Raw genomic sequence first — 129,536 nt, 5'->3', positions numbered from 1 at the left:
ACCACTGTAGTTTGTGTTAAGCATTTTTGTCTGCACTGTTCACATGTAAGGTGGGAGCTTTTTTCCTCAAAAGTGTTTGTGTAAGAAGTGAAATCGCCCTTTCTTCCCTCTTCCCCCATCCCATTTAATTACATTTGTATCCTGCCTCTCATCAAGGAACTCCCTGTCTCCCAGGCAGTCTCTCATCCAGGCCCTAACCAGACTCAGACCTGCTTAGCTTCTGCAATATAACTGTACCATGTGCCCTCAAACTAGACCTGTAAGGGCTTTGCTATTATCTCATTACCTAGCTCACCTTTGGTATTGGGACTGAGCTGCAGAAAAATGGCTTGAAAGCAGCAGAACACTGTAAGATAAGGGTAGATGTGTGGGGCAGCCATATATGTTCACAAATGGCAACACCCATCTAGTTTGATTTGTTATTACAGTATTAATAAATGAGAACCAATGCATTTCATAGCCTTCCTCCCAAAGAAGCCCAGGAGAAAGGAGGAATTAAGAAGATTTTCTGTCACCTCATCACATTGTAAGCCAAGCCAGTAATCCCCAAACATTGCAATAGATGTATGCTCCCAGGACGTTTCCGAGCACAATTCAAAGTGTTGGTGCTGACCTTTAAAGCCCTAAACGGCCTCGGTCCAGTATACCTGAAGGAGCGTCTCCACCCCCATCGTTCTGCCCGGACACTGAGGTCCAGCTCCGAGGGCCTTCTGGCGGTTCCCTCGCTGTGAGAAGCCAAGTTACAGGGAACCAGGCAGAGGGCCTTCTCGGTAGTGGCACCCGCCCTGTGGAACGCCCTCCCACCAGATGTCAAAGAGAAAAACAACTACCAGACTTTTAGAAGACATCTGAAGGTAGCCCTGTTTAGGGAAACTTTAAATGTTTAATAGATTATTGTGTATTAATATTCTGTTGGAAACCCAGCCAGATGGGTGGGGTATAAATAATAAATTATTATTATTTAGCAGGGAACTGTTAGATGAGAAAATGAGCTTGCTTCTAGGATTGGATTGTCCAACAACTGAGATTTGTTTCTTTAATGGGAGAGCAGCTGGATGAACTTGGAAGATTTGAATTTGGATGAATTTGGAAGAACTTGGACCTTTGAATCAAGCATTTTGTGGGGTCAGCTAAATTTGTTCATGCCCAAGTTTAACAGTTGCAACAGAATCCTATGCCTGTTTACTCAGAAAATCCCAGTGCTCAATAGGATGTGCTCCCTAGTATGTTTCTATTTCTCTCACCTGCTTTTGTATTTTTTTTTAAATAGGTTGTTCATTAAATCTGCCTGTGCTTTCTGTGAACCACTTTGAGCCCTTCTTTACAGGTGGGAAAGGCAAGGTATGTATGAATGAATGAGCAAATTATATGTGTAGGCTTGCAACCTTTGTCCTAAATATGGTACTAGGTTTGTGCAGGAATAGTTCTGAATGCATAAAATCCTATTTAAAGGGACTTGTTTTCTGATTCCTGTGACCTTTCTTCTTCTGCAAAACATCTTGGTGTTTTCATTGCCTGAGGATACCCAATGATGGATATCCGAAAACAACTATTGCTGCAGATCTTTTTTTTTATTTTTATGTGAAGCCCTTGGGGACTGTATAAACCTATCCCGTAGGAAGAAGTAGCATATTGCTACCACACTTGGAAGTGGCAGCTTCGAATTCCAAGTCAAATATTATTTTTTTCTTTCTCCTCCTCAGACTTGTGGAAAGCTCTTTGAGTGGAAAATAATAATAATAATAATAATTTATTTATACCCTGTTCATCTGGTTGGGTTTCCCCAGCCACCCTGGGCGGCTTCCAACAAAATATTAAAATACAATGGTCTGTTAAACATTAAAAGCTCCCCTAAACAGGGCTGCCTTCAGATGTCTTCTAAAAGTCTGGTAGTTGTTTTTCTCTTTGAAATCTGGTGGGAGGGCGTTCCACAGGGCGGGTGCCACTACCGAGAAGGCCCTCGGCCTGCAGCGAGGGAACTGCCAAAAGGCCCTCGGCACTGGACCTCAGTGTCCGGGCAGAACGATGGGGATGGAGACGCTCCTTCAGGTAGAAAAATGTACAAAGGGGGGTTAATCTGGGGAAGTCATGTGGGAAAACAGTTACTGAGATCTGTGGTAGGCATTGAGGTGACCTTTGAAGAGGAAGCTTGGGATTGAGGAGTGCAGAATAAGCTCAAAAATACAGATTGCAATGTGGGGTGCGCCATGCCTCTCCCAAATGGGGTGTCTTCCAATACGCAAGCATTACTAGGCCCTAGTCTTTATGCAAAGTATTCCTTACATGCCATTGCCACGGAAATCGCCAGCGGCTGGGCTTTGACAGTGGCAAGGCTAAAAGTTTTTTTAAAAAATAAAAAAATATTTATTACAAATGCACATTTACACAGCAACACAGATCATAAAACTTACACAACACAAAACAAAAAAAATTATAAGATAAACAAAACTTCCTAACAATACTGCATATTAACATACTTGCAAATTCAAAAAGGAAAATACATATAAAATTAAAAAAAGAAAAGAAAAATAACAATAAAAAAGAAAAATGCCCCCAAAAAAGAAACAGAAACAAACGACTTCCACCGACCGCACAACACTTCTTTAGTCTCTTATTTCTCCCTCCGAATCTTTGCCTGCTTCTAACTTCCTTGAATTTGTCTAAATTTATAAACACTTATCCTAACCTTCTAGGCCAGTGGTTCCCAACAGGTGGTCCGCGGACCCCCAGGCGTCCGCGAGCTATGTCAGAGGGGTCCGCAAGATGCTATTAGAATAAAAAATATATTAAATATATTTCGTATGATAACAGATTTTTTGTTTTGGCCGCTTCCTGCATGAGCAGAGTCTAGCGCAAAACTAGAATTAGATAGAGGCAGTAGTTCTGCTGTATGCCGTTAGGTGGCGCTTTACAAACACTACTGTTTTGCAAAGAGGCAGCGCACGCATTCTACTAACGCTCACCTCCCCAAGAGCATTGGCTTCATTTGTGCGCTACTGCGCAGGTACCCTGTCTTCTCCATTCCCCTCCCTCCTCCCTGGCGCGCGCTGCCTCTTTGCAAAACAGTAGTGTTTGTAAACAAAGCGTTGTTTTTCGCGGAAGCTACAGTTTGCATAGTTAAAAATGGACTGTTGGTTAAAAATATAAAATATAAAAAGACTCTTAATTTGGCTCTCACTTTTTAATTTTAGGATTAGGAATTAATGGGGGTCCTTGTCACAATAGCGGCTCGATGAGGGGTCCTCAAGAAAATTTTGTAGGGAACCCCTGTTCTAGGCTAATAGTGTAGTAGTTCATTCCCATCACACACACACACACCCTGACTATACATAAGGGTCTGGTGACTTCTGTTTCAGTGTATCTGAAGAAGTGTGCATGCACACAAAAGCTCATACCTACGACAAACTTGAGAAGAGAAGAATCCTTGGAAAAGACCCTGATGTTGGGAAAGATTGAGGGCACTAGGAGAAGGGGACGACAGAGGACGAGATGGTTGGACAGTGTTCTCGAAGCTACGAACATGAGTTTGACCAAACTGCGGGAGGCAGTGCAAGACAGGAGTGCCTGGCGTGCTATGGTCCATGGGGTCACGAAGAGTCGGACACGACTAAACGACTTAACAACAACACGACAAACTTAGTTGGTCTCTAAGGTGCTACTGGAAGGATTTTTTATTAGTAATATCAAAGTTAATGAAGCACAGAAGTATATTCCCCAAACCAATGGCTACTAGCCACGATGGCTGTGTTCTGCATTCACAGTTGGAGGCAGTAAGGCATGGCCCTTTAAAACTGGATTCTGTAGCTGCCTGTGATTCTGTTTTGCTGGAACCTTCCAGCATTAATCCTGCAGGGTGTTTCTGCCTTCCATCTTCTTGTTTCTGCATTCCCCGCTGATGGTTCTTTAATGTAGCAGCATATTGACTCTAGAACAGAGATCACTGCATCTCTGCCATTACAAGGGTCATTGGGAAAGAAATGCCTGACTTGCTAGTCTGCAAGGCAGCAGCCGAGTCTGCAACGTGTGACTATTTGAAGGACAAATCAGGTGTGTTGCTCTCCTCCCCTTTGGCCAAGAAGTGCTTTGGGGGAAGAGGAGCTTCAGCATTCCTGTGCTATCTGACCCTCTGCTCCAGCCATCAGCACACCCGATACAGCCACTTATCACTTGCTTCCTCTTCCTTTCACTTCCTTGGCAAAATGCTTTTGTTCCATTTTTTTTTTTGGTCCTTTTAGTACTGTTTGCCTCTCAACTATAGCAAAATGTCCTTTGCATATAATACAAAGATGTGATCAAAATTTTAAACCTGGTGTGAACCACCTTGGCTGTGTGCAGCTTGTGTGTGAGTGTGCCTAGGCCTGAGGCCTCCTAGATAAATCTAATACTTGGAGATCCTCTGATAAAAGGTACTATATATGCAAAGTACTTTATAAACATTCATTAGCTAATGCTGGAAACTTTGCCACCAGCAAAAATCTTTTCCTTTCTCCCTCAGGTCCCTAACGACACAAAGTTAATGATTCTTCTGTGGGAGCACATTTTAATTTGCACACTCTGGGTTGTGCGAGAGCACTGCTCTGCTAGAGCTTTGAGGGGCTGGGCCTCACCAAGCAAATTCAGATGTGAGAACACAGTGCAGCTGTTGTAGCTAATGTACACATGGCTCTGCCATGGTCTCCAGCAAATTGCGGCCCCACTCCCCCTTCCAGTCTGTAAAATGGGGCTAATCAAGGCCTCTTATGGCAAGGGGTGGGGAGCCAGTTATTCTTGACTACAGGTCCTATCATCCCTGGGCCATTGGGGATGATGGGAGCTGGAGTTCAGCAACCAAGATTTTCCATAGCTGTAATATAGTAAGGAATTTGTGAAACAAGGATACTACATGTATCGGGTGTTAGATGTAAGTTTTTCCCAGGTAGCTCTGTATATAGCCAGCTACCTAGATAAGCAATGAGAAAAAACTAGATCCCCCCGCCACCCCATCCTAGTGACATAGACATATTTCTGCAATCTTTATTGGACTCATATTTATAAGTGTCCTTGTATGGTAGAGGAATGTTAGTACACAATGTGAATGTTCGCTATCATGGATGTGATAGTGGCCAGCAAGGCATCTGTGGGCCATAAGCTCTTAAAAAGCAGCATAGAGGGATGTGGGGTGGCATCCTTCCTAGGTGTTAGCAACCTCAGTTGGAAGAGGATGGGGACCTTTTTCTCGCTTGTCTCCGTTTCACTCTGCCTCTTGCTGTGTTGAGGAAACCCTGTGGAACACACTCGGAATAGAAAGCATCCAGAAAAGTAGGGAACAGAGATGGAAGGATCTGTCCAATTTTGGTTCTCTCCATTTCTTATTTTTCCCATCTTAAACCCAGTTTTCCACATTCCTGCAGCAATTAGCAATTAATTGTTTATTTTTTCTTTATAGAAAAAAACTGATGGATTATAGTGCGATTTTCTCCTCAAATCTTTCCATGTAGTTTTGACGACACATTTTTGCAAGCCATTTCCTCCAATGTAATGCATATTAATATGTTTTTTTGTGTGCAAATAGTCATCTTTATGCACACTTCCCCCCTAATATGTGCACTTTTTAAAACATGATTCAGCTGGATAACTGAATTGCAAAATTCAGAGAAGCGTGCATTTCAGGGGATAGCTATGTTGCTGTCCACATATTGTTTTGGGAAGTGCAAATTGCACAAACTCATCTTCAAATGTGAACTGAATCTAATTTCTCCCATGTCCTTAGTTAGTGATACATATGGAAAGATGTACAGAAGCAGAAGTGGAGATGTACAGATGCAGCAGGATGTTTGCCAACATTCCCTTGTTAACAGTCTCCACCCAAATCATTTAGCATGTTCCTATGTCCTGCTGCATGTTTCCAGCTGATCACTTTACATAGATTTCGAAGGTGGTAGCATGCTTTGAGTCTCATGCAGTCTGGAAGTAGGTGCAAGGTTGCTTTTGCAAGAAGTGATAGGAGACTGATCTCCCTTTAGTTATGCTTAAGGGTTGTGAATAAAGCATATTTGTATGTAGGCCTTCCCTTGGCTTTGTGCCAGCAAGAGCTGTCACTTTCTGTGTGGAAATTGTTGCCAAGAGATTAATGGCTGCCCTTCGCTGCATATGCGCTCAGGTTGGGGAACGAGGTGTGAACTGTGGCTGTAGTTGAGCAACTGGGAATGGGAACTGATGGCTTTCCCAGCCGTTTTAATTGCAGAGATGTTGTCTTCCTGTATTTGTGTACTTCTGGCTGTTCTTGTTACGGTCCCCTCCATAAATGTGCAGTGTTCACGCTCGCTCTTACAGAAGTCAAGGGTAGAGTGGTACCCTGTTTCTCATATTTTAAGACATACCCATAAAATAAGCCATAGCAGGATTTTTAAGCATTCAAGGAATATAAGCCATACCCCGAAAATAAGACATAGTGATAGGCGCAGCAGCAATGCCGGCTGCGGCAGGAGGAGGAGGAAAAAAATAAGACATCCCTTGAAAATAAGCCAGTGGTTTTTTTTTTGAGGAAAAAATAAATATAAGACATGTCTTATAATATGAGAAACACGGTAGGAATGTTCCTGCTGCTTGGCTGATCAATGGAAGGATATTTTGTGGGCCAGAAGCAGTCTGAACAAGAAGGGGGGGCATGTTTCTTGGAGACTGCATACTGACTGGAGAATGTGCAGATTGCCTGGGGAATATACAAAATGCAGTCAATATATGCACATTCCCAACAACCTGTTAAGGATTATGTGCAATGACTAGCAAATTATATATTAATTAAATTCATATACTGCCCTTCTTCGGAAGATCTTAGGGAAGTTCACAAGATAAAAATTCAGAATATAAGCAGAGATAGAATAAAAATAGAACAATAATGCCCACTCCTCCAAACACATTTAAAAGGCTATAGAATATTAATCAGCCAAAGGCCTGGTTGAAGAGAAATGTTTTTGCCTGGTGCTTGGGATGAGCATTCCACAAATGGGGAGCCACTGCAGTAAAGGCCTGTACTTGCGTTGTCACACTCTGGAACTCTTGTGGAGGAGGCACACAAAGAAGGGCCTCAGATGATGATCGCAGATCACAAATGTGCATGTCCATGAAGTCTGGTGAATGTGCACAATGGCTGGTTGTTATGTACATTAACTGCTCAGCTTGCGTTCCCTTTAACATATACATTAACAATGTTATCACCCAGCATTCCAAACTGCATGTCAAATATTTTTGTATGGTTCAGTTCAAATCCGCCCCCCCCCAAGAAAATCAGCTGCCAACATTTTAGGGAAACTAATGCCACATTGAATGCTGTTTTAGGTTTACTTTTAATAAGTCGATTAGACATACTCTCCCTTGATTTTTGGCATGAGAAGTGCCACCATGAAAGGAAAGTGTGGAAAAATGAGAGACGGAGGAAAGAAAAGAGAGAAGCTGAGTGACACATCGTCAAGATGATGCCAAGTGCTCCAATAGATCTTCTTTCTTGGGGGCGCTTTTAGCTAGAGTCTGCGAAGGCTAGGGCTGAATCCAATCACCACCCGCACTTATGTATTACGAGAAGGGTGGGGAAGCTATGCCCTCCAGGTGTTGTTGAACTCCATATCCAACCAGAGGCAGCCAGCACAGCCAATGGCAGGTTTAATTCCATGTCCCTGTACTAATCCTGTCTTCGTGGACAGTGGCTAAAGGTCCCTCTTCATAGCAGATATAATACTTAATAGATGTTCAGAGGTGGGCACCAGTGCTAATGCCCACAAGCCCAACAGACCCATGGATTGTCTGCAAGGCCCTAAAATATTGAGTCGCTTCAGCTCTGCCTTCAGCTAATTTAAATGGCTGTGCATGATGTGCAACTTCAAAGCGGGGCGTGGGGTGGGAGAGAGAGAAGAGCTGTAAGGTAGAAAGCTATCATTAAAGTGGTAGGAGCTGTTTCCCCTAAGAAGGAAAGCTCGAGGCAAGCCCCTGGGCCCGCTGTCTTTGCAACCCATCAGACAGAAAAAGGACAGCAAGCAGGAACGCAGGGTAGCCCTAAGCCTTGCTGGGAACCGGTCGTGGGGAAGAGCCAGCACAATCCAGTTGGGGATGCAGGGTGTGAGAACTTGGAAGAGGAAAGTGTGATCCTGGCTCTGCTACCATAAAAAAAGGTAAGCAACCTGCAAACTCTTAACATGCCAGTTGCCCTCTTAAGCAAGCGGTAAGGTTCAATCCTTTCCCTCAGGAATGAGGAGCCTATAGTTCAACAGCTTGCTGGAGCACCCTGTGCTGCTTAGCCTTGCCACACATGAATAGCACACTTGCGTTGAGTGTGGACCATTCATGGAGCCAAAATGGCACCACCCATACAGAAGAGGGAGGTTTTTTTGGGGGGGGGGACTGAGGGTTTTGCAGAAACTGACTAAAGCACCACCTTTGGGAAGGGGATTAGAATTAAACAGGCCAATGAGTATGCAGAGCCGGCCAGAGAGGTGAAAACAAATAACAGGAATTGTAATGGAGTAGACTGGGAGTGAGCATGGCTGGCATGCATTCTAAAACAAGACAACTCCACAAAGCAATATTTTGTTGTAGGTAGGCCCCACTCCTTACAATAGAACCCTGAGGCTATTACCATTGTTAGGTCTTCTAAACCTTCCTCTTAAAAAGCTCCAAGCTCTTTTCCATCAAATCTATTTTCTTACCCACCTCCCTGAAAACCTTTGTGATAAGTGTTAATTTGTAGCCTGGAATGGGCAAATGTCCATTTTGCTTCCTCATTTTTCCAAATGTAATTTCAGGTCTTCATATTTTCATACCAGTTTAAAAAATTAAAAAAAAACCTGAGTCCTCATGAAAATTCACCAGAATTTTACTGCAAATTCCTCCTAATATACATACATTTGTATGCAATTTTTCCCAGTGCAATGCATTTTTATTTTATTTTCATGCATTTGGGGCTGGAGAATTGCATTTGAAGAAGTATGAATTTTGAAATATGGCTGTTACCGTTGTTGTTGGTTTTTTTACCAGAAAAATCAAATTAGGTATGTTCATGTCAGGATGGGTATCAGCCGGTCAGGAAGAACTCACAAGGTGTTTATTCAAAGAAACGAAACCACTCAGGCCTAGTGAGTACAGCAACTCTTCCCATCGGGCAGTTGCGAGGACTGAAAGTCCCTGCATTCCCACAGCTCTCTAAGGCTCCTCCTCCCTCAGATCCTTCCCAAGCAAGACGAAGTGCCTTCATCTTGTCACTCCAACTACTGGTAGCTTTGGGAAGGTGGCGTGAGACATGGATCAGTGGTACCAGACGGTATGGGAAACAGCCCTACTAGAAAAATTAACCAATAAGTTGAAATTGACACGGGGTCAAATAGAAGAAGACTGCTTCACCCCTTTATGTGGCTCCCCTTTATCACATACACAGCCCAACAAGACAACGACAGAAATCCACCAACAGCATACAAATCAATATGGCTAACCTGACCCAGAACACCCGCCCACCCTACTCACATAAAACAGACCACCACAGCCAATCACAAAAGAAAACTATATCCTAGGCCAACCCCAACAACTCTCACCATCAAAGGAAAACAAATGCACAAAAAGAACCTGCACAACCAATGCTGACAACCCCCCCACACACTTTAAGTAAACTAGAAACATTGTCACACCACCCCCACCCCCTCCCCTTATCTACCGCTCTCCCCCTTTTCCTCCCCAATGTCTCAACAATTGAAACTGATCTGTAAAAAAGCTATGAGAGACATTGCCCAAGTCTTTGTAAATTGAGAAAACCTTTAATAAAAATTTACAAAAAAAAAAAAAATGTTGCTGAGGGGTGCCCAAAAGACCTTGAAAGCTACATGCAGTCCTTCGGCTACATGTTGGCCTACCATGTTCTAGTGTAACCACTTAGTAACAAGAGCTGTGGTGAGCCTAGCAGTGGGAATAACTGACCTGTGCTTAGCAGGAGGAGAAACTTGAGGAATATACTTCATTGTTATTAGCAAACCATTTTCTCTTTCCTAAATAATACTAAAGTGAGGAAATTAATAGGCCTCCCTATGTCCCACCTCACGTTTTACACTGTGAATGCAGATGTCATGGGGTGAGGCAGAAAAGAGAGAAAATATATATAGACAACATGCATGTGTGTGTGTGTGTGTGTGTGTGTGTGTAAAAAACTCTTGAGGCCAGGCTTACAGAGCTGGGCATACCACAAACGTACAGTGGTACCTCGACATCCGAATGACTCGACTTCCGAAGTCAACAAACCTGGAAGTCTTTTTGCCGCATGCGTGTTATGCGTCTGTGCAGAAGCGGCGCGTGCGGTCGGCACATGCGCAGAAGTGCAAAATCGTGCTTCGCGCATGCGCAAAACGGGCACTTCGACAACCGAAGACTTCGACTTACTAAGAGTGCCACGGAATGGATCGCCTTTGTAAGTCAAGGTACCACTGAACAGAACCAAAATACTGAGAACCTGTGCTTTAAAAAAAAGCAACTTTTTTTCAAAGCATGATGTTCTTTTGCCTCCCTGTTTCCCCCCCCCTCCTTTAGCAAAATAGAGATGCACTAGAGATTATTTTTGCATTCCTCCTTCAAACAAAAGCAGGCATGTTGGCCTGACAGCTTTATGAAATAGCCTAAAAACTTTTCCCTCAGGCAGCTGTAGCCCAAAATATGTAAAATGACGGCAGTGTAGAGCTTCCTCTGTTAGGCACGGTTAATGAGATATGATTTTTGAGGGCAGGTTGGAAGAGGCCCCCACACCCCACACCTACACTTTAGTTCAGCTTCAGCATGATTCCCACAGACATGCCTCAGCTATTAGAGCAAACTCCTCGGGAAAGAGCTGGTGCTGTTGAGAAAAACACTGCAAATTAACCGCACTTCCCGCCCTTTGCAATGCCTCTCCGAGCCAACACATCAAATACCTTTACTTCTCTGTAAGGAGAAACGGGGGGGGGGGTTTAAATAGCCTGAAAGAACGAGGGAAAACAGGGTCGTTCCCCCCCTTTCTCTCCCTCTCTCTGCCATGCTGCAGGCAAATGCTAACTTTTGCTCTTGTAAAAAGCAATCTGAGGAGTTATGGAAAGAAAGCAAATTCCACCCTGTCCTCTGGCAGGCAAGCAGAACAAGACCGAGGCATTTTTAATTGATGCTTGGAGAACACAAGGATCTGAAGCTGGCATTAAAGAGCACAGCTCTATCTTCCCTTCATGCCAAACCCCCTTTTTTGTGTTTTTAAAAAAGTCTGGTTTACCCAGGCATACCACCAAAGGGCATCAGAGAGTCAGCAGCCCTGTGGCGTTTGTCCTTGGGCAACTGCCAGTGAAACCGGTTTCAGCTGGCAGATGCATGTGCAAGCTGCAGTAATTGGTGTGTGTCCTTTTCTGCCCCAGATTTCCTATCTCAGGCTGATACATTCTCCCGCTCCTCTCTCCAAACCTCCCCTTCTCCAGCCGTTTGTTTGTTTGTTTGTTTCTCTCCCCCCCCCCACTGTAAATGTTTTATTAGCAAGATGCAAATTCTCAGCTCTGCAGCAAATTGGTGTTCCTGGATTATTTCAGATGTACTGCTAGCTGTTTCAAAATGATCCGGGAACAGGAGCGCTGCTTTGTTTGTGCAGCAAGGGCCTTTTGAAGAGATGAAGCTTCATGAAACAAGCCTAGCCTAAAGGAGCTGCTACAATAATTGGCGTGGAGACCAAACCCCTGGCCAGGAAGCATGTCAGGCTGCAAGTTTTCCACACAGGGGTCAATTCAGTCTGCCTTGCTCTGTGGAAAGGCAGATGGAGGAAAAGCAGATGCTGCTACTGCTAACTCATTTAATATTACTTTTTTCAACACAACGGATAAAGTGCTCTGCAAGAACCATCAGCTGTGCTGCTTCCCAGTAGGCCTTGGTGCAAACTGATACCTGCAGAGCATGTAAAAGGGCCTTATTTGAATTTCTGCTGCTTCCACCCACATGCTATCTTAAGACTCTTACGAGACCCAGATTTGGACACCAGGTTTTCTGTCCCTGTTGCCCCACAAGCTAAACCCTCCTTTGTTTTTCATCTAGTTGAGGGAGAGTCCTGGAGAGTGCCAAAGTGGGCACACATTTGTGAATGCCCTGAACGAGGTATGGTGCCATTATAGCAACTTAGTGCTATAGGTTATCTCCCGCTTGGATTACTGCAATGCGCTCTACGTGGGGCTACCTTTGAAGGTGACCTGGAAACTGAAACTAATCCTTAATGTGGCAGCTAGAGTGGTGACTGGGAGCGGCCGCCGGGACCACATAACACCGGTGCTGAGAGATCTACACTGGCTCCCAGTACGTTTCCGAGCACAATTCAAAGTGGCGGTGCTGACCTTTAAAGCCCTAAACGGCCTCGGTCCTGTATACCTGAAGGAGAGTCTCCACCCTCACCGTTCAGCCCAGACACTGAGCTCCAGCACCGAGGGCCTTCTGGCGGTTCCCTCATTGCAAGAAGTGAGGTTACAGGGAACCAGACAGAGGGCCTTCTCGGTAGCGGCACCCGCCCTTCCATCAGATGTCAAGGAAATAAGCAGCTATCCTAATTTTAAAAGACATCTAAAGGCAGCCCTGTTTAGGGAAGCTTTTAATATTTAATGCTGTATTGTTTTTAATATTTGATTGGGAGCCGCCCTGAGTGGCTGGGGACACTCAGCGAGATGGGTGGGGTATAAATAATAATAATAATAATAATTATAGTGGATTGTTTTCTAAGAACCCAACACAGCTGCTTTTACTTATGAAAAGACACAGTATACCCACCCAGTGCTATTTCTCTAGAAAAAGAGGTGCCGGAACTCACCATGACCGCTTCCCTTGTTCTCTTATCATGGCAATGGCATGCACCTGAGAGGTGCCAGACTCGAGTTCCAGCAAATTGTGGCTTTAAGAAAAAAGCCCTGAGTATATTCAAATTTTCAGAAGACCATGAGCCACAGACAACAATCCGTATTTCTTACACGGAAAGAAAAAGCATCCGATTTATCTTGTATTATGTAGTATGTTAGACATGGAGCCAAAGTCCTCTTTGAGGTGGCAGGGTTGTAGCTCAGAAATAGAGAATCTCTTTTGCATGCTGAGTTCCCAAGATCAATCTCTGGTCGGGCTGAGGAAGGCTGGCTGCAACCCTAGAGAGCCATAACTACCCCACGAGGACAATGCTTTGATGCCAACACGTTATGATCTAATGAAATCTAGATCCTGACTTGTTTTTTCCTCTGCAAACCTTTGTTTGCCATTTGATTTTTTTATTTAATAAACTTTATATGCCGCTTAATTGTAGAGATCTTTGCTGTTTTCTTACATTTTTTATAAAAAAATTCCCCTTACACATGGAAAAAGTCTTGACCCTTAAGGAACTACAGCTCCCAGAATTCTCTAACAGTAAAAGTGGCATAAAAGTACTTTAAGTAGAAGCTGCAGGTGTGGCTCAAGTTGCCACTGATATCTAGAAGCCAAGACTACTCAGACCTGCATTATTTGATGGGAGAATTTGTACTCTTGCAGTGGCTTACAATATATTTCAAATACAACAACCCAGACCACGAAATCTGGGTTACATCTGCAATCTGCCAACAAAGAAATGTAAATGAAATCCATGTTAGATAATTCTGGGCCTTCATTTATCTAGCAAGCAAAACATGGTTCTCGTTAAAAGAAAATATTTGGGGTCTCCCCCCCCTTTCTTTTTTTAAGGAAGAGGTTGAGCAGCCATGATTATAGAGAAGCAGATGGGGGCAAAGGCGGCTGGGAGAGATGCCTTAGGAGTGATTGAGGAAGGGAAGCTTTGTGGAGCAAGATGGGCAAGTCATTCCAGGCAGAGGGAGTGGTGTGGAAAAGGAGCCCAAAGGCAAGAGTGGGAAGAGAGAGATGGAGTGATGCAGGAAAAAGGAGTGGAGGAGAGAACGAGCTGCATTCAGGGTGGAGATGAAGGTGAGAGCGGGTGTCATGTATGCTTTTTTTAAAAAAGAGTTTGGAGAGGAAGCTGATGCCACACCTCAAGGAGGCAGTGTTCATAAGCCTATCCCCCTGCATTGCTTCTTGCACTCAGCCCATACTTCAGCCTTCAAAGTTGTAAAGGGACCCCTGACCATTAGGTCCAGTTGTGACCCACTCTAGGGTTGCAGTGCTCATCTCGCATATTGGCTGAGGGAGCAGGCGTACAGCTTCCAGGTCATGTGGCCAGCATGACAAAGCCGCTTCTGGCAAACCAGAGCAGTGCACGGAAATGCTGTTTACCTTCCTGCTGTATTTATCTACTTGCACTTTGATGTGCTTTCGAACTGCTAGGTTGGCAGAAGCTGGGACCGAGCAACAGGAGCTCACCCCGCCATGGGGATTCGAACCACCGACCTTCTGATCGGCTAGCCCTAGGCTCTGTGGTTTAACCCACAGTGCCACCCATGTCCCAAGATGCTCTGGTAGATGGCATCAAAACAAATATCCTTTTTGCGACAAAACCAATGCACAATATTTTCTTTGGGAGAAAAGCATGGTATTTGTCATATAACAAATTAATTCCTCTCTCTGTGTGTGCTGTAATTAAAGGTAACTTATTTTTGGACCCGGCATGGTTTGGAGAGCATCAGTCCTGGTTTCGGGTCTCAGAATCTCCCCTGAAAAGGATCAGATGATATTGATACAATTTCCAGATTGCAGAGTAGAGTGAAGGAATACGTACAATTTATGTGTTGCCGTCATTTATTCCAAGATGGCATCTTTCACCTTTTGACATTTCCTACTGCCATTTTATTTTGATGCATTGTTGGTCCAAGTGGGATGGAAAAGTCCTTTTGAGGATCCACATACCAAATTACCATCGTTCCCCCATCCCAACCCCGGGACAGAGCTTAATTTGATTCAGAACTTGTTTGAACACCTGGGTGCACCTGAAAGCCATTTTATTTCTTAAACAGTAACAGAAAAAGTATTTCAAAGACTGGCTGAATTTCCATCAATAAATGAGAAATCACAGGCCCTCATGGATGGAGATCCCATTCTTCCTCCAAGAATCACAGGACATCTCTCTCCCCCTGCCTCCTTTGTCTTCACAATAGCATGGATACATAGTGGCTGGCCCAACATCACCCCAAATGTAGTAATTAGGGAAGACCTGTTACATCACGCTGGTCCTGGAATTAGAGGAGTCTCCATAGCAGAGCCTATGAGTTAGGTAGGCAGGTAGGAATGGAAGAAAAATTAGTTCAGTCTGCATTTTTAAGCAAATAAACTAATCCACACCTTTCAGACTATTGTTGCATCGAATAGAACACAGCTATCCTTCAGTTTCCAAATTTTCCAATACAGTGGTACCTTGGGTTGAGTTCTCAATCCGTTCTGGGGTGCCATTCACACCCCGAAAAGTACTCAACTTGAGCAGTGATAGCACGTCTGTGCGAAGTGCGCAGAATGCTTCTGTGCATGCGCGCGCGGCGGAACCTGGAAGTAAACACTTCCGGGTCCGCCGAGTACGCAACTTGAAAGTACGCAACCCACAGTGTACTTAACCTGAGGTATGACTGTACAGTACTAAACTAAGGCGGGTGGGAAGCATACATAAAAATGCATATTTTGAAATAAAATACATTTAGAAATAACATATGTTATCTAAATACTTTTAAAGAAATGGATCTGAAAACTAATGCAAAAACAGGACAGAAGAGACTCATAAAAGCACCCGAGAAAAATTGACACTGAGTAGGACTAAACCTATGGTGTCATCCATTTCAAGGTGCAGGCTGACACCCCTCACTTAGCAGAGAAGTTAGGGAGGGCTCTCGAGAACAGCTGGAGTAGCTTGCAGGAGTTTGAGGTACAGCTGCATCCAGGGTACGCTGGTGTTTCAGCAAAGCCCCCACCTACTGACTAGCCTTAAGCGTGGTGACATTTGGAAAAGCAAACAAACTTTTGACAAAGCAGCATGATTAGGGAAACAGCTCATCATTGAATTAAAGCAGAAGTGTAAATAAGGCCACAGGTTTAGACCATAGTTTTTAGAGACATGTCACATATACCTCCAGCTGTAGAGGCATCCGTCTTGTTCCTTCCTGGGCTTGCAAAGAATAAGCATATACTCAGGGTGAAAGCACTAATTGTCTTGTGTGATTAATGAATTAATTACTCACCGATTTAGTGTGCGTTTTAACCGGATTTCCATCAGGCCTCTCCCCAGGAAGGGATGTTCGGTGCTGGTAGCATTCTTGTAAAACAATTTGTGTCAAATTGCCAGATTGAGGCAATTCATTTTTAAGATTAAGAAACGGTTCTCCTTGCAAAGCTACAAGATACCCTTGCATAGACTGAGATAGTATTTAAAGCAAATATTAAAGTCTATCGAAAAGCACCCAGGGTGAAGCTAACTGGAATATTACAAATGGAAAAAGTTCTTTGCCCCCTTTTAAATCCATAGACCCGCATTCCCAGGGTATGTTTTAATATGTTGGAATGTAATGTTAGTCATTCAGTTATATGGCTTCGTGTGAGGCTAGCAAAGTTTTGCGCTCTACATTTAAGAAGAAGCAGTAAGAAAGTATGTGCTGGATAATCTCATTTTTCAACAGTAAACACAATTTGAGCCATGGTGTGCAATTCACCCCCACTCCCCAATGGCTGATGTTCATTAAGAGCCATGTCCATCTACTCTCAAAAGTGATCTTATAAATAAAGATGAAGCAATATATGGATTATAGCAGCATTCTATGTAATGTGGCAGTGCTGGATTTAGGACAGTGAAGGTGGTTTCCCCACATGACATGAGCTAAGGGGGCACACAATAATAAGTTTTTAAACCCTATTTACAGGTACCTACTCAGGTGGCGCTGTGGTCTAAACCACTGAGCCTTGGGCTTACTGATCAGAAGGTCGGCGGTTCGTATCCTTTTGATGGGGTGAGCTCCCATTGTTCAGTCCCAGCTCCTGGCAACCTAGCAGTTCGAAAGTACGTCAAAGTGCAAGTAAATAGGTACTGCTCCGGGGGGGAACGGTAAACGGTGTTTCCGTGCACTGCTCTGGTTTTGCCAGAAGCGGCTTAGTCATGCTGGCCACATGACCTGGAAAAACTGTCTGTGGACAAAGTCGGCTCCCTCGGCCAGTAAAGCGAGATGAGCACTGTAACCCCAGAGTCGTTTGCAACTGGACTTAACTGTCAGGGTCCTTTATCTTTTTACTCAAAGTTAAGCCCCGATCAGATGGCATAAAAATAAGAAATATTAGGGCGGAGTGTCAGACTAAAATACAGTTTCAGACTTCTGGTTTAGTTGGATCCTGAAACAGGTCGCACTTTTGAGCTCCTCGGAGACTGAAGCCTTCCTACTAGGCATAATGAATAATGAAATCCCAAAAAGATTAAGGAAAATATGTATGTGGTAGTAGCAGCTAGGATCGTTATTGCTAAAATATGGAAAGGGGACTCCACGCCCACAAAGCTGGGTTGGCAAAGTAAAATGTTAGAATGTGCTGAACTAGCAAGATTCCGAGACCATACAGATCAAATATTCAACAGAGAGTAGAATATTTATAGAGACTACTTAAATGAACATTGTAATATTACCAATTCATTGACAGGCTTGGATTTAGTTTCTGCTTGAAAACAAGAGATTGTTACAGAACAAAAATGATAATCCAGGAGAGATAAAATTAAGTGTGCAGTGAAAGGGAACTTAGGAACCACAGTGGGGGGGGGGGACCAGAAGTAACTTTTGTCTTTGCTCAGGATGCTATATTACCCAAGTCCACCCCTGAAAATTGACATGGCCAAGATTCTGCCCTCACCCTAGGACACTTCCTGTACTTCAGCAAAGGTGCTGAGCTACTGCAAGTCTTTTCTAGGTCCCCATGTCTTTCTGTTTATTGTACCTGTTTGTTGTACATTCATCCATCTTGTGCAACATTTTGAAATGTAAACATGACTTGAGGGAACATTTGCTGCATTATGAAGATCAATCGGAAACTAACCCCCCAATGCACAAGACATGTTGGACGCAGACACACAAACATTACATGGAATAGATTTCTGCTAAATATTTTTCTACATACTGGCAAAATGTTCAGAGTCCACTGATCAAGCAGTAAGTGGCTTCAGGCAAACACATGGCAGTTTGCCTGAACAGGGGAGGGTGGGGGAAAGGCGCTTGAAGACTCAAGTCACATGGGGCCTCAACATCCTAAGGAAAATGCTTTGTTTTTCCAGCTGAAAGTATGTCAGCAATGCATCCAGAATGATATGCTCACCTAACACCCCCACCCTAACCCCTTTCATATTTACCTTAGGACAAAATTATACACTTCCAATTACAGGGGCAGTTCAAATCGATACAAAGGTGGGAGAAAACAGATCATTTTTCTTATGGAACTAACTGTTTTCATTAATTTTTCATTAGTCCTGCTTCTGTTTCGCTATCCATCACTAGCGGAGCTGCTTTGCAGTAGATTACATTTCAGTTATCTTCCATGCTTCCAGGATTTAGTAGATATTGCTTGATAACGCTGCAAGCTTTGTGGCGTTAACTTTTAATGATCAATAATGCACCAGGAGACGGTATTTTTGTGTTTTTGTGTGTGGCAGTAGTCTTGTCTCTAAGACAAAAATGGTTTGCTTCTTGAATAGTCTTGTAAACTACATCTAGTATTTTTTTAAAAAAATACTACCGGTACTAAAGCAAAATGTTCACTGGTTGGCCTTGAAATGAGAATACTCCCAGCACAGGAGTAATAGATACCTTCTAAGAGTGCAACTTGAATACGGATTTGCAGAATCAAATGTCTAAACAACGAAACCTATTGCACATCCCCCACGCACCAAGATTAAACCACACACCCATGAAATGACATTACTTTTCTAAATTTCTGTTGTGCAAAAATGCACTTGCATTCATGATAATTATGAAGCAACTAACTTTGTGTTACCATTCCTTGATCTTTTGACTTTGATCTGCAAATGCCACCTGCTTTTAAATATAGCATGCTGAGATGGGAGTAAAACAGGAGCAAATGTGCTAACACATGCTTCGCAAAAGCAATCAAAGCAGCCAAGTAGCATGCCAGGCTCTAATCCAGACACTGCTATGACCATCTCGACAGCCTTAGGAGAGGCACTTGGATTTCAGTCTTTGGTTCATGTTCTATGTGGTATTGTTTACCTGCCTCTCTAGGGAGCTGCAATACTTCCGTTAAAGTCACTGTTTCCGCAGCCCTTTCATAATGCAAAGCAATGGTCTGTAGGCCAGTGTATTTATTAAGACATAATCGGGAAGCTGCCTAACACATCCAGTGATAACGTGGGCATGCATGCGTGGAGTCACTCCAGTTTGTTCTATTTTGCGCAATAAAGTCAAATGAATGATTATTAGGAAGGATTGTAGCAGATGCAGATCTTTGGGGAAAGAAGGAACTCCACCAGGTAGCTATTTGCATCACGTTCAATTCTGCTCTATCAACCACACTAAGGAAAACATATTGCTCAAATCAAACACAACCAAAAATGAGAGTGGATGCACAGAACTGATGTGCCCAGCTCGGCTTTAAATGAACCACTGGCCACATGCGGAATGTGCTAGGAAAGACAATTAACATGTTGTAAGCCTATAAATCACAGGCTGTTTTTTGCACCAGTGACTAGGCAAGACCAGGCATCCCAACAGTGCAGATTTTCCTCTGGAAAACTAATGCTGACAAACAACATAATAGAGTACCCTTTTTGTATTAGGGGGTAGCTCATTTGTCATCTTCCCCGGCTCAGACTACAGAGACCTTTTTTTTTTTTTTAAACATAGCTCTCTTGCTCCAGTCCACCATCTGCTCAGGATAGCAACTCTAATATAGTTGCCCACTGGCTTGGTGCTTGCAGACAAGAACTCACCCCTGTTATGATAAATCTTCAGGAAATTTTTTTCCATCCTAGCGCAAGCCCCCAAACAAGAGTGGTCTCAAGAATGCAATATTTATGATGCATAGAGACTAGACCCACTGAGGTTTCTTTCCAACCAAGTATACTGAGCATGTAGTCCATCTTTTAGGAGAGAAAATTTATAATACAGCACTAGTTTCTGAAATTTGGGGTGGTAAAAAACAACCCACATGCTACACACCACAAGTCATGACATTAAATCTTAGGGACACATGTGGCACAACTACACACTGCAAAGAGATGAGCTGGCATCCAGAACAGCAGCCTTACAGAGAATTTCCCTTCCTCCAGTCTAGTTCAGGACGTGTGTGGCGCTGTGGGTTAAACCACAGAGCCTAGGGCTTACTGATCAGAAGGTCGGTGGTTCGAATCCCCGCGACGGTCCATGCTCCTGCCAACCTAGCAGTTCGAAAGCACATCAAAGTGCAAGTAGATAAATAGGGACCGCTCCGGCGGGAAGGTAAACGGCATTTCCATGTGCTGCTCTGGTTCGCCAGAAGCGGCTTTGTCATGCTGGTCACATGACCTGGAAGCTGTACGCCGGCTCTCTCAGCCAATAAAGCGAGATGAGCACCGCAAGCCCAGAGTCGGTCACGACTGGACCTAATTGTCAGGGGTCCCTTTACCTTTACCTTTACCAGTCTAGTTCAACTTAACCTTGACACTATCATGGTACACATTTTCCTGTAGGCGGTAGGACAATGATAAGAAGCAGGGGCAGGGAAATAAAAACCTTTGTGAGGTCAAGGCACGACTAAGTTGAGCTAGATTTTGAGGAGGAAGAGGGTAAACTTTTCACACGAAAGAACCTAAGTTCAGTTCCTGCCATGGAGGACCACAGCCAGTCAGTGTAGACAGTACCAAACTAGATAAACCGCTTGTCAGAGTCTATAGTCAGCTTCCTTTGTTCTCATATAAAACATAGTTCTACCTTAAATACCAGAGAGTACTCAATCTGGCATTCAACATCACTTACTTTTTTATTCCTGATTGCAAGTCCAAGAGACTTACAGACTTACACACAACCATCCACTCTCCCTTTTGTTGAAGGGCACACATGGTCCCTGCAAGAGTCACACAATGCAATTATGCAACCTGATGTTAAATAATAGCTAGCATACAAATCAACAAAGGCTAGTTGTTAGTTTGTAGGAAAATGTAGATAGATGCTGTACCCTGGGATATGGATTCTCTTCCCTTACAAACAACAAACCAGCCAGCTTCCCCATCTCTTCCCATATCTTCCATTGCAAATGCAAGAATGAGGCTGTATTTAAAGCAGAAACAGTTTCAGCCTTAAATACAGAACATCTGATCCAACATGTCCAGGTTTGTGCTTGTTTTTTTTTTTTTGAGGCCTGGGTAACCAGATCAGTGAGGAAATAGCCAAAGATAACAGAAAACCTTAATGCAAAGTATTGATCTTGGTACTGGTGATCCCTCCAGTCCCTCAAGAAATAATAAACCACTCACATTGAAGTCTGAGAAAATCAACTGGCCTGAGGGCCTTGAAGGTTTCTTGGTTTCATTTCCACTGTAAATAAACCTCAGGCAGCAAGAATGTCTGCATTCAAATACCAGTTGTCCAATAGAAATAATTCATAATATAGAATTCTCCAGGACAGGAATGACAGAATGAAGTAATTGGTTTTAGTTTCTAAACAAAAAATATATATAATTTGAACAATTGTCAATATTATTGCAGAGTCGTGGGGGATCTCTTCCCCACATTTAATCCAATTCAAAGCACAAACTCTCTTTGGAAAACTGGTCATCATAAGACAAAAATATATTGAAATAAAACTACAAAGACAAGTTTTAAAAAGGTGTATTCAAAACTATTTAGCATCTGCTTGCAAATGCAAAACCAAACTTAGTATAACATTAAAAGGAGACCAGCAATAACTACATTTCCTTGAAGAATTAAGCTGTTCTTTGATACAACTTTAGCAGTGAATGCTGGTTCCATCTGTTGGTTTCATGTGCAGTTGGTGCTTCTTCCCAACTACTAGACCTGTCAGGTAACAACCCAGTGTGGACAAGTTTACTGCTTGCGTGTTAGTAAAACACGTTAAGGCTCCTCACTTCATCCTCCAAGCTTCAACTTATTATAATCTCCAGTTTCTGCATTGACACACTCACCCTTAACAGCACATCCAAGTGACTATTGCTGCTTGACCCACTGGCATCAGTAGCATCAAACAAGAACCTACCCGAAACCTACCCGGGCTGCTACTAGCATGAGAACATAGTGCAACCAAAGGCCTACTTAATCCAGCATACTTTTCTCGCAATGGCCAATCACAGATGCCTATTGGCAGCCCTCGAGCAGGACAGGAGCAGGACAGGAGCATGACAACACTCTACTCACTTGTGATTACCAGATGCTGGTATTTAAAGGTATATCTAAGATATTGGAAGGAGAATCTGACATACTGGAAGCAGGATGTAGTCATTGTGGCTAGTAGCCATTGATGTCACATCTGTAGGACCAAAGGTTCCTGACACCTGATGTAGCAGATGATAGGAAATGCCTCTGCCTGAGATCCTGGAGAGCCACTGGAAGTCAAAGCATGGGCAATACTAAGATGGATCAAATAGACAAAGAGTTCTTCAGCATCTGATACAGCTCTGCACCTTGCTTCCTTGTGTTTCCGCAGCATTTGTCATGTATTATAAAGTATTTACTTGATAAACAAATCTGGACAACATCATACAATTAAGTTCACTTTTTTTGAACTATGATCTCCCCCCGTTTCTATATTTGACATAGTGGTCTGATGATGCTTTTAGGAAAGAATCAGAACACACGATAAGGAACTAGAAAGAGGTATTTGTATTGGTAAAAATGCATTGATCATTGATATAAGCAACAGTGCCTTCAATTTGCCTTTCGAACCTAGTTTCATTTCCACCTCCAGCCACATTTTTACTCCGAGGAAGGTCACGTTGTGTGGCATTTCCAGTGTATGTTCCCAGCAGTCCCTCTGCTACCACTTAATCATGTTGACAGAACAAACAATGTTGGCAGCTGATGTTCCTTTCCCTTTTCCCATGCATTACAGCAAAAATACAGCACTTGCTGATGGCATCAAATGCAATTATTTTCATCATTATTATTAATTTTAAAAAGTAGCTAAATTACAACTACAGTGCATCACAATGTTATTAACCTGTAAAAAGAGAGCTGGTTGCCATCACTGATTTTTTTTCCTTATTCAGTATATTTATTGCTTGTATCTATTGATCTGATTTAATAAATGACATTTGACAGATTGTTAAAAGAGTCTGCTTTCTTTGTATAGGGCTAATCGGTGTCACCTACAAGTCTACATATTGTTTACCCTTGTTGCATTATTTTTATTCAGTTCATGACCTTGGAGCCCATGTCTGTGACCTAGAGTACAGTGCCATTAACATACCAGACCTCCACAATTTGTGATTCAGTTCAAAAAAATAACATTCAATGCAGTGTTTATGTGACTATTCAAAGATTTAGAAAGGAGAGAGATGTTAATGTTTGCTTCAGAAAACTGGACACGTATGATGAATGATAAGGGCCTCAGATGGTATCAAGTGCAGCCCAGAAACAGCAATATTAAGCTGCAGCATTTGTAAGGGGGAAGAGCAACTCCTGTGATAGTATTTCTTTCAAAATACCAAAACACAGAATCCAAAACCATGTATAGTCTGTTGGTGCCTGTCAATTATGCTACGTTTTGGGCAAGAGACAATTTTCACATAGTCCCACTCTAGAATCTCCGCAGTTTTCTTTCAAGGTTATGCGGAGTGAACATGCAAAATATTCCAAGTTAAGTACATATAGGGTACTTAAAAAGCACTTTCCCTACATGTTTACAGATTATTCTACTGGTTAAGAACAGTTTTTAAAATGTGGATGTACCAGAATTCATATTCCTTCCATTTCACCTCAGTGCAAAAAAAAAGTTAAATAAAAAATGCACATACATTTATTTCATTAAGACTAACTGCCATCATTAAAAAACCAAAACATTTAACAATGATCCAGAAACAGCAATACAATAGAACTGCTATTGTCCAAATTTACAAATCTGAATCCAGAAATTTACTCAATCTACCTTCTCAGTGCAACTCTATGTTAATATTTGCCATTTTATCCAGTATTTTTAAGCTTATCCGCTTTAGATATACACCACACTGGAAAAGCAAAGTTGTATTTTAGTTTACAAGCTTATACTTGTAGGGCAACTCTGAGTTTTGCCATCTATGTACTGAACATTTATGTGTGGGATTTATCCTCCCACTTATTTCCTGGCATGATCAATTTAAGTTCCGCTGCCATACCCTCTAGGAGATGCAAGACTACCTGCCCTTATTTTATAAAACCCAGAAGAATTCCTTTAGCTTTTGATGGTTTGAGATATACTAGGATAGACCCTTTTCGTTTGGTTGGGAAAAGCTTGAATTCAGAGCTTCAAGCCTCACAATAAAATAAAATAAAACGGAATGTTTGCACCATTGTTTTAGTTCACTGTTCCATAAGGAGGAGGAGAGTGTAGTCATAGCTTACTTAATATACAGTATTGCATATTAAAAGGTACTTTGGGTAAGGATAAATGTGGTGATTCGTGAGTCTTATGCAACAAAAGCATCACCTGTGAACAGTATGGGTTTTCTGTTGTATACCTTGTAATCTCTGTTGAGACAAGCCAAAACCAATTAAGCAATTAGAATAACTTAAGACAGTAAAATAAATGGAGGCAGCTATGTTGGTTCTAAAAAAAACCCCAAATAGCGACAGCACCAGACCTTTATAAAGACCAAATTAAAAACAACTTAAAAACAAACCCCAAAGCAGTGTGCTGGCTTTTGAGTTTTTAAGAATTACTACATATTTGTTTACAAACCCAGAAAACAGGGTTTGTACAAACAGTCAGAGGAAGAGTGCTGTTTGGGTTTTAAAAAAACAAAACACAAGAAGAGGGCAAGGGAGGAAAGAAAATTGTTTCAGTCGAGAAGCTAGGAGCAGCTCTGGCTGCAATACATTAGACTTAAATGGTGATTCAGTAAGCACTTTGCATAAAGGTAAAGGTAAAGGGACCCCTGACCATTAGGTCCAGTCGTGACCGACTCTGGGGTTGCGGCGCTCATATCGCTTTATTGACCGAGGGAGCCGGCGTACAGCTTCCAGGTCATGTGGCCAGCATGACTAAGCCACTTCTGGCGAACCAGAGCAGCACACAGAAACGCTGTTTACCTTCCCGCTTGGAGCGATACCTATTTATCTACTTGCACTTTGACGTGCTTTTGAACTTTGCATACTAAGTAGTTAAAATTTCGCCAAGTGTAAAAATTCAAAGGATGCTCCAAGTTAGACGGGGACCAAAAATATGTGTAAAAAATAAAACTCAATGCCCACTGTCCTTTCAAAAAATATATGCCAGCCATTATTCAAATTGTCCCTCCATTACAAGGAAGAGAGAAAACCTAAAGAAAAATGAGACAACCTTTATATGAGCAAATCTGGAGTGGAGGTGGGCAAAGCACTCTTATGTTGTTGCTGCTGCTGGTAGTTTCCATGGGAGAGCAACCAGAATAGTCAAAGTCCTGCTGGATCCCTGTGTGCAGGGTGAGAATTAGGAAGCAGATCCCTTCCCCTGTTACTGTTAAGAAAACAAAAAACATTTATATTTCCTTCCTATTGTGGTCAATGGCAGGGAATTAACTAGACTGGATCCACAGTTTAAGGCCCATTTTGGTGAGGTGTCAGGGGAACAAGGGGGTTTAGGACCCTGGAGAACCTAGAGACGCCCCCCCCCGTCCTGTCCTGGCCCCCATAACTTGTGAAACACCACCACTGGGATATCTATGTCACATACTAGGGGCTCTCAGGTGCCAGGAATGTGTTCCTAAAAAGAAAGAAAGAACATGGAAAGAAAAAAGTTATCACACTAACTACCAGATACATACTTGAATAATAAATCTGTAATAGGCCAAATCGTTTAGGATATTACAGCTTAAGCCAAACACATTTTGACAGAGGTGGTCTAAATAGAAGAAAGAAAGCAGAACAATTCAATTGGCTTTTTTAGTATATGAGACCTCAAAGGAGAGCAAGACCTTCAAAATGAGAAGCAAACCTCCTTGATTAACAACCAACCAAAGAGTATGCCAAAATAATGGTGTTAGTCTTTAAAGTGATGTTTATCTAAGCAAAAAATATACACCTTCACTTCACTCTTGGGGTCTGAAGTGGAGGTGACTGACCAGGAGCGAGACTTTGGGCTTGTAGCTCAAGGAAGATGTCAACCCGGTGAACAGCACCTGTGAAAATGGCAAATTCCATGCTAGGGATTATTAGGAAAGAAACTGAAAATAAAACTGCTGATATCAAAATGCTGTTATACAAATCGATAGTGCAACAGCATTTGGAATACCGTAGTCAGCTGTGAGTCAGATGTCAGCATAGGGTCAACAAGTGAACACTCACAGCTGACTACCGTGTACCGTTCTGGTCAGCCCACTTCAAAAAGGATATTGTGGAGCTCGAAAAGCTTCAGAAAGTGGCAACCAAAATGATCCAGGGTGGGGAGACCAACCCCTGCTATGTGGAAAGGTTGCAGAGTTTGGAACTTTAATTAGAGAAAAGGCTAGTAAGAAGTGACATGATAGAAGTTTATAAAATTATGTACAACATGGAGAAACTGGGTAGGTAAAAGTTTTTCTCTGTCTCTCATAACACTAAAACTCATGAACATGTATCTGAATTTTGGAAGGTTCAGAACAGATAAAAGAAAATGCTTCACTCAGCTCAAAGATAAAACATGGGAGGCAGTGATGGCCACCAGCTTGGCTGGCTTAAATGAGGCTTAGCCATTGTGGCTAGTGGCCATGAATTTGTCTATGTTCTACCTCCTCTGTCAAGAGGCAGTCTGCTTCTAAATACCAGTCGCTGGGAATCTCTGGTGGGCAGAGTGCTGTTGCTCATGTCCAGTTTGCAGGCTTCTCTATCTGGCTGGTGATTGTAAGAACAAGATGGTGGACTACACAGGTCATTGGTGTGGTTCAGCAGGCTCTCTCTATGTTCTTAAGGTGCCATGACACTTTTTGTTGTTTTCACTACTCCTCTGGAAATTATGAAAAATGCTTCCTAGAGGCTTAACTTGTTTAGCTCTAGGTGAGAATGAAATGCCCCTCACCCCCAACCTTTTAAAATGGCTCCCCCCAGAGCATTACGGAAAAATTTCAAAACATACAGTATGCAATAAAATAACCAATATATAGAAGCCAGCATGAGAACCAATTATAGTCTCTCTTTAACTTTCTTTTTAACTGTCACATCTTGTGACCTTGAAAAATACCACTTTGAATCTGTAGAAAGAAGGTAAATCTGTATGGTTGCATTCTGGGAAAGTATACATTGATGGAAACACAGATGAAAAATAATTTGGTTGGTTGTTAATAAGAGAGATTTGAAGCCAAAGTCAAGAGCTAAAGCCTACAGAATGGTTACACTATGTTTCTTTGTATATTAAGGCCACTGATTAAGACCTCTGTGTCAAAGTGTGTTTGGCTTATGATGGGATATTATGGACTTAATATTGTAGTTAGTTATCTGATAGTTATTTTTACTGTATTTTTTGTCCTTTTAAAAAATACAGGCTTCTCCTTATCTGATTTTGGTCACTAGGTTTTGTATTAAGGATCGTTTTGTCTGCAGTTCTCTGTATTTTATGAGTTTTGTCCTGCCAGTGGATCTTGTGCTCCACCAATGGAGCACCAATTTATACCTCCTCCCGTGGCCCCTCAACTGGCTTTGCAAATGCTCCTTTTGATCAGGGGTAGGCAGACTTCAGGATCTACCAGCCAGAGTCTGCTGCAAAATATATAAATTTAAGATGAACTAATTCTGATTCCAGGAGTGCCAGAACTGGATGTTGTGCACAGTCCTTCCATACAAAAAACACATTCTTGGTTAGCCCAAGTTTTCATCATTACAGTATAATATGGGGCAGAGATGGGTCACTTGTTTGTTGCTTTGGGGAGTCAGAAATCACAGCAAATCACACAGAGATCTGTTAGTAGATCCAGATCTACTTTCTGTCTACCCTTGACTTTCCAGGTCTCTCCCATCACTGTTTATTTCTTGGCGCCGCACGTATACACAGACACATGCAAGTCAAACAAACATATGTGGGGACTTGCCTGTATTGTTACTCAGTGGCTGGAGGGCCTGCCCTTCTCCTTAAAACAACATCTTCAGCAAAACTGTGCAGAATTATACTACTCAGAAGGGAAAACAAAATTTGTGACTTTATGGGCAGTGATGAAATTATACTACACAGGGATGTTAGCATTAGTAAAAGCAGTCGTACAGGCCTGCATTTAATGACTTTACAACATAATTGCCCAGGACTGAAAAGATCGTACTAACCAACATTCGGTCACTTGTCTCAATGATGGAGAGAAAGCAGCACCTTGAGGTGCATCAGAACCGTTTGCAACTATGAACTAAAGATAAAGCACATTGCCTTTCTTTAAGTAACGTGTTTGTGCCTTCATATTGTTGTTTGTGCACAGAATTCAGCACCACTTACTATCCAACGAATGTATCAGATGCATAATAGAGCAAGTTAAAAGCAAATGCTCATCTTGATTTTTAAACATTTTTCAATTTTTCTTTACTATTGTTGACTTAAATCAGGACAGTAACAGAACTTAGTGTACCGTTTGACTAAAAAAGTAATAAAAATGAACGCACTGGAGTCAAACCAGAGCAACTCTGCCATGTAGTAATAAATTCTGACTCCATCTGATAAAAACATAAGATGGTTCACATCTGTCAAGTGGACAGAAGCGTGTGACTTCCTGTTCATGACCTCTGTTGTGAAATGGATGGATGCTTTCTAGAGTTGTGCCCAGTCATCTCTAACACAAACACCTGCAAACTTGATTCAGGATGTACACGCTGAAAAACAGATCGCCATTTGGCAATGGAAAATGGAAGGGAGCTGTGAGCCTCCCCTTCTGGCAATGGCTTCTTTATTGTAAATCAGGCCTGGATATGGCCTAGGACACTTAAATGGCCCTCACAGCACCAAACTCACCTACTATTTTAAGGGGGTTTTCTTTCTTTTTGCATTTCTAACTTTTTACATATACATATTTTACACCTTGAGGTTATTATTACTAATCCAAATGCTCCTGTATCAATACAGGTATGGTCTCTATATTTGATATAAATGTGTCTTTATTCAATGTTTCATTCCAGAGCTCTTTTGGTGTTCCGACTGCGCATGGAAAAAGGTCCCCTTTTTTTTGTTGTCGCATAAGAAAAAAACTGTCCTTAGTCCAGAGGCTCTTGCTTTATTCGAATGACAGAGGATGAACGAGATGTCCTTCTGAGTTCTCGCCTAAGTACATATTCACTGAACTGGGAAGAGTCCACCCCTCCTCCACAGGAGCCAACAATTTCAAAGCCTCTTTGTTGCAACCTCTCAAGTACCTACAAAATAGGACAAGGAAAAGACTAGGTAAGAACAAAAGATTTTTTTTAAAAAAACACACACAACAGCAGTGTAATTGGGGGGATCTGTTTTCATGTACTTTATATTGTATGCTTAACTATTTTATATTTGTGCAACATAAACTCCCTCCTCAATGATAATTACTGGTAGATTTCAGGACATTGACAGCAGCTACTGTAGCTAAATGAATATTGAAATTGCAACCTCTTCATTCCATTCACCTTTGCATTATTTCTATATATAAAAAAGTAGGGCAACATCCAATGCCCTCATCCCATCAGTGCAGGAATGAGAAACTTCCAGCCCAATCTTGGCTCACCAGGGGGTTCAATTTGGCATCAGAACCATTTCTCCCAATCCATGGCCAACTGGTCACTAGTTGATGTCAGTGGTGATGACAATAACAAGTGAACTGATAGAGGTACAGTGTCTTACAAGCCTTCCATACTGGGCTTTATTTTGGGTACTCCAACAGGTCATTGATGCAATAATAGTGCATTAGTGGTGGATTTATACTGGACCACCCACACATCGTTCCACTTTTTCAGGCATTCTATGATGCTTCCCTAAAGATGCTATATTTTTGCCACCTGGAAAGACAGTTCTGCTATGGCACAACAAAAGCAGGACAACCCCCCTCCCCTTGCGAACTTTTATGGTATGGAAAGTTATAGGATTTCAGTAGCAAACTATGAGATATGCAACTGCTGGAAACTAAGTAGTATGTTTGCCCCAAAACCTTTCCAGGAGCAAATGGAATCGAAAGTGAAGCTGCCTATAATCACTACAATACTATTGTGAGAATAACTTTTCATGAATGCACAATATAAAGGATATCTGTAGGGCCCTATGCTAAGTCAATTAACATGTGTACAGAGAGATGAGACACACCTAACATCTGTATGGAAATATCTAAATTGGAAGGAAGTACATGAAAAGTCTGCTAATTTCAAGGTTGTTGCCTTTGATCTGACTTACTGCTCACCTGCTGAGTGCCTTTAACTCAATAGGGCTTACTCCTGAGTAGACATGCAGATGATTGTGGTGTAGGAGTACAACTCCATTAACACCTAGGCTCCCTTTCAAACTCTCACTGGAAAACTAAAAAAGAAAATCCCCTCACCTAATGTGATCACTAAGATTAATGTAAGCATCTCTTGATTATTCTAAATGCCTATGACACAGGCACACAAAGGTTTTCCTGATAAATGCTCCATGCTTTTGGAACTCCAGGAGCATGTTCTGAGGGCACATGATGGACCCATAGTGCTGAAGCTAAGGTGGTTTGAATCTGGATGGGAGACCATCTAGGAAGAGAGACCATTTAGGACCACTTCATGATGGAAGAAAGTTAGGATGTAAACGTGCTCATAATCTCCAATCCTCTAGTATTTCTGTGATCTCTGAACTTCGTTATTTGGCTCAGTGTTTAGAAGTCAAAGTTAAAATGATCTGGGGCAGGATGCAGCTGGTATCTTTAAACTGTAGCTGTAGGGATTTGTTTTAATCTTGAATGTTCAATGTAAATTAAAAGACATTGATTAAAACAGAACAAAACAAATGTTCAAGGCAAGGTCTTTTAAAGACTGCTTAGAATACAGGTGTTGAGCATTAATCAGATATGACCAGACCTTATTCTTCAGGAATTTTTCACTGCATTGTGTCTTCTCTCTCTCTCTCTCTCTCTCTCTCTCTCTCTCTCTCTCTCTCTCTCTCTCTCTCTCTCTCTCTCTCTGTATGTGTGTGTGTTTGTGTATAGACTGAGAAGGCATAATATTCAAACTTCAACTGTTTCCCCACAGTAGGAAAGTGTAGGGTAAAGCAGTGTAGGATAAAGGGGTAGAAGTACTAGTTGATTGATGTACTAAAGACAGGTCTTGTGTCAATCATGTAGAATATTAAGATGTTTTAAAATTCTGGCAGCTAAATAAAATGTTCCTGAACCCGCAACAATGGTTGAAAATAGCTCCTAAAACATGATACCATGGAGTGGAGAGAAATTCCATAAGCCACCACAGGTTGTTCCATAAATGGTTAGCCTCCTATGTATCTTCCCTGTAGAAATTCAACAATACCTTCCAAGATGAGTTCTGCAACATATTTTTTCACTAACCCAATTCATTTAAGTGACAGTATGTGGCTCTTCTCATCATGTCATATGCAGATGCTACTGAGAACATGGAAACCGCGTTGCTCTCAGAAGCATCTGCATGCTCTATTATCTACTGAATAGGTTCAGCACAAGCCATTAGACCCAGTGTATCAAATAAAATGTGTTGTGGGAGGGGGAATCATTGGGTTGGTTTTGTTCTTATTTTTTTACGTATTTTGTGTTTTTTATATTGTATTTTTATGTTGCGAACTGCCCTGAGATCTATGAATAAAGGATGGTATACAAATGTAATAAATAATAAGAATTTAATAAATAATAAGAAAAAGAATACAACTGATCCTCTAAGGAAGGGCTTGGATTGCTTAACTTTCAATGTTTTTGTTTTTTTTAAAAAATCTTACTCTAGTCCACATATTTACCAGCTTGCCCAAAAACTGATGTACTGGTGTCTACATACCTGAACTGAATTGAGATGACAATAGCCATTTAAAGGAAATCTGATGACATGTGTTGAGTCGTGATTCCAACCTGCATTGACTGAATTGCACATCACATCACCAATTTCTGGGAAAACCTCTTCTATCAAAGACTTGTCGCCGCTCAAGGTAATCCTCTCTCCAAGATCCGGAGCAACTCGCACAACCAAACACTCGCAGGATTTTGAAAACCGGCATGTCTCCCGATCTTGTTTCCACCTTTCCATCTCCCCTAGCATGGGCTGAAGCTGAAAATACTTTGCTTCTTCATATAACAAGCTGTAATCCTGTAAGACACATAATTTTCATTGCCAATGAGAAACATACATGCCGCTATAGGGTACGAATGACAATCCAACATTGTCAACTTGCTTGTGGAACAGACTTCCTCATCCTTTCCTTTCCACTGCAGCCTCTTTCTTGTTTGCCACCCAAAAACAGCTATGGGAAGGTTGGGGGACAGAGGGACTGCCTACCGATGCAACATTGGATCTCATCCTACATCTACAGTATATATATATATATATATATATATATATATATATATATATATATATATAAACTATATATATAAACTCAATATTGAATTCACTTCAGCACATGGATAGGAACTGCTCACCTTCTCCAACTAAGAAGGTCCTATGGAAGAAATACACACAACAATAAATAGGGGTGCTGCTGCCTTGCATTATATTTTTCTGTTCCCCTATGAGTAGTAAGCTTACCCATGTCCAGGCAGTTATTATACTGTTTGTTGGGGGGTGGGGCTGGTGGGTGGGAGGACTATGGCTCATTTGTAGCATACAAGGCTTACCTGCAGCAGATCCCAGGTTCAATTCCCTGCATCTCTAATTAAGGTAAAAGGTCAAGGTAAAGGACCCCTGGATGGTTAAGTCCAGTCAAAGGCGACTATGGGGTTGTGGTGCTCATCTCGCTTTCAGGCCGAGGGAGCCGGCATTAGTCCACAGACAGCCTTCCGGGTCATGTGGCCAGCACGACTAAATTGCTTCTGGCGCAACGGGACGCCGTGACGGAAACCAGAGCGCACGGAAACGCCATTTACCTTCCTGCCGCAGCAGTACCTATTTATCTACTTGCACTGGGATGCTTTTGAACTGCTAGGTTGGCAGGAGCTGGGACAGAGCAACAGGAGCTCACTTCGTCACGGGGATTCGAACCACCAACCTTCCAATCGGCAAGCCCAAGAGGCTCAGTGGTTTAGACCACAGCGCCACCCATGTCCCTCGCATCTCTAAGTAAGGCTGTACTGACAGTACTGAACTAGATAGACTAAGCCTGGCATGATTCAGAATAGAGCAGCCTCCTATGTTCTTAAGCATTTTGTTGCCCCTGCCAATGACAACTGATGCAGAGCAAGTTTGAGGAAAGCACATGTGACATCAGAATACAAGTAAGTCTGCGGATGGGGACTAGATGCAGGGCAATTGCCATGCTAGTTCCCAGTTTATCGTACAGTTGAGAATAAATGCAAACAAGAGAAAGCGAGTGCTGAATACAGACTGGCCTCTAGACCAGACCATCTAAGAAGGAAGAGATACGACATTTGTTACAGAAATATAGTTAATATAGTAGGGAAGGTTGTAAAGACTGGTGTTTGAAAGCATCGAAATGGAAATGCAGTAATTTAGGACACATGGGGGGGGGGAGATTACATTCCCTTTGATATGACAACTGATGGATAAAGGGAACATAATCTATTAGCTTCAGGTGAGGAGGAGAAGGGAGGTGGAGGAGGCTGTCGCCACTCGGGACAGTGGGAGGAGGCGGAGGAGGGGCCGGTGGGCCTCAGGCGCTCGACGGAGGCGACGCCTGCGCGGTCCCAGGGCTTCCCCTCTGTTCCCGCCCGGCTAGCGCCCGTTTACTGAACGGGCTGAAAGACACTAGTATTTGTATATAACGCTTAATACCAGAATTATTTTTAGGACTTATTAGTTACCTAAAAAGTATTCAAGAAACTTACATTTGAAAACATAAATACATGCAATAAAAAGCTATGCTGTTTACAAAGAAGATAACAAACAGAAAATGTGTGTTTGTGTGTGTTTATGCAAAACAATGAAGCTAAAACTCTACAATACCAGATGAAACAGTAACACCCCCCTGCCCCAACCAGAAAACAAACCAGCACATTTCTAAAACATCATAAGAGTCAGGGAAATGACTAGCTAGCCTGGCCACCAAGTAGATGGAGGATCAGAGAGGTATGGCCTGCAGCTGTCTGGACCCCACCTGAAAAGTATTTAAGATACACCCAAAGTTCTGAATTGGCCCATGACATATGAAGCCCACAAAATAGGCCTTACCAGGATCATAATGTCCAGTTTAAAAATTCCAGCAAAAGCTAGAGAGAAATCAAAATCAGCAAGGAAAAAACCAGGAATTGAACATTTGTATTACAATTGTGTAAGTTAAGCTGAGGAAGATCAAGGTCTGGGTGGAGTATAAGAATTTTTCAAATAATGGAGGAAGACTAGCTGGTAAGCAGCTGGTTCCAGCTGTAGCAAGAGCTGGTTCAAGCTTGGAGAGTAAGAAGTGCTTGTATGTGGAAAATGCTGCTCACAAAAAGTGATAAGATCTTGTTCTCTAGACTTCTTCCAAGAGGAAAAATTTGTCAGAGATACCTTCTGTCTAAAGAATCCTGCCCATGGCACAAGTTTGGACTAGGTGACCTTGAAAGTCTCTTCAAAACCGGACTCGGTTATTTTATGTATCAAAACAGAATGGACAGTGACATTGCCACAATTCAAAACGGCTAGGTTTTAATTCTGTTTTTACCTACACTGAAAACAAATATGAATAGTTAACAACAAGGGCAACCCCCCCCTTTAAATGACTGACCTACCTTCAGGAAAGAACCATTAGGGACAGTGTACAGGCAGATGCTGAGTCTCATGCGGACATATGCGCTTAAAGGCTATTTATAGACAGTGCCGTTTAAAGAGTGGTGTGCCCTAAGAATGCTTGCGAAGGGCAAGTTGGTACTTCGGGGTTTTGTAAAGACTGCAGTTTAGCTCTGTGGCTGGAGCTAGAACTCATTTCATCAGTCAAACACGTTTTGATTTTCCTACTGAGCAGATAAGTGGGGCCAGATGTTTCCAATAACCCGAGGCTGGGTTTTTAAGAGTGCTCACACAAAACCTTTGTGTGTGTGTGTGTGTGTGAAAATACAGCCCCTCAAGCAAGAGGGATAAAACAATTACACAGTATCTTGAAATTCTTCACCTCTTTTCACGGTTCCTCCCCCCAAAAATCTGAATAAGAGGGGGGGGGAACCCACCTGAATGCAAACAAATGCCATGTTAGGGCACATCGTACTAAGGTGCGGATTAAAAAAAGGAGGGCAAGAAAATTTTAATTATGATGGCACACAGAGGTGTATAGTTTTAAAAGCCTGCTGTTTAAAGTAAGAATAGGTTTTATGAATTAGACTAAAGCTGACCAAACTGTGGGAGGCAGTGGAAGACAGGAGTGCCTTTTTAAAAAGTTTTTCTGCACGCTTATGGAAGTGTATTATTTTTGCTGATAGGACCCACATTTTCACTATCATCCATCTATCTATCTATCTATCTATCTATCTATCTATCTATCTATCTATCTATCTATCTATCTATCATTTATCTTAGTTTAAATAGGCTGCATCCTTGTACTGGATAATTTCATTCTTCAGAATTGCGATCCTAAATACACTTAAGTAAGTCCCACAGAAAAGTAGTGGGACTGACTGGGGAAAGCCAGGTTCAAATCTCCACTTAGTCATGAAGCTCACTGGGTGACTTGGACCAGTTATTCTCCCTTAGTCAACACCACGGGATTATTTTGAGGATAAACAGGGAAGAGAAAGAAAGATGAGAACATGCATACCACCTTGATCTCCTGGAAGGAAACTTGAGTACAAATGCAGCAAAGAAAAATAAATAAAACATGAGCTCCTTGGTCACAGGTTACATTGCTCATTCAAGTAGATTAAGGTTACCAGATTTTTTTCAATGAATCCAGGGAAACTTTTCAACTTCAATGGATTCTGTATGGGGGCTGATTTGTAAATCCAGGGACTTACGTCTGGATAACCTTAAAGTAGATCATTTATATGAATAACCTACAATTATGTGGTTCAAATCAAGATTCTGCATGGGGGCTGCTCTGAGGCTCTGAGGCTGTTGCTGTATTCTGCGAGTAGGATTCAACCGTGTAGGTTGTGCAGTTAAAGTGGATCTGGTGCTCTTGCACAACCAGCCTGCTTCCAAAAAACAATCTGAACTTTTTACAAGTAAGAAAAGTGAGGGACAACAATTACTTAGCATGATACACAAGCTCTGAACAAATCAGAATGAATACTCAATCAACGGGGGCCATTCTCTAACCTCTTTGCAAACCTTCTGCAAATGAATAAAGATGAAAACACAATAAACAGGTTGAGTGACCAAGGTTTTGACAGCATTCCTAAGGCTGCTAAGAGTCCTGTTGGATTAGACAACAGTCCATCTTGTTCCCAACACCGGCCACCGGCTGCTGGGGAAATCAGGGGAAACGAGACTGCGGGTTGGGTGGGAATGTGCCCCACCCCTGGCATAATGGCAGTGGCCCTTCCCTACTGCTGTCCACGGGCAGCTGGTATTCAGGGGCACATTGTTCTCCATTTGGAGGTTCCATTTAACTATTAGACTGGTAGCTGTTTACAGACCTACCTTCCATGTGCCTCTCAGGGACTCAAAATGGAAAGATAGCAGTCTTCAATCAGAGTACAGCTGACAATCTTACCCTTATGGTGGCTTATGATCATAGGTTAAGCCTCTATGATACAAATGGCAACCAAACTGCATGGGACCCATTCAAAGGTATGGATGTCTACAGTTTAAGAGTGTCTGCTGGTTCAACTCACACTTTCCTGTATTCATTGGCACTGCCTTCCTGTTCATGTGTTCAGGAAATATCAGGTGAAAGCTTGCTTTACACACATAGACTCCTCCCATGATATGAAATATGTTTTATAATTCGCTTGTCAAACTGTAAGCTCAATATTTTCAAATATTCATTTAAGAGATCTATTATTTGCCAGCATCCATCAATGCAACCCACAAGCCTTGCTCCTGGCACATGGCAGTTCTGATTACTCAAGCTACCTCCTTTCTAAACATTTCAAATAGGATGATGACGATGCATAAAATTTCACCTTGAAATCATCTGGTATGAGGAGCTTTGATGTTCGTAGAAAATTCAGGATATATCTGAACATTTGGCCATCTCTGTCAATGAAGTAGTGCTGCTTCAGGCTGTCCAAAACAATTGGCTCTGTGCCATCAAAAAGCCTCCCAATTCTGAAAATGAGAGAAAAGTCAATTTGCAGTCAGCATCTTTAAGTCACTAGGAGTCACTGACCTTGGTCACTGGAATTTCTTGAATCCATGTTTTTGCATTAATCGAGCTCAGTGATAGTAACATTTCATGGTGAAAAGAATATTATGGCAATGGATATGACACAGTGATATGTTATCAATGTGAATTTTTGAATCAATTTTGAACTTAATATTAATGAGAGCACTTGTCTCAGATATTTACAATGAAAATAGGGCATTACGGAATGCATTTCCATTTCAATACTGTAGTTTCTTAAAACATCTTTGAAAGTGATGCTGGATGAAGAAGGCATGCCCATTAGAAGTACTTTTACCCATGCACATAATTTTCTTCTATTTAAAACTGATTGCAACATAAACCTTCAGGGCTGATATTTTTTGCGGTATTTGGCTCTAAACCAAAATAATCTAATCACGTGAAATCTGGTAATCACTCTCTTTTGATTCTAATATTCTGAATATTTCATGTTTTCATTCTTAGGGTTGTGTTCCTCCCCCACATGTGAAAGACATCAGGGTTGCAATTCTAAATCGGAAGAGAACCATTTCAGCATTTCATTTTTCTTATGATGCCATTAGCCTTTCATTTTTCATCCATCATTTCCACTTCCTGTCAAATAGGGGCAAAGGGGCTGGTTTTGAATCCAACATATCCTGGGATAGTTTAGCTCCTTTGTTGCTGGAATGCCTCATTTTGAGGTTTTCCACCAGCTGTTACCAACAGGGATTCTGCCACTAGCCCTTCTCTCCACCCACCCATTTTGCAGGTGGAACAGGGAGTTCCATGCTGATTTCCACCCATGGAGTGATGCAAGTATCACTCTGCCAGCACACTCTGCCATGCTGGCATTGTTCCATGGGTCAAAGTCAGCAAGGACTGGGTTTTGGATTGCAGATTCCCGGATGAGCAGCAATTTGATATTGGCTGTCCCCTCTAGTGTCCTATTTGATTTATTTTCAAAATAAAATATATAATGACCTTCTGTGAGTGAATGTCAATCAAGGTGGAGCCAGTGAGGTTGCTAACATTAGAGCAGGCATTAAAAGCTTTGGACAGAGGACCACTCTCAGTTCCACATACAAGATTTTCAGACTATTGGTATCAGAGAAACGCCATACATGCCTCCAATTTATATCACATTCTGTATTCTTTATGTTGCTGATCTACCCCAAACATTCATCAATTTATCTAATTTTATGTGAACAACAACATGACACAGAGAAATGCAACTCAGTTAGGGTCAGGTTCTATTAAATCTGCATACAATTTAGTAATTTGTATTTTTAAAGCGTATATTTTCACTTTGTGAAATCACTGATCTTCACTGACTTTCAGGAACAGCCCATTCAGATTACATATTAAAGTGCCCAAAGACCCTAATTTTAGGACTTTATTTCTTTTGCAATTTACAAAGTAAACTGACCACTTAGAACAAGACTTCTCTTGTCTCGAAGGCAGAAAACATTCAGCAGGATCACATGGGTCATGACTTTGCACAGCCCCCATTAGGCAACAGGTTTGTTGGTCTCATTATTATTAGTCATATATCAAAGCAAGCAGACACTAGTGGCCCAAGCTTTAAAGAATATCAATAAAATGGGATGTGGATGTCAAGACTATTCTTACCAATGTTTCCCATTGGAACAAATGCCTGTTACTTTTATGTCACCTTTAGAGACCTCACCATGTTTTCTTCTCCTTTCTAGGTCCACAATTTCCATTATAAAGCCACTTACAGGATAAGGTAGTTTAAAAGGCAAGTTGATGTTTCTTCCTGCCATTATCCCTACCACCCACCCACTGTGCTCGCCAATGTACCTCATCCTCCTATCCAGAAGGTCAGTCTCTCACACATGTCTGAATTGGTTTAATATTTGCTTCTGAACTTCCAAGTAGCAACCCGATGAAACTGATAATTTTTGTCAGACTCACTGTGGCCCAAGGCAGAAAGCAGCTGTACAAACTCAAAATGCAACCCGAGAGGCAAATGAACTGTTCACAGATTTAACAAGATCGAAGATTTATATTGGGAAACTTGTCTTTGAAGAAAGTAAATAAATAGAAAAATGAACGAATAAAGGGTCGAGAAATGTTTCAAAATGGAGTGGGTTCGACTGGTTCCCCAGACATTTGTCAACATTCATGTAGTTTTGCTTCTAAAAACAAACAAACCCTGACATCTTTTCTCCTGAGTGATATTCGTATTGTATTGAAAATGACTGACAATATGAACAATGTAAAAAGAGTAAAATCTGTGAGAGAAATTGAAGTTAAGAACATAAGAATATATGAAAAGCCCTGCCAGACCAGGCCAATGGCCAATCTCTTCCAGCATCCTTTTCTCACAGTGGCCAATCCTTTAGAAGTCTGAACGCAAGATTTGAGCAAAAAAGCACTGAACCCACTTGTGATACCCAGCAATTGGTATTCAGGGCCATACTGCCTCTGACAGTGGAGGTAGAACATAGGCTTCTAAACCATGAAGTTGTCTAATCCACTTTTAAAGCCATCCAATCTGTGGTTGCTGTTAAGCAATCACTTGCATAATTTGACCAGTTCCCTCTTTTTTCCTAAACAAGTTTGTGCTAGCCAACTCAGTAAGACAGAGTCAGCCCTTATTCAAGAGGAGAACAGATATGAAGTTGCTCAGCAGCTGGTGCCAGCCAATCTAGCTCCAAGGCAAGGATGTGTGAACCCTGGCTAGGTCTGATACTCAATGTATAAAAACTAAAGACTAAGTCTACTGGAATTGACTCAGATGGGAACAAAACCCCTTAATCATCGGTCCTGATGAGTTTGCCTTCATTCCCCGTTTTCTAGATTCCTAGAAATTTCCAGGCTTGATGCCACCCTATCCCTGGGTTCCTGTTCACTTCGACAACTAGTCATCTTCTCTGCATACTGTTTTCTATGAACTCTTGAGATTTCACATGAGTTGTGCTCTCAGTGAAGCCCTGTTATCTGTTAAATAACATCAGGAGGAGATGCGTTTGAAAAATTAATACTGTATAATTAAATGATTCATTTAACAATATTGTTACACGACTAAAAACCAGAAAGTGATGTATCACAATGTAACAATTAGAATAAAACTGGACCCTGCAATCATCTGGGGCCCTTCTTTATATGCCTTCTCTACAAGAGGTCTGGAGAGTCACAATACAATTTTTGGAGGGTGACTCCCCCCATTTAATGCTTTCCCCAGAGGCTCACCTAGTGCCTTTGTTACATATCTTTAGGTGCCAAACAAAAACATTCCTCTTCTTCTAGGCATTTGGCTAATTAAACAATCTATGGCCTTTTAAGCACTGTTCAGGGTTATTTGTTTGTTACTATGGTGTGCATTTTTTTGTTTTTATATTGTAAACTGCCTGTGATCCTCGGATGAAGGGCAGTAAAGAAATTTTAGTAGTAGTGCCGTAGTGCCGTAGTAGTAGTAATTCAACAACAACAATAGAAACCTAACACAGATTAAAGACTGGGAGGCTAGATAAAGAATAAATGAGTCAAAATCCCATCAATGTGAATACCTACCACAACTCAGATGGGACATGGTTCCCTAGAGGGGATGCCACAACTGAATAGCCTCCCTCGATATGGGGGCAGCATTCCCTACGACGATAGCCTGTTAAGAAGTTTGCAAGCCTTTTACAAATTGGTTTTCATTGAAAGGATTTGTTGCATGGTATAACCTATCATCTATCCCTTACGAGAAATGCTTTCAACATAAAACAGTTTGTTTCTTTCCATTTGAAATATGTTAAACATAACCGAGTTAACTTTCAAGAAGGGAAAGCAATTCCAACCTATACTGGTTTACTTCCATGATTGTGGCAGTCTGCCTATAAATACTGGGGGTGGGGAGTTTTCTGATTTTCACCTTGTTTCTTCTGCAATGTATCATCAAGATGATGATGTTTGTGATGAAGTGTCTCACACAGGGGCCTGGAGATAATGGATTCAATGGATATCCTTAAAGGATCATTTGTCAATTTTGTATTGACTATTTGTGTTGCTCCAAGACAGGAAGAGATTTCATTTTTTTAATATAGGCTCTGAAGCCCTGAAGCATCTTCTTAAACCGTTTAAAAAGAAATCAATTTTCAGATGGATAAAAGGGAAGCTAAGAAGGGTTTTAATGAACTTACTTGAGCAGCGTGTTCTGGACCTCATTCAGTTGAATCTTAAACAAGGCCAGGCAGGTTTAGAACCTACTATCAGCAGAGGAGCTGTGGCCTGGAAATGCTTGCTGCTACTGTTTAGAATTTGCGGTTCTGGCTCCTTGCGTAAAGCCATAAATTACTGCCTTAGTACCCGAGACATAATATGTAGTTGCACAAGAGTGTAAATTAATTGCTACCACTAATGAGGATAAAAGGGAAAGCAGTTACTACGCAAACTAGATCTCTATGTTTATGTATAAACCAGTACCTTGTGACCATGTTACATAATCTCCTCACAATTATATTCAGGTAACTACACACAACCCTAGTGAAAACTCACTGTACTGGGTAAAAACCCATTTCAATTAAATCTTACAGCCTCTGCTTTGAAATTAAAGCTGGATATGTGTTATGGGCATATGGAAGACACAAGTGAATCTATGCTCTCCTGACAGGATATTCTGTCCAAAATAAATTACTGCAGGGATATTTTAACAGAAGGAACACAGAAGAGCTCAAGTGCACTGACAACTCAAAAAATTTGTCAAATGAAGCAGAGAACATTTCACAGATTCGCAGGTCAGGGACAGGGATTGACTTATCCCAAGTGCAGCAAGGCAAGGACCCACCAACATCCACACTAGTAAGTACACTGGCCACAAACAGGTCTTGAAAAAACTCATGGGCACAGAAATCCAGAAATCTTGTACCTGCAGGGAGCATATGCAACTACTACAATGTGCACAATTTTTGCACACTGCTGTCTGCTCTGCCTTGTCCTTTACCTACCTGAGACAACTGAAGAACACAAGAACATTTCTATTCTCTCAATTTCTTTTTCTTTTTTAATCAGGTACTTGACTGCCAAGTTCAAAATATATACTTTGAATAAAAATTAAGTCGGTCAATCAGTTACTTTTACATGTCATATTATCTTAAAGCACAATCCTAACCATGTCTAATCAGAAGTAAGCCATACTGAATTCAAAGGGGCTTGCTCCCAGGTAAGTGGGATTAGGGTTGGAGCTTTGGAGCATTTTTTAACGGAGAAGTGGTTAATAAATTACATGAACAGCTAAAAGTCATCCTATCCCATTCACATGTGTGGGTTATGTATGCTTACTGGTAATGTCCACTGCAGCTTAATTGCAGCCACTGCAGCCTAAATAAAATAAAATATAATAATCCCACAATCTTTATTTATTTTAATTTATGTCTCACAAGGGATTAATTTCATTCCAATTTATTGTACAATTATAGATTTCTGGGGGTTGAAAACAGAGATTGAATTGGTGAAAATAAAATTTGATGCGGTCATTACAAGAGCAATAATGTGTTAACTACTTGGGATGAACATGACAGATGCAAATGCTATCATAAAATAAAAATATAGAATGAATCTCTTCACTCAGCTGAAAAAATACACATTATAAATTTATTCAGGTATTAATGCAGGCTTCATAACATTTATATCTTAATGTTTGAAAAACAAAACAAAACCATGCGTGTTAAGGAGACAGAGGCTGACAGTATTCAGCGCTGCATTGTTCTTGATTTGTCTGGGCGTAAACATAGGCTGCTTAAGGTCAATGCTGGGAATTGGTAGCAAAATGGTACACAGGCTCTCCTCTTCTTTGGTAGCACATAAAGAGGGAGAATGCACAGAGGAAGACTAGCTTGGCTCAGAGGTCACACAGCTACCAACATATCTGTACAGGAAAAGGAAACTTCAAAGAGAAAGCAGAACTCAAGGGTGGCTGGTACAATAACAAAAAAGGGGCCTGAAACCCAGAACTTACTTTACTTGATTACTGGGAGTGGAGCTAACTCCCTAGATTGTAGAATGGGGTTTACAGGATTACCACAATAGATATTTAGATGTGTTGTATAAGCATGCAAAGGGACGCGGATGGCGCTGTGGGTTAAACCACTGAGCCTAGGTCAGAAGGTCAGTGGTTCGAATTCCCGCGACAGGGTGAGCTCCTGTTGCTCAGTCCCAGCTCCTGCCAACCTAGCAGTTTGAAAGCAAGTAGATAAATAGGTACCGCTCCAAGCGGGAAGGTAAATGGTGTTTCCGTGTGCTGCTCTGGTTTGCCAGAAGCGGTTTTGTCATGCTGGCCACATGACCCGGAAGCTGTATGCCGGCTCCCTCGGCCAGTAAAGCGAGATGAGCGCTGCAACCCCAGAGTTTTCTGTGACTGGACCTAATGGTCAGGGGTCCCTTTACCATTATAAGCATGCAAACAAAGCCTGTTCTGAACTTTCTACTTCTGGAATAAGAACACACTCATTAAATGCCAGAGGATTTGGGGGCTGTGAGGGGCCTCTGAGCTAGGAGGAGGTATGAGGAAACTTTATAGTTTAAATGTCTTCTTTCTTTAATTCCCTCTTCACTGTGAAATGTTTCTATGGAAGGCTGAATGTTGGAACAAAAACTGGGGTGGTGGTAGGAAGATATAGAAGTCATCAGCAAAGAGGAAATGGCAGGAAAAAGTGCTGGAACAAGCTCTGATCAGAACTACATGATTGTCAATGAAATGAAAAGCTGTTACAGGTGTTCAGATAATATAATCATCAAATTTTAGAGTTGGAAAGGACCATGGGGACCATCTAGTCCAACTCCTTGCAATGCAGGAATCTTTTTGCCCAACCATGACATGTACCTTTGCCCAAATGGTTTGATTTCAAACTGCATGGGCAAAACCAGGTCACCTGACAAGAGTGTGATGTGGCCTGCAGGGTAGGGGAGATAATCACCCACCTTGCTGCTCAGATCCTGCTGCCCGTCCTTGGTCTACACCAAAATCACATGCTGGCTTGTTGAAAAAGGTAATATGGGAAGCCACAAAGCAAGACTGTAGCTGAACACATGCAGGGGCAGGAGCCACAAGCCTGGCTGTCTACCAAGGACAAACAAAGGTTTGCGCTTGTCACTGATCCTGAACATCCTCCAAGTTGAGCAGAGGTGAGACAAAGACATCATGCTGAACTCTGGAGGTAGGAAAAGTGCCAGTATCACTACTAGGATGAGCCTCACACATGCTCAGTTTATTCATTTTTGTAAACAGGGAAAGGATGCTTGCAATGGAAATGGTAGAAAGTAAATTTTGATGAGCCCTGTATATGGAGTAGAATTAAATTCAAAATAAGCAATGGGATTTAAGCATCCACCGCCTTATGCTCTTACAAAAGAACCAAGTCAAACAAAGCATTACAGTAAGTGCACAACAGGCAACTTTATCTTTGTTCCCCCCCCTTTACTTAATTACAGGTGTGGACTGGCAATGTTCCTGGGGACAACAGTGTATGGGGAAGAGGATTTAACTCTTTTCTCCCCAGCTGTGATTCCAACACACACACACACACGCACACACACACACACACACACACACACACACACACACAGCAGTTATGAGGCTTAGAAACAAGTTTTCAATGATGACAATGGAAGTGTTTTGTCCCTAAGTCTTCTACCTGCACAGGGACAGTTTTCATTTGGAACACAGCTAGAAGGGAAGAGTTAAACAACTCCTCTCTGCGCTTTGTGGTCCCAATGGAAAAATTGTCCCTATGACTGTAATTAAATAAAGAAAAAAAACACAGACAGCTAAGCAATTAAGCTAACTTCTGGTTTTGCCCTCAGCCAACAACAAATCAGAGCAGCAGACATGAGAATTTGAAAAGAGAGAGAAGAAAAATTCTGATTGCAAAAACATAGCTTGAGATGGTATGCTGAGTGTCGATAACAGGGGGAAGTAAAACTTTTGTGGCCCTCTCTCCCTTCTGTGATTTCATATAATGCATGCCGTAAGAATGCCGTAAGAACAGGTAAGATTTCGTCAGTTGGAAAATAATGCCATCAGATCCAAAGGCTCTTTCTCACTTCGTGGCTGTCTTTTAACAAAGCATTGGGAAACAAATCTCAAAAGGGGCAAAGCTTTCCAAATGCAAAGCCAGCAAAAAAGTGGAACAAAGCCAGCAAGAAACAGCAGAGTACTTGGCAGCTATATACTGAAGCTTCAAACATACCCTGTGGGTGGCCATGGGTGTTGGCTGTAAAGCTACAAGCAGACTCTGTTTAGTCCTGCAATTATACACAAGAAGTATATTAAACTGCTTTGAAACCATATAGCAATTTAAGAGAGACTAGCATAGCAGAAGCTGGGGCGCTAACATCATGAATTCTCAGAAAAGTAAGTTATATGAATTGTTACGTTTCTTCATGCTTGGACACAGAGCTTTTCTTAAATTTTGATCATGGATTTGTAAGGTGGTAGTGCTGCTGGCTGGGCCCACCACAGATTAGTGGGTCCCAACCCACCAGCTGAAGACCAGACTATTACTGCTCCTTTATGATGCCAGAGTTCTGGGTTTTTTTGGATTGCTTGTGAACAACTTACGATATTTTTGTTCCTCATTTATCACCACACTCTTCCTACAAATTTTATAATTTAGCAGTCTAAACTAAAACTGGTAAAAATAAATAAATACTGGCATGTTGCAACCCGTCATATTCTAGAAAGAGCCCAATCTCTCCTGACATCACGAATACTACAGGTCTGGCTTCCACAGATTTTTCTTAATTTCTACAAAAAAGAAAGCTGACACAAGGGAAGACACTGTTGCAGTTAGTTTGTTTACAATTAGTTATTCTGTACCAATAATGGACCAAGACACTATAGCATCACCTGTGAACTGGAAAACACTTGAGGGGGGTGGAATTCATTCCTTAATGAGAGCCGCTCATTTGACTATGTGAATTTTAATGACTTTGTGAGCAGGCACAGTAGATTTTTGTTGTGGTTCAAATAGAAGTGACACCACCACTACCAAGAGCTAATATACTAAATCTAGCAGGTAGTGTTGTATCAATCTCTCTAGATGGCTGCTCAATATCAGTAATGACATAATAACTATTTCCTGTTATAACTAAATGCAATTTCTCCTGACCCAGGAAACAGATTTATTTATTTAAGACATGTACATTCTTACCTTGGAATTTGAATGGCTTAGTTGCCAAACGTTTTGGCTCCTGAACGATCAAAAACTGGAAGAGATTGTTCCAGTTTTTGAACGTTCTTTCGGAAGCCGAAAGTCTGATGGGGCTTCCACACAGCTTCTGGTTGGCTGCAGGAGCTTCCTGCAGCCAATCGGAAGCCATGCCTTGGAAGTTGAATGTTTTGGAACAGATTCCATTTGACTTCCAAGGTACGTCTGTATATACCATTTAATCATCAGCATATCTTAGTGGAACATGTAAAAATAATGCACACAGAGAATAATACCTTTAGAAATAATTATGAAATCTAACTTCAACTCAAACGCTGCATTAAAATGCCTGCTAAAACAAGAAAGTCTTTGCTATGCACCCAAAATTTTGCAAGGTGGGTGCCTATTTAATCTCAGGTGGGCCTACTACACTGAATGCATGGTGTCTAACAAACAGTTGGACCTGATTAAGCAAGGAGGACCCAAAAGTAAAATGTGACTTCCACATGCAGACTCCCAGCTGAATCAGAAACTGAAATGCCAATTGATACTGCACACATAATTCTAGTCACCAATCACTACTTGCTTGAAGCACGTGGGAGGTCTGAAACCAGGCTTCACTCCCACAGACTAAATTACTAGTGCTGTCAAAGATGACAGTGATGATCATCTGATTAGCATACTCAAATCCCTTTTTGCGATTTCAGTCATTAAGTCTATATAAAAATAATTTGAAGGTTTAAAAAACCTATTACTCAAGCCCAACTCTAGACCAACAGTACTCACTAGAGTACTGTAAGTACATAAAATTTGCAGTTACCCAAGTAACTTGTTTCCTTTAAAAAGAAAGAATATTACATTAAAATTAGCAAAGATGCATCATTTGATCAGGTGCATGTCAGTAAATGCTTTTGTCCAGGACTATGTACATGTTTATTATGTAGCAAATATTTGTCTAAAAATGTAATTATTTTATGTTTTAATTGTTCAGATACACCCTCTATCCCAGATTCTGATGACAGAAAATTCCTCCCTCTTCCAGGTCCAAAAGAAAGCCAACCCTCTTCTTCTAAAGCAGATAATTCAAATGCTAAGTTGGAACCCATCATTCCGAGGTGATATTGAGTGGAAGGACTGACAAAATGCCAACAGAAAGTGTCAAAGAAAAACACCAAAAGAATCTGCTTTATGAGTGATGTGGGTCAGTTACTGGTGGGTTCTGGGTAGAGAAACAAAATCCACTGGTGTGTTTCATTTAGCAAAATGCTTTCTAACTACGACTTTACGTGTATGGATTCCCTTTCAAGTGAAGTGGTTTTGCACCAAGTAAAAAGGTTACAGAGGTCAGAGGATAGAAGTGAGTAAATTAACAAGACTGCCAGAGACATGCAACATAGTCCTTAGAATTACCTTGATTCAGGATATTTTGTAAGGGTGGCCAAGCTGCTGGTATACATGTGCCCACCCACATCAATATGTACCGGTGCATTGGATTTTGTGAGCTGGGCTGGCGTGGGGATGCCTTGATTGTTCAAAGGAGATGCAGGGGACCTAGTGATCAGAGGTCTTGACATATTGGGCCGACTGTCCTGTGAAAAGACACAAACACCATTAGGAATTTGAGTTTCTATTTTAGAAAAGCCAACAACACAGCTAAGTTCATGTTTAAGACTGAATACAACATCACCAGCACCAAACCTCAGTCTCCATCTTTAAATATGGCTCTCTCTCTTTTTTTTATTAAAAAAGAAGTCAGTTAAACTTGAAATCTAGTTACATTGCAATCTTCTGTTTGAAAATGTAAACTAGCTCAGTGCTCACTTCAGAGCTAGATTAAGTCACTAATAATGACAAAATGATCAAAAAATACAAAGGGAGAGGAGAGAAGCAGGATTTTGCTATGTCCCAAACCCACCTATGCACTATGCAGTTAAAATAGGTAAATACAAACCCTCAGCTCTTCCATTCTGCCAACTCTTCTCTTGAATTTCCAATTCACATATCACGCAAACAGAAGAGGAAACACCTGGACTAGCCAACTGTTCATGTACTGTAAAACACGGGGCACCGAGAGCCTTTGAGAAAGACATTTTCCATGTAAATACTGTATTATACAAGTTATGACAGATGCCCCTCTGCACCCAAAGAGGCTGCTATCCCCAGAGCAGCTTCCCGAAGAAATCTCCAAAAGGGAGCACCACAAGCAGATGCAGATGAAACAAACGCCTCAGTCAAACTGGAAATGCAATGTCAGTAAACTGCAAGCACTAGCGCTGTGCAAGGAGTCAGGGTGGGGCAGAGCGAAGCAAAGCATTTTGCTGAAGCCAGCAAGGCAGACCAGTTTCAAAATTCTGGAATGTAAACAAAACAAAACCTGGGCACATTTCTAAGGCAACGGCACTTCCTCCTAACATATTCACTTAAGGATGTAGCTGGGATATACCGACTGAGGATACAGAATTGTTTAGGGTTGATACGCATCTTATCAGCAATAACCTGTGAGGACTCAACTAATCAGATAGGCATAGGGTTGCACTGTTAATTCCAATTATCCATCATAAAATGAGAACAACCCCACAGAGTTATTAGGATTATTGGGCCATTGGGATAAGCATTGTAAATCATTTTGCATATAAAGCGGCTGAGAGGTTGATAAAATTATAATAAGCTTCACCAGAGTATTTATAGTTCTGCACAGCGAAGAACAAACATAAAATTTATTAACACATTTCCATTTGTAGCAGGCCCAAACATTGTACTACCACATCATTTTAAAAGATGAATCTGTATCTGACCATTTAAAATATTATTTCACTAAAACGGTTGGACACTTTTCAATATTTGTGATGTCTGCCTAAGGCTGCCTGAACCATTTGGATCATTCACAGCGAAAAGAGGCAGCTGCATATACTGGACAATGTAACTGAGCCTGCACAAGATAACACTTTAAGGGGGGGGGCTTAAATCTACTACTTTCCTTCAAAACAATAGCTCAAACTTAAAAAGAACAACATGAGAGATTTTATAATTGAAACTAGGTTTAAGGGTCACAGTTGCAGAATGCATTCAAGCTTCTTGGATATTTGGCCAGACAATTAGGTCCAAAGGACAGCAAACAAAGCAATAATGTAAGCAAAGAGAAGGAGTTAAGATGTGACTTCTATCATTGCTATTTGAAGAATGCTATGTTCTTAGGATTTGGAAAGGCTGGAAGCAGCGGCGGAGCTTCATGCTCTGCCACCGGGGGCGGAGAGCAGGCATGCTGCCGCTAGGGACGTGGCGCGCGTTCTGGGGGCGCGTTGTGCGCAGGGGCGGGGGGCGCGTTTGGGGGTGGGATGCGCCACGCACAGAGGTGGGGTGCACGTTTTGGGGTGGGGCATGCGTTTTGAGGCATGGCGGGCAGCCGAGATGGCGCCCCTGGGATCATGCCGCTCAGGGTGCCCTACTTGGAGAACAACAAAAACAGGTCTACACATCCCACAACCACCTTGAGTGGGAAGACTGTACATTCCTTTAGCATAATGCTAGGAAACAGAGAAGAAAAATAAATTGTTTAGGAGATGGCTATAGATAAAATGAAGAGTTTGGGAATACAACAAATAATAGCTTTGTGGTCTATATATGAAACATACTATGGATTGTATCCAATGCTAGTCTTACTCAGAGTAGACCCATTGAAACTAATAGGCACAACTAATCGGTTCCATTAATTTTAATGGGTTTACTCTGAGTTGGATACAGCTCTGTATGATTTTCTTTATGATTCCCCCCCATATCTATTATAATTTATAATACAATAGTGTCAAAAGGACTTGGAAGAAAATATTTTCATAAAGGAAATCTGGCATGTTCTAATATATCATCTTTCTCGGGTTCCTTACTAGAACTTGAACAGCAGGTGATAGTTCTGAAAAATGACTCTTTAAATACTGAAGGTCAGACACAAGTGGGAAAGTACAGTATATCCTATATAATAAAATCTAACCCAAGATTGCTCACCATAGGACATGAAAGTGGATTCTCTACCTTTAATAAACAACACAACTTTAAAACATAGCTCACAATATTTACGTTTACTATAAATCCTTACTAGAAAACAGTCCTTTCCCTGACAAATATGTCGGGCTGATATTTGTTGGGCTTATTTCACAGCAGGGGTGGGGAACCTGTGGCTCTTCAGATGTTGTTGAACTAAAACTTCTGCCATCACTGACCGTGCTGATTGGGGAAGATGGGAGTTACAGCATAACAATATCCAGAGCCACAGGTTCCCTGTCTCTGGCTTATAGCAAAGGAACAGGTGAGAGGTCCCAATAATATGAGCCACCTTTCTACGCAGAACACTAAACCCTTCAAATGGGGGGAGGGGCGAGAGAGAGAGAGAGCCAAAGCAACACTCTTCTGAGATGTACCAACAAATCTTCCATTTAAGATATCTGCCTCTCCTGATCTCATACAACTTCAGGAGTTCCAAGAGAAGGGGAGAGCCATGTGCCCAACAGAATGACAGTCTCATCAATGATTCTGCCATTACTGGTAAGCAATGTTTTGTATGAAGACTGATCTAGAAAGGTTTTTCCATTAAAGTAGTACATGCAAATGCCCTTATCATGCTAGTGCAATATGCAAGACACATATCATTTTGCAAAAGCAGAGACTTTTGTTCTCTATGAAGGATGAGAACGGAATGAAATATGAAATAATGCATCTGACATTTTATACATGGTGTCAGTTAATAGGAAAATGCATACTTTAGGAATGGCACTACTACAGAAATTCACAAACAGCACGTCACTTTGATTATCATTCCCAAAATTCTGAACGCTTTAAAATTCTGCAATGCTTTCATTGAAGCTCACTGTGCACATGCATCCTGGGAGTTCTGGTGTGTATTGTTTTTTAATGTGGGTGCAACATTCATTCTGCACAGGGCCGGCCCTATGGCCAGGGCCCGCCGGCCGGCCGCTGTTCCATGCAGCAGCGCCTTCGGCAGCAGCGCTGCACGCTGAGCCCGCCCGCCCGTCGCGCAGCAGCCCGTCGCCAGAGGTGCTTAAGACGGCCCTGATTCTGCACTTTTGTGACACTTTAAAATACTGTCCTAGCTGAACATATTTCTCTTTCTTGCAATGATTCTAAAGTATGTGTGCACGTAAGTATGTACTACAATTATTTGTCCAGCTTAAGAACACTACAAGTGATGCAGTCTTGATCTTGATCAAATACACACACACAAATATGTATACATGTGTTTTCACAACTTAAAAGACCATGCTGCACTGACCCTCAGGTAAATATGCAAATATACCTGACCAGATCTAATGCTCATATGCAGGTATTATGTAATGCATGCAGTTTCTGATGAATTTCATAATTTCCCTGAATTTTCTAAGAGAAATCAATTCTATACTCAGTAATTTTAGCAGAAAGGTTTTGAGCCACTATTTTTCAGTACCAACAGAGCCAAATATCTACCAACCAAAAAGTCTTTTTTCATACAAATGTGTATTTGTGACCTCAAAATTGCCTTTTCTACTGATGCTGGTTTCTTAAAATCCTTAATGCTCAAATGTTACCAACACTCATATACTATTTTGCCTTGTGTTTTGCTTTCCATTTAAGTTTCAAATTAATTCTTACAACTTTCCTGTGATACATCAATATTATTATCCCCATATTACAGGTTTATGTGAGAGACAGAGAGAGAAAACATTTGAGGAGGAACCTGATAGTCAAGGACCATCATCATTTATATTTTGGAAGCTAGAAACAAGATTCTTATGAATGCTACAGAATAAAAATGAATTAAAACTTAATGGAAAGCTAATCCTTCACTTTCCGTAGGTTCGCATGATGCTAGAATCTGAGTCAATTGCTGTAACCATTTCTTCAATTGTTTCCTGTGTACATGTATGAAATAGTTCTCTCCACTGCTACTACACACACAAACTTTTCAGGAATGAAGAACTCTGAATCACTGCAAATATGATGTCAAAATATGAACTGAATACATCTGTAGGAATGCAGAGAAACATTGCAATGGTCCTACATCCCCTAGACCAGGCATCCCCAAACTTCGGCCCTTCAGATGTTTTGGACTACAATTCCCATCTTCCCCAACCACTGGTCCTGTTAGCTAGGGATCATGGGAGTTATAGGCCAAAACATCTGGAGGGCCACAGTTTGGGGATGCCTGCCCTAGACAAATTCTCTCCCTATCCCTGTGTATGAGAAACTATTTTTTAAAAAAAAAAAAACAACAGAAGCAATCAGAATCAATACCAAAACCATGTGATCGGCTTCAAATCAACTTGGTTTATACATTTGTACTAACACTTATTTATTCAAATTAACATCATGACTGTTCCTAACCAAACTGCACCACAGCTGTTCCTATTAGAACAAAATATACATGAAAAAGCTCTTCTTAAAAATCACTAAACAATACTGTCAATTATGTATGCAGATTGAAACCTAAATATCCTGCAACAGGATATTGTATATTATATGCCATCCCTATAACTTAGAGGGGGGGGAATTATCTATACATATAATTAAATAAATATATCTTCAACATGCTCCCTGAGATGTCAACAAAATATTTAAGAACTGGCTATATTTGATACTTCTCCCAGTCCTGCCCACAATCATTATGGAGTCTCTGGCACAATACTGCTGCAACCTGAGACACCTACAGCATTTTTAACATTCATATCCTGCTTGCAAAATATTTAAGAACTGGCTTGCAGGATATGATTCCCATTAGCATCTGGCTAACCCCTGTGAGAACAGGATGCTAGGCTACATGGGCCTTGGGCCTCTGATTCAGCAGGGCTCTTGTAATGCTTTTGTACATTTACTTACTCACACTTTTAAAGGGATAATATACAAAGTGGCACACCTCTGTACACAAACTAATGCAATATTAGGATAACAGCCATAACTTACTACATGCAGTATGACAACACACCACAGCTGGCACTCTTAACTGCTGTGTTCTCTAATGTGGATAAGAGGACCATCCACTGATGTTTTTTATTTTGTAAATCTGTAATAAAATAACATCGATCAATGCCAACATCCTTTGGCAAAGTTACTTTGGGAAACAATAGAACTGTGCCAAATTTTCAACCTCATAAATTTGGCAATGCCACATATGGGTAAATGCCGGGTGCACCCGCAGCCCAGCAACCCCGGCCAGTATGGCCAATGATCAGAGATGTTGGGAATTGTAGTCCAACAACCTCTCGAGGGCCACAGGTTACCCATCCCTGTGCTATATAGGAATTGTCAGGGAGTGCAAAGTCATACCATCCTCATTCTGAATCCCAGGCCCACTCTAGCCATGCCAGATTCCAGAGATATGGAATGAAACATCTTAAGCATGCATTCCATCAACAACAGTGAGATGTACGCTCCTACAGTCTATGTGCATTCAAATGCTCATTCCAATATGCATTCCAATATTCAACAAGCCTGACTGACGCTTCTCATTTTCATGCGCTGAGTGCAGCAAAAGAGGGACTTTCAGCCTTGTTGCAACAGGGTCAAATGTCCTTCTTCCACAAATACTTTCATGTCTTCCAAATATCCCCCACACCCAATTCCCCAATGAAAGGGTGGTTTTGTAGGACATAAAATTGTATGCAGGATATTTAATCCCCAAGTTTTGACACAGCTCCAGGAAACAATATGTCTTCCTTTGCGGGGGTGGGGTCAGAGAGCGAATACCTGATTGTTCTTGACTTATGCCAAGGTAGTTCACTCTTCCAGGTTTTGACAAAAGTGATTGTTTTCTTTTGCCTGCACTTACGAAGCACAGAAGTACTCAATTATTTCTTTTGGAACTTCAGTGGCACATTCCCTTGGGATTGTTCCAGATCAGCTACCTAATAGCAAGGAGAAGCTAACACCCATCGTAAAACTTTCGGAAGGTGCATTAGATGTTTATTCTCCCCTTTGCAATTTCACCCTCAGAAGTGGAAAAAAACACTGCCAATTGCCATCTTGGCTGAGAAAGCAGAGAGATAATTTCAGGTTTGGACACTCTGGGGTGACAAGAGACATCACCTTTACAATCCAGTGGCTCTTTTGAATCAGAGGTTGGCCAGTGATATAAAAGCAACCCCTCCCCTTGAATCTGCCAGCCTCTTCTTTTATCAACTTTAAAAAATATACGTATTCAGCACTATCATCTTGACATAATGCACATATACTACAGAGACATGCATGTATATTACAGAGAAATAGTGTATTAACTAGTGAATAAAGCTTGTGTTCTACAAGAATAGGAATCTTCCTGACTAACATTGCAAATGCTTCCGGGTTAAACCACAGAGTCTAGGGCTTGCCGATCAGAAGGCCGGCAGCTCAAATCCCCGCAATGGGGTGAGCTCCCGTTGCTTGGTCCCTAATCCTGCCAACCTAGCAGTTCTAAAGCACCTCAAAGTGCAAGTGGATAAATAGGTACCACTCCGGCGGGAAGGTAAAGGGCGTTTCCATGCGCTGCTCTGGTTCGCCAGAAGCAGCTTAGTCATGCTGGCCACATGACCTGGAAGCTGTACAGTGGCTTCCTCGGCCAATAAAGCAAGATGAGCACCGCAACCCCAGAGTTGGTCATGACTGGACCTAATGGTCAGGGGTCCCTTTGCCTTTATACGTATAGTTGGACCACAAAGAAGGCTGATTGCCAAAGAATTGATGCTTTTGAATTATGGTGCTGGAGGAGACTCTTGAGAGTCCCATGGACTGCAAGAAGATCAAACCTATCCATTCTGAAGGAAATCAGCCCTGAGTGCTCACTGGAAGGACAGATCCTGAAGCTGAGGCTCCAATACTTTGGCCACCTCATGAGAAGAGAAAACTCCCTGGAAAAGACCCTGATGTTGGGAAAGATGGAGGGCACAAGGAGAAGGGGACGACAGAGGATGCGAGGGTTGAATAGTGTTCTTGAAGACCCACATGAGTCTGACCAAACTGCGGGAGGCAGTGGAAGACAGGAGTGCCTGGCGTGCTCTGGTCCATTGGGTCATGAAGAGTCAGGCACAACTAAACGACTAAACAACAACATACGTATGGTGGTGCAGGATCATGTGTGCCACACATTTATTAATAGTATTTTAAACCTGCTCTTCAGCTCAAAAAGTACAGGAAACCCCTGTTTTGCACGCATTCAAAGAACATGCACCCTTGCACATGTGGGTCATTTTTGGAACTGGAAAAGGGCGCAATGGAGGCTGGATGTAACAGGCAGGCATATGCGTGCTCTGCAGGAGCGCACAGTGACTTGAAACTCAACCCCCACGCAAATCAGGTCTTGCCTGTACCTCAGACCAGCTCACAATGATCAGTAATAAGACTCTCCCTACGCTCAAGCTCACAATCTAAAAACAAAACAAAACACCACACCACAACACAAAAGGTTAAGGGTTTGGGAGGAAGGCTGGAAAAGGCACACAGACTAAGTACTGGTGCATTTCGCTCCATAATGGAAAGAAACACCAGGAATACCAACAGGATTTTGTGGGCTGGTGAACTGTAGGTGAATTGTGGCCTCATATCCACCCCCACTCCACAATCTATTAGCAAGAATTGCAACTTATCCACATATATTAACTTAGCCTAGCCTACCCCACAAGGCTGCTATTCCTAATATTTTTTTGATTTCTTAGCTGCCCATCACTGTATGGTTTAAAAATAAATTACAGTTACATGAAGAGGGTGGCTCCTACTGCTGAGATAAGGGGGGGGGAGGTAGGTAATGTACACAACTGAGAGTTCCTGAATGAAAAGCAAGTTACAAATATGTCATTCACAATAGCCCCCTTGCTTTAATTGCAACATTTCAAAGTCCTCCTATTCACAGCAAAATACCCAAACAAACAAACTGTTTGCCAACCCTGATAAATAAAAACAAGCAAAAATGTACTCCCAAGTATGTGCAGTTTCACAAATTTAGCATTTGAACTACCAACTCTCAGCCTAGCCTACCTCCCAGGGCCGTGATTAAGATAAAAAAAGGGGGGTAGGGAGAAGGGGAAACAAGGTAAACAACCTTGAGCTCCCAGGAGAAAAATCAAGATACAAATATACAACAAGCGGCAACAAATATGTGCAGTTTCACAGCTCTCAGCAAAACTCATGCACAAAACATTTTGCCAACTCTGATAAACAAACAGAACTACTACTGTGTTATGCTACAGTCCCTAGATGAACCTTGCTGCAGCTGCAAAGTGTTTGCAGCTTCATTTCACATTTTTGTTTATGGTGATTGTATATTAATAAATAACAGCCCAGTGATGACAAGCAGAGTAGTGACTGGGTGGAAAACATAAAAAAGCAGGGTGGGAAGCTTACAACAGCACCCTTTTTTCTAGTAGGAAGGAAGCCTCATTTATTTCAAGGAAATTGCTTTTGAATCAAACCTACCAAAATCAGCAAATTATGTTTTATTCTGTAAAGGAAGCCCATTGGGGGGGGGGTTGAAGAAAGTATTGGGGACATGGAGTAAAGCACTTAAACATACCGGTACATACCTTAGTATCTTCCTCCATCCTGCATATCACAGGAACTAGTCTCTCCTATTCTATTATACTGCTCTGGGAGAACTTCCTCCCAAGTACCAGGTGCAGGTGGTCCACATACCTTTCTTTAATTGCTCAGCAATGGTGATTAAGCATCCTTAGCAATGGTGCTTACTGCTAATTGCTGCACCCTTAAAACTGCCTCTGCTTTCTGACTTCCTTCAGGAATATTTGATTGACTTTTTTTTGTAAAATAAAAAATAAAACCAAGAGGCAGGAGCCCCTGCTGGCTCATAGCCTGGTACATGTGTATCCCCTGTAACCCCCTCCCCCTGTCAGCAGCCCTGGAGGAAAACAGCAGTTATGATGAGTTAAACTTCCATAAGGAAATGCAAACTTGCATAAAGAAAAAAGCAGCCTACTAGGATTAGAATTTTGCACATAATGCGAAGAGAAATCATGTCCTTTTGATGTTCATACATGCCATTTAAAATAAAGGTTAGTTTCAATATAATGAAATCACGACACATCACACAGAGACACGGAGGTATGTAGAGTTGTTTCCATATGGATTCAGGAAAGCAGACTGAAGAGGTTGTAAAAGACCTGTCTTCACCCTTTGTGGAAGAACTGCTCCTCAAATCCTAAAAGCCACAGAAGCATGGAAATGGTGCATGAGGAAGATGGCATGCAGGCAGTAGGTGTAAAGCTGAGAGGAGAGCAAGCACAAGGCCATGCAGGTCACTATGCATTTCATGGGATAAGAAGGCATGCAGTTGTGTTTCACTCAATGTAGCAGTGCTGCAAAGCTCAGAGAGAGCTGGCTTCTGGGTGAACTGTCAACCAAGCTTCAGGTCTGACCAAGCAACAGAAAGCTTGATTTGTGGAGTGGGGGCGGTGTTGTCATGCTCCTTTTCTCCTCTGAAGCCAGCACACTACGTGGACTAAGGAAAAGGCAAAGAGCTGAATTCTCTCATGCAGTTCCAATAATACTTTATCCTACTGTATGCTTTGGAGGGTGTCCCAGAGAAGCACAGTGGGAGAGCACTTTAAACCAACAGGAGGCAACACAGCAGGCCTCCCACCAATCCTATCACTCTAGCCCAGGCATCCCCAAACTTCGGCCTTCCAGATGTTTTGGACTAAAATTCCCATCTTCCCCAACCACTGGTCCTGTTAGCTAGGGATCATGGGAGTTGTAGGCCAAAACATCTGGAGGGCTGCAGTTTGGGGATGCCTGCTCTAGCCCACCATTCCCTGGTAAGGGAGTTGCAGAGGTGGAGGGGGTTGTCCCAAGTAGGTATGCGTGCTGTTTATTCCTGCAAAAGCATTCTGGAAGTTCTCCTGCACAAGCCTCAATGAGATCAGCACAAGAAAACCTCTAGGTAGATTGTGCCTCACACAATCTATCATGCATTATCTATTTGTTTAAGCTACCATTTAACATGATCCATAATGTGTGCATAGACTAATCAATCATGTATTATAGTCACTTGAATCTATTTATCTGAAACTGGGAGTTGCCTTAATAAGGTTTTGGTTTTTTTAAAATCAACTCCCCCCCCCTCCAAATGATACTGTTTTGTTTGGAAGACTTTGTTAATTAGCATCTTTTTCTTCTTCTTATTTCTACATTAAATAGGAGCCAAGTCATGCCGGAGTAGTAATAACGAATGGGGTTAGTTTGCCATTGATTTGTGTGAAGGGGCCACAGCTGGGATGGCCAGGAGCAAAATGTGGTCACTGAACTCTGCAGTACCAAACGGTGACCTGCAGCTGAATTCTTTACAACAGGAGTATATTTGCTACTGCAAACAAAAGAACATTTCAGAAGCACATTAGTCTGAGAAAGTGGTTTTTGAGAAGATGAAAGAAAAAAAAAGAAAACCTTGCCACTTGAAAACTGCATCACATTGCATACCACGGCACAGTTATGGTGGCAACCCCAGAACATTTCTTTCCACTGCAATTACTAAACAAGAGAAATGCTACTTTATCTTCAGGGCCTAATTAGATATTACACAAGACACATAACTGCCACTGCTCTGCATTGTGTTCCCTGGTAAAATCCTTTATGAATATTTGTTCTGCAAGTTGTGAATAATCATCCAAGTATATACTAAGGACATTAACAGTATTTTTCTTTTTGCGTATTCTGTTATATAATATTTCAAGAAAGAAAGAAAGATTATGATACCCAGTATTTCCCCTGCCCCTCGCCTTCCTACCTGCCAATATTCCAAAGCTCAGAAATAGAGCAATATGGTGCCTCTGCTCATTTTTGTCATTTACCTTCACCCATCCCCATACACATGCATACATATAAGCACACACCTTAACACATTTATTCGTAAAGGGCATAAAAAGTAAGCAATAGATCATTTGAATACAAAGGAATCCTAAGAAGTATTATCACTGTATGACCAAAGGGAAAATGAGCATCCCTTCCAGTAAAAACAACTTGCTTGTCAAAATAGAACTTCCATGTGCAGCAATTGTCTATCTGAGGTCAGGTTTTGAATTCGATTTATTTGGTCACAGGATCATTAAAAGACTGCATTTCCATAAGATCAGCCGAGACCCTCTGCTTTCCTTTTAAAATATCCTCCCCCTCCCTTTGTGGCTTTTTGCCACCCACCCCTCTCCTTGGTTCTGTGCAAACTCTTTTCAAGGAGTTTTGACGTGTAAATTTCCTCCCGAATAAGCTTCAACAAGATTCCTTTCAATTTTATTTTTATTTGATTACTCATTTTAGGAAATGATAATTTTGTAGTCATTTAAGGTTCCATGTAAGGTGAAGAAATGCTTTTTGCAAGTCTAAAGTAGAAAGTGCCCTTCCATTACAATCCTAATGTAGAGCAGAGCTCGCCAGGAAACTGCCTCTGGCAGGAAAAATGCTCACACACCCCTTACTTTCCTGTGTGTAGATCATGTATAGTCTGTAAAATGACTTGAATTTAGCTATTTAAACACATTCAAAGTTCTGAAGGGATCATAGAATTGTAGAGTTGGAAGGGACCCGAAGGACCATAGTCCAACTGATTCTCTACCTCAGCTTCCCGCCCCTCTTTCCGTCCCTCCAGAAATTCGTTCTCACACAGTAGCAAACCCACAGGGGATCCTATCTTCTGATTCACTGGAGCAGGCATCCCCAAACTCTACCCTCCAGCTGTTTTGGGACTACAACTCCCATCATTCCTAGCTAACAGGACCAGTGGTCAGGGACGATGGGAATTGTAGTTCCAAAACAGCTGGAGGGCCGAGTTTGGGGATGCCTGCGTGACTGGAGAGAGCCACGCAGCCTCTCCAGATTTTCCAACTCTCCCTCTCCCTGTATTGTGTTGTAAAATGAGCCTTCTTCAGCTTCATGGGGAAAGAGGAAGGATGGAACTCCTGCTGCCATTCACTTTTTCATCTTTCTCTCTGGCTGAAGCCCAGACATGTTGAGAGGCTGGCAGCCTCAATGGCGCCCCTCTGGAGGTTTCACCCAGGGCAGAAACCCTGGCTTAGACCCCCTCCCCCTAGCTATGGCTCTGGATCAGCAATCATAGCAGCCATAAGTTGGGAGGGGGGCAGAATTTCACCATTGGAGCCCAAAATCACAGAAACGTAGAATCATAGAATTGTAGAGCTGGAAAATGGCATACCATCATGTTTCACTAGGCTTCAAGTGCAATTATTTGCAGATTTCACAGAACAGGAAGAAGCCAAAAAGCTCCTCCAGCTCTAACACAGGACCCTTCAACTATAGAGTCCAGGCCCACAATAGTGTACTATATTACCAGCAAAAGAAAAGACAGCACACTCTGGGAAAGCAAAGGGCACAACAATGGCAGGCTACACAATATGGGAAGTCCCAAAGGTGCTTGTAAACAGTCAGTACCACTCATGGCAAAGAGAAAGGAAGCCAGCTCTCCTTGTAGCCTTTTTAGAATTACCTGAGGAAGAGCTTGTGGATGCTTGAAATGTACTGGACATTTAAAGAGGAATTGCATTTCAGATATTTATAACCACCTTTGGGGGGCTTTTCCTTTCATTTCTTTGTGTACATCAAATGGCTCCAGATGACTAAAGCAAGTGAGCCAAGACACGTCTCAGGGGATTATTTTATGTTCCTTGAGATAGTTTCTCAAGTCAGGCAATAGGGATTTATATCAAGCTGGTGCAACTTGCAACCCACCAAGATGAAACTGCCCACCAGCCATATATTGTGGCTTGCCAGGTGCTTGACAACTTCCTTATTTTTGCAGACCCAGGCAAGCAGCAAAACCAGAAGATTTACAGAGCATATTGCATAGCTTGTAAGCTGTGTTTGGATTGGCGGGCCATAGCTTGTGCTGACCTGATTTATAGCATTCACTGAAACACACACCAATATTCGGATTTTTAGTATTTGATTTAAGATGCTTTTTTAATATGAAATATCTATCAGATCTGAAACAGTGCACAGATGCTCCCAAGGACCTTCGTGGGTTTCTCTTGCTTCAGTGAACTGTAAATGTGGTTTATCTGTAATAATGCAAGAGTATCTCAAAAGCAACTATTTTTGTCTAAGCAACTGAACCAGCTTAATTCATCCTGCCAGACCACTGCAATGCTATAAATAAACTACAGTGACTACAGGTGAAAGCAGGTGAAGCTTCTCTGAAGGCAAGGAATATATGGAGTTATATTTTGCTCACCCCAGAAAATGAATAGGCAGTTTTGACACAGTGTACTGCAGCCATACAGCAAATCCCTGAACAGAATTAAGGCAAGAATTGGAAAGGGTGGGGCAGGCATCATTTAAGAAGCAAAACAAAGGGCAGAATTTGAAATCAATCAAGGCATCCCAGAGATTTTACAGAAGTAAAAAGAGAGTACTAATCTGCTGTATCAGCCCCTGATGATCATAAATAAGTTATACTATATACCTGGGGAGGAGAGAGCAGTAAATTGGTACAAGAACCATATTCAGGGTTGACCAACCCTTCAAAAACTGCATGCCAAAGTCATCTCCAGACGTGTACCAAACATACAAACTACAACCATAGCTAGGTCTCTCTCTCTCTCTCTCTCTCTCTCTCTCTCTCTCTCTCTCTCTCTCTCACACACACACACACACACACACACACACACACACACGGACACACACACACGGACACACCCCTTGCTTGATCAGGTCAATGTCCCTTGTAGTCCAGTATCCTCACAGTAGCCAGTCAGATGCCTGTGGGAAGCCTGAAGCAGGATGCAGGCCCAACAGCATTCTACCCACTTGTGACTCCCAGCAACTGGTATTCAGTCATGTTGCCTCTGATCATGGAGGATGAACACACAGAGGCACACAAAGCTTAAGCCTCTCCAAACAGTACAGCTGAGATAAGGTGATTTCTCCCATGGCTGGTGGACCACTTCAAACACAACCTTGCCGCTCCCTACTATACACACACACACAGGATGGTCCCCTGCTTTAAAAAAGAAAAGAAAAAAGACTGGGATGCAGGACATGCTGCATGCCAATGCTTCAAAGTGTCAATGCTAATTTTCCTGTGATTGTTGTGGCATTCATTCAATGGGCTCAATTTATCAGTAAGGTTGTGTTCCTCCTCTGACTTCAGAGAAAAATAGCTTAATGCAGTGGTTCCCAACAGGTGGTCCGGGGACCCCCAGGGGTCCGCGAGCTATGCCAGAGGGGTCCTCAAGATGCTATTAGATGCCAAGCCTCTGGCCCGCCGGAACTGCCGCCGCCGGTGCACGGGCGCCAAGCGAGCCCGGTGGATCAACCGGGGAGCCGCTGAAGGCCCCCCGGTGACCCCACCGGACCAAGGCTGAGTGCGCCCGGCCGGAGACTCGGCGGAACCCCTGGGCCTAGAGGCCCGAAACCGCCTTCCAGGCCGCGGACCCCACGGCGACCGCGTGGGCGTCGGAAACCGGCGGAGCAAGCGAGGAGCCGCTGAGGCCCCCCGCAGGCCCGCCGGGCCGAAGCCGAGGGCGCCCGGCCGACGGCCGAGCGGAGCTCTGTGGCCCGAGACCTCCCACCACGCAACGATCCTGGGGGGCCTGCCTCGCGACTGCAGTCGCCATCACCCCTAGCTGCCCAAGAGGGGGAAGGAGCCCCCTCCCAAGCGAAGGCCCCCGATCCCGCAGCTCCTGCGTGCCACACGGGGAGCCTCGTGGGGACCCGAAGAACAAAGGCCGCACCGAACCTGCTGGCGCTGGCGCTGCTACCGCCGCAAATACAGCCACCCCCAGAGGAGGAGAAAAGAAGAGGGGACGACAGGGAAGAGAGGGCCCCACCACCACCCTCAACCCAGGTGAAAGGGTTGAAACCTCCCCCCCTCCAGAGGGAAACCCCCCGACCCCCAGACAGCCATCACACCGCCACAGCCACCACCACACCAACGCCCCCCCAGAAGGATAAAGAAAAGGGGAAAACAACTGAAAAATAAATAAAACCACTTTTTAATTTTAGGATTAGGAATTAATGGGGGTCCTTGTCACAATAGCGGCTCGATGAGGGGTCCTCGAGAAAATTTTGTTGGGAACCCCTGGCTTAATGAAACTAATGCCCAAATCATTGAAACGGTGCCCAGTCACAGAGACCACATCATCTACAAATCAGTTATGGATGTGCTGGACCAGTGTCTTGCCTCGGGAATGGACTGGGTGAGAGCCAACAAACTGAAGCTCAATCCAGATAAGACTGAGGCACTGTTAGTGGATGGTTCCCTAGACCGGATGGGTGGGAGATCGCTTGCTCTTGATGGGGTTACAATTCCTCTGTAGGAGCAGGTTGATAGCTTGGGACTGCTCCTGGATCCTTTCCTGTGGCTCGAGGCTCAGGTGGCCTCAGTGGCATGGCGTGCCTTCCATAAGCTTTGGCTGATGGCCCAGCTACACCCCTATCTAGACAGGGATAGCCAAACGTCTGTTGTCTGTGCTCCAGTAACCTCTAGGTTAGGTTACTGCAACATGCTGTACATAGGGCTGCCTCTAAAGATGGTTCAGAAACTGCAGCTGGTGCAGAATTTAGTGGTCAGGTTGTTCGCTGGGACACGATGGTTTGAGCATACTACACCGATCCTGGTCCAGCTGCACTGGCTGCCAATTAATTTCCAGGCCCAATCCAAAGCTCTGGCTTTGACCCATAAAGCCTTAAATGGCTCAGGACCACAATAACTCAAGGAAAGCCTCTTCCCAGATGAACTGAGGCGGACCATGTGATCATCATCTGAGTCTGAAAGATGTCAGCATCTTTGTGTCTGGGTGACTTGCCTAAGCTAAAACATTTTAAGTGGTGTCACTAGCAGGGTGGATAAAAATCAATGGTTTTAAAAATTAATTAAAAATCAGATTTTTAAAATTTGAATTTGAATTTTTAATTTAAATTGGATTTTTTTAAAAAATAAAATGCTTTTGGAGGAAAAATCTTCCTAAAGATAGTTTTCTATTTAAGTTACATAATAGTCCAAAGGCTATTCATCAGGAAATAAGGATTTGTTTTTCATGTGTGCTAAAACTCAGTCTGTTTTGTTTTTTGTTTTTTAAACTGTTTAACATCAGTTAACAAACATGAATACATATGCTATGATGTTAAATAAATTGTTCAAATTGTTTTTAAGGAAATGATTATTTTTCTCCTTCCAATAAAGTACAGCAGAAAAGTTGTACAAATATAAACAGTTAAATTATTAAATCTCACAATAATTTCATAATTATCTGTCTATGTATTTCTAATAGTACAGTATAACCAAATCAGTAATTTTTGATATAACTGTAAAAACTACTCTGAAAAATTAAAAATGATTTAAATCAAGTCTTCCTGACTAGTGATTTAAATCGTGATTTAAATTGATTTGATTTAAATCAAATCCACCCTGGTCACTAGGCAGGGAGTTCTGAAGTGTAGGTGGCATAACACTAAAAGTTTGGTTTCTTACAACTGCGGAATGTGTATCTTGTGGTACCTTTAACAGTACCAGTTCCGCAAACCAAAGGGTGTGTGTGTGTGTGTGTGTGTGTGTGTGGATGTAGCAGTTAGCTGCTTTCATAGCTTTAGGTGTTCCAGATTGGAGAAAGGCTCAAATATAAAAACACAAATTGAGTGATTGATCGAATGAATGAATGAATGAATGAATGAATAAATAAATAAATAAATAAATAAAGTGATCCAGTGTTTCTGTACTATCATGTTTGGAATTCACGAATTTGCCTATGCAAACAGTGCCTCAGCTGCAAACAGAGGGCAAGTTGGATCTTTTACCATTGACATTCTAATTTCTCTCCAGAACATAGTGGTGCTGTTCTTATGCTATCATAGGCATCATTCACACTTAGCTCCCAGCTAATACATGTTGTGTGATTTACTGCAAACAATAAATAAAAACATGTCTCAGTTACTCTTGCATAATGAAACACAAAATGATATAATGAATCTTCATAATATTTATCTGCTTGCTATATGAGGCTTAATATTAGCTGGTGCGATTTAATGGAGTTTTTAATCGATTAAAGGCTAGAAGCCAGAGGCTTCTCAGAAGAGACAGATGCAAAGAGGTTGAGAGAGAAGTAAAAATGGCTCAACAATTAATTACCAATTATTGCAAAAAGGTTTAATCATATGTATATACCAGCATAGTGCCTTATATTTGCTGACCCCTGTCACTGAACCAGCGCTGGTTATGGTAGTTCAGCATCAAGTCAAATATTAGGTCTCAATCAGAGGTTTAATCATGATCACATCAGTTTTGCAACCAGATGGTAAATACAATCATTTGTCTAGTGCATGGGAGGCCACCATGGTGCCCTCCAGATATTGAACTACAACTCCCAACAGGTCCAGCCAGCATGGACAATGGTCAGGGGTGATAGGAGTTGTAGTCTAACCTCTGGAGGGCACTATGTTCACAACCCCTGGTCTAGTGATAGTACGCCATTTCTTTTAGTCCTTTAAAATTGCAAACCACCTTGGGCAGGAAGGTGGCACATAAGTGCAATGGATGAATAAGATATGGAGTATTTTAGCACAGCATGGCAAAATTCTCCTCATCACCTTGCTGTACCTCATGTTGCCCCTTCCCAGCCTTCCCTGGAGGGTTGTGGATCTTTCTGGGCAGCATGGGCACTGCAATGACAGAGGAAAATGCTGAGAAAATGGCCTTCCTGCCTTCTGCCAGTGGGATGTTCCATTGGGCTCTGTACTGAAGTTGCACAGAAGCAATATTTCATACAATTATGACCCTGGAGTCTCAGCAAAGATCACCAGTGTTGAAGCAATGATTCTTCAACATCAACTTTGTTGGACTGGTCATGTTGTGAGGATGCCTGATGATCATCTTCCAAAGCAACTACTCTATTCCGAACTTAAAAATGGAAAGCGTAATGCTGGTGGTCAACAAAAGAGGTTTAAAGACTGTCTCAAGGCAAATCTTTAAAAATGTAGTATAAACACTGACAACTGGGAAACACTGGCCTGCGAGCGCTCTAGTTGGAGAACAGCCTTTACCAAAGGTGTCATGGGCTTTGAAGAAACTCGCTCTCAGGATGCAAGGGAGAATCGTGCTAAGAGGAAGACATGCTTGGCAAATCCACACCGTGATCAACTCCCACCTGGAAACCAATGTCCCCACTGTGGAAGGACGTGTGGATCCAGAATTGGCCTCCACAGTCACTTACGGACCCATTGTTAAAATTGTGTTTATGGAAGACAATCTTACTCGGCTACGAGTGATCGCCAAAGAAGAAGATACTTTTTCCTTTAGACATGAATTTTTTAAACCATAATGAAGAAGTTGGGATGGATGATACCTAGTTTTTTCAAAAGTTTAAATCTTTCTTTTTTAAAACAAAAAACAAAACCCCAATGTATCAAACCATTTTTAAAAGCCTTTTAAAAAAGTGAAGCTGGACTACGCAAGTATTAGATACAGCAACCCATTTTCCTTTAGAAAACGAGTGCCCAAAAGTCGGGGCTTATAACAGGCTGCCCTTAGGCATGTACTTTACAAGTTTCTACAAATGACACTGAATCCAAATTGTACTGAAATCACTTCCCAAGAATTCACAACATATGGCCCATTAAGCAGTAACTGGCACACTGATATTTCAGTGCCACCTTCAATGCTTTCTTCGTTTGAAGAGGGCGGGCGGGTGGGGGGATGCACATGCTTCTGACACACCAAAAAAGAAAAGGGGGAAGAGAGAAGACAGGTCTTCCAAAGTGGCTGAAAAATCTACAACATAACTAATTAGGTTCCAACTTCTAACACAATAGTTGGTGTACTAGGGTCTATTATCAAGTTTATAGCTAAAGGCAGCAGACAATACAACCCTACATTCAATTTAATTACAGCCCATGGCTTTTGCAGCAGTGGCGCATTTCAAAGGGTTTAACCACTCATTTATTTCTAGCCCATACATAAAATAAGTCAGCTCACACTGTCATACAGATTCACCAATTAAAAATGAGCATTTTCTGATCTCTGGGTCTCTGCAAGGAGAACAGTGAGCAAGAAAGGAGCCCTTTTCAACAGCAAAAGCACAGAAGCTTCATTTAATAGGGAAAATGCTTTCAGGCACCTGCAATTCTAGTTTGTGCATTAGGACTTTGATGTTCATATACTGAGGGTAGTGAATTATTTAACTATCTGAGGAGAGGGGTTTTTTTGTGAGGTGCTACTTCAGCTCTCCAGTCATAATTTTCTTGCCTCTCCTGATGGCACCCATGCAGACTGATCAAGTCTGGCCAAGACACAAAATATTAAACATTCTCTGGCTCGGTTTTTAATGACTGTTGCATGCAGACCACTCAGCTTGAAAACGTAGATGTTTTATTCAAGTATTGTGCAAAGAAATGGACTTAACGGAGGTTAACGAGGTAGGATATTACACAGGCACTTGTTACCCCCAAAATATGGGAACTTCTTCTTGCCTTCCCAACTAACATAAAATTCTGTATTAAAGTCAGTGGGCGGCATTCAAGTCTAGCCCTACTCAGAGTAGACCCATTGAAATTAGTGGCCACGATTAATGTAGGGTGATTAATTTCAGTGGGTCTACTTTGAGTAGGACTTAGTTGACTACATCCTGGTGTGGTGTAGTGATTTAAGAACATTGGACTAGAACCTGTGAGACCAGGGTTCAAATCCTAAGTGAAAAAACGGGTTGCAGGGCCAGAAAAGCTGGCATGAAAACTCATATAAATGCATGTGTCGTGAGTTCATCTTACCCATGCTTCAGTTCCCTCCAGACTGAATTACTGTAATGCTCTCTACATGGGGTTGCATTTGAAACCCAGGAAGATGCAATTGGTCCAAAATCTGGGAGCTGGACTTTTGTCTGGCACTCTAAAGAACTTTGATATTCTGTTAGTTCTGGCTTCCTATTTGCTTCTGAGCTTCACTCAAAATGACAGTATAGCCTCCAAAGCGCCAAACAAACATTTTCAAACTAGGTTAACTGGTCTGATACCGGTTAGAACAAAAGTTCAGATTATTGTCAGAAGCTTGCACTTGGTGCAATCCTGGGAGAGTTGATGAAAGACCACAAGAAACAGGATATTTTATGTGGTGACAACATGATTTTGGACTGCTCTCCCAACTGAAGTTCAACAGGTTCCCTCTTTGTGCATCTTTCACCAGAAATAGAAGGTGCTTCTTATTTCACTGGTTTTCAATATGCAACACATACGTTTTATTGCTCCCACATTTAATGTATAACAACTTTAATCCTTGCTACATATTAATAGGCTCTTGCTTTGTTTCTAAGTGTTGGTTTTGTATTGCTTTTAGACATTGTTTGTGAATTGTGCTTATTATATAATATTATAATCATGTTGTTTGCCTCTCTTGGTAGAAAACTAGAAGATAAATATTAACAACTTAGGCTCAGGTGTCACAGCCATCTCAGCATTTGGCAGCCACAGAAAAATAGCAACTTTGTGTGGACTTTCAGCTACATCAGCCAGCAACAAAGCAGGCATCAGAATCTACTGTCAGGTGTGGGGTTCAGCCGATTTGACTTTTGATATGCCACTGACTAAAGCTGAATCCTGTCTATACCAGTGGATTTCCACAGTTGCTTCACCCCTGGTTTAATGTCAGCATGGGGTGGCTGTCTCCCAGAGGCTACCATGGGCAGATGTGACTGTGATATGCTTATTTGCATTCAAATCATCTGACTATAAGAATGAATAATAGCATGTTTAAGAACAGGACATAAAACCCTTAGCTAGACAGTGCAAGGTGCTACTGTATGTCATTTTTAATAATTACTGTAATCATTTGTCTTTCTTTATCTATGATGAATTCCTTTGATGTAGTAGTCTTGTCTTGAGCAACCTCCAGGTCCACAATGATAAACAAATGAAGTTTAATAATTAACCCAAATATATTCATGACCTCAGTCATGCGTACTCTCCTTCCTTATATACACAACACAGCATGGTTAAGCCCTGGTCTCACTCTCTGGTGACCCAGTCTTATGCTCTCTCTAACTGCAAGAGGACCGGCAGCTATGAATGAATAGCAACCCAATACCCTTTGTATCCAATTACATCTAAGCTACAACAGAAATATGTGCCTCATGTTCCCCTTACAGCCCTGACTAATGTCAATCTAGTCTCTTAGGATAATTTCTAAACTTTATTAAGTAAACTCAAAAAGGACTGATTAGATACCTCTTAATAGCTGTTGTACTGCACTATTAGAGATCTTGATCATTTATGAAAAATGAATACACAAGTATGCAATAGACAATTTTAAAACCTAATTCATCAGTCCCAACTATGTTATCGCATCACTGTTGCGCTTCAGAAGCAAAAAGACTGAAGTCAAGGTCATGGAGGCTGAGCCACATATGATTAAAATACTATAATGCCTCCTGTGTCTGCTACCCAAAGCGATAGTTGGATCAAAGGAACATTTAGCATGCCCTCTCCTCATTTCACGGCTGCATCCTACAATGCCCCTGTATCTTGTACACTAAAAGATATTTCCCTAGAACAAGAAAAGGTATCTTAGTATGAAAGAGAAAGGTGGATGTAGTAACAGTTATCAAAATCTTGAACTGGCATTCCTGAAATACCAGTACATTTACATCTGGTAGCTACTGGCACATTAAGTTATCTGAATATGTTATGGAAGTATGTCAGTATTTTATGCAACAAACGTAACTGAAATGTTTCCTGTGTCTAACTGTGAACAAAAAGTCACCCACATTTTACATGTTTGCTCTGGATATCTCCAGGATTATACTGGTATACACAGAATAAGTGTGGATACACCCTTAATTACACATATGATCCAAGAAGTCAAATGCACACAAATGAATGCACGTAAAACACAAACATGCTTTCCTGTTCTCAAAAAATGGTACCTCTAGTTACGGACTCGATCCATTCTGGGGGTGCCGTTCATACCCCCAAAAGTCCGTAACTAGAACGGTGCTTTTACGCATGCACGAAAGCACGTTAGAGTGCTTCTGTGCATGAGCAAAGCGTGCAGAATGCTTCTGTGCATGCGTGAAACATGGAGAACGCTTCTGCACATGCGCATGCGACGAAACCCGGAAGTAAACACTTCCGGGGGTGCCGTGTTCTTATCTTGAAAAGACGCAACCCACAGCAGACACAACATGAGGTATGACTGTAGTTTCATCACAAAAGCCAAAGGTTTTAGGCCTGACTCCAGATGAGAAGCCATCTGGAGACCCAAGTATATCACTTTGAGCTCCATGGAGGATGTTATGGAAATCACGGGGGGGTTCCGTAACAGAGGAAGAGTAGGATAGAAGCATAACCAGCAGATATTCTATTGAATGAGCAAAGGAATGTACAACCTGAGCAATCCTTGCACAGTGTGTTTTCATTCGCAAAAGAGAATAGGAAGCCTTCATATGCAAATGTGGGGGTCATGCCCACTGTAGTATCATAGTGGCTGGTCACTGGATTCAAAGGAATATATATATTTCATTTCATACATCAGAGCCTAGGCACACTTAGTGTCAGGATGCCGATATTACAAATTATATCAGCACCAAATATGTTCATCAAGTAACTCTAGGTGAAGCCTTAACTTTCTTGATTTCAGGAAGATCAATACTTTACCTCTAGTCTTCACCTAAAACTAGAGTGCACCATTTATTTTTAGACTCGTATTACTGGCAGTGTGTACATCTTTATAATACTGAGAGTCAATAAAACTATCAGTCTATGACCTTCAAGACCTTGAAGCTATCATGAAAGCAGCAATATTTGTCAGCCATGGAATTCAGTGGCATACCACTTGATGAAGTCAACTCAGTAATGACCTGGAAAGTCTATGTTTATAATTAAGCAATAACTATTGTGGGTCAAGTCATTTCCTCTAGATTAATGGCCAGCTACAACATTTGATGGCTCAAGGTAGTGCTTCAGGCTTATTCACCCAGCCATCCATTTCTTCAAACAACTCTATGACTTTATCATTATGGCTATTCTCATTTTAAGAGACAGCAGTGAAAGACTCTTAGAGCGCAACCCTATCCATGTATGTTCAGAAGAAACCCCCACTGAATTCAGGTTTACACAGAAGTAAGTCCTACTGCTTACTCCCAGGTACATGGGGTTAGGATTGCACACTAAATTTATTTCCCCATATTTCAAATGCTTTGCTTAAACTTTCAGGGCCAGCATTGAAAAAGGGGGTTGGGAATTCTGCAATTGTTTGGAAAATAATAACTGCAGATCATAGAATCATAGAGTTGGAAGAGACCACATGGGCCATCCAGTCCAACCCCCTGCCAAGCAGGAAACACCATCAAAGCATTTTTGACATGGCTGTCAAGCCTCTGCTTGACTGAATGGTTAAAAGACAGAGCCTATTGAAATTGTTTCTTTTGCTTAAAAAAGTCACACTCTTCATGCACAAAGCAAATGAAAATATTTATCCCCACCGCAGTCCTGTGTAGAAATGAGTGGACAGTCAATTACCCTACCTAATCCTAATCTAGAACACCCCCAAACACGCATCAAATAGGGGATTAATATTAAGGTACCTTTTAACATCTTCCAATCTCACTGAATGCTCATTTCTTGGGGGGGGGGGAATATAAACACAGAAACAACAGATGTCTTTATTCTATCTACTGCATATACAATTTCATCAGCAGTCTGGCTTTTCCTCTTATCTGAAATGTCTGATTTAGCAGTCAGCAACATTTAAAACAACTGCAAAAACTAAGTTCACCTTAGGTAAGCTTCTTACTTACGCAGTTCGGGGAACACAATTATAAATTATTGGTTAAAGGGGCTTTATAAATTATGTGGTAAAAGTGATTCGCAGCTTAACGAGCAGTTCCTCTTACTAACTGCAGGAACATACGGTGGTGAACTACTGCACTTGCATACAAATATACTTCTTTTAAGATGGATTGTCTTTGTTTATTTCTTGCTCACAGACATGCAACATAAGAACAGAACTCTGAAAGACGTTTTCAGCCATCCATCCCAACTTTTAGTAATCTCATGCCGACTATATATAAGATATGGTTTCTTTCATCAACAAGCTGGAATAAAAACATTATCTACACATCAGCAGATCTCTAGTCATTCACAGCCATAAGATACACACAGCAGGAGACCAAAGTACAATACTCTACTCAAGTGGCCCCAAACTCCAAACAGTAAAGAGAGGTCACATGTATTTTACAGAAGACAGATGCTGATGCAGCCATTCACAAAAAGGCCCATTCTTCAATTAGCCTTCAGGCTGGCTGATTAGCTGGCAAACTCCTCTGAAAGGGTCAGTTTGTACAAAACTGGTATTTCCACTTTGGAAATTGCTCAGGCATGTCATATACCTGTACCCACAGAATAGAGCTCTTTCAAAGCTTAGACTGAAATCATTGTTAATGCTGGAGACCAGACCATCAGGAGGTTTAAGAGTCAATTGCAGCAGCTTGTAATAACACTGTTGCCTCAAATGTATTTTATAGGATGCTTTTGTTTTTTTACAGCGAGGATCCCTATATAGTGACAATATGGGAAGTGATATAATATGTGATTAAGATGCAATTACTCATAAAAGTACGTATGCACGAATTTAACAAGGCAAAAGGAGTGGACATGTGAAATCAATTTTACGGAGGGGGGAGGGACTTCTGAAATCTGAAGCCCTCCAGGTCCCATTGCTGATGAGGACTTAAGCTACTTAGATTGTCAAGGATACAGTACAAACATTTAAACAAGGTCTCAGAACCTTTTAAAATTACTTTTTACTCACTTTCCGAAAGTCTGACCCCACTTAGGTTCTCCAGCAGCTAAATTCTGTCCTTTGGTATATAGTGGATCGGGGCTGAATGTGATTTTTTAAAAAATGCTTCTCCTCCAGATTTCCCAGAGTCCAAAACTAAAACTCTGTGTGGGACAGGACCCTGAAGATCATGAGTGGGAAGGGACCCTGAGGATCATCTAGTCCAACCCCCTGCACTGCAGGAATATGAAGCTGTCCAAACACGCAACCTTGGTGTTTTCAGCACCATGCTCTAACCAACTGAGCTATCCAAGTCAGGACAGTTATTGACCCAAGCAGAGGTGGGGGAAACCAGAAAAGTTTTCCCCAAATCACCTCTCCTCCAGATTTCCCAGGGGCCAAAGCTAAAAGTCAGGACAGATATTGTCTCATGTTTCCAAGCTTGCCCTAAGATAGTTTCCTCTGAGCTGCTAATACAGATCTAAACTCTGGAGGAGGCTGCCTGAAGTGGGCTGCAACATGCACCAGCCTTTTGGCCTGAAATTCCCTGAAGCTGACAGGAGCAGTTGGGAAAAGGAAAGGTGTGTATTGGGGGGGGGTAAAGTTTTTTTCTTTTCTTTTCTATTTTTGTTACCTGTGTGGGGGAAACCATAGCAGGTGACATGACAGTGGGAGAGTTGGTGCTTCTGTGCCCATTGGCCTCGGGGATGAGGAGTGGCAAGGGGTCGTGTTTCACTGAGACCACCACCACAGACGCCGCCGCCGCGTCCAGGGGCTCGGCCGGCCTCAGGCAGAGTCTTTTGGGGGACGAGGAGGGGCCGCAGGCGTCTCCCCCCGCCGCGGCCCCGCCCCCCGCCGCGTACATCGCCTCATAGAGGGAGCGCTTGGCGGGAACGACGACGGTCGCTGCTTCGGCCTTGACGCCGGCGAGGTCGTCGCCGTCTTTGCGGAGGACGTAGGCGCCGTTGTTGGCGGGAAGCGGCGCGGCGCGGGCCCTGCCGTTGAGGTGGGCGTAGCAGCCCCCTCCGGCCGCGGCGGCGCCCGAGGGAAGCTTGGTGCCGATGCCGGCGATGCTGTTGAGAGTGGCGATGGATACGGCGCCGATGCAATGGTTGGTGTAGGTCTTGGAGAGCTTGGCGGCCTTGGAGAGCATCTGCATGCGGGTGCCCAGCAGGTTCTTGCCGATGGCCTTGTTCTCGTACCAGGTGACGTCGCCCTCGCTGCAGTGGTCCCGCGGGCGCTGGAAGAAGGCCTTGCACAGCGGGTTGCGCTTGGCCAAGTACTTGACGAAGCTGGCGTAGGGGCAGAACTCCGTGCCCGTCTCGTACATGCGCGGCAGGTTCTCCTCGTCGCTGCTCTCGGCGCGCTTTTTGCTCCACGACGACGAGCGCGACTTATGGTAAGGCCCCAAGGCCTTGAAGTAGACGAACTTGCGGCCGTCCTCGTCCATGGCCAGCCCGAAGGAGTCCTCCTCCAGCTCGCGCTGGTTCTCGCGCCCGCGCGTGCAGAAGTACATGCACGTCTCGAACCAGACCTTGTTGAGGAGCCCGAAGGGGCTCTGCGTGCTGAACACGCTGCAGGTGTACAGCTTGCGCAGGTCGGCGCGCGTGATGGCCTGCTTCTGCACCACGGGGCCGGCGCCCTGCTCCTCCAGCTTGCGGATGACGGCGGCCAGCGTCAGGTTGGCGGCGCGCAGCTCGGGGTCCTTGGTGAGGTCCAGGGTGCGGCAGTAAGGCGGCTCGTTGAGGTAGCGGTTGAGCGAGCTGCGGATGCTGATGAGCGACGACTTGGAGTACAGCTGCCCGCTCTTGGAGCGCGCCTCGGCGTAGAAGGAGCGCAGCACCCGGCACAGCGCCCCCTTGTCCATGGTCTCGAAGTCCGGGCTCTGCGCCTTCTCGCTCAGGTACTCGCGGAAGATGCGCACCGCGTAGCGGGTGGCCAGCCGCGTGTTCTCGCTCAGGCGGGCCCGCTCGGGGCGCTGCAGCAGCAGATCCGCCTCCGGGTCCGAGTCGTCGGCGGTGCCCGCGGCGGGCGCGTGGCCGGCCAGGGAAGAGGCGGAGGAGGCAGCGCCGCGGGCGCTCACGGGCACCGAGGGGGCGCCCCCCGCGGAAGCCCCGACGCCGCCGCTGCTGCCGCCGCCGCCAACTCCCTTGACGCCTCCCAGGCGGCCCCGGACTCCGCAGACGGCCGCCGCCGCCGCCGAGTCCAGCAGCACTCCGGTGCCCTGGTCCATACGGATCATATGGCCCGGCTCCTCCGAGGCGGCCCACTCCAGCCCCATCATCATCATCTCCTCCTCTTCTTCTTCTTCTTCCTCCTCCTCCTCCTCCTCTTCCTCGTCGTCGTCCAGCAGCAGGATCCCTTCCTCGGCTGCCTCCTCGTCCCCCGTTATCTGCACCTCCTGGATCTCATCCTCGTCCTCCCCGTCCTCGTCCTCCCCAGCGCTGCAATAGTGGAGGGGCCGGTGGGGGCCGCCCCGGCCGGGCTGCCGATCCCCCGCATTGTTCTCCCCGCCGCCACCTGCACCGCCGCCCCCTCCTCCTCCTGCTGCGCTGCCGCCGCCGCCGCCTCCGGTGCTCCAGTCTCCGCCGGCGCCGCCGCTGCCAGGCATTCTCGCCATATTGCCGTCTCCCTGCCAGTCCTCGGGCAGGGCGCATGCGCTATATTGGACCGCAGCGCTGGAGAGCTTTTGTGTTTAATGACCTTCAGCTACCGGGAGGCAAAGCTGGGCTCTTAAAGGGGCCGCGCGCTCCCAGTGGTTGTGGCTGATGTGCGAGGAATAGAGTGGGGAAGCAGGACTGGAGAGGAGGAGAGGACGGGGAAGAACGAGGGAGAGAGAGACCGAGACGGAGACTCGCCACCGAACAAGGCACAGCAGCAGCAGCAGCAGCTTGGAAACCTTCCATCGCCCAGAGTTGCGCTTCGCGCGAGGCTATCACCATGCAAAGGGTTACTTTATATCGGCCCATGCATGCACCCGGGAGAAGGGGAGGCTGGGACTGACAGATCCACTCACCCAGCCTCAGCGCGCGGTGCCAGCTGCTGTCCGCTAAGTGATGCCCGAAGAGCAGCCCGGTAGTCCCCCACATTCTCATGGCTTACGCGGGGAAGGGGCGACTTACCCCACCACCCACTGGCGGTGCCCACTAGAGGGGTGGGATGGGGGTCAGAAATAGGGAGGGGGAGCGCAGCTGCAGTAACAGCGGCAGGTGAGATCGAAGCGAGAAGGGGGGGCAGCAGGCGGCTTTTCGCACAAGGCAGCTCCTCCCTACGGATTCCTGGCAGCCAAGCGCGGAAACGCGGCGGCGGCAGCAGCAGCAGCTTGGAGTTGACTCCGGTAGAGGAGAAACTTCTCGGATCGTCTGCACTTCTCGGCGGCTCACCCTCCTTCCCACCCCTCCCTCTTCCTCTCCCCGGCCATCCCACCTACCACCCCCCACCCCCACGCCGCCGCTCCATCCAAAAGGGGGAAAAGGGGGGGGGAGAGACAGAAAGAGGCCACTCTGGCTGCATACCAGGCGCGTCGATCTCACGGCGAAGGCATCGAGCAGGCTTCTCCAGCCAGCCAGCCAGACACGTTAGGCTGCGGCTGGGATCGGAGAGGGCGAAGCTGGCGGGGAGGCAGCTGACTAGTCCGGAAAGAGCGAAAGCGAGAGAGAGAGAGAGACCGAGCAGGGGAGCCACAGCGGGTCCCAGGAGTGCCCTTCGCCGCTGTCGCCGCCGCCGCTGCAGATCTTAGGGGGGCGATGTGGGGAGCCTGCGAGTGGTGCCGGGCCGGCTGTGTACCAAAGAAGGCTGTGTACCGCTTGTTTCCTGCCTGGCGCTAATAAGCCGAAGGAAGCCAGCAGCTAGGAGCAGAGAGGAAGCCGCCAGGGCTAGTAAAACCCACACAGTCCGCAGCCAAGAGGCAAATCCAGAGCTATTCCCAGCCTGCGGGGACAGGCAGCTGCAACACTCGCGCGCTCACACACACACAGAGAGAGAGAGAGAGAGAGAGAGAACAGGGGGGAGAGAGGGAGAAAGAGAAGGCACAGCCTAGCCCTGCAGAGCTCAGCCATCAACATTTCTCTTTCTCACACACACGCACAGATCCACCTCCCCCCCTTCTGGCTCCCCGCAATCCTCGAACCATTTGTAGGTTTTCCAGCAGGCATACCCCCCCTCCTTGCTGCTACAGCACCCCCGGGGCAATACGGGACTTTGCAAGCCCTGGCGCTGCCAAAAGCCGCCCTCAAGTTGAGTAGCCGCTGGAATCCCGTTACCGATTCACTCGCACAGCCGCGCTACAGTTCATTTCCGCCTGCACTTCCAGCTGCCGCAAAGCCTTCCCTTAACTTTAAGCGATTGTTGCGCGGCGGCGGCGCCCTCGATCTTAAGCATTTTGCCGCTTTTATTTCAAAAGGAAAGGATGGGACACGGGGGGAGGGGGGGATTGGCAGTCACGACACCCACAACGAAAGGGAGATGTTTCTAAGGCGGGTTTCAGCTGGGGGCGGCCAGACAGTTCTGGGCTGGGGGGGAAGAAGCACGTCTGAACTTGCCCAGGCGCTACACGTTGCTTTCTTGGTGAACACAAAGCAGGCGGCTCTCGCAAACTTGGCAGTGCCAAACTGACGCCACTGTGTCTTGGCATGGCACATCTGTGAAGGGAACGAGTACGTTTTCTCTCTTTGCTCACCCACCTCTTTCAATATCGTGCTTTTACCCTGAACAAAATTCTGGGGAAATCTTGCTAAGCTACAGACAAGTCACAACGAGCCATCGCAACATCCCAGATATGATTCACAGATAAGGGCAGAGATGACAGTTTACTGTTGTCCTGATCCCTTAGAAAAAGGGCAGGGAGGTAATATGACAGCACCAAAGTGCACGCCGTTTTTTGTTTTGTTTTTTAAGTGTGAAAGGCATTTCGGGAAAGACACAGAACAGTCACTCAAAGTGGTTCAAACACCACCACCACAGTATTCCACATAATTCCAGCATATGGGATTTTGCTCTTTCTGATCCCCACCCAGGCCCCCCAAATTCGATGGGCATTGCCATTCAAATAGTGTCCATGTACCACATCGTGTGATTATGCAGGGCAAGGCTTACCTGTGTGTCGTTCCCCCCCCCGCAATATTTTATTCAAGTTGCCACCCATGAATAGCAATAGGTGACATTTTTCGGAAAGCACTGTATTGCCACGGGATTATTTTTTTAAAAAAATGGTTCAGAAATTATTGTCATGCTCTATTATCTTCCTACCACAAGTTCTCCATCCCTAAATTATGTAGTAATTGTCAGTGCGGTCAAAACCATACTGCCCCGATTCTGAAGCCCAGACCCATGCCAGCAATACCAGAATATAGAGATGTAGAATGACACATCTAAGCATGCATCCCATCAACAACACTAATATGTACATGTACTCCTATGTACATTCCAATGTTCAACAAGCCAGCTTGATGCTCCTCATTTTCACCCACTGGTAGCTTCACTGCCAGTGTGGCAAAAGAGGAAGTGTCAGCCTTGGGTCAAACTTCCTCCTTCCACAAATACTTGCATGCCCTTTCAAATACCCCCCTTCCCCCCCCCAAAATGAGAGAGTACAGTAGTTTTGGAGGATGCAAAAATATCCATGACACTTGATCTCCAAGTATTGCTCAGGAAACAGGCTGGCTTTCTTGTGGAGTGGGGTGAGGATAAAGAACTTCTTTGTTGTTACCTTATTCCAGAACATTTGGAGGGCACTGGTTGGCTACCCATCTCTTACATTCTACAGCTATACTGTAATACCAGCCAATAGCTTCCATATTGGGACAATCATAAACTTGAGCCAATGCACCACTGGATGGTGAGTGAAAGCACTCCTGTGACCTCTGGTTGTCTGTATTGCTGCTGCAAACTGGGAGGTGGTTAGTGAGCTTGGTGTGGTGCAAATGAACTAGCAGGAGTGTCAGATTGACTCCACTGGTATGTTTGTACTGACCTGACCTTGTTGCTGCCTTAGCCCCTCCCCACTCCACCCTAGTATGGAGGAACAACATGGATGGCCAGCGATCAGATGAATGCCACTGCCCCACCCTGCGTTGGCTGCTATGTCAGTGGTCTTTCTATCTATCTGGATATCTGTCAGTCTGGAAGGCAAACTGGTGCCCTCCAGATATTTTGGACTACACCTTCCATCATTCATAACAATAATTGGAGTCCAACAACATCTGGCAACTTTCCATAGTCAAATAATACATACTTCTGTCAAAATAAGAAAATACAAAACCTTGGATTTAGAATCTGATGAAACTTACTCCAATTTTTCAAAAACGACAACCACCTCACAATAAAGGTACTATTTTGCTGTCTAAAACATCCCGTTTCTTTATTAGCACAGTCGATTTATGTTTGCATGAACTGGCAGTATTAAATGCCATGTAATGAAACAGACTACGGTATTTTTGTAGCTGGCCCAAATAATTGGTTACACAGCAGATCAATTACTGGATTTCCTAAAGTGATCACTTTCAGAGGTACAGAGGAGAGCGTCTTTTCCCATTTTATTATTGCAATGATGATTATTTCATTGGCTGTTATTTTGCAGTTTGATATTTTATTTTGTATGTTGCCCTGTGAGTTTTGTACTGTACTTTATTGTTGTCTTTTTAATATACTGCTGTTTGTACTTAAATTGGAAGATGGATGTAAACATAATGTAACAATACATTATTGGGGCTCACCACAGTTTCATCACTCCCCTTTTATAAATTCTGATCTGTATGGGGGTGGGGAAAGGTCTGGTACACTTCTATCACTTGGCAAATGTTATTGCAAGTCTTTAGTTCAAAGGAGATGCTAGCAAGCCTGTTGTTAAAACAAGCAAATAACACTTATCACTCTCTCATCCTTGGAAAAACACAGTGTTGCAATTAAACATTGCAGGTGCACATTGTACCCATTAACACATCCTGGAAGATGTATCCGGTTATTTCAAGTCATTTGCTACAATCTGTTGAAGCATTTAACCCTTTCTGTAGTTCAGCCTGTTACATAGGATGCTGCCCTAAACCAAATAAGACCACTGATCCATTTAACTCAATACTGAATTGGCAGCAGATTTCCAGGTGTCCGGCTGGAGTCTCTCTCAGCCCTATCTTGAACCTCTGAACTTCTGATTGCAAGTGTGCACTCTACTGTGGAGTTATAGTTCCCTTGTTATTTGTTAATCCATCTTTAGGAATACAGACAAGGTTCCCTATCAAACATTCAAGGGTTCTTATTTCACTAGACCTGTGTAAGTTACCGGTACAAAAAGAAAAGAAAACTACAAGACATTACTAGTTTGCTATAAAATCACTGATGTTAGATGTGTGCATGACCCCCAAAGCTATTTCTTCATGATGTTAGGTGACAAGAAGCCAAGGTGAGCAGGGTTTCAGCACCTTTAATTGTTGTGGGGTTTTTTGTTTTTTAAAAAAGAAGCTTTTCTTGTGTCTGCATTTTCTTTCTCTGCACAATTATTTAGTGATGTTGTTGAAACTCCCTGTTGGAAATACACATTTTGCCAGCTTGTAATACTTGCCCAGAATATGAAGCAAGCATGACAGTCATGATATATGTTATCTGGCTTGGATTCTAATCTGATTCAGAGAAGAAAAAATATTTTTGTTGCAGCATTTTGGACCAGCTGGAGATTCTGGCATCCCCACATGAAACATACTACAGTAGTTTAGTCTTGAAAGTAACTGAGGTTTATGTCGCCATGGCCTGATCCGCCCTGTATTAAGGCCAGGTGTGGCTGGTGTACCAGCCTAAGATAGGCAACAGTACAAGCTTGCCGCCTGAACATCTAATAGCAAAGCTGGGTCAGGTTCTACAATGTGAACCTGATTCTACTCAACCCAAACCAAACAGGCCAAAAATCTTATTCTTTTATCCACATCTCTACTGACCAGAATTGTCTGCATCAAGTTTCAGTTTCATAGCTCTTATGCAGTCCTCCTGTGATCCATAGCTGTCAAGTTCTCCCTTTTTTTAAGGGAAATTCCCTTATGCTGGATAGGCTTCCTCGCAAGAAAAGGGAAAACTTGACAGCTATGCACTGATCATGGGCACTGGTTGAGAACTGCCACAGCCACAAGAATAAAAATTATGAATTAATTTTAAAAAGAGAAAAGAACTTCCGCAGTATATATAAAATAAGAGAAAATGAGAGATGGAGCTGAATTTCCTCAGTGAACTCCAATCTTTGGTTGATCACCCCAGGAGTTTCATGAATATGTCAAACAGGGATAACATTGGAATACGCCCAGTACCATAAGCAGATATCTCTTAGCACTACCTTCTGAGATATCTCCTCCACAGAAGACAGCAAACACCATATAATGGCATCTTCAAGGCCAACCCCAGATCAGCAGACCAGGAGGGTAACATAACCATTGGGATCAAAAACTCCCAGAGTTCCAGCAGAACTAACAAGAATGCACACCATCTGTCTAGCACCCAATGTTGGTCATGAACCAGGATGATCAAGACAGTCTGGTTGTGGAACCAGATTGAAAAGGATCCAGATTATCAATTCCATACAGAAGTATGTGGCCTCCAGTTTGAAGTGTTATTCTGGATATGTGTGGTTAGTGTTCAGAACCCTGGACACTGAAAGCATTGTATTCCTGGTTTTTCGTCTTGATTTGTATGTAAATATATGTATGTTTTTAACAACTGAAATAAATAAAAAACATTTAAAAAAAGAAAAAAAAGAAAGCTGGCTTCTTTGTAGGCCCACACAGAATGTCTTAACCACTTACTCTCAATGGCACTCTTGTTAATTGCTGTGAAACAACATGAATGGAGTATAAAGCCAGTTGATATGTAGATGTATGTGCAGAGGTTACAGCTTCTAAGGGAATATGTGCATTAGCACATGTGGATGGCACAATCAGCGTGCACACAACAACATTACAAAGCTGGGAGAATTGTTGGATACCTGACGAGCTTTTTTCTTTTGACTTGCCAAGAAAGCTCTTAAATACTGAGCCTATTTCAAATTGAGCTGGGGGGGGGGAGTTTGCCCATCACTCATTCAGCTATTACAGTTTAGAAACCTCAGATCTACACTAAACAAAATGCCTTAGTTTTTAGGGGGGGGGGACACACACAGGAATTTGAAAACTTCCATGTGGTGCAAGGCCTCTAGGTTCAACTCCCTGTTCAGCAAATGGTAAAGATCACTGGATAGTTGAGAGGCAAGACTCAGCCTAGCCTATTCTCACATATGTTGCTCTGAATACTTTGGGTAGTCAGGGAGAAACGGGGGTATGGAGGTGGGGGAGAGGGAGAGGGAGAGAATTTTGGGGCTGCAATCCAGCCTAGATTGTAGCTATTTAAAACAACCTATTCAATTCCCATAGTAATATTAATTAAAAACTGACAGTGTATGCTTATGCAAAATGCTCTTAATAAATTATCTAAGGTTTGCTTACTCAGAGGACACACCTTACTCTTTCCCCTGATTTATGATAGTAATTGTGTTGTAACCTCGCTTCTATGTCTTTTGGGTTATGACTTAATTCATTTTTGTTAAATATTCTTATCCACATTTGTCTTTGTTAATTGGCTAGTTATTTTGCAATGTAATTACGTGCACTTTCATAAAATAAAAATATTAATTAAAAGAGGCAGAAGCATAATCTAGCCCAAGATAATTTCATTGATTTCAATGGGAGTGTTAAGCATATGCTTAAATGCAGGGCTGGTGTGCCCATTAGGGAAGGTGAGGTAACTGCCTTGGGCAGCAGGATCCGGCCTCTGAGGAATGCATGACTCACCGCCACTGCTGTAGTGCCTGTGGCAGCTGCAGCACTCTCCTTGAAGAATGGATCTGCTGCCCTCTTGGCAGACCCCTACAATGCTGCCTCCACAAATATGAGGCACTGCTGGCCTCCTCCCTCCTAGAGAGGAAATGACAGGGCCTGCCCTCTTGGGTCCCCCAGCGTCTGCACCCATCCTGATGCTGTTGAAAATTAACAGAGGTTGCAATCCCATGTGCTCTTACATGGAAGTATGCCTCGTTGGACATAATGGGACTTACTTGTTGCTCAGTTTGAGTTGCAAGTATGTGAGAGATGGGACCAAGCACATGATCCCATTTCTCCTTACATCAACCAGACTTGAACCTCTGACTTTTAGATTTCCTGTTAAAACTAAGGAACAGGTTTATTTATTACAAATGAATTGAGAGCAACATAGAGCAATACTACAAAGGGCAAAAGGTAAAACTGCCTGTCTTCCCAGCTTGCAGAAGCCAGACAAAAGACAACAAGGGTCCTTTAATAAGACAGTCCTCTCACCCAGGAAGGCAGAGCCCACCACACCTGAGGTCCAGGGTCAGCTTACATAAGGCTCAGTGGGCACAGGTGTAATTTCTCTTGTAGCTGTCTTGGGCCCCTTGGAGCTCTCCAGGGTCCTGTACGTTCTCTGCTTGACATGAACTTGTGACTGGACACTCCCTGCTTCCCCTGTGAGCATCAGGTGCCTGCAGATACTCTGAAATTGTAGTTGATTATAGAGAAGGAGAACTATGTTCCTTGTGGACATTTAGATAACTCACTTTCCAGATGGATGTTGGATTGTTATTATTTAATTTTACCTGAATGAGCAGATTTAAAAATAAACATTTTCACAGGCAGTATGCAAAATACAAGGCACTCATTTTGACCTTTAAAACCCTAAATGACCTGAAATCTACTTCAATAATCACCTAAGAATTCTACACTACATCTAAGGCCGCTGCCATTAGGGGCAGACTTTGGTCTTTCAAAGTCTGTGCTTTCACAGTGTCCTGTGCAAGGCCAAAATTCACTGCCCCGTCTCTCACCTTCTGTTCGGCTCAGTTCACTACATCATAGTTGTGACACCCTGCAGTGCCCCCAAGGCACAGTGCCCAGCATGGTGGAACCAGTTGCTCTGTCCTAAATCTGTCTCTGCCTCTGTATGGTGGTGGTTGGTACCTGGGAGAAGGGCATGGGAGCATTTAGCCCTTTGAAGGACTTTATAGTGATACGTACCCATGATCTGAATGCCCCTCTGTCCTGCCAATTGGTCCATCCAAATGCAGGGTAGAAGCTACTTCTGGCAGCATCTCAGCTGGCGGTGGTTAGCAGAAAACCCCCAACACTGGTTAATTCAGGAGAGGGAAATGGGTCAGCACTGGATTCACTGTTTCTGTCACATGACCACAACGGGCCTGAACAAGGTCTTTCTGCTGCTCCAGTCTGGAAGCAGGCATGGTAATGGAAAGCCCCTCCTTAAGCTGGTGCAATTTGTGCTGTTCCATCAAGCCCCACTGCTGCCAGTCAGGGGTTAGCATTGCACCCTTTTTTCTATTTCCTAGACTTATTTCTGGCCTTTCTTCCCTTGCAAGCAGTCTTGGTCTAGAGTTGGTCTGACACCATTTATTCAATCAAACAATGAGATCAATCACTTTATTTGTACATCATGTTTCCACAACAAAATAGTGCTGAGGGTGATTTGTAACATACTACATAACAGCAATGATCAGCAGGTATTCAATATTGGCTTCAGCCAAATTCAATTGGAGTTCTTGCAATAAATGTGTAGTATGACTGTAACAGTTTTCCTAAGCATATTAGGCTGTGATTATAGCCTTTTTATTGGGACGCGGGTGGCGCTGTGGGTTAAACTACAGAGCTTAGGGCATGCCAATCAGAAGGTCAGCAGTTTGAATCCCTGCGACGGGGTGAGCTCCCGTTGCTCGGTCCCAGCTCCTGCCAACCTAGCAGTTCAAAAGCACGTCAAAGTGCAAGTAGATAAATAGGTACCGCTACAGCGGGAAGGTAAACGGCGTTTCCGTGTGCTGCTCTGGTTTGCCAGAAGCGGCTTTGTCATGCTGGCCACATGACCTGGAAGCTGTACGCCGGTTCCCTCGGCCAATAATGCGAGATGAGCGCCGCAACCCCAGAGTCGGTCACGACTGGACCTAATGGTCAGGGGTCCCTTTACCTGTTTATAGCCTTTTTGTATGATACCACATGAGCTGAGCTCTATACTGTAATATTATCCCCTCCCCTCAAAAAACCTCTGCCGCCTGGGGCACTTTCAAATGGGTGGGTCCTAGCAGATGATGAATACGGCCTTAGCCTTAGTACTCAACCTCTCCAGTTAAATGATATCAGGGTTGGGGGAAAACAAAGAGTTGGTTTTAAAAATTTGGCTATGATTAACTGAAAAAAATAGAGAGAAAAACTTTCTTAAATGAAAGGACAGCTTAATCACAACATTGCAGTGGAGTAACTAGCAATCTACTGATTTATTATTTTTGCAAATAATTTGAGGTGTGGATCCCTTCCTTGCACTGTAGAACAGACAATTTCATCCACTTACAACACTCTATATTTTTGCAAAAATGAAAGGCACACAAGATTGTGATCTAAATTAGTTTGCATTGCTCTGCTCACTTTTTCCTCTGGCCCCACCAACTACTGGCATGAGGTGCCCAGGAAATTGCCCAGGAGGGAATGCAGTCCTCAGGCTGAAAAAGTTCTCCACCTTGTCTTAGCTAATACTTGTGAAGAACTAATGAACCAGCTTCTGTCAATTTTCTGGTTTGCTCTCTAGAATACAAAGCCTACTTGGCCTAGATTTCTTCACCTTTCACATCTACAGTGAACAATGTTTTGTGCAGCTTTTCAAGAATAAACATCCTTAGTAAAACTAAAACCCAGCTAAGTTTCTTAAACTGCAAGTGTACGAGTATTTTTGTTTTGTTTTGCTGAAACCATGTTAATCTACCTTCTTATTTTGTTCCATCATCTTCTCCACTTTCCCTAAAGAAACCCACTTTTCAAACCTGGACACTATAATTAATTGTATCTCCTTGTTTCATAATCTTCTAAAGTGGATTGCTTGAAAGATGAACTGGGCAATTGTATTGGTATGTGTCATTTCTTAAAAACATGTTCATCTATGGCAGTTGCTATGGGGAGCAATTGCTTCTCCGGGAGGCTAAAGGTTTTTCAAACATTGCCCATTAGGATGCTACTAATTCTGTCTTTTACTATGGCAGCTTTCATTCACATAGCCTATTGTTCAAGAAGAGTCCACCAACCCCCCATGCAGCAACCAGGCCCACATTTACATCTCTGGGGCACAAGCTTGGGCAGTGTGTATGGTGGTTCTGGGCTGCCCAGATGGCAAGACCCTCCTCTCAGCTTCACTGTTGTGGTCCAAAGGAAAGCAGAGCAATACGTTTGGCACCGGCTTGGCTGCAGAGGGAGAAACCACTCATGGATGTACTACCCAGAAAGAACACAACATGTCTCCCACCAGAGATACTGCGTCCCCCCTAACACCTCATACACCCACAACAGAAAAAGTACAGTATTTGTCATTCCATAACACACTTTTTTTCCTCCTAAAAAGTAAGAGATGTCTGTGCGTCTTATGGAGTGAATACATGGTCCCTGGAGCCGGATTGCCCAGGGCGAAAAGCAGATCGTGCTTTTTCTTGCTTTCTTTCTTAGGAAGAGCTAAAGCAGGGGTCAGCAAACTTTTTCAGCGGGGGGCCGGTCCACTGTCCCTCAGACATTGGGGGGGGGCGGACTATATTTTGAAAAAATATATGAACAAATTCCTATACCCCACAAATAACCCAGAGATGCATTTTAAATAAAAGGATACATTCTACTCATGTAAAAACATGCTGATTCCCGGACCGTCCGTGGGCCGGATTTAGAAGGTGATTGGGCTGCATCCGGCCCCCGGGCCTTAGTTTGGGGACCCCTGAGCTAAAGGCTAACAAGAGGGGAAGAGGGAGTTGAAAGGAACCCGCTCAGCTGATTGCAAGAGATCAGAGGAAGGAGATAAGGGACGCTAGCTCCCTTCCAGGCCCCACCCCCTTGCCCAGTCCTCCATTGTTGAATGTTCTGCAGAGGAGGCTGCAGCAACATGTGACTGGTTGATTAGATTATCTGTCTGGAAACTAGAAATTTCCTAAAGAAAATGCAGAACTGTGAGTTGAACCCCATAAAAACAGGATTTTTCCCTTTGCAAGGTAAGCTCAGCAACTTCGAGCTGTTCCTCAAAAATGGAGCTTTCCCGCTTTGCAAAAAAGCTGCAGAACTGTGACCTGATCCCCCCCAAAACGGGGCTTTTCACATTTGCAAAAGAAGCTGCCAGAAGCTGCACAACCTTGAGCTGATCCAAAAAAAACCCCCCAGGGCTTTCCCCCTTTCCTCTTCTAAAAATTAGGTGCATCTTTTGGTCAGGTGCGTCTTATGGAGCGAAAAATACAGTAAATGAAAGTTATTTACTTTGATCCAGGGTGGTGGGGTGGGGAGAGACATCAACAGGCATCCAGAATACTAACTGCTATTTGGTTCTCATACCGGTACCTAGTATCACTATATCAGTGATTTCCAAATAGCGGAGTCCAGCCTACCTGAGGATCACAACAGTCTTGGCACTAGCAAATGCTTCAAACTAAACAGCACAAGAGACAGGAGGAGGCTGAGTAAGAGTGTTGGAGCAAAGGGCGGTCACCGATGAAGGCATAACTCCTGTTAGTGGCCTCCTCAGCAAAAAGAAGTAAGGCAGGATTCACAGCATCCATTGCCTAGTAGTAAGTATTGCATCACTGAACCTCTCTGCGCTGGCAACCTTTTATCCATTCCCTTTCCAGCTTTCAAATATCTAAAGATTTTTCCTGGCTCTCACCCCTTTTTTCCCCTTTCACACTAGTCTCACCAAGGCTAGAATTCAATTTCCTGAAGGTTACTTGCTCCCTTCCATTCATTTTATTTATTTATTTTACTCTTGCCTTCCTGCTGCATTGTTGGTTCAGGAGTATGCATACCTTCTGCAACTCATTATGCCAGTACTTAAATAGTCCCATGCTGAGTTGAAGGAGTTTAATTTCCTCCTTTGCTTCTTCCCTGCCCCCAAGTTCAAAGCAGTTGTTGGACTATATTTTTTTGTGACTCTACTATACCCAAATGCAGTAACCTATATCTCTCTCTAACTCATAAAAAAATAGTCTTATATGGTGTGGTTGTTGCTGTTTGGGTATGTATATTTATTTATTCAACAAAATGCATATACCCCTTGATTGTAATAAAATCTCTAAGCGGTTTTCAAGAAATGCTTTGAAACACACACACACACACACACCTTTAATTCTGGATCTATCCAAAGGCCTCACAGGTTTAGGCATGTTAGAAAGCAGTTACATTTACAAAGTATTTCTATGCATGTTTACCAAAGAGTAAGCATCACTGTGTTCAGTGGAGCTTGCTCCCATATAAGCAACTCATGACATAAGCTTTCATGAAGAGCCAGCTCTACAATTAGGGAGAGTGAAAGAACTGCCTCAGGCAGCCAATTTTGGATTTTAAGAAAGGGCAGTAATACTTTGTTGCTGTCGCACTGTTACTCCCGGGGAGAGCTGCTTGTGAAATTCTGTCCCTCAAGATGCCAAAAAATGTGGATGGTGTTGGGTATCATACACCTTGACTTGCAGGGCTGAGGGATGGAATAATTTACCAGTCCAGCTCAGGCAACAAAATGTTTTGGGCTGGCCCTGCGGATGCAGAGCATTAAGTCTTATTCTCGGTTGGCAGGCATATAGGGGGCAACATATTCTGAAACTAAATAGAAAGGAAAGGGGGGACACTTTGAAAGTCCAGAAAAATAAGGACAAAACAAATGGGGGAAAAGGAAGGGCGATGGGATGGAAGAATAGGGTTATTTCAAGAGACTCCAGAGGTTCTATAAAATGAAATCAGGGCTCACATGAGATCCTGGGCCACAGGTTATGCATCTCTACTCCTCACACCAAAATAGATAGTTGCCACCCCATTGCCAGTCCCCTCCTTTGTCTTTGGAATTGACAATTGGGGTTGGCAATTGCTGATCCCTGTTCTAGCACCACTGATCTCAAGTATGACATTAGCTTAATTGAAGATGGCACTACTCTAGGTCACTCAAAACTAGGTTATCACTCAAAAAACGTCATATGGTATACATTAGTTACTTAAAGCAAGCAGCTACTTGCAAAGCATTTTGGGGAATCAATTCTCAGTGTGACGGCCATCACTGAGAGGGGTTCAAGCAGATAGAGATGGATGCATTCTTATTGGACTACGAACTAAGAGGTCTTTGTTCTAGAGACTAAAGACTGACAGTCAGCATTACCAAAGGGGACAGTTTAGCCCCAAGACCTGTGGGGCCGTCAAATCAGTGCTTAAGCTGAGGGCGTATGTACAGCATGTCTCAAAGGACACATCAGTTACACACTGCCTGCAATGCCAAAGCAAGTTACCAGGATCAAGGTGCCAATCTGAATTTCTTTCCCATCAGTTACAATTCTGAATATCTTTAAAAAAAACACACACACCAAAAGTTCAATGGGCATTTCAACATCATTCCATCAGACCAATATTGCCATTTTGAGCAAGTATACAAATATTTCAGTGAAAATACTTCTCCTTATGATGCCACACGATCCCTCTCACAAGCAATGTGCATCGCTATTTTCTACAACTGGTATGAAACAGTGTAAAGTGATCCTGACACCAGATGGGCAAAAAACCCACAAGATTGTTACACCAGCTGAGGGGCTTTAGGATCTGGCAAGGGCCCTTGCCATACCAGTAGGACATAGTTACAAATATATGGACATGTTGGTGACGCTTCTTCAATACACCTAAGGAATGGCTGAAATGGGGTGGGGTGGGGGTGAGTCATGTGTGGGAAGTGGACAGCATGATGGGAAAGATGTGTGATGCCTTCACCGATGGCACAACTTTCCACCAGCCACAAATCTGGACCGAAGATTTTCCCTCCCATTCTCTTCAATGGGAATTTAAAAATAAACAGCTGGCCCATCAGAACTGGCAAAAATGGGTGGGAATTGGTTCCATGGGCTGCTCTGAGGGAAGCTGCTTGGGTCCTAAATCTGGCCTGCTTGTGGACAGAGTATGGTATGAGTGTGTATCTTAGACTCCTTCCTGAAAGGCTGCCTGAGACCTCTAGAGAGCAGCATACTTGCTGCCTGTTCTTCTGGGGATCATTTTTGGGGTACCACTGTGGAACCACTGTGGAACCACTGTGACTATTGTGCCAGGGTATGGCCACCTCTTAATTTGCATGTGTGGGTTGTCACTCATTGTTTCTGGGCAATGTGGTGGCGTTGTCTCTGCTACATCCTGGAACTGGTAGTTAGTAGTACTGCTGCCAATTTCTTAATTCATAGAATCATAGAGTTGGAAGAGATCACAAGGGCCATCCAGCCCTGCCAAGCAAGAAACACCATCAAAGCATTCTTGACATATGCCTGTCAAGCCTCTGCTTAAAGACCTCCAAAGGAGGAGACTCCACCACACTCCTTGGTAGCAAATTCCACTGCCGAATAGCTCTTACTGTCAGGAAGTTCTTCCTAATGTTTAGGTGGAATCTTCTTTCTTGTAGTTTGAATCCATTGCTCTGTGTCGCTTCTTTGGAGCAGCAGAAAACAACCTTTCTCCCTCCTCTATATGACATCCTTTTATATATTTGAACATGGCTATCATATCACCCCTTAACCTACTCTTCTCCAGGCTAAACATACCCAGCTCCCTAAGCCGTTCCTCATAAGGCATCGTTTCCAGGCCTTTGACCATTTTGGTTGCCCTCTTCTGGACACGTTCCAGCTTGCCAGTATCCTTCTTGAACTGTGGTGCCCAGAACTGGACACAGTACTCCAGGTGAGGTCTGACCAGAGCAGAATACAGTGGTACTATTACTTCCCTAGATCTAGATGCTATACTCCTATTGATGCAGCCCAGAATTGCATTGGCTTTTTTAGCTGCTGCATCACACTGTTGACTCATGTCAAGTTTGTGGTCTACCAAGACTCCTAGATTTCTCCTTGTTAAAATTATTCTTTCCCCTTTCTGTATCTCTCTCCCATGTTTCTCTCTCCCATACAGGATATGTGAGCTATTTTGCTAGTGCAGCAGCAGCAGAACTCCAACCCTAGCAGGGCAGAATTGCTCTGTTAAGTGCTTGTGCTTCTAAAGTAAAAGTCATAACCTGCCACCTGCAATCACACAAGTACCCAAAATGTACGGGAAAAAACCTTAAATAATTTATGCAAGTAGGTGGTATATTATTATTGGTATTTCAATTTAAATCTCATTTTTCCTCCCAAAGGACCCCAGAGCAGCAAACACACCATTAAGGCAACATTTTAAATGTTCTAAAAACAGTTTAAAACAAAACAAAACACCAAACACCACATTCTCTCAGCCTATCTCACGGTTGACAGGAACAATTTCAACCATCAAATGCCTGGGAAAAGAGGAATGTTTTAAAATTCATCCTGAAAATGAGTATGGAAGGAGGCAGACCCACCTCACTAGGGAGGACATTCCACAAGCAGAGGATGCAAAACTGTATTCAAATGGCAAACATTATGTGTGTACATCACAATGTGCTTTTTTGGGGGAGTAAAAGTAATTTTATGCCTTATCACTCACAAGAAAACCAACCCTTGATTGCATGTTTAAAAGACATTAAACTGATCTGAAAGAGAATTGCATCTGCAATGACCAACATCACTTCTCCAATTTCAGTGAAGGAGGACGTCTAACTTAATGTCGGGAAACTGCTGGTAAATATGTGTGTGACCACTCCTTGAGTAGAAAAGCAAATCGAGTCCACTGCCAGAGTTATGAAATACAGTAGAAATTGGAGTTCTTGGTAAGTTCAGAAGTAAACAAAAAATTACAAGAACTCGGGCCAGAAAGGATAATTTCAAAAATTCTTCACAAAGTTTTATTCAGGATAACTTCCAGTGAGCATCAACATCAGGACAAGGCCCTGTTTCGATGATTCTTCATCAGCGATGTTGATGCTCACTGGAAGTTATCCTGAATAAAACTTTGTGTAGAGTTATGAAATAGTCACAGTGTCATCTAAGGTGCAAGATGGCCAAAGAGTCCTGTTTGTAAACTGAAAATCTGAGGGGAATCCATTCATTTGCAGCGACTGTTTTATCCTGCAGCAACATCACCTGTAGTGGAAAGAACTGAGTGGCAGGATTTGTCAAAATGCCAGGAGGAAGTGATAAGGGGATCTAAACTCCTCTTGGCCTCAAATGCTCAACAACTCAGTCAATTTGCCTCTTCTTAGGACTGCTTCATACTTTGCATTCTTACTGTGTGCCTTTTTCACACACAGTAGGACTATAGTGTGTAGTATAAAGGCATATAAGGTAGCTTGGTATACATGCAGATCAGAACATTCATGGCTTCTGCAGGTGTTGTGTGAAGTGACCCTCAGAATCTCAGAGAGCAGAGTTGAATAAAACACTTTGAATACCAGAAATGCTATCTGTAAATACTAAGTGCTTCACATGTGTTCAGTAATCCAACATTTCTAGAATACAAGCCTGTGTTATACCCATAATGCAGATTTGACTAAGTATGGGGTAAGGCTAAGAGAACAGTGGAATGCTTAAAGCCACTGAGTTCATGAATGAGATCTGAATTTTTCAATATTCTTTTTTTTCTTCATTCCCTTCCTTCTCCCTTTCCTTGAAAAAGCAAGCAAGATGTGATCTAATATGCTTTAATTTGAAAGCCCGCATTTCATTTACACAATCATGGAAAAAGTTCTGCTTTAGAGCAGGGGATATGATTCTATTATCCACCAAATCCCTACCAGTTTGCAGGTTTCTAATTCTTCGTCTGCCTGGCTGAGATGCAGCAGAAATGCCTACTTCAAAGATAGACAGCCCTCTGTTTCCTGCTCTAGTGTTATAACAAATGGCTTATTGACAATGGATTTATTTTCTATCATCTACAGAAAATGGTAATATGAACTCTCTTTTTAAACATCATTACATGAGTTCATGGAATACGTACCAAGTAGGGAACCAGACATAAAAGCTACAACTTTGAAAAGGGCCCCCCATCTGTTTTGGGTCTGGGGGTACATTTGGAAAATCTAAGAAACTGCCACAGTCACACACAAAAACCTTTTCAGAAAAGAAAAATGGGTGGTGCTCAACCAGACTAAACATCAAAAAAATATATAAAAATCTTGCAAAATAAGCATAATAAAAAGGAGACAATACAACCCCAAAGAGCAAAAACAGGTAAGACACTGCCCAACATTTCCAAGCAGCGAGAAAGCTGAAAAAACACCTCCAAATAGAAAAACACCCAAGGAGCCCCCGAAGCAGGCAAAACACACCCACCCACAAACAACAAAAAGCAGGCAACCCATAAAGGTTCTCACTTCAAACACAAAACGCCACCACTTCCCCTACCTTACTAGGCGGTGGCCAGGTCTCCTGCTTCCATGAGGAGTTTTGCAGGAGGAGTGGAAAGCCAGGCACCAGCCTCTAGCTCAGGCATCCCCAAACTCGGCCCTCCAGATGTTTTGGGACTACAGTTCCCATCATCCCTGACCAATAGTCCTGTTGGCTAGGGATGATGGGAGTTGTAGTCCCAAAACATCTGGAGGGCCAAGTTTGGGGATGCCTGCTCTAGCTACCTCTGCTAGGAGTCCAGAGACATTCTGGGGAATGGGCAAAGGGCATGGCAGCTGCAGGCTTGGGCTTTTATTTCTAGCCATTCTTACCACTGACACCTGGCAGGCACCAAAAGTCCAGTAGTGTTGTGCCATCAGTAGGCACATTGGAGATCCTAGTCCAGGCATAGGCAAACTCGGGCCTCCAGATGTTTTGGGACTGCAACTCCCACCACCCCTAGCTAACAGGACCAGTGGTCAGGGTTGATGGGAATTGTAGTCTCAAAACATCTGGAGGGCTGAGTTTGCCTATGCCTGCCCTAGTCCAAGAATTTTGTGATGCAGCCCAATAGCATTTAGCACTTATTGTTTCCCAGTGGATTGCATCTTTTGTTTTCAATAGATACATTTGTATATGAAACAAGAGGAAATGCTATTAAAAGCCACAATCTTGTCCTCAGTGACTCCATGGATCCACAGTATATGTACCGTATTAGTGCTTTAATAAGCATTTCGGATCAATGGTGTAACAGATGAATTCAACTGGACAGCTGAATAAAAGAGAGGAAGAACTGCATGCTGATCTTAAGACAATTAAAATTCAGGCTAGTTAATTCATACATGTTTCATGTTAACATATAGTATTATGTAAACCGTATGAGCAGCATTTCATAAAATAAAGACTTAAGATTTCCAAAACCAATGCAAGTTTTCATTATTCCTCAATCTTTTGCTCCTTAAGAGTAAAGGTGGCTGGCTCTGTCTTTGTGCATACTGAACATAAACTGACAAAGTTAGAGTAAAGTGTGCATTTTAGATTAATTTCTTCCAAACAGGCAAAATGAGATTATAGTCTATGAAAAGTAGGACAAGGGAATAATGCATTTTAATAGAGTAAGGCAAATTAATTCTCGGTGTATTAGCAACTGTGTTATATTAAGGCTGAATGAGACACAGAATGTGAAGAGAAACTGCTGCCCAGTGTGTGATAGAAAGAAGTCATATATCCAAACACTTTAAAAATTCTGTTTCTCTGCAAAAACAATGACACCCCCCCCCCCCCGGAAGGTAATCCAATTTGGCGCTATAAAAGTAACAACAAAGGCCATCCCAAAAAAGTAACAGCAGCCATCTTAAGAGGGAATTTTCTTCTGACTGAGAGCTTTCTCCCCTCAAAAGCGAGGTGGAGTTGAACACATTGCAAAAAAAAGCACTGTTGATATAGGAGAGGAGAACATTTCTCTCACTTCTAATTTAGTTGCACTTGAAAAAACCAACAACTTTGAATAGCTTTGGAAATTTTAAACAGGTGCATATCTCAAGGTCTTTACTATGTTTATGCATTGAAGGTGTTTCGGAATCCAGACCAGCAAGGTCAGATTGATATAATATGGCGTGACTTGTAATTGCAAAAGTTTCTCCTGTTAAAATTGTCAATCTATGAAGAACCACATTGGCTCTTTCCCTTCAGATTTCATTGTCATGGAAATCAACTTAATTCCAACCACAAATGTACATGAAGCTCTTTCTTTTGAAAAGGAAGTCCCCCCCGCCCCTTTACATTCTTTCTTGTACATAATAGTCATACAAGTTTTCCATCTTATATGTGGATACTGTTAATGAATGGGAGCCTTCATTGTATCAAACTGTTGCTTTCCAATATATCTACAATGAAACAGAATGTTTCAGTCATGCAGAGGCTTTTCCTTTTGAGATTTTACTCAAATTGCTGCTGCTATTAAGGGCCAGGAGGCAGGCACATAGCCCCATGTCACATGTGGAATGTATGTATATAAACACTTTTACCATCTGCTAATGAGGTTGCTGTTAAGGCGACAAAGAGGGGCGGATTGTGAAGCTGACAATCCTACCAGTGACTAAATTGTAATTCTGTTATTGTATGACCATAGAATCCAAGCCCTAAGGGATGGGTAAATCATCAGCCAATCAGTATAAAATATATAATTCCTACACTTTCTCAACCAACAAATAGTTGGACTATGTTGTTGGCTGTAACAAGCTCTTGATAAATGCATCTATTTGCCACTCTTTGCCAGAGCATTGTCATTGGTTTATGCGAGTAGGACCTTACCACCCTTCCAGTTGATCTGGAAAGATTGCCACCCCTTTGGTTCCATATTGACTAGTGTTAACCAGAATTAGAATCACTACTTCGTTGCACATATGCAGTGAAGAAAAATAAATAAACCTCCCCATTACCCATCTTCACGTTTAATGGAAATACATTCCTTTTGTATATACAGAAAGATGCTAAACCCTTGTTAAGGGATAGCTGGATCAACACTGATTGATTTGTCAGTATGCATACTATGATATTCTGAACACCCAATATTAACTCAGAAGAGTTATTCCTAGCAATTTGTTTGCAACAGATCCCTTCTTCTTCTTCTTTTAAAAAAGTGCTATATTTCATGATTATGTTTGTGCACTGAATCGATAACTGTAGGTGTGTTTCTCCACCCACTAGTTTATCAATAAACCACTGCCAATGGTATTATTTTAGATTGCATTCCTAGTTGGCAATGCTCAAACACAGATTAGAAAGAACTGTAAACACAGATATATTTTAGCTACAAGAGAGACCTCTAGTGTGTGCTAGAACATTTTGTGTTGTGCTTGAGGCATAATTAATACACCAAAATCACTGCAGTCATTTTGAATATGTGATATTAAATTTCAGTAAGTGTCTCTCAGAGTGAATTAGTTTTAACTGTCCTCCTAAGTGTGCGGTTTAACTCAATTGGCATCAGTTTTTTGAAGCTGAGTGGAAACTGGGCAAAAAGGAACTTGCCTTCATTTCCAAAGCTTTTGCATTATGTCTGATCAGTTTCAGTGATTCGATTTTATAGCTGAATGATCAAAAGGTCACCAACATTCTAATTCTTGTGTACAAACCTTTACATCCAGGAACACAAAGCATTTGCCTAACGGTTTCTTGTATGCCTGCCAGATCAAAATGTCAAAAATAAATCAAATTACAAAGCTATAGTATTTATTCCAGAGTGCTTTGGAGTAGGGTTTGAAACAAGTAGCCTCTTTAGGCTGCAATCTGATAGATATTTACAGGGTTTGCTCCATCTAATTTAATGGGGCTTACTTCTGAGTAGACATATATAGAACTGTACTATTTATATACTTGAGGGCCAGTAATTAGCATGTGGTTTCTAAAATTAAAGAGGCAGTGACTGGAAGTTAGATTTCTGCCCCAAATTTCAAACATTTTAGGGCTGGCTGTTAGAAATGTATACAGTACAGTATTCAGAAACCATCCTCATCCTTTCCTCTAATTGCAAATTCAGGTGCCGAGAGCCTATCAGTTTGGAAGCAAAATGGGGCCATCCAAAAATAATGGAATGGATTCTTACATATGAATGGGACTTCCCAGGCAAGTGTGAACATTACAAGAAAAATAATATTTTATAAGTGGTTCAACAAGCACCTATGAGGGGCCAGGACTTACAGATTCTTAATGGCATTTGAACATATACAAAGGATGCTGAAAGGCACCCCAAGTGGGGGCATTTTTTATTCCAGGAGCCACATTCCCTTTTAAGCAACTTCATGGGGGCCACATGCCAGTGGCAGGTGGAGCCAGAAGCAAAATAAGAAAATCAATAAATACTAATTTTACCTTTTTACAATACTGTAGGCTAGTTTCTTCACATTCACACATTCCTCTCTAACCTCCATCCAGCTGAGCAAGGAGCATTATAGTGGTACCTCGGTTTACAAACACAATTGGTTCTGGAAGTCTGTACTTAACCTGAAGTGTACTTAACCTGAAGCGAACTTTCCCATTGAAAGTAATGGAAAGTGGATTAATCTGTTCCAGATGGGTCCGCGGAGTACTCAATCTGAAGCGTACTTAACCCGAGGTATGAGCATAATTGGTTCCGGTAGTCCGTACTTAACCTGAAGCGTACTTAACCTGAAGCAAACTTTCCCACTGAAAGTAATGGAAAGTGGATTAATCCGTTCCAGACAAGTCCGTGGAGTACTTAAACTGAAATTACTCAAACCGAGGCGTACTTAAACCGAGGTATGACTGTATTACACTTCAAGGACACTTCCAGCCAAGCAAAAGCACTCAAAGGAAGGTGCAAAGCAGGACAGGTGAGGAGTTGGCTTGGGAGTGTGTGTCCTACAGGCCAGGAAGAGAGGTCTCAAGAGCTGCATCTGGCTCCCAGGTCTGAGGTTTCCTACACTTGGCTTAAGGTAACCAGGCAGATTGTGTAAGGCTGCAATGCTAATTTAGCAGGCCTCACTGAATTCAATAGGACATGCTTCTGAGAAGACATGGGGTTGTATTCAACTAATGTTTACTCACAATAGACCCATTGAAATTAATGGGCCTATGTTAGTTATGGTATTGGTTTCAATGGGTCTATTCTGAGTAAAAGTTGAACACAAACCATGGTTGAGTCTATGAATTAAGCCTATGGCTGAGAGCATTTAAGACATCAAATTAGTGTCTAAACAACTTTACAGACTCTCTACTGCAGAGTCTGGAGTCCTGAAAAGGAACACACAACATTTTGGTCCTGTGTAATAAAATTATAAGTATTTGAATAATGTTTTCAGCTGTGCAGTGTGCTTTAACATGCATTATTCCAAAATAATCTATGCAACATTCCTGTAAGGTAGTATTATTGCCCCAAATTGCAGGGCTGAGAAGGAAGCAAGGCTGGGAGGCATCTGTCACTTGCTCTAGCTTATGAACCAATACTTCATCTCAACACAGACAAACTTAACATACAGTGGTACCGTGTTTCTCCGAAAATAAGCCATACCCCCAAAATAAGCCATAGTGATAGGTAGTTTAACCTTGTAGGTTAAACTGTACCATACTTAATAATAATAAAAAAATAAGACATCCCCTGAAAATAAGCCACCGTGGGTTTTTTTGAGGAAAAATAAATATAAGACGGTGTCTTATTTTTGGAGAAACGCGGTACCTCTGGTTAAGAACTTAATTCGTTCCGGAGGTCCGTTCTTAACCTGAAACTGTTCTTAACCTGAAGCACCACTTTAGCTAATGGGGCCTCCTGCTGCCGCCACGCTGCCGGAGCACGATTTCTGTTCTCATCTTGAAGCAAAGTTCTTAACCTGAGGTACTATTTCTGGGTTAGTGGAGTTTGTAACCTGAAGCGTTTGTACCCTGAGGTACCACTGTACAGTTAAGATAGGAATAGAGATTAATGGCCTATAATCAAGCACTGTTACAAATGGCAGAACTGAGTTCAGCTTCTTCTTACAGGGCAAACCTACTCATGTCCTATTGAATTTATCGAGGCTTAATCCAAGGTAAATGGGGCCAGGATCGCAGATTTAGTGGAGTAGCAGTCACAGTTTGAGTCCAAGCACATTTTCTCAGAAGTAGGTCCCACTAAGCTTAATAGGGATTACTTTCAAGTAGGTTTGCAACTTTAAATTAATTGTGCAGCTGAAAGTTACTCCATCATACATGGCATGGATAAGAGTAATGTAGACAAATGCTTGTTACTCATTTATGAAAAAGCTTAGTTGGGGCACATTAAGAAATCCCCTTCTCTTTTCCTTCCCCACACCATGTTTTGTTTGTTTTTCCACTTTCAAAGTAGGAGGACTCTTAAGGAGTCTAACTGCTGAGAAGGTAAAAGCCATTTTCCTCATTTTTAATTTGCTCAAACAATCCAAGCATGCTTGGTACCCAGAGGGTATGCTCAAATAAACTTGTATGTGTCTGCCAGCTTCGTTGATTGAAACCAGAAGGCGAACATTTCTTAGAGAATGGTGATGTTAAAACTGTTCTCTTTCTTTCAACAGAAAAGGAGAAGCTAATGGGGAAAAAAAGTCAAACAAGCAAAGTCTTATTTGAAAGTAGCTGGTTTGCATACATTCAGAGGAGAGTGTGTGTTACAGAGCATTTCAGCTATACCAGTATTTACATCAATTAACTTCTTGGCAACTGTACTGAGCTGCTGAGAGCAAAGAGAAGCCAATGCCAGGAGACAGAACAGGGGTAGTGAACCATTTTCAGCCTGAGGGCCATATTTCCTTCTGGGCAACCTTCTGAGGGCCACATGTCAGCAATGGGCAGAGCAAGAGAACAAAGTGGGGAGAGCAATGGAAGTAAGACTTGCCTTTTGCACAGTAGGCAAATTTATACACCCTCAGACATCTCTCTCCCTTATCCATTCAAGTAAGGGGCATTATAAGCATTCAAGGACATATTCCAACTAGGCAAAACACTCCGGATGCAAAGCAAATCCAGAGAGGAGTGTGGTTCTGAGGGCTGGATACAGAAGCTTGAAGAGCTGCATTTGACCTCTGGGCTTGAGGTTCTCTGTCCCTGGGATACTGGGTGCTCTGTTTACTTTTTACTCTTCTACTTTCTCCATCCAACAACCTCCATTTTCAATGTCAACAAACCTCAAATCAGATGAGACCAATCTACCGTAGGTCATTTTATGGCAGCCCAGCTTGATCCTTCTAGGGATCATTTGAGACACTGCGATGTGTCATGGGGCACATGCCTCAAATTGCATGGTGCCTGACTTGTACCCCTAAATCCTACCTGAAACCTCACATTTCTGGGGTTACTCTGTGGTGAGATAAAAACACAGGAAGAGTCCTGCTGCATCAGATGAAAGACCAACCCGGCCCTAACATCAGGGAGTGGCAGAGCTTTCTCTGTGCATATGCCCCCTCTGGCTTAGGACCTAAGGTAGCCTGCTGTCCTCAGAGGCAGTGGAGGATCCTGTCTCATTACCAGATTTCAGGTAACAGTCAGCTGCCACTCCAGCTGCCTCTTGTACAGGGGACGGCTTCTTGTCCTTTGCATCAGGTAGCAAAATACCTCCGGCGGGCCCTACTCATCTGTTCTCACAGTGGCCAACAGGACAGGAGCACAAACAAAACTCCAGGCCGTTGGGGACAACTCTGCATATGCTCAGCATCCTTCTATTACCACTTTACCTAGCCCCGCTCATAAACAACTGAACTTTTGGACACCTTTAATTGGGTGTATTCATCCCTTAAGTCCAATGGAAGTCGTTCCTACTCATTCCTATTGGAATCACCAACTTGGGGCTAGACTAGCACCCAAGGACCCTCTTGCAGTGCCAAAGTCCGGCCTCTTTAAGGCCCCGTCGAGTTTCACCCGCTGGTTTCAGGAATGAGGGTTTCATGTTTTTTGGACTGTCTCGGCCTCGCATATTCTGCAGAGACGCCTTAGTCCTGTTAGCTAGGGATGATGGGAGTTGTAGTCCCAAAACATCTGGAGGGCCGAATTTACCTATGCCTGCCTTAGAGAGCGATGAGAACAGGGCAACAACCCATTGCTAGCTGCAGGACCCGGGAGCGAAGCCGCTCGAGCATTTCAGGATTTGGGAAGACAGGCGCGCGGTTTCAAAGGCGAGGCTCCGGCCCTTTAAGACCAGACAACGGCAGCCCCACGACGGGCTCGAGCACCATGGCGCCCGTCGGCGCTTGGAGGCAGCTGGCCAGGGGAGGGCGACCGCGAGCAGCCCGCCAAGGGGGAAGTGGCGGCGGCGGCGAATTGGCGCCTTTCAGGATCCCGCGCGGGGAGCAGCAGGCGCCTCAGTGATCTCTCCAAGGCGGCCGGCGTCTGCGCGAACTCTTCAGCCATTACGAGCTAGTTCTCAGTAGCCTAAAAGTGGCGGACATTGTCGCTTCAAACTCTGAAGAGTCACAGGAAGGGACGCGGCGGGCGGGTGTGTTTGTGGAGTGGGGAGGGAGAAGCTCGTCCTGTGGCAGGGAAAGGGGGCGGGGCCAGCGGCTAGGGCGGAGCCAGCCCCCTCCCGCTCGTGCGTCGGCGCGCCCCCGCCAGCCCGCCCACTGGGGAAGGTGCCTCTTTCTGCAACAGGGAGAGCGAACAACCCCGGGGGCAAAAGCGGAGCCCGGGCGCGCGCGCTCACACAAATAATGGCGTCTCTCTCTCGCGCAGCCAGCGGGGTTTGGGGGGGGGGACACGGAGAGCGAGAGGCGCCGAACAATACACGAACCCAGGCTCCACTTGCGATGAATGTGGGAGGCGAGGCGCGAAAAGAGAGAAAGAGAAGCAGCAAACACAACCTCCAGCCCGCCCGCGGGGGGGGGGGCACACACAAATAGCTTCGTCGGGCCCATTGGCGGGCGCGCGGCAGCCTGGCTAATTGCGAAAGCGGCAGCTCATGGCGGCGCAGCGCGGCGGGGTGGATTGGCTGCACCCTTTGGAAAGGGGCGGCGAGGAGGGACGGGGTGGGGGGGAGAGAAGGAGGGATCGCTTCCAAATCAGTAGCCGCTTGGACGCTGCGCGCTCGGTCGGCGAGGAGGTTGCGCGCAAAGCTTGGTTCGAAAGCCTTTGCCAGGAGGAACGTTCCGGTTGCAGCCCAGCCCAGCACTCCCTCCCTCCTTCCCTTCCTTTGCCTTGCAAACTCGAGTCACCCCGGATGGGAGATTTGCCAGCGCCCGTGCATCGCCTTGTCTGGGTTCCTCGGAGTGTGCCGCGCTCTCGCCCATTGCCTGGCACATGCGTAAAAGCGAGTTGCGCCCAGAGTCCCAGCCATCCCCTCCTTAGCAAATAATAACAAACCCAGTCAGATCTTACCTGAAACATTGAAGCCGGAAAGTGTGCGTGTACAGTATCTCTCTCTTTTTCCCCCCAAGTCCCTTTCTCTTTCTTGCTCCCACTCTCTCTTTTTTGCCTCCCCACTTCCGATTTTTCTCTCTCCCAGCAGCGATCTGCTCTCTTCGCTATACCAGAGAGAAATGCAATAGCTTGGCTAAGGTAGACAGAACAAAATACAGAGAATAGTTGCTCCAGGGGCTTTGAAACCCCTCAAGGCAAGGATCAGGATACAATTAGCTCATGTCTCTACCTCCAGTCTAAATCAATCTCCAAAATAAAAGTTAAATTAAATTAACCGATCACACGGGCATAAAATTGATCTCCTTCAAAACGTTCATACAAATATATATCTATATAGCATGTAATTTTTCCCCAGATTTTTTTTGGTGGAAAAAACAGTCTCATTCCAGCCTCCAACTTGCTTTTTACTCTCCTCTTGCACAGAAAAGCTGATTTTAATCGTTGTGATTAGTTTTGATGTAACGTTTCCGCAGGCGATTTCTGCAAATGGATGGCGTGTTTCTTTGCCAGAAGAGGGAAAAGCAGCAGATGATGATAATTATAAGGATTGTTGGTTGTTTCCTTTTCCTTTTAAAAAATGGTATTCAGATCTGCCTCTACACTTTCCCAAGTTGACCTGACATTGTCATTGCACTAAGGTCGCCCAACTTGTTGATTAGGAAGCCCTCCTGATCTGTTCTGAGCAAGGGATACGTGATAATTTGGCAAGGGAGCCAACACATTTTCTGTTCCTTTGGCTATATAACTTCCCAAATGACGTGTATAAAAATAAGCACATGGAGTCTGCTTTGCCCCAATCAAGTCTGAATCAGTGCCTGGGGGTGATACACAAACTCATTTCAAATGTTCAACCATGCAGAATTGCAAAAAGATTGAAGGAGTTCCACAGCATTTTTTATTTTATTTTAAAACAGCAAAATTAAAAGAAAACAAAAATCCCTGTAAACCTACTCAGGAATTTACCACGGATGATCATGTGACTCTATCCACAATTGTGGCTAGCTTTCCCAAATGAAATTGCCCTTTCCTGTGTGCACCAAAGCTACTAGACCAGTATGTTTGTAACTGCTTTCTGTCTCAGGAGCCTTCACTTCTTGCTTGGGAGTAACCTTATTAATCTCAGTAGGACTACTCAAGTGCTAATAGTTTTAAGGTGTTTTGACAGGAGAGGCTTGTAGGTCTGTAGGTGAATGTTAAACACACAGTGGCTGGAATATACATCTTTGATTAAAAATGGTTCTCAGCTGCATTCTGTCCTACATTAACAGCATTCACATGTGGCAGAAATAAATGTGAAAATGGACTCAGTGCAGTTTTCACACATCACAGGGGGAAATGGATGCTAGTCTTTTCACAGCCTGTTGATCACATGCCTTCAGTAATGTCTGAAAGAGATAATTGTGTTATGTGGTCTTGGGAAACATGCACCTTGTCATGGGAACCAGGGTGCATGTTCCCTGCCGGTTTTCATACATGCTTCTCCCCCTCAACTATTACAGGAGATGCATGATCAACAACAAGCTGTCAAAATGGTTGGACCTGTCCCCTCAGCCTCAATAATGTGTTAACCTACTCCAGGTATCCCCAAACTGCAGCCCTCCAGATGTTTTGGCCTACAACTCCCATGATCCCTAGCTAACAGGACCAGTGATCGGGGAAAATGGGAATTGTAGTCCAAAACATCTGGATGGCCGAAGTTTGGGGATGCCTGACCTGCTCCATTGATGGTGCTGTCCAACAAACCAGCGAAGCTAAAGTATATGAGTAATTAAGATGAATGGGTCTATAACTGCATTTACTTAGAATTTCATAAAATTAATTTCAATGGAATTTTCGCATAGCCAGTATGCTTAGGGCTGCAATCTTTGTTTTAAAATAATGAGATTAAGAGTTGGAGCAGGAATCCAACTCATATGTTTATAATCTGAAGCTGAGAGGGACCTGGGAGACCCACATTCAAATCTCTACTGCAGTGTTTCTCAACCTTTTTTGGGCCACGGCACACTTGTTCCGTGAAAAAAATCACGAGGCACACCACCATTAAAAAAGTTTAAAAAATTAACTCTGTGCCGCCCTATATTATAATTATGACTGTAAGAAACACTTGCCAAATATTGCTTTCCGGCGGGTCAGCGCTGCCGAGTTCTTAAAAGATCCGGGTTTCTGATCCACCCCACCCGACCCCGCCGTCCCGTATCTTACCCTGTGCGTGTTCTCGGACTTGTGAGAGGACGATTTGGTCTTCATGCCTCTGTGAATTAGCAACAAACTACCTTTTGAATGATGGAGATTGAATATTTTAAAAGTAGCTACTTGAAGTCCGCTCGATTTTCCAAAAAAGAGACACACGTGCGGCACTATTAGCTGCTGGGGGCTGCCATCTTGGCTAAAGGATTCTGGGATGATCCTGTCACGTGAGGCATGGGGAAAATGGAAATAATGAAAGCTGATTGGTCTGTGGAAACTAGAAGGGGCGAAGAAATAGGACGCCCAGGGAGGTGGAGTTTGCAGCTGCAAAATCGCCCTTCTCGTCGCCGCACGTCGCGGCACACCAGCCAGCGGTTGAGAAACGCTGCTCCACTGAGCCATTAAGCTCACTGGATGACATTGGGCCAGTCTTCATCTCCTACCTCACAGGTGGTTGTGAGGGTAAAATGCGGGACAAAGAACCACATAGCCCACCCTGATGCTTTGGAGGAAAGATGGGGTATAACTGTAATAATAAAACAACAATACAGTACAATAAATCCACATCGCCAACTTCATTTGAACAATGCTGGTGTTAAAAGCTGACGATTCACATATACCCTTTCAACATCCTCTATTGATATTTACGTTTTTAAAATAATCCTAATCCATTTGTGTATCTTGTTTCCCCTACCATTTTACACAATGTAAGCATGTTGACATTACAAAGGGGGCCATATTAAACTTTGATACAAGTGAAATTTGACCAAATCCAAAACCCACCGCATGCAAGATTTGCAATTTACAAAGAGAGGCTGTTGAAAAAGCAAAGCCACACAAATGCTGATATTTCTTGAAACACGGACCAGCTTTCAGCAGCAGAGTTGCTCACCAAAATATCCAGAAAAGAATTAGGGAGAGGATTTACTGTACAGTATTCCCATTCAAAGCAATTGAGTGGCAAATTCCATTGTAAGGAGAGGGCTGTTGCAGCTCAGTGGCACATGCCTTGTATGCAAAAGGTCCCAGGTTTAACCCCCAGCATCTCCAGGAAGGGCTGGGAAAGGTAGAGCCTTGCCTGAAGCTCTGCAGAGCTGCTGCCAACCTGGGGACAGTACTAAGCTAGAGGACCAAGGGGCTGACTTACTGCCAGACATCTTCTTTTGTTCCTGTTGTAACCAGCAGCACTTGGAAGCAGAAATGTTTTGGATCTATTATGAGCCAGTACTTAAGAACCTGTGATGTGGCGCTATGGGTTAAACCACAGAGTCTAGGGCTTGCTGATCAGAAGGTCGGCGGTTTGAATCCCTGCGATGGGGTGAGCTCCTGTTCCTCGGTCCCAGCTCCTGCCAACTTAGCAGTTCGAAAGCACATCAAAGTGCAAGTAGATAAATAGGGAGCGGTCTGGTGGGAAGGTAAACGGTGTTTCCGTGCACTGCTCTGGTTCACCACATGACCCGGAAGCTGTATTCCGGCTCCCTCGGCCAGTAAAGCAAGATGAGCGCCGCAACCGCAGAGTCGTCCGTGACTGGACCTAATAGTCAGGGGCCCCTTTACCTTTTATTTATCACCCTGATGGTGGTCCCGATACTTTCTTTTTCAAAGGATTCTTCTGTATCAACTTGTCGGGTTTGCTAAGATCACCTGACAAGGCCCTTTTTTAATTGTGCCATGACCTGTAGAAATCCATTTGGTGTCTTTCAGGTAGCCCTTTAACTTCTCCTCTCAGATTAAGGCAAGTGCCAACACTGATGGCATTTCTGTGTTTGCTGAATTTATTCTCACCTTTGTTGGACATTGAGACCACTTGACTCTAATACCTTAGTAGGTGCGCTTTGATCTAATGTTAGCCGCTTCTTAATTTTTTTTCTGTAAGATGTAATTTTAATTACATGAAAGGCAGTATGGAAATAGTTTTAATAAATATGTTATTGGTTTTTTTAAAACAATTGGTTGGGTACCTGGAGTGCTTCTTGAGTAGACAGGATCTGTTGCTGAAGAGTGAAGTGGTTCACTTTTGGCCACTTTGTACCTCAGTGAGCTTTCACTTTATTACTTTCTCAGGTTGTTGCAGGGACACATTCTATTTGGGTGACTCACTGGAACTACATTATATTACACTTTATTTAAAATTATCTTGGTAGGAGGAGGAACACTTTTTAAAAATATAAACCTGGATCGTGCTTGTGAAGAATCAGAATGTGATGGAAAGTGAAGAGTGGCTTTAATGAGTTCTGACTGAGAGGGGTATTCAGATTTTGAGCTTTTGCTCAAACTTCATATGTTTATAATTAGCTCCTGGAAAACTAAGACAGCTGCTTCTCCTCCCCCCTCCCATGCCCTAATATCATTGTCAATGCTAACATTCAGGAAAATGGCAGATTTTTGAAAAGAAAATAGTCCAAGGGATGCAGATTACTGAAGGGTGTTTTGAATTATCATCTCTAAGCCTTTTAGTAAGCAAGAGGACCAGTTTTTCTTTTTGTATTTGCTAGCTGTACCCTAACATATTGGACATCTCAGGGTGACGTAAAGCATGCAAGTTTAAAGCAAATTTAAACATAAGTTATGCATTTACAATCAAATACAGTCCTTCAATCCAGAACCAGTAAAGAGAGTAAAACATAATACCATTTTCTTGAAAAATAGGTGCTGGTCATCACTATGAAGTTGTTATAGTAAGTGTCACACTTTTTAACCAAATAAAAGGGAGAGATGCTGGTACTCACTATGAAGTTGTTATAGTAAGTGCCACACTTTTTAACAACAACAAAAAAGAGGTGCTTGTACTGCGTACCCTTTGAGTACCCCCTGAAAACCCCCCACTGCCAACCACAGTCAAATACCTCAAATGCAGAGACCTAAAACAACTTCATGAGGGCAAAAAAACACCACTCCCATAAAAAGCAGAGGTAATCATATTAATGTTAATCATTAAATTATGTTAAGAGGTGTTAACAAGTACTGTGAGTAAAAACAGTCTTTGGCACAAAAAGCACATTAGTGTAAGCACTGGGCCAGTCTCTCTAGATTGCATTGTGCAGTTGGGGAGGGGGGCCATCTCTGAAAAGGCCCGGTCTCTCATAGGCACACTCTGTGGTTAAAATGGGGTGTAGCGGCTTCTGAGAAGTCTTTAGTTTTGGGTAGATTCATCTGGGAAGAGGTGTCTCTTTAGATCCCAAGCCAAACCAGCACTTTGGGCCCAGGTTCAGATCAGAAGCCAAAAAAAGAACTGTCACAATGCATTCATAATGCCAGTTCAGACTCATGTTCCCATATTCTGCACCAGCTGAAGTGCCCAGATCAAAGGTTATATCCTGAAGGAAAAGCCCCATCTGATCTGCTCAATTTGAAACTCTGCTTCACTCCATTGATTATAAGGGGGAATCTTACAAAGCTGTGTTTTTATACATGGAGTTTGCTGACAATGGAATCTCTCCAGAGTGGATGAAGGCTGCCAAATTTCAGGCAGAGCCATTGAGGGGTTTTCAATCAGGTGATCTTTCAATTTTATTTTATTTCCCTAATTTAGTCTTTAAATTATCTGTCTGAATTGGATGGTGTGGTCACTCCTTCAAAGTGACCAAAGCCTGCCAAATTTCAGAAAGATAGTTACAGCTGTTCTTCTGCAAAGGCAGATTTTACTGTTTTGGGATGGAAAGACAGAAATCAGGTTCCCCTCCCCTAGTTTTTGTATGCAATCTGTTTGAAAAGCAGGAACATGGGGTAAGAAAACTGCCAAAGCTCAGACAAAGCTCAGGACTATTGTGCTAGGTGATGTTACCTTAGCTATAATAATAATAAAAAAACCCTGGGGCGAAGAATGACAATATTTTTCTTGGTGCTCCCTGCCCCCCCCCAACTGGAAGTACCCTCTGTGAAAACAAAGAGCACAAGCGAGCTGTGATTTCAATTGTCTCCTAGGACTCTGCTCTCACAGCCAAAATTTGGAGGAGAATGACAACTCACATGAAGAACAACTCTGATTATTTAGTTCAACATTCCCAACACTGTGACTGGAATAGCCTTGGAAAATAATTTGTTGTGATTAAAAGCTAGACTTGTAGGTCAAAATGAAAGATTCCCTTATGACTTCTCCCCTCTCTCAAGCCCTGGTCATTTCCCATGTCATTTCCCTTGCTTTTTTCCCTCAGGAAAAAAAATTGCTGTGAGGTTTTTTTGGAGAGCCAAAACCACAGAGCCACTTGGCAGCTTAGGGAGACCCTGTTCCTCCCTGAGACACCTTGTCAACCATGAGATGCAGCTCAGAAATGCAAGTACCTGGGTCACCATGTAATTTGGGGTGCGCACCACTGCACACGCCAGTAAATATTTCATGGCATTTTTCTATCACGTTAGGAGCTGGGGAAGATGTTGCTCCATCTTTTCAAGTACATTTTAAATACTTTTAGGTAAATGTAAGCAAATTATCTGAGGTAATATCAAAACAGCTGATTGGAAGGCACTTCTGCCTGGCCCTCAAACCTAAAACAACCATCCCAAATGAATCTTGGTTAGGCTCGCTTAAAATTGGCCAGGTGACAATTTTATATGTATATGCGGCCAAACAGCAGGCCTCCCCCGCCCTCAAAAAAATCTGGTCTTTATTGAAATCCTAACCTCCCTATTCTGTGTGAGTTTAGTGTGTCTCAAGCTTGGTTCAAAGGCACATACATAGTTTGGATTTATGTGACAGATGGTTCTAATTAGAGGCTGCAATCAAGGCCGGCCTTCTTGAAGTTGGCACTACAGACAACATAAATTTTGCTGCTGCCCCCAGGCTTCCCAGGGAGCAGCACTCAAATGGCTTCTCTTGGCAATGGTGACCCCAAGCAGCGAGTGTCTTCAGTTAACAAGTCACTTCCCCCCAAATAACCACTAACAGAAGTTTCTTCTTGCTTTAAAATAAAAATAAAAATGGAAGGAGGATCTAGTCTTATTTCTCAGGAAAAGGAGGAGATATGAAGAAATGGGTGAGTCCTGGGAGAAAGGCTATGAGCTAGGCCCCTGTTAGTTCCAAAACCCAGCCCTGGAAATGATGGCATCGATGATGGATTTGGTCTTAAAAAGTCTTAATTGGCTGACAACATGGAGCAGTGGCCTCTTGTCTCCTAGTAGCACCAACTCTATTTACAGCAATCTAAAAAGGAGTGTGCACAATTGTGAATAAAGAGGACTGGGTGTGCAATTTATATATTTTATTGGTGCCCTCCTTTTCATATTCCAGTGCATTAAAAAGAAACTATATTGTATCTGAAGGCAGTTCTATTTGTAGCACAATCTGTCTTGTTCGCAGTTCATCTGGTATAGAACCACTTAGCTTTGCTTCACTGTCCTATTGCCTGAACCAGAACTGTTCATGATATACCCAATAATGCACCAGAGGTGCCTTCAGGGCACTATATAAATTTATGTAAGTGTATCTCTTTGTGCATCCTTTGGGTGTTAGAACCTCTCAGCTTAGCTCACGATAAAAATGACTGCCATGTAATATCTTATAGCGGTGCAGAAGAAAACATTTTTATATTAATATATTAATTTATATTAATAAATATTAATTATACACGCACACACACACAGAGTCCTGATTATATTGTAACTTCATTGTTAATGTTCTTAAATATAGCAACAGGAAGGATGGAAAGGAATACTGTTTTTTTTCCCTCCCCGCAGCCAACACAAGACATCAGAACAATTACCAGCCACAAATGCAGTGATCAGGCAATATGAATCCCAATAAAGAACATTCTGTTGTACCTGAGGACACAGCTCAATAGAATAAATGAAAGAGGAGTGGGGTAGCTCAAGTTCAAACTATACTGATTCAAGTCAGGAAACTGAACCACCTACAATCCAAGTTCATATATATCTGATGGTCCTGTATATGGACAAGGCAGGATGGACAGACTTTGGTCCATTGTGTTAAAATAGAAGCAGCTAGAAAAATATGCTCGTGCCATTGGTCCAACTATCCCATTGTGATATTTCTGGCTGGCAGTGACTCTGGCCTTTAACAGTCCTGCTACTCTAGTTGATTTAACTGGAGATGCTGAGAACTAATCCTGGAACATATATAAAGGATACACACTGCACCATAACCCTTTGTATTTTTTTGCTCAAAGCTATTACTCTATTTTGTAAAGCATTTTTCTTATCTCTCACATAAACTGACTCCTCCCCCCCTTTATAGTTTGGGATTTACTCTTTAGTTATATTTTATTTTGTGCAGAGGTATACCAACCATCTGCTCCTTTAATATGGTGCACTTAAATAGCTGGGGGCAGAATGTGTGGATTTAACTTTTTCTTTTTTTATATAAAAAAAAACACCCCAGAAAACTTCGCCCTTGAGATTGCTAACTAATTTGCTTCTTTCTACAGCTTGATCTTTAAGGGCACAGAACTCACTCACTCTGTGAGCTCTATGGCAAAATTCCTCTGGATGCTAAGTTTATTCCTGCATTCAACCCCATAAGATCAGTGACATTTTTTTTCCTCAGCAGTTTTTATACAGTGATGTTGTATTTTTTTAACCTCACTTCTTTTGAAAACAAAAGAAAGCTGGTTATGTGAGTGTAGGTTTGGGGGGCAGAGCCCAACCTTTTCCTCTCTGGATGCTTTCCCTCTCAAAATTACCTACCCAAGTTAGTGTAGCCATATCTTTTGCCCTGCAGAGAACAAGCAGCAGAAATGTCCTCCTGATACCCTTCCCTGGTTACCGCTGGTGTGATAAACTGATCACTTGCGCTTGAAGTTTGCCATCCGATAAGCCTTGGTGGTGATCTAGTAGTAAGGTCCTGGGCAAAATGGCCTTGTTGGGATATTGTGGTTAGTGTCCCTTATTTTCAAAAATAAGATGAAATGCATCACCAAAGGAGAGGACTAAGGAGGATAGAAATTTGAAAAACAACAACAACATTTACATAGATTGATGTACATTAAGCATATTTAATGGAGCTAAAGTTTAAATAGAAAAACAATACATTTTAGGAGTTCTAGTTGGTGAACTAGCCAGAGCTGGAGATGGGCACTCCTAGCCACTCCCAACCAATTGCCTCAAGCCTCACTAGAATTAGAATATATGCTGATATCATGTTTGAGAAATTAAAAGTACTTCAAAAATGCTAAATGCTGCCATTATTAGCTCATGAAACTGCCAGAATCCAACTTTGCTGGTCTTCCAGATGGTCTGTGTGGTTTTTTCATTCAAGCAGGCATTTAGTGAGATCTGACTGTCTGGTTGTTAGTGGTTTCTCATTGGAATATCAACTGTATTTTCCGATTTGATCTTGCTTTTGTAAGCCACTTAGACTTTCCACAAAGTAAGTAGAATGAAAACCAAGAATGAAAATGGGTGGTGAAAAAACGGGGAGTAGTCATAGCTCAGTAATAAAGCACTACTTTTCTAGGTACCTGTCAGGAACGCATAGGGTGCCAAGGTATGGGTGCTGGAGGGTGACCCAGGAGAAGGAGGCAGTAGGCTCAAGGTGGCAGACATAGTTCTCTTCCTATTTTATCCCCCCAACAACCCTGTGAGGTAGGCTAGGCTGTGACTGGCCCAAGGTCACCCAGTGAGTTTCATGGCTGAGCAGGATTTGAATCCTGGTCTCTTAGGCCCTAGTCCAACACTCTACACCACACTGTCTGTCTAGATAGAGCTGACAAAGGCTGCTGCAAGAAACTCTGGAGAGCTGCTGCCCATCAGGATAGACAATAAATGGATCAATGGTCAGACCTTGTACTGTATAAGGTAGCTTTTACTTCTCCACCTCCCATTTCTGAAGTTTGTTGAGACTTTTATGACATGCTCAGGCAGCAGCATAGCTAACCGCCCGAAGGCACCTCGCCGGGGGGCAGGGTGTCTGTCACGCGCATGTGTCATGACGCACGATGCATGTGCACACAGGAGGGATATGACGCAGCACTGCGGTGACACTGCAAGCAGCGGCAGGTGGCGCCCGGCAGGCCTCCCCCTCTCCCTCTGGCCCTCCCTCCGCCCGTCCTTACCGTGCTCGAGGTTGTTCTCTTCACAGCCAGTTTGTGCTGGCTCCGCAGGGGCTGGTCCTGCTCACCCACTGCCTGGCTTTCTTCAGGGCCATCGTGGAGGCGGGCGATAGCTGCGCTGCCAGTGGAGGGCGGTGAGGGGTGCTCATAGCGGCGTCGGCCGTCGGAGGTGGTCACCCCCATTCAGCCTGCTGCCCCCTGCCCAGCCTGCTGCCCGGGGCGGCACGCCCACCCACCCCACCACTGTGCTCAGGGGGCCATTTTTCATCTACACTACCTTTTGTTTGTGGACTGAGCTCTCCCCAAGTCCTAAGCCATGGGTAGGCAAACTAAGGCCTGGGGGCCGGATCCAGCCCAATCGCCTTCTCAATCTAGCCTGCGAACGGTCTGGGAATCAGTGTGTTTTTACATGAGTAGAATGTGTCCTTTTATTTAAAATGCAACTCTGGGTTATTTGTGGAGCATAGGAATTTGTTCATTTATTTTTTTCAAAATATAGTCCGGCCCCCACAAGGTCTGAGGGACAGTGGACCGGCCCCCTGCTGAAAAAGTTTGCTGACCCCTGACCTAAGCATATCTACAGCCTCTCAGCAAACTATTTTCACTCTCATGGATCTATTGCTGATTGCCTTGCTTGATTTCCTGTAGACTTAGTTGTACTGCCCTTCCATTTCTCCCCCTTGCTGTACATAACCACCATCAAGGCTGATGCTTACATTTTTTTTGCTCTCACAAAGGATTCCATTCAAGTATGGCTGGTTATATGAAAGATAATGAAGAGGATAGCGGCAAACCCTGTGAAAATGCTTACATATTAATTCCTCCTGGACTGCAGTGGTTTTAGTGAACAAACATCAGGAAGAATATAGCCTGCAGACGAAATGCCAGAAATTCCAACTTTCTCCCAAAACAGAGGTGCTTGAAAAGTTGTAAAGAAAAAAGTAATCATTGAAACCATACCATGGTGATCTGCCAGGCAGTGCAATGGCCTTGGGGTACAAAAATGACCTGTAATTGTCAGTAATACAGTATCATAGAGAGCTCTTTGTTGTTCTCTTTAGCAAAGTCTGTATTGTGTTATTTTCATTGGACTGGCCAGGTATTGTTTGAAAACATGGCAACCTTATGTAAAAATGCAACCTGGCTGGCTACATTTACTCTTGAATCCCATCTGCAGAAGCAGCTTACATTAGTTGAAAATGTAACTATGACCACCACTGTTACTAAACTATCGTGTGACACTTCTAAGAAGACATGTACAGTGGTGCCTCGCTTAACGAATGCCCTGCTTAATGAAATTTCCGCTTAACGAAAGGTTTTTTTTCTAGTGGAGGTTGCCTCGCTAGACGAATTCATTTTATGAAAAATTCGTCTAGCGAATCGCGGTTTCCCATAGGAATGCATTGAAAGTCAATTAATGCGTTCCTATGGGCAAAAAAATTTCCAAAAAAATCAGTGCATTCCTATGGCATTCGCTAGACGAATTTTTCGTTATAAGAAAAGACCCGTGGAACGAATTAAATTCGTCTAGCGAGGCACCACTGTACAGTATAGGATTGCACCAATGTTGTGCAGAATATGGATGCAAGAAAAATAAGGATGGACTGCAATCCCATATGTGTCTACTCAGAAGTAAGCCCCACTGAATTCAGAGGCAAGTACTGTACACAGGATTGCAGCCCGAAGCAATTTGTATCTCTCGACTTTGCAGTGGGATGCAGTTCCTTGCTACAAGTCGTTTCCTACCAAGAATACTATTTAGTACCAAATTACCTTTTACATTTATCTACTGCTTATGGAATTGACAGAGAATCTCAAAGCTAGAGCTATGATCACCTACGCTCAAAATATCAAATGATTATTGTTTCTGAACTTAGGATGTAGGGTTAATTCATCCCATTGCTTGATCCTCAGGCTGAGCAGATTCCGAGGAACACCTTTTCCACCAATAATTAACATGAAGTTGATGGGTATTATTAGTTCAGACAGGCTGGTCTATGCCAGCTGTGTATGTGACCTATAGGCATTTACTTCCCCCCTCTCTTTTAAACTTGCCAGATCATTTATATTGGTGATAAAGTCAATGGAAGACTCAAATCTTTAAAGAAAATGCACTGTCAATTTCAGCATTGGAAGCGGAGAAGAGTTCTTGTCATATATATATATATATATATATATATATATATATATATATATATATATATAATTTTGTCCCTTCAGGATGTCTTTATTTTGAGTCTGGTGAGATATAGCAGAAGCCCCGATGTTCAGCAGAATCTGAGTGAAAGATCAGAAGGATCTTATTTACACTCAGTGGGGATACTCCGTAGTAAATGAACTCATTCCTCACTCTTGAGGAACCAGAGAGGAGTAAAAGAGCTAGTTTTATATACATGGCTTTTATTTGAAAACAAAAGACTCCATCCTTTGTACTGCTGGCCAAATGAGAAAGTGTGCTGTTTTAGCCTTGGTTCTAATCCCTAGTTGAATCTACTAGACTGCTACTGTACAGCTTTATAGCAAAATCTGCAAATATGATCAGAATTCAGCCTTGTTATGCCCTAAATTTACGGCACAAAGATTGCTCGCAGTAATAACCCCTTTTGTTTGGCACATCAGAGCCCAGATTGCCATGACGGCAGCTCGTGTTTTTGTTAAAGTCTATACATATGTATGCATTTCTGCTTTCCGCTGTTTTCATTTCTCTCTGAGCGCTGAAGCTTGTGTGTTTGCTTGTTTGAAATTTTGGCAGCAAGGGACCTGAGGTGTTTTTCCTTTCCCCCATCCCCACCTCCTCTCTTATTCTTCTTCTCTATTTCTCTATTGAGTTCCCCCAACTCTTTTTGCAGTTTAACAAGTCAAATATAAAACACATGGCAGAAGGGGGAAGGGAAGGGGGGGGGAGATAAACACCCATGCAAGAGGCACGGTGTGTGATATTGCAACATTGATTGGATATACTGCATGGAAATGGCACACATGCATACACACAGCCTGGGATGGAGGGGGGGGGGTTGAAATTGCCTGAAGCTCTGAGCTTTCAAATTAGGCTAAGAGGCTCCCCTGATAACCAGCAGTGTTGAGGCTTTCGATATTACTTAGCTGCCCTGATATCAGTAACACTTTACTATACTATACAGCAAAGGCCCGGAGACCTATATAACACCAGTAAGGTAATCCACCTGCTTTCTCGACACTTCTTGATCCAAACAGAAATACCTTTCAGTTTACCAAATGGCAATTGAGAGCAAATGCCTCTCTTCCATCTTGAACACTATCTCACTCTGTGCAGCCTATTTTGCATCAAAAGATACATTTGAAAGTAGAGATCCCTTGGAGCTAAATATTCTAAACTGACAGAAGAATTTCTAGTGGCACACCAGCCTAGAGCCATATTTTTATGAGGACATCACTTTCTATTTCGAAGCTTCAGCATGCACTCATGCTTCCTCATTGCCAGAAGCCATGCCACATCAAGTTGTCTCCCTCCCAGCTTTTTATGTGTGCTTTTTTTTTAATGGAGTCCAGTGTTCTGCCTAAGATATGGCTAGCATTCTGACAAATCTCCAGACACCTAAGTCGCCAAAATGGGGTCTCCTGATGTGAATGTGATGGATGGAGAGAAGGAAGGAAGGAAATAAAGGGAAAAGAGAAATGTTGCCATCAGCTATGTGTCCTTAAACCAAAGCCAGTTCCCCAAAATAATGGTGTTCTCTCGCTACTACTGTGAATGTTTACTGTTGCTACTCCTTGTTTGTCAAAACCTGATCGAAGCAGAAATACCTTTTTAAAGTTAAGAGACAATAGAGAAATCCTAACGGGAAAACTGCAAAGCAAAGAAGTGATAACAATGCATTGTTTTGAATGATATAGCAAATGGCAAATCTCTTCCTGAATATTTACGATATCTAGGTTAGGCATCCCTATATTGCCACCTCTATATTTCAGGAAGGGGTGGGTCTGAATTGGAGAAAAAAGTGGCTTGTAGACTCTAAGGCCACCTAGTCAGTTCATAGCTGAGATAAAATTTGAAGTGAGACATCCCTACCTTCTGCCTTCCACTGCTAGGCATCATGCTGCCAAATCATTTGTGATCTTCAGTGATTGCAAGATTTTCAGTGATCAAGGACACCTCCCAATTTTTTCTCTTGTATTCTTGATTAAATGCAGTAGACCATAAATGGGAATGAAGGTGTGTCCCAGAGAAAGGCAGCCACTTTATGGCACCAGGGACACCTGTATACTCATTGTGCAGATTTGGCAACTCATGCTGACCCTATGATCATCTCTGCTTGTGGTATTCCCCCCCCTTCCATTCTTTAAGCAACCTTGTGAAGAGCCGCCTAAAGGGCAGGTTGTAAGATGATGATGATATACCATGATGGACTAAATCAGGCATCCCCAGACTTCGGCCCTCCAGATGTTTTGAACTACAGTTCCCATCATCCCTGACCACTGGTCCTCTTAGCTAGGGATCATGGGAATTGTAGGCCAAAACATCTGGAGGGCCGCAGTTTGGGGATGCCTGGACTAAATCAATGACTTGATCTAAATTGGGTCACAATAGCTGTGCTACCACCATACAAATAAATGGTAAAAAAAGAGAAATGGGTCCCCAAATGCATGTTTAAGGTGAGTCCTGAGCTTGAAAAAGTTGGAAGACAACTGGACTAAATCATCTTGTGCCCTTTTATGTGCCCCATGGGGTGAAACAAGGTGGTTGTTCAAACTTCAGAACATTTTCCAGATGAAATGCAAAGGAGTTAAGGTAGAATAAACCTTTACTCTTCAGTTCCATATCTTCTATGGATCCCATTTTCTGGTTCCTTACATTACACAAAGCTATGCTCATCAGTATAAAATGAGCCCTACGGTACCTCTCTTTCCACTTCCCAGCCCAGATTTTATATCCCCTCCAAAAGCAACGCTTGCAGGAATATTACATACTTGGATACTTTGCAATAGCAGAAGACATAGAATAAGAATCCTACCTAAGTGGACCTGCACATTATTATAAAATATCTGTATACAATTTTGTGTGGACATGATGAATGGAAACATTTAATAATGGGTCACCTTCTCTTTCTATCTCTCTCTCTTTCATTTTTAAATAATGAAAAAAAAATGCTGCTTAACTGCATGATCAAAGCTAATCTTTGAAGTGAAAAGTCACGATATTCACAGGTCCCACACTGTTAAAATTCTCTTTAAATACCTGGAACAAACAACACTGTGCTTTTCAGCCTAAAAATTACAGGTCCTTAAATAGAGAGGAATGTTGATGTTACAAAAAGAAAGACATGTTGTTGTAAGCCAGCAAGTTCACTGCCTTTATCTGTACAGCCTGCAAGACATCTGCAGAATATTCAGCAATTAAATGTGCCCCCAGCTGAACAATAATGGTGCTGCTTGGACTGCATATGAATGAGACTAAGTTAAAGGTGGGTTTCAAAGCAAGGCTGTGTTATTGTGCCTTACCATTGTGTTTTACCATTATCCAACAACTAACCTGGAGCTGGAAAAGGGGGCTTCTTTCTAGCTAACAAATCTCCATCTTTACAGTAGGGGTAGGATCAGCTTATTATCATTGGTGCATAGCAATAACCATTTGAAGTTAAATCCTTTAAATACTGAGGAAAAGCCTTTATTTTTGGAGATAGGTAGGTAGCCATGTTGGTCTGACGCAGTCAAAACAAAATAAAAAAATCCTTCCAGTAGCACCTTAGAGACCAACTAAGTTTGTCACAGGTATGAGCTTTCGTGTGCATGCACACTTCTTCAGATACACTGACACAGAAGTCACCAGACCCTTATTTGGAGGTGAGGAAAGTTCATGCTGGTGGAACATAGCCCTTGAAAGTCCTAAACTGCCTTGGCTGTGTATACGTGAAGGAGCGTCTCCACCCCCATCGTTCAGCCTGGACACTGAGGTCCAGCTCCAAGGGTTTTCTGGCGGTTTCTGCAAGAAGTGAAATGCCTCAATATTCTGGCGGTTTCTGCAAGAAGTGCCCCAGAGTGGCTGGGGCAACCCACTCAGATTGGCAGCATATACTACTATTGCTTGGACAGGCGGAGTCCCCCCAATAACAGACGACCCCCGAGCGGAATAATGACTCAAGACAATGTGCTATGGGATTAAAATTGGCCACAACTGTATTAAGTTTCAGATGTAGGGAGACCTTGGCTCAGGCATTGGGCATTTATCCTTCCCAGTCCTCCAGCCGGGGATCTGGGAGGCATCAGGGTTATCCAGAATGTGTGGGGATTGGGCTGACTCTGGAGAACATATGTTCAAGCAGAGAGCCCACCCCCCCACCCCCGTTTTGCCGCCATCGCAGTGGAGAGCAATGACAACCTCTAGGCGTATGGCCAATGCCTCCCCTCAAGACCCCTTTAACAGGGAACCCAGGGATCATCACTGTAAGGGGGTGTGTGGGTCACAACCCCCCATTTAGGAAGATAGACTAAAGGATTCTGCCCAAGGCCTGAAACCGCCAAAGTCATTACGTTTTGCTATGGGGATGGCAAAACCTTCCAATGCAGGAAAATTCCTTTCCGTCCCTTCAACAGTGACCATTACGTAGCAGCACCCGCGTACCTGTGGAGAAGAGGTTAACCTGCAAAAGAAGGCTTAACTGAGGGAGGGCAGGGTGGGAAGAAGCTCTGGAGCCATCTGACGCTTTGGAGGTAAGATTCACTTTCTGTTGTGTGGGCAGGGCGGTCCCTCCCCCTACCTGGCCGATCCCCTGGCAACGCCTCCCCAGGCAGGATTGGGCAATTGGCTGAGGTAGGCGGAGACCTCCAGGTATCCAGCCTGGGGAGGACGAAACCAGCCCATACTGCCGGGTGCGGCACTGGGATATGGGGGGCTGTGCACGACCATACAAAAGGCGCCCCCCATTTGATGTGGGGAGAGGTCTAGTAGACAAAACTGATTGGCTCCATCAGTCTGTTTCTACTGCATCAAACCTCCTCCTCTCTATCAGGAACAGCATTCAATTTGCAGCTAGCATAGTGGCTCCATCCTATCTGGTGAGCTGCTTCTGTTTGAAAGGAACCTAGATGTATACAAAGCACATTAAACAACCACCACCAATGGGAAGAAAGGAATTGAAATTACATTTTAGAAGGCCTATTGCTCTTGTAAACCATGCAGACCTGTTGGAACAGTTAATTTAGGATTATAGATAGAGCCACAGCAGGATTGCTGTGTCAATAGGCACATCTATTTGTCTAGAATTTCTCAAAATCTGAATTTCTTGTTTTAGCACAATAACCCTGCAGATGGAAGGTATAAACTCGGTTTGAGGAACCCAGGTCACCATCACTTGTGCTAGAATGCTTGGTGTGCAGATAGGCTACCCCTACCTATAATGGCTTCAGGATCCCACTTACCAGCAGTGTGGATGGGAGGGACAACAGGCATGGGCTCAGAATATGGCAGTTCAGCAAAAGCAGCAAAAAAAAGTTGTGTGGCACCTTAGAGGATTACACTGAAGCTCGTGGAAGCTGGATCTGCTTAAATAGTGCACGAGATCTCCCCCCCCCCACTCTGCACATGCACTTAAAGGCAGTCCGCTAGGCATCATTAATAAACAGCTGGCAATACACAAAGGCATTTTTATTTTACAGTTTTTATGACAGTTTTATGGCAGTCTTGCAACTACTATCCTCCATGGTTGTAGAATTCCTTTTTTAAAAAAATCTTCGGAGCTGTTTGAGGAGGTTAGTGGGTAATAAATGGATGAGAGCAATAATTGCATGGTGAGTCACATAAAAAGAGTCATAATCAATTGCTCCGATGTCACAAAAGTTACAGTCCGCTGATTTGATGTCAGAGTGATGGATTATGACTTTGAATGCTTCAGTTATGAGCCTTTTAAGAAAAGGAAGATGAAGGAGGAGGAAGAAAATAAAGGTGGAAGGCATTGATAATGATGATGATGAGGATAGTAATATAATAAAATAATAATAATAATAATAATAATAATAATAATAATAATAATAATAATACAGCAACACAGGTTTCTTTGCTTTCAATCAATGACAAAATTGGAGCAGCAGAAGGGTGCCCCTCCACTTTTGGAGGGTGCACCTGGCAACTCTGTTGAGGGCTAAAAGAGGAAAAACCCTGTGGTTAGGAAAATGGGTTGGAGGAATGGAAAAATGGAGGCTGCCATCCCTTGCAGTCCTCCTTCCTCGTGGAGCAGAGCAGAGCATTAGTGGTACAGTGTCACCAGCAAGCAGAAGCTGATATAGGGAAATAGGCTCAGAAGAAGGAAGGGAATGATGCTCAAACATGCACTTCCTAATGGAATGTCCTTCACCGCCAACAGGCAAAATACGAATTTTAAAAGACATCTAAAAGCAAGCAAGAATGATTCCTGTCAAACCTGAAACAAATGGCCCTTCTGTTGTCACAACTGTTGTGGCAAATCCCACCTGCCAGTTCTAGCCACAGAGACCTACTAGTTTGTAGTCTCTGGTTTGGGAGCTGAGGTTGCCTGATCTTAGAAAAACTCAGCTGACCACTAAGTGGATGTCTACATTGACCAGAGGTCATCTGTAGAGTCTGTACCCTCTGATGTTTACCTGCATTCTATGCTCCAGATAATGATGTTTTCTCCATGCATGAACCTCCCATGCAAAGGCAAACCTGGTTCTTTTTGGTACATGTGCAGCTGTAAATGTACAGCAAGCTAGCAGTTGGCTGTTTGACGATGGGTGGGGTTTGGACAACCAATTCACAGAAAAAGAGTAAAAAAATAAATAAAAATGCATCAGCCGATTCCCTGCAGTTTCCCCCAGGAGCTGCTTACTTCCTTCTGAGTGTTTTCCTTTTCATGTGAGGAATTCATACTGCCTTGTATTGGAGCCAGGGGTATGTCTCTGACTCAGTCTGCTTTCTGTCATACTGGTTGCCCAAATTCCCCTTGCTGCATCCTGCAGACTGTGCTCCATAGATCAGACTGCCAGGCCTGCCAATTAAGAGCCCCCTCCTCCCATTCAGCCCTCCCAGTTTAAGCTTTCATTCCCAGTCTGGCCCTGAGGGTCCTATCACAATGGCCGGTCTATGACTTGAGGCCCCTCTCATGAGAACAGAAAGCTGCCTTGCCAGAAAGGAGGAGAGGGGTGACACTGAAGAATAATACCTGAATCCCAATGCATAATGGGGGCAAAGCATCACCCGTTTTCTTGGCCGATTATGGTTTGGAACTAATTGCATTTGGTAAAACTCACACTTCTGGTATGATTGCCAAGAAGGGCAAGGAAGGTTGGTTAATATATATACTTAAAACATCAGATTTAAGTTGGATTAAAAAAATAGTAATAATCCTTGGATGCATGTTTTCAGAAAAATACAGCAAATAAATTTTAAGTTCTTGATGTAATTATGAAATGTTATTATTGTTGGTGGGTTTTTTTGTCTGATGTCTAATTTATGCATGATAAATAATTATCAAATGAATATTTTTTTAAAAAAACACACACAGCCCCTGGAAACTAAGAAAATGGATATGATTTTTACACATATTTCACCAGGTACTCCATGGTGCCCTCTCAACTTGCACAAAAAAGGGGTACAAACACATTTCATTGTGGAATTCTAGTGATATTGGCGATTTGAAAACTTGTAAAAAGGGGATGTGCGTGTGTTTTTCCTCGATGGACTTACTTGGATGTCTTGTGTGATGGAAACTGCCAACATTCTTTTCTCTCAGCATGGGAACCTAAAGCTCAGATTGGTTTCAGCACCAGTTCCACAAATTTTATACTATTGTTCACCATCACTTAATTGCCCCCCTCTCTGCATTCGCTCCTTAACTTTCTTGGTGTTGAGAGCAGAGTAGGAGAAGTCAGATTTCATGCCCTGAGGCCTGAATAAAGAAATAAAATAACAACACTGTATTTGCATCTGTTTAGCTGTCTTGGGTCTAAGCCCCCACATGGAAAAACTGAGAAGAGGAGTGAGAGAGAGGGGGGGAGGGAGGGAGGGAGGGAGAATCTATATTTCCTAGTTAGATACTTGTACAGAGCATGATTCACCGGTGCAGACGGTGGCGGGGTGGGTGGGAATCATTGTTAAAAATGACCTAGGAATTCATGGCTTTCCTATTAGAAACAAAGTCTAAAAGGGTTACATTCTCTTGCTTCTCTGCCTACTCCTGATATCAATGAGCATCAGCTAAAGGTGGCTGAAGAACCAATTTCATGCATCTACTGTAGAAGGAAATGAACTGAGCCATGGGCAAAAATAAAATTATACAAATGTTATTATAGACTAGCCTGCTTCTGTCCTACTTTAATTCAAATTTCACTGCTGCAGGCTTGGCTCTCGGCAGTAGCCTTGCTGAATAAATCAACATTTGCTTACATCTAAATTATTAGAGAAACATGTGACTTTGTTTATTGTATAAATTATACACAAGGTTAAAGCATTAACTCTGTGCATCCACATTGTCTCCCTCTCGCCCCATCTCAACAAAACAAAAGCCCTCCAGAGCAAGCCAGATAGGACAATATCTGCAAGCAGTGCTGGGTTATATGATGTTTTTAAATGGAGCTGTGTGAGGCAGGAATTGCTGAACCTTATTTCAATCTGCCTTGGGCACTGTTTTTTTACTCCTGTACAAAGGAAGTGGGCTCTACTAACTAGGCGGCATTTCACACATCCACAGAGTTTAGTTGTAAGTAAACACATAAAGGGCTGAGTTCAAGAGAATGACTCTGTTTATTATACACTGGTGAAGGGTACATCTGCATGACAAGCTGTATTTATTTTATTCTCCCATAAACATGATGGATGCGATGGCCCTTTGTCCACCCAGCCCTATGGGCTTGTTTAAAGGGGACTGAGAGTGCTGTCCAGAAGTGAGGAGCTAATCTTCCTGGTGTCACAGTGATAGGATTGTGACCCCTCTGGCCACAGACAGGCTGGTTCAGTTCAGGGCAAGGTAAGGTAAAGGTAAAGGAACCCTTGACCATTAGGTCCAGTCGCAAATGATTCTGGGGTTGCGGCGCTCATCTCGCTTTATTGGCCGAGGGAGCCGGCGTACAACTTCCAGGTCATGTGGCCAGCATGACTAAGCCACTTCTGGCGAACTAGAGCAGCGCACAGAAACGCCGTTTACCTTCCCGCTGGAGCGGTACCTATTTATCTACTTGCACTTTGACGTGCTTTCGAACTGCTAGGTTGGCAAGGTAGTTGCATGCTAAGAGTTGACATACATATCACTGGGACTTAAACACAAATGAACAATGAGCATTTCAGTGTGTGTTAGGTATACCATATGACATTAAAATAAATTTGTGGAACTTTTAGGGGGCTCAGCCCCTTCACTGATTTTTTTTGGTGGGGGGGACTTGATCCCCCCATATGTTCTGCCTGTCTGGGACAGGATACTGGACCAGATAGGTTTTTCTTATTTTTCCATTTTTTGGGGTGGGGTGGAGGCCTGGTTTCCAAAATTGTTCTTACTGGTTTCCTTTTTTTCTTAGAAAAGTAAAATATGTTAATATAATGTATACATGATTATGGGAGAATAAATATGGGAGAATAAACTGAGTTAAAAGGGCAGGAATATGAAGAATAAGATGAATACAAAGCTGTTGTTGTTTAGTCGTTTAGTCGTGTCCGACTCTTCGTGACCCCATGGACCATAGCACGCCAGGCACTCCTGTTTTCAAATACAAAGCTACACACTTGATAACTGAAGCACTGAAGATGCCAATACTAAATGACAAAAGCCATTCACGGTCCTCATTCAAACCCTGACAAACACTCAAGTTTCTTAACAAATTCCAGTTCTGCATTCTCCCTGTTCTCAGAGAGAACTGAAATGTCTCCCCACAACTTGTTTCTGTATTTTTGTGTTTGTGCAGTGCAATCTTATTTGTGTCTACTCCGATGGAATCTCCAGTGAGTGTAACTGAATTGCCACCTAGGTGTGTAGCAAGGATGAGTCGTCTGTGATCCTCCAACGACTGTTAGACTCCAACTCCCATCAGCCCCACCTACCACGACCAATGTTCTGGGATGATGGGAATTGTGGCCCGCTGGGCAACAGGTACACCATCTCTGAGGTACAGGATTGAAGCCTTGATGTCGAATTTATACTTATCCATGCTTTTACATAGAGGGCAATTATTCCCTGCTGGTGCAAATTCCTAACATGCAGGCAGTCACAAGTTGGGAGTGAGGGGCTGAGGATAGCTTCCTTTCTGTAATTGCCTCCTCTTTTCTGGCTGTAGCTAGGCACCGCAGATGACAGGATGCTGGCTAAATGAACCAGCAGCCTGATACACTATGGCAGCTCTCATGTCCTCAACAACCCAAGGGATAGCCTGGCCATATGAACACAGCCTAACAAATAATAGGATTCATATATCAAATTCTCATGCATCCCTTTGAAAAATGGATCGCCTCCAGAGAGTGTCTTGCATGTTCCTTCTTCACAGTATACAATGCAAAGGGTACATCTCTAAATAGGAAGGGATGTGTCAGAAGACATTCCTACTCCGACACCACTCCTGGCTGCTCCTTACTACACTGTGCTTCAGACAACTGGCTAGCTCTGATGTGCCCCACTGTGCGTTGGATGAAAATTTGATGGGGCCAAATGTGAGAGGTTAGAGACTCTTAAAGCCCAGTTTTAACAGAGAACAATTGATAGGACCTACTATCTATCATGTGAACTCCAGCTCAAGAGAGGAACTCATCCTTTTGTACTAGTAGGAGGATCTAATTCTGGCACAAAAGCATGCTTTGGCAATGTTTTCCTGATGCTTCCTTCCAAGCCCTGTATCACTCAACCATGGAGATGTACATGCCATTTTTTAAATTTATTTTTACAACTGACATCTAGCCCAGTATAATCTACTTTGACAGGCTTTCCAGGTTTTCTCAGGTCAAGGTCTGAACTGAGGAACCTGTGTTCCCCATGCTGTTAGACTCAACCCCCAGCCGGCAGCATGGCCAATGGCCAGGGATGATGGGAGCTGCAGTCTAGAAACATCTAGAGGGCCACAGGCTCCTCATTCATCTTAAAGGAAGGACACCAGCCAATTGTGCTGTACTCTTGAAGTACAGGATCACACTTCATCTGTGTGCAAGGCAAGCTCCTTTGCTCACGCCTTACATTCTTTGTTAATCCACCAGATCAGAATGCCCAATCTGTGACCTGGAATGCTAGCCTGTTGTGGATTCCCCACAGAGCATATTTTAATAACAGCCTACTACTTTGAAGCGTATTAAAAATCATTTGGACCATTTCCATCAACAAGCCCTAATGTTTGCTTGCCTGAACATGTGCCAGAACTCATGGTGAGGCAGTGACTGTGCAGAGCCAGAGGAGAATCTTAGGATGTAATCCTGGTCAAAGTAAATTCAAATCCCAGGTTTCAATTGTAAACTCAAATGAAATTCATCTCCCTTGCTCAAAATGTATAGGCCTGACAGTGAATTAAAGTGTGGGGAAAGTAATTAATATTGAGGCATTTATAACTGCAACATATGGCTGCCTTTAGCAGCTTCATTCCATTTCATGCCCGTCTCCAGATCATGCAGCTCAAATGAAAAGAAAGCATCCAGGAAAGGCTGCTTCAATTTCTCTGCATGGATGTAACTGAGGGACTGAGCAGTTCTTCATAAACTCTGAGTGGGTCCCTGAGGGCAACAAAGGGCGGTATTGGAAGTCTGTGGTATTAATGAAACAACAGTCCCACAATCCATTCTGGACAGAATTAGACTCTCATGTAACTATATGCCACCACTGGCATTCTCTGAGATGAATCTGCTCTTCAGTCAGAAAATGTGATTGACAAAATGAGAGGCAGGATGGGAAACCTACCACTGTTTAAGTTTTGCTATAGAACTGCTGGATATGCAATGTCAACAGAGAGTTCGCTTAATTGATCCTTAGTAGGAGGTTCTCATTAAGGAAGGCTGTTTTTCCTGACTGACCTCTAGCAACTATGCTTTACCAATGTATGAAAGTTATTAAAAGTAAAAGAGAACCTGAACCAGCTAAACTAAAGAAATATGAAGGTCTTTTTAATCCAAATATTTCTTATTCTTATTATGTCACTTTTTTCTTTTTCAAAAGATGCACTAAAAAAGACGTGACAAAAAAACAAAGATTAAAAATAGATACTAAGCAAGAATAAAATCAACCTAAAATATTCATGATAATAAGTATAAAAGAACAAATCCAATTTAACCCCCTATTCCTAAAACATGCAGATATGAATAAAAATGTATTAATCTGGCACCTTAAAACAGAATCTTGAGAGGGTCTATTCATGTGTTGCCTCCTCTCTTCATCTTCCTGGGAGAAACCACATAGATAAGGACCTCAGATGAAGAACACAGGTTTTTGATTTGATTTTGGTTTAATATTTGCATTTCACTTTTCCAACAACAAATACTGAACTCAAAGTGGCTCTTAATAATCACCGTATCAAACCTAGTAACATAAATAAAGCAAACAACAATCAATTAATCAAAACAATACAATTTGGGTTGGTTCATGAGGGAAGAGGTTATCTGTGAGGTAGAGGTAGAGGTAACGGTAGAGGTAACAGTAAAGGTAAAGGTAAAGGTAAAGGACCCCTGGACTATTAAGTCCAGTCAAAGGTGATGCTTTATAGGTCAAAACCAGAACTTTGAATTGGACTTTGAATTAGACTTGGAAACTAAATTTTAGCCACTGCAAGCCAAGCTAAAATTGGTGTTATATATTCAGACCATCTCACCCCAGTCAACAATATGGCCTCTGAATTCTACACCAACTGCAGTTGCAGAACAGTTTTCAAAGGTAGCCCCACATATAATACATTGTAGTAATATATACTAAAGCACAAACAACAGAAGTTAGGCTATTCTTGTCTAGATAGGGGCATAGCTGGGCCACCAGGCAAAGCTGGTGGAGGGCACTTTGCAAGCACCTATAGACTTCCTCCAGAATCAGGAATCCAGAATTCTTTCCCCCTGCCCCCGCCCAAATGATACACCTGCTCCTTCAGAGGGAGTGTAACCCCATCCAGAGCAGGCCATGCCCCACCCATCCAATCTAGGGAGAAGCACCTATTAACAGAGGCTCAGTCTTGTTTGGATTAAGCTTCAGTTTACTGGCCTCCATCCACTCCATTACCAAGAAAACATTTTGAGGATAAAAGCACTTGCATCTGCCAGGACCTTGGCTCCACTGTTATAGTAGATGGATCTCAAGAGGTGTCCAGAGCACTGTCTAGTCTAGTCCTTGTGTGTTGGATGAGCTTCAGTTAATGCCACTGAAAAAAAATAGCCAAATAGCTAACAGAGACACAGCTTTAACTATGACATCTTCTGTATCTCATAATTTATGTAAGTAATAAATAGTTTATTGAACCTTGACTGGCTTGGCAAGAGCTAACAAAAAAACAAGTGAAACAAAGGGCCAGCACAACAGAAAATAGACTTTCTACCTGGTAATCTTATAGAAAAGTCAATCAGACTTAGGAAACAAACTGAAAGAAATAAAAGTAATACCTTCTGAAAATCCCCCTGGCAATCTCAGCTGGATAAAGGAGTCTTCAGTTCCTCTCCAACAGTTCTGCTGTGTAATATTATTAGCAGCTGCATTCCAGCCCAGAGGCTGGTGCATTTCAGCAATGGGTGAAATGTTGATTTGGAGGGGAGGGTGGCATCTCAGCCTCCATTGTTTTTTTTTTTTTTTTTTTGCAAAACAGTGGGAGCAAACAAATGTAAGTTATATTTAATAACATTTATATGGCTTCAAGTAATAATGAGCTGGTTCACATGTTATTAATGAGACGCTCTCACATGCACAGTCACAAACAAGTCTCACTTAGCCTGTTGGTTTCCAGTTTGAAAAACTAGTACAGGTGTACCAAGCATAGCTGTCAAGTCTCCCGTTTTTCGCGGTAAACCCCCAGATTTTAATCTGTTTCCCACTGTTATCCCGAATAGAAAAAAATCCCGTAAATTCCCCAATTTCCTACCTGCCAGGGAGGCTCCTTCTGTGCATGTCTGGACATGCACAGAACCGATTTCGGGTGCCACTCTGCCCATATCTGGGTACCGGAAATCGGGCAGCGAGGTTGCTTCTACGCATGTCTGGCAATAGCTGAATACGATAATTCTATCTCTGAACCATCCTGAATCAATGACGACGATGATGGTGATACAGAAACTGACAAGTAGTAGTAGCAGTAGTCATCTTGTGGTACTTGAAAGTCTACCAGATGTATTATAGCATCTGATGAGCTCTAACCAACGAATGTTTGTGCCACAAGAAATCTGCCAGTCTTTAAGGTGCCACAGCAACAGAAGAGAACATTTTTAAAATGGAACACTCAGTCCACAGCTTTGGCTAAGAAGGAAAGTGCTGGATTCTTTTCCTTGGCAGCTGGAGGGTAGGACTGAAAGCATTTCTTCTCTTTTCTCTTTTTTTTTACTCAGCTTCTTGATCTTGTCTGTGACAATTTGTGGTCTATGTGTAAGCGGCAAAAGCTTCAAGCTATCATGCCCCCAGATTAATTTGAGGTCCATTTAATAAAGCATGAAGCCTCATTCTGCAGCATCAGTGGGAATCACATTGCAAAATGCAAAACCTTGCTTTGAAAAGGTGGATGCAAAATAATCAATCCCTCTGTTTCTGATGTTTTGGGGAGAGTGCCACTGCTTATGCAGTGGTGCAGTTAGGTAATTTTGTACTCTGGACTTAATGGTCTTATGCGCCACCCCCCCCCCCATACCACTTTAGATGGTAATTCATATTACATTATTTCAAGAAGTGGCATGCCAGGCTCGCTGCATATGGGAGCCCTCCTGTTCATTATGCCATGGATTTCTGCCCTCAAAGTCATGCACCTTCCTGAATGTGCTTATGTAGCAATCCACACAAAAGAGAAGGTATCAG

General features: G+C 43.0%; 1 protein-coding gene across 5 annotated transcripts; it reads right to left on the bottom strand.

Annotated features, from left to right (window-relative positions):
* Positions 1 to 20,534: 20,534 nt before the first annotated feature.
* On the bottom strand, positions 20,535 to 77,085 carry KCTD1 (potassium channel tetramerization domain containing 1). Of its 5 annotated transcripts, XM_035125391.2 has the most exons (6): positions 76,782 to 77,084; positions 48,487 to 48,585; positions 47,946 to 48,124; positions 37,199 to 37,343; positions 31,989 to 32,294; positions 20,535 to 29,396 (listed from the first exon to the last, which is right to left on the bottom strand). In XM_035125391.2, the coding sequence occupies exons 2-6, from the start codon at positions 48,499 to 48,501 to the stop codon at positions 29,238 to 29,240; spliced, it is 804 nt and encodes a 267-aa protein (XP_034981282.1). In that variant the 5' UTR covers positions 48,502 to 48,585; positions 76,782 to 77,084; the 3' UTR covers positions 20,535 to 29,237. The 5 variants fall into 5 exon arrangements, with proteins under 5 accessions (XP_034981282.1, XP_034981283.1, XP_060133850.1 ...); XM_035125392.2 differs by lacking the exon at positions 48,487 to 48,585 and having other exon boundaries at positions 76,782 to 77,085; XM_060277867.1 differs by lacking the exons at positions 48,487 to 48,585; positions 76,782 to 77,084 and adding an exon at positions 76,283 to 76,658.
* Between the last annotated feature and the right edge of the window lie 52,451 nt (positions 77,086 to 129,536).

Source organism: Zootoca vivipara, chromosome 8 (genome assembly GCF_963506605.1).
Source record: "Zootoca vivipara chromosome 8, rZooViv1.1, whole genome shotgun sequence".
Lineage (NCBI taxonomy): Eukaryota > Metazoa > Chordata > Lepidosauria > Squamata > Lacertidae > Zootoca > Zootoca vivipara.
This window is presented reverse-complemented; position numbering and strand designations above follow the sequence as displayed.

What these genes read in the sequence shown, in the direction of transcription:
- KCTD1 (XM_060277866.1), bottom strand. Translation starts at nt 75,556, where the DNA reads ATGATGATGATGGGGCTGGAGTGGGCCGCCTCGGAGGAGCCGGGCCAT. An exon ending in ACAAAATATCCTGAATCAAG is followed by an intron (nt 37,344 to 47,945) that starts GTAATTCTAAGG and finishes TCTCATTTTCAG; the next exon opens with AATTGGGAGGCTTTTTGATG. An exon ending in GTCATCTCAATTCAGTTCAG is followed by an intron (nt 29,397 to 31,988) that starts GTATGTAGACAC and finishes CCTATTTTGTAG; the next exon opens with GTACTTGAGAGGTTGCAACA.